The sequence below is a fragment of the Engystomops pustulosus genome, chromosome 4 (genome assembly GCF_040894005.1).
Source record: "Engystomops pustulosus chromosome 4, aEngPut4.maternal, whole genome shotgun sequence".
In the NCBI taxonomy this organism is placed as follows: Eukaryota; Metazoa; Chordata; class Amphibia; order Anura; family Leptodactylidae; genus Engystomops; species Engystomops pustulosus.
This window is the reverse complement of record NC_092414.1, coordinates 1,617,312-1,755,980: the sequence shown is the minus strand read 5'-3', so window position 1 is coordinate 1,755,980 and position 138,669 is coordinate 1,617,312. Positions and strand designations below refer to the sequence as shown.

The 138,669-nt window shown below is 51.6% G+C and overlaps 2 protein-coding genes across 2 annotated transcripts in view; one reads left to right on the top strand and one right to left on the bottom strand.

Annotated features, from left to right (window-relative positions):
* The first annotated feature begins 39,187 nt into the window (after positions 1 to 39,187).
* LOC140125886 (glycogen [starch] synthase, liver-like) lies at positions 39,188 to 132,143 on the top strand. The gene is made up of 16 exons (XM_072144771.1): positions 39,188 to 39,459; positions 45,614 to 45,795; positions 46,221 to 46,412; positions 46,729 to 46,914; positions 48,131 to 48,275; positions 48,687 to 48,804; positions 48,932 to 49,052; positions 50,003 to 50,109; positions 50,191 to 50,250; positions 50,360 to 50,438; positions 51,799 to 51,912; positions 54,880 to 55,006; positions 62,192 to 62,287; positions 62,361 to 62,524; positions 124,333 to 124,413; positions 131,808 to 132,143. The coding sequence occupies exons 1-16, from the start codon at positions 39,339 to 39,341 to the stop codon at positions 132,027 to 132,029; spliced, it is 2,115 nt and encodes a 704-aa protein (XP_072000872.1). The 5' UTR covers positions 39,188 to 39,338; the 3' UTR covers positions 132,030 to 132,143.
* A 5,915-nt stretch (positions 132,144 to 138,058) lies between these two features.
* The window catches only part of LOC140125898 (spexin prohormone 1-like), an 18,183-nt gene continuing 17,572 nt past the window's right edge, over positions 138,059 to 138,669 (bottom strand). Inside the window, exon 6 of the mRNA XM_072144785.1 lies at positions 138,059 to 138,340. Coding sequence (XP_072000886.1) covers positions 138,282 to 138,340 — 59 coding nt within the window. The 3' untranslated portion in view covers positions 138,059 to 138,281. The remainder of the gene's footprint in view (positions 138,341 to 138,669) is intronic.

Here is a 138,669-nt window from a genome sequence, read left to right as displayed (position 1 = left end):
AGGGATCCCCCCCCCTGACCAGTAGTTTATACTGCCCCTGCTGCTGCTGCGGTATAACTGTACACTGACCAGTAGTGTTATACTGCCCCCTGCTGCTGCGCGGTATAACTGTACACTGACCAGTAGTGTTATACTGCCCCTTGCTCGCTGCTGCTGTGTATAACTGTACACTGACCAGTAGTGTTATACTGCCCCCTGCTGCTGCTGCTGGTATAACTGTACACTGACCAGTAGTGTTATACTGCCCCCTGCTGCTGCTGCTGGAATAACTGTACACTGACCAGTAGTGTTATACTGCCCCTGCTGCTGCTGCTGGTATAACTGTACACTGACCAGTAGTGTTATACTGCCCCCTGCTGCTGCTGCTGGTATAACTGTACACTGACCAGTAGTGTTTATACTGCCCCCTGCTGCTGCTGCTGGTATAACTGTACACTGACCAGTAGTGTTATACTGCCCCCTGCTGCTGCTGCTGGTATAACTGTACACTGACCAGTAGTGTTAACTGCCCCCTGCTGCTGAACTGTACACTGACCAGTAGTGTTATACTGCCCCCTGCTGCTGCTGCTGGTATAACTGTACACTGACCAGTAGTGTTATACTGCCCCTCGGCTGCTGCTGGTATAACTGTACACTGACCAGTAGTGTTATACTGCCCCCTGCTGCTGCTGCTGGTCAAACTGTACACTGACCAGTAGTGTTATACTGCCCCCTGCTGCTGCTGCTGGTATAACTGTACACTGACCAGTAGTGTTATACTGCCCCCTGCTGCTGCTGCTGGTATAACTGTACACTGACCAGTAGTGTTATACTGCCCCCTGCTGCTGCTGCTGGTATAACTGTACACTGACCAGTAGTGTTATACTGCCCCCTGCTGTGCTGCTGGTATAACTGTACACTGACCAGTAGTGTTATACTGCCCCCTGCTGCTGCTGCTGGTATAACTGTACACTGACCAGTAGTGTTATACTGCCCCCTGCTGCTGCTGGTATAACTGTACACTGACCAGTAGTGTTATACTGCCCCCCTGCTGCTGCTGGTATAACTGTACACTGACCAGTAGTGTTATACTGCCCCCTGCTGCTGCTGCTGGTATAACTGTACACTGACCAGTAGTGTTATACTGCCCCTGCTGCTGCTGCTGGTATAACTGTACACTGACCAGTAGTGTTATACTGCCCCCTGCTGCTGCTGCTGGTATAACTGTACACTGACCAGTAGTGTTATACTGCCCCCTGCTGCTGCTGTGGTATAACTGTACACTGACCAGTAGTGTTATACTGCCCCCTGCTGCTGCTGGTATAAACTGTACACTGACCAGTAGTGTTATACTGCCCCTGCTGCTGCTGCTGGTTATAACTGTACACTGACCAGTAGTGTTATACTGCCCCCTGCTGCTGCTGCTGGTATAACTGTACACTGACCAGTAGTGTTATACTGCCCCCTGCTGCTGCTGCTGTGGTATAACTGTACACTGACCAGTAGTGTTATACTGCCCCTCTGCTGCTGCTGCTGGTATAACTGTACACTGACCAGTAGTGTTATACTGCCCCTTGCTGCTGCTGGTATAACTGTACACTGACCAGTAGTGTTATACTGCCCCCTGCTGCTGCTGCTGGTATAACTGTACACTGACCAGTAGTGTTATACTGCCCCCTGCTGCTGCTGCTGGTATAACTGTACACTGACCAGTAGTGTTATACTGCCCCCTGCTGCTGCTGCTGGTATAACTGTACACTGACCAGTAGTGTTATACTGCCCCCTGCTGCTGCTGCTGGTATAACTGTACACTGACCAGTAGTGTTATACTGCCCCCTGCTGCTGCTGCTGGTATAACTGTACACTGACCAGTAGTGTTATACTGCCCCCTGCTGCTGCTGCTGGTATAACTGTACACTGACCAGTAGTGTTATACTGCCCCCTGCTGCTGCTGGTATAACTGTACACTGACCAGTAGTGTTATACTGCCCCCTGCTGCTGCTGCTGGTATAACTGTACACTGACCAGTAGTGTTATACTGCCCCCTGCTGCTGCTGCTGGTATAACTGTACACTGACCAGTAGTGTTATACTGCCCCCTGCTGCTGGTATAACTGTACACTGACCAGTAGTGTTATACTGCCCCCTGCTGCTGCTGCTGTATAACTGTACACTGACCAGTAGTGTTATACTGCCCCCTGCTGCTGGTATAACTGTACACTGACCAGTAGTGTTATACTGCCCCCTGCTGCTGCTGCTGGTATAACTGTACACTGACCAGTAGTGTTATACTGCCCCTGCTGCTGCTGGTATAACTGTACACTGACCAGTAGTGTTATACTGCCCCCTGCTGCTGCTGCTGGTATAACTGTACACTGACCAGTAGTGTTATACTGCCCCCTGCTGCTGCTGCTGGTATAACTGTACACTGACCAGTAGTGTTATACTGCCCCTGCTGCTGCTGCTGGTATAACTGTACACTGACCAGTAGTGTTATACTGCCCCTGCTGCTGCTGCTGGTATAACTGTACACTGACCAGTAGTGTTATACTGCCCCTGCTGCTGCTGCTGGTATAACTGTACACTGACCAGTAGTGTTATACTGCCCCCTGCTGCTGCTGCTGCTGGTATAACTGTACACTGACCAGTAGTGTTATACTGCCCCCTGCTGCTGCTGCTGGTATAACTGTACACTGACCAGTAGTGTTATACTGCCCCCTGCTGCTGCTGCTGGTATAACTGTACACTGACCAGTAGTGTTATACTGCCCCCTGCTGCTGCTGCTGGTATAACTGTACACTGACCAGTAGTGTTATACTGCCCCCTGCTGCTGGTATAACTGTACACTGACCAGTAGTGTTATACTGCCCCCTGCTGCTGCTGCTGGTATAACTGTACACTGACCAGTAGTGTTATACTGCCCCCTGCTGCTGCTGCTGGTATAACTGTACACTGACCAGTAGTGTTATACTGCCCCCTGCTGCTGCTGCTGGTATAACTGTACACTGACCAGTAGTGTTATACTGCCCCCTGCTGCTGCTGCTGGTATAACTGTACACTGACCAGTAGTGTTATACTGCCCCCTGCTGCTGGTATAACTGTACACTGACCAGTAGTGTTATACTGCCCCCTGCTGCTGCTGCTGGTATAACTGTACACTGACCAGTAGTGTTATACTGCCCCCTGCGCTGCTGGTATAACTGTACACTGACCAGTAGTGTTATACTGCCCCCTGCTGCTGCTGCTGGTATAACTGTACACTGACCAGTAGTGTTATACTGCCCCCGCTGCTGCTGGTATAACTGTACACTGACCAGTAGTGTTATACTGCCCCTGCTGCTGCTGCTGCTGGTATAACTGTACACTGACCAGTAGTGTTATACTGCCCCCTGCTGCTGCTGCTGGTATAACTGTACACTGACCAGTAGTGTTATACTGCCCCCTGCTGCTGCTGCTGGTATAACTGTACACTGACCAGTAGTGTTATACTGCCCCCTGCTGCTGCTGCTGGTATAACTGTACACTGACCAGTAGTGTTATACTGCCCCCTGCTGCTGCTGCTGGTATAACTGTACACTGACCAGTAGTGTTATACTGCCCCCTGCTGCTGCTGCTGGTATAACTGTACACTGACCAGTAGTGTTATACTGCCCCCTGCTGCTGCTGCTGTATAACTGTACACTGACCAGTAGTGTTATACTGCCCCTGCTGCTGCTGCTGCTGGTATAACTGTACACTGACCAGTAGTGTTATACTGCCCCCTGCTGCTGCTGCTGGTATAACTGTACACTGACCAGTAGTGTTATACTGCCCCTGCTGCTGCGCTGGTATAACTGTACACTGACCAGTAGTGTTATACTGCCCCTGCTGCTGCTGCTGGTATAACTGTACACTGACCAGTAGTGTTATACTGCCCCCTGCTGCTGTTATAACTGTACACTGACCAGTAGTGTTATACTGCCCCCTGCTGCTGCTGCTGGTATAACTGTACACTGACCAGTAGTGTTATACTGCCCCCTGCCTGCTGCTGGTATAACTGTACACTGACCAGTAGTGTTATACTGCCCCCTGCTGCTGGTATAACTGTACACTGACCAGTAGTGTTATACTGCCCCTGCTGCTGGTATAACTGTACACTGACCAGTAGTGTTATACTGCCCCTGCTGCTGCTGCGGTATAACTGTACACTGACCAGTAGTGTTATACTGCCCCCTGCTGCTGCTGGTATAACTGTACACTGACCAGTAGTGTTATACTGCCCCCTGCTGCTGCTGCTGTATAACTGTACACTGACCAGTAGTGTTATACTGCCCCCTGCTGCTGCTGCTGGTATAACTGTACACTGACCAGTAGTGTTATACTGCCCCCTGCTGCTGCTGCTGCTGGTATAACTGTACACTGACCAGTAGTGTTATACTGCCCCCTGCTGCTGCTGGTATAACTGTACACTGACCAGTAGTGTTATACTGCCCCCTGCTGCTGCTGCTGGTATAACTGTACACTGACCAGTAGTGTTATACTGCCCCCTGCTGCTGCTGCTGGTATAACTGTACACTGACCAGTAGTGTTATACTGCCCCCTGCTGCTGCTGCTGGTATAACTGTACACTGACCAGTAGTGTTATACTGCCCCCTGCTGCTGCTGCTGGTATAACTGTACACTGACCAGTAGTGTTATACTGCCCCGCTGCTGCTGCTGGTATAACTGTACACTGACCAGTAGTGTTATACTGCCCCTGCTGCTGCTGCTGGTATAACTGTACACTGACCAGTAGTGTTATACTGCCCCCTGCTGTGCTGCTGCTGGTATAACTGTACACTGACCAGTAGTGTTATACTGCCCCCTGCTGCTGCTGCTGGTATAACTGTACACTGACCAGTAGTGTTATACTGCCCCTGCTGCTCTGGTATAACTGTACACTGACCAGTAGTGTTATACTGCCCCCTGCTGCTGCTGCTGGTATAACTGTACACTGACCAGTAGTGTTATACTGCCCCTGCTGCTGCTGGTATAACTGTACACTGACCAGTAGTGTTATACTGCCCCCTGCTGCTGCTGGTATAACTGTACACTGACCAGTAGTGTTATACTGCCCCTGCTGCTGCTGGGTATAACTGTACACTGACCAGTAGTGTTATACTGCCCCCCTGCTGCTGCTGGTATAACTGTACACTGACCAGTAGTGTTATACTGCCCTGCTGCTGCTGGTATAACTGTACACTGACCAGTAGTGTTATACTGCCCCCTGCTGCTGCTGCTGGTATAACTGTACACTGACCAGTAGTGTTATACTGCCCCCTGCTGCTGCTGCTGGTATAACTGTACACTGACCAGTAGTGTTATACTGCCCCCTGCTGCTGCTGCTGGTATAACTGTACACTGACCAGTAGTGTTATACTGCCCCCTGCTGCTGCTGGTATAACTGTACACTGACCAGTAGTGTTATACTGCCCCCTGCTGCTGCTGCTGGTATAACTGTACACTGACCAGTAGTGTTATACTGCCCCCTGCTGCTGCGCTGGTATAACTGTACACTGACCAGTAGTGTTATACTGCCCCCGCTGCTGCTGGTATAACTGTACACTGACCAGTAGTGTTATACTGCCCCCTGCTGTGCTGCTGGTATAACTGTAGCACTGACCAGTAGTGTTATACTGCCCCTGCTGCTGCTGCTGGTATAACTGTACACTGACCAGTAGTGTTATACTGCCCCCTGCTGCTGCTGCTGGTATAACTGTACACTGACCAGTAGTGTTATACTGCCCCCTGCTGCTGCTGCTGGTATAACTGTACACTGACCAGTAGTGTTATACTGCCCCCTGCTGCTGCTGCTGGTATAACTGTACACTGACCAGTAGTGTTATACTGCCCCCTGCTGCTGCTGCTGGTATAACTGTACACTGACCAGTAGTGTTATACTGCCCCCTGCTGCTGCTGCTGGTATAACTGTACACTGACCAGTAGTGTTATACTGCCCCCTGCTGCTGGTATAACTGTACACTGACCAGTAGTGTTATACTGCCCCCTGGCTGCTGCTGGTATAACTGTACACTGACCAGTAGTGTTATACTGCCCCCTGCTGCTGCTGCTGGTATAACTGTACACTGACCAGTAGTGTTATACTGCCCCCTGCTGCTGCTGCTGGTATAACTGTACACTGACCAGTAGTGTTATACTGCCCCCTGCTGCTGCTGCTGGTATAACTGTACACTGACCAGTAGTGTTATACTGCCCCTGCTGCTGCTGCTGGTATAACTGTACACTGACCAGTAGTGTTATACTGCCCCCTGCTGCTGCTGGTATAACTGTACACTGACCAGTAGTGTTATACTGCCCCCTGCTGCTGCTGCTGGTATAACTGTACACTGACCAGTAGTGTTATACTGCCCCCTGCTGCTGGTATAACTGTACACTGACCAGTAGTGTTATACTGCCCCCTGCTGCTGCTGCTGGTATAACTGTACACTGACCAGTAGTGTTATACTGCCCCCTGCTGCTGCTGCTGGTATAACTGTACACTGACCAGTAGTGTTATACTGCCCCCTGCTGCTGCTGCTGGTATAACTGTACACTGACCAGTAGTGTTATACTGCCCCTGTGCTGCTGCTGCTGGTATAACTGTACACTGACCAGTAGTGTTATACTGCCCCTGCTGCTGCTGCTGGTATAACTGTACACTGACCAGTAGTGTTATACTGCCCCCTGCTGCTGCTGCTGGTATAACTGTACACTGACCAGTAGTGTTATACTGCCCCCTGCTGCTGCTGCTGGTATAACTGTACACTGACCAGTAGTGTTATACTGCCCCCTGCTGCTGCTGCTGGTATAACTGTACACTGACCAGTAGTGTTATACTGCCCCCTGCTGCTGCTGCTGGTATAACTGTACACTGACCAGTAGTGTTATACTGCCCCTGCTGCTGCTGGTATAACTGTACACTGACCAGTAGTGTTATACTGCCCCCTGCTGCTGCTGCTGGTATAACTGTACACTGACCAGTAGTGTTATACTGCCCCCTGCTGCTGCTGCTGGTATAACTGTACACTGACCAGTAGTGTTATACTGCCCCCTGCTGCTGCTGCTGGTATAACTGTACACTGACCAGTAGTGTTATACTGCCCCCTGCTGCTGCTGCTGGTATAACTGTACACTGACCAGTAGTGTTATACTGCCCCCTGCTGCTGCTGCTGGTATAACTGTACACTGACCAGTAGTGTTATACTGCCCCCTGCTGCTGCTGCTGGTATAACTGTACACTGACCAGTAGTGTTATACTGCCCCCTGCTGCTGCTGGTATAACTGTACACTGACCAGTAGTGTTATACTGCCCCCTGCTGCTGCTGCTGTATAACTGTACACTGACCAGTAGTGTTATACTGCCCCCTGCTGCTGCTGCTGGTATAACTGTACACTGACCAGTAGTGTTATACTGCCCCCTGCTGCTGCTGCTGGTATAACTGTACACTGACCAGTAGTGTTATACTGCCCCTCTGCTGCTGCTGGTATAACTGTACACTGACCAGTAGTGTTATACTGCCCCCTGCTGCTGCTGGTATAACTGTACACTGACCAGTAGTGTTATACTGCCCCCTGCTGCTGCTGGTATAACTGTACACTGACCAGTAGTGTTATACTCTTCTCCTGCTGCTGCAGGCTGGTATAACTGTACACTGACCAGTAGTCCTCCGGTGTATACTGCCCCTGCTGCTGCTGCTGGTATAACTGTACACTGACCAGTAGTGTTATACTGCCCCCTGCTGCTGCTGCTGGTATAACTGTACACTGACCAGTAGTGTTATACTGCCCCCTGCTGCTGCTGCTGGTATAAACTGTACACTGACCAGTAGTGTTTATACTGCCCCCTGCTGCTGCTGCTGGTATAACTGTACACTGACCAGTAGTGTTATACTGCCCCCTGCTGCTGCTGCTGGTATAACTGTACACTGACCAGTAGTGTTATACTGCCCCCTGCTGCTGCTGCTGGTATAACTGTACACTGACCAGTAGTGTTATACTGCCCCCTGCTGCTGCTGCTGGTATAACTGTACACTGACCAGTAGTGTTATACTGCCCCCTGCTGCTGCTGCTGGTATAACTGTACACTGACCAGTAGTGTTATACTGCCCCCTGCTGCTGCTGCTGGTATAACTGTACACTGACCAGTAGTGTTATACTGCCCCCTGCTGCTGCTGCTGGTATAACTGTACACTGACCAGTAGTGTTATACTGCCCCCTGCTGCTGCTGCTGGTATAACTGTACACTGACCAGTAGTGTTATACTGCCCCCTGCTGCTGCTGCTGGTATAACTGTACACTGACCAGTAGTGTTATACTGCCCCCTGCTGCTGCTGCTGGTATAACTGTACACTGACCAGTAGTGTTATACTGCCCCCTGCTGCTGCTGCTGGTATAACTGTACACTGACCAGTAGTGTTATACTGCCCCCTGCTGCTGCTGCTGGTATAACTGTACACTGACCAGTAGTGTTATACTGCCCCCTGCTGCTGCTGCTGGTATAACTGTACACTGACCAGTAGTGTTATACTGCCCCCGCTGCTGCTGCTGCTGGTATAACTGTACACTGACCAGTAGTGTTATACTGCCCCCTGCTGCTGCTGCTGGTATAACTGTACACTGACCAGTAGTGTTATACTGCCCCCTGCTGCTGCTGCTGGTATAACTGTACACTGACCAGTAGTGTTATACTGCCCCCTGCTGCTGCTGCTGGTATAACTGTACACTGACCAGTAGTGTTATACTGCCCCCTGCTGCTGCTGCTGGTATAACTGTACACTGACCAGTAGTGTTATACTGCCCCCTGCTGCTGCTGGTATAACTGTACACTGACCAGTAGTGTTATACTGCCCCCTGCTGCTGCTGCTGGTATAACTGTACACTGACCAGTAGTGTTATACTGCCCCCTGCTGCTGCTGCTGGTATAACTGTACACTGACCAGTAGTGTTATACTGCCCCCTGCTGCTGCTGCTGGTATAACTGTACACTGACCAGTAGTGTTATACTGCCCCCTGCTGCTGCTGCTGGTATAACTGTACACTGACCAGTAGTGTTATACTGCCCCCTGCTGCTGCTGCTGGTACAACTGTACACTGACCAGTAGTGTTATACTGCCCCCTGCTGCTGCTGCTGGTATAACTGTACACTGACCAGTAGTGTTATACTGCCCCCTGCTGCTGCTGCTGGTATAACTGTACACTGACCAGTAGTGTTATACTGCCCCCTGCTGCTGCTGCTGGTATAACTGTACACTGACCAGTAGTGTTATACTGCCCCCGCTGCTGCTGGTATAACTGTACACTGACCAGTAGTGTTATACTGCCCCCTGCTGCTGCTGCTGGTATAACTGTACACTGACCAGTAGTGTTATACTGCCCCCTGCTGCTGCTGGTATAACTGTACACTGACCAGTAGTGTTATACTGCCCCCTTGCTGCTGCTGCTGGTATAACTGTACACTGACCAGTAGTGTTATACTGCCCCCTGCTGCTGCTGCTGGTATAACTGTACACTGACCAGTAGTGTTATACTGCCCCCTGCTGCTGCTGCTGGTATAACTGTACACTGACCAGTAGTGTTATACTGCCCCCTGCTGCTGCTGGTATAACTGTACACTGACCAGTAGTGTTATACTGCCCCCTGCTGCTGCTGCTGCTGGTATAACTGTACACTGACCAGTAGTGTTATACTGCCCCCTGCTGCTGCTGCTGGTATAACTGTACACTGACCAGTAGTGTTATACTGCCCCCTGCTGCTGCTGCTGGTATAACTGTACACTGACCAGTAGTGTTATACTGCCCCCTGCTGCTGCTGCTGGTATAACTGTACACTGACCAGTAGTGTTATACTGCCCCCTGCTGCTGCTGGTATAACTGTACACTGACCAGTAGTGTTATACTGCCCCCTGCTGCTGCTGCTGGTATAACTGTACACTGACCAGTAGTGTTATACTGCCCCCTGCTGCTGCTGCTGGTATAACTGTACACTGACCAGTAGTGTTATACTGCCCCCTGCTGCTGCTGCTGGTATAACTGTACACTGACCAGTAGTGTTATACTGCCCCGCTGCTGCTGCTGGTATAACTGTACACTGACCAGTAGTGTTATACTGCCCCCTGCTGCTGCTGGTATAACTGTACACTGACCAGTAGTGTTATACTGCCCCCTGCTGCTGCTGCTGGTATAACTGTACACTGACCAGTAGTGTTATACTGCCCCCTGCTGCTGCTGCTGCTGGTATAACTGTACACTGACCAGTAGTGTTATACTGCCCCCTGCTGCTGCTGCTGGTATAACTGTACACTGACCAGTAGTGTTATACTGCCCCCCTGCTGCTGCTGGTATAACTGTACACTGACCAGTAGTGTTATACTGCCCCTGCTGCTGCTGCTGGTATAACTGTACACTGACCAGTAGTGTTATACTGCCCCTGCTGCTGCTGCTGCTGGTATAACTGTACACTGACCAGTAGTGTTATACTGCCCCCTGCTGCTGCTGCTGCTGGTATAACTGTACACTGACCAGTAGTGTTATACTGCCCCCTGCTGCTGCTGCTGGTATAACTGTATACTGACCAGTAGTGTTATACTGCCCCCTGCTGCTGCTGCTGGTATAACTGTACACTGACCAGTAGTGTTATACTGCCCCCCTGCTGCTGCTGGTATAACTGTACACTGACCAGTAGTGTTATACTGCCCCCTGCTGCTGCTGCTGCTGGTATAACTGTCACTGACCAGTAGTGTTATACTGCCCCCTGCTGCTGCTGCCTGGTATAACTGTACACTGACCAGTAGTGTTATACTGCCCCCTGCTGCTGCTGCTGGTATAACTGTACACTGACCAGTAGTGTTATACTGCCCCCTGCTGCTGCTGCTGGTATAACTGTACACTGACCAGTAGTGTTATACTGCCCCCTGCTGCTGCTGCTGGTATAACTGTACACTGACCAGTAGTGTTATACTGCCCCCTGCTGCTGCTGCTGGTATAACTGTACACTGACCAGTAGTGTTATACTGCCCCTGCTGCTGCTGGGTATAACTGTACACTGACCAGTAGTGTTATACTGCCCCCTGCTGCTGCTGCTGGTATAACTGTACACTGACCAGTAGTGTTATACTGCCCCCTGCTGCTGCTGCTGGTATAACTGTACACTGACCAGTAGTGTTATACTGCCCCTGCTGCTGCTGCTGGTATAACTGTACACTGACCAGTAGTGTTATACTGCCCCCTGCTGCTGCTGCTGGTATAACTGTACACTGACCAGTAGTGTTATACTGCCCCCTGCTGCTGCTGCTGGTATAACTGTACACTGACCAGTAGTGTTATACTGCCCCTGCTGCTGCTGCTCTGGTATAACTGTACACTGACCAGTAGTGTTATACTGCCCCCTGCTGCTGCTGCTGGTATAACTGTACACTGACCAGTAGTGTTATACTGCCCCCTGCTGCTGGTATAACTGTACACTGACCAGTAGTGTTATACTGCCCCCTGCTGCTGCTGCTGGTATAACTGTACACTGACCAGTAGTGTTATACTGCCCCCTTCTGCTGCTTGCTGGTATAACTGTACACTGACCAGTAGTGTTATACTGCCCCCTGCTGCTGCTGCTGGTATAACTGTACACTGACCAGTAGTGTTATACTGCCCCCTGCTGCTGCTGCTGGTATAACTGTACACTGACCAGTAGTGTTATACTGCCCCCTGCTGCTGCTGCTGGTATAACTGTACACTGACCAGTAGTGTTATACTGCCCCCTGCTGCTGCTGCTGGTATAACTGTACACTGACCAGTAGTGTTATACTGCCCCCTGCTGCTGCTGCTGGTATAACTGTACACTGACCAGTAGTGTTATACTGCCCCCTGCTGCCTGCTGGTATAACTGTACACTGACCAGTAGTGTTATACTGCCCCTGCTGCTGCTGCTGGTATAACTGTACACTGACCAGTAGTGTTATACTGCCCCCTGCTGCTGCTGCTGGTATAACTGTACACTGACCAGTAGTGTTATACTGCCCCTGCTGCTGCTGCTGGTATAACTGTACACTGACCAGTAGTGTTATACTGCCCCCTGCTGCTGCTGCTGGTATAACTGTACACTGACCAGTAGTGTTTATACTGCCCCCTGCTGCTGCTGCTGGTATAACTGTACACTGACCAGTAGTGTTATACTGCCCCTGCTGCTGCTGCTGGTATAACTGTACACTGACCAGTAGTGTTATACTGCCCCCTGCTGCTGCTGCTGGTATAACTGTGCACTGACCAGTAGTGTTATACTGCCCCTGCTGCTGCTGCTGGTATAACTGTACACTGACCAGTAGTGTTATACTGCCCCTGCTGCTGCTGCTGGTATAACTGTACACTGACCAGTAGTGTTATACTGCCCCCTGCTGCTGCTGGTATAACTGTACACTGACCAGTAGTGTTATACTGCCCCTGCTGCTGCTGCTGGTATAACTGTACACTGACCAGTAGTGTTATACTGCCCCCTGCTGCTGCTGCTGGTATAACTGTACACTGACCAGTAGTGTTATACTGCCCCTGCTGCTGCTGCTGGTATAACTGTACACTGACCAGTAGTGTATACTGCCCCTGCTGCTGCTGGTATAACTGTACACTGACCAGTAGTGTTATACTGCCCCCTGCTGCTGCTGCTGGTCTAACTGTACACTGACCAGTAGTGTTATACTGCCCCCTGCTGCTGCTGCTGGTATAACTGTACACTGACCAGTAGTGTTATACTGCCCCTGCTGCTGCTGCTGGTATAACTGTACACTGACCAGTAGTGTTATACTGCCCCCTGCTGCTGTGGTATAACTGTACACTGACCAGTAGTGTTATACTGCCCCCTGCTGCTGCTGCTGGTATAACTGTACACTGACCAGTAGTGTTATACTGCCCCCTGCTGCTGCTGCTGGTATAACTGTACACTGACCAGTAGTGTTATACTGCCCCCTGCTGCTGCTGCTGGTATAACTGTACACTGACCAGTAGTGTTATACTGCCCCCTGCTGCTGCTGCTGGTATAACTGTACACTGACCAGTAGTGTTATACTGCCCCCTGCTGCTGCTGCTGGTATAACTGTACACTGACCAGTAGTGTTATACTGCCCCCTGCTGCTGCTGCTGGTATAACTGTACACTGACCAGTAGTGTTATACTGCCCCCTGCTGCTGCTGCTGGTATAACTGTACACTGACCAGTAGTGTTATACTGCCCCCTGCTTGCTGCTGCTGGTATAACTGTACACTGACCAGTAGTGTTATACTGCCCCCTGCTGCTGCTGCTGGTATAACTGTACACTGACCAGTAGTGTTATACTGCCCCCTGCTGCTGCTGCTGGTATAACTGTACACTGACCAGTAGTGTTATACTGCCCCTGCTGCTGCTGCTGGTATAACTGTACACTGACCAGTAGTGTTATACTGCCCCCTGCTGCTGGTATAACTGTACACTGACCAGTAGTGTTATACTGCCCCTGCTGCTGCTGCTGGTATAACTGTACACTGACCAGTAGTGTTATACTGCCCCCTGCTGCTGCTGCTGCTGGTATAACTGTACACTGACCAGTAGTGTTATACTGCCCCTGCTGCTGCTGCTGGTATAACTGTACACTGACCAGTAGTGTTATACTGCCCTGCTGCTGGTATAACTGTACACTGACCAGTAGTGTTATACTGCCCCCTGCTGCTGGTATAACTGTACACTGACCAGTAGTGTTATACTGCCCCCTGCTGCTGCTGCTGGTATAACTGTACACTGACCAGTAGTGTTATACTGCCCCCTGCTGCTGCTTTTGAGTGTTATACTGCCCCCTGACTGCCTGCTGCTGGTATAACTGTACACTGACCAGTAGTGTTATACTGCCCCCTGCTGCTGCTGCTGCTGGTATAACTGTACACTGACCAGTAGTGTTATACTGCCCCCTGCTGCTGCTGCTTGGTATAACTGTACACTGACCAGTAGTGTTATACTGCCCCCTGCTGCTGCTGCTGGTATAACTGTACACTGACCAGTAGTGTTATACTGCCCCCTGCTGCTGGTATAACTGTACACTGACCAGTAGTGTTATACTGCCCCCTGCTGCTGGTATAACTGTACACTGACCAGTAGTGTTATACTGCCCCTCTGCTGCTGGTATAACTGTACACTGACCAGTAGTGTTATACTGCCCCCCTGCTGCTGCTGCTGGTATAACTGTACACTGACCAGTAGTGTTATACTGCCCCCTGCTGCTGCTGCTGGTATAACTGTACACTGACCAGTAGTGTTATACTGCCCCCTGCTGCTGCTGCTGGTATAACTGTACACTGACCAGTAGTGTTATACTGCCCCCTGCTGCTGCTGCTGCTGGTATAACTGTACACTGACCAGTAGTGTTTATACTGCCCCTGCTGCTGCTGCTGGCTGGTATAACTGTACACTGACCAGTAGTGTTATACTGCCCCTGCTGCTGCTGGTATAACTGTACACTGACCAGTAGTGTTATACTGCCCCCTGCTGCTGCTGGTATAACTGTACACTGACCAGTAGTGTTATACTGCCCCCTGCTGCTGCTGGTATAACTGTACACTGACCAGTAGTGTTATACTGCCCCCTGCTGCTGCTGCTGGTATAACTGTACACTGACCAGTAGTGTTATACTGCCCCCTGCTGCTGCTGCTGTATAACTGTACACTGACCAGTAGTGTTATACTGCCCCTGCTGCTGCTGCTGGTATAACTGTGCACTGACCAGTAGTGTTATACTGCCCCCTGCTGCTGCTGCTGGTATAACTGTACACTGACCAGTAGTGTTATACTGCCCCCTGCTGCTGCTGCTGGTATAACTGTACACTGACCAGTAGTGTTATACTGCCCCCTGCTGCTGCTGCTGGTATAACTGTACACTGACCAGTAGTGTTATACTGCCCCCTGCTGCTGCTGCTGGTATAACTGTACACTGACCAGTAGTGTTATACTGCCCCCTGCTGCTGCTGCTGCTGGTATAACTGTGCACTGACCAGTAGTGTTATACTGCCCCCTGCTGCTGCTGCTGGTATAACTGTACACTGACCAGTAGTGTTATACTGCCCCCTGCTGCTGCTGCTGGTATAACTGTACACTGACCAGTAGTGTTATACTGCCCCCTGCTGCTGCTGGTATAACTGTACACTGACCAGTAGTGTTATACTGCCCCCTGCTGCTGCTGCTGCTGGTATAACTGTACACTGACCAGTAGTGTTATACTGCCCCCTGCTGCTGCTGCTGGTATAACTGTACACTGACCAGTAGTGTTATACTGCCCCCTGCTGCTGCTGCTGGTATAACTGTACACTGACCAGTAGTGTTATACTGCCCCCTGCTGCTGCTGCTGGTATAACTGTACACTGACCAGTAGTGTTATACTGCCCCTGCTGCTGCTGCTGGTATAACTGTACACTGACCAGTAGTGTTATACTGCCCCCTGCTGCTGCTGCTGGTATAACTGTGCACTGACCAGTAGTGTTATACTGCCCCCTGCTGCTGCTGCTGGTATAACTGTACACTGACCAGTAGTGTTATACTGCCCCCTGCTGCTGCTGCTGGTATAACTGTACACTGACCAGTAGTGTTATACTGCCCCCTGCTGCTGCTGCTGGTATAACTGTACACTGACCAGTAGTGTTATACTGCCCCCTGCTGCTGCTGCTGGTATAACTGTACACTGACCAGTAGTGTTATACTGCCCCCTGCTGCTGCTGCTGGTATAACTGTGCACTGACCAGTAGTGTTATACTGCCCCCTGCTGCTGCTGCTGGTATAACTGTACACTGACCAGTAGTGTTATACTGCCCCCTGCTGCTGCTGCTGCTGGTATAACTGTACACTGACCAGTAGTGTTATACTGCCCCCTGCTGCTGCTGGTATAACTGTACACTGACCAGTAGTGTTATACTGCCCCCTGCTGCTGCTGGTATAACTGTACACTGACCAGTAGTGTTATACTGCCCCCTGCTGCTGCTGCTGCTGGTATAACTGTACACTGACCAGTAGTGTTATACTGCCCCTGCTGCTGCTGCTGGTATAACTGTACACTGACCAGTAGTGTTATACTGCCCCCTGCTGCTGGTATAACTGTACACTGACCAGTAGTGTTATACTGCCCCCTGCTGCTGCTGCTGGTATAACTGTACACTGACCAGTAGTGTTATACTGCCCCCTGCTGCTGCTGCTGGTATAACTGTACACTGACCAGTAGTGTTATACTGCCCCCTGCTGCTGCTGGTATAACTGTACACTGACCAGTAGTGTTATACTGCCCCCTGCTGCTGGTATAACTGTACACTGACCAGTAGTGTTATACTGCCCCCTGCTGCTGCTGCTGGTATAACTGTACACTGACCAGTAGTGTTATACTGCCCCTGCTGCTGCTGGTATAACTGTGCACTGACCAGTAGTGTTATACTGCCCCCTGCTGCTGCTGGTATAACTGTACACTGACCAGTAGTGTTATACTGCCCCCTGCTGCTGCTGCTGGTATAACTGTACACTGACCAGTAGTGTTATACTGCCCCCTGCTGCTGCTGCTGCTGGTATAACTGTGCACTGACCAGTAGTGTTATACTGCCCCCTGCTGCTGCTGCTGCTGGTATAACTGTACACTGACCAGTAGTGTTATACTGCCCCCTGCTGCTGCTGCTGGTATAACTGTACACTGACCAGTAGTGTTATACTGCCCCCTGCTGCTGCTGCTGGTATAACTGTACACGACCAGTAGTGTTATACTGCCCCCTGCTGCTGCTGCTGGTATAACTGTACACTGACCAGTAGTGTTATACTGCCCCCTGCTGCTGCTGCTGGTATAACTGTGCACTGACCAGTAGTGTTATACTGCCCCCTGCTGCTGCTGCTGCTGGTATAACTGTACACTGACCAGTAGTGTTATACTGCCCCCTGCTGCTGCTGCTGGTATAACTGTACACTGACCAGTAGTGTTATACTGCCCCCTGCTGCTGGTATAACTGTACACTGACCAGTAGTGTTATACTGCCCCCTGCTGCTGCTGCTGGTATAACTGTACACTGACCAGTAGTGTTATACTGCCCCCTGCTGCTGGTATAACTGTACACTGACCAGTAGTGTTATACTGCCCCCTGCTGCTGCTGCTGGTATAACTGTACACTGACCAGTAGTGTTATACTGCCCCCTGCTGCTGCTGCTGCTGGTATAACTGTGCACTGACCAGTAGTGTTATACTGCCCCCTGCTGCTGCTGCTGGTATAACTGTACACTGACCAGTAGTGTTATACTGCCTCCTGCTGCTGCTGCTGGTATAACTGTACACTGACCAGTAGTGTTATACTGCCCCCTGCTGCTGCTGCTGGTATAACTGTACACTGACCAGTAGTGTTATACTGCCCCCTGCTGCTGCTGCTGCTGGTATAACTGTACACTGACCAGTAGTGTTATACTGCCCCCTGCTGCTGGTATAACTGTACACTGACCAGTAGTGTTATACTGCCCCTGCTGCTGCTGCTGCTGGTATAACTGTACACTGACCAGTAGTGTTATACTGCCCCCTGCTGCTGCTGCTGGTATAACTGTACACTGACCAGTAGTGTTATACTGCCCCCCTGCTGCTGCTGCTGGTATAACTGTACACTGACCAGTAGTGTTATACTGCCCCCTGCTGCTGCTGCTGCTGCTGCTGGTATAACTGTACACTGACCAGTAGTGTTATACTGCCCCCTGCTGCTGCTGCTGGTATTTTTTTAAAAGTATTTATTTTTGCAATTTTTGAAATTTTATACAATTACAATAAACAAAACCAGAAAACAAGATTGTCTGCCACATATTTCCTTCCCCCCATTACAGGATTATTATACAACAGCCATGGTAACAATCAGGTTCTTGCTGTGTTACAAAACTACCTGAGGGATATTACACAATAGATAACAGCAGGATACTGCAGCCAGACATCTTGATACAACACAAACAACTATTGACACATAGACAATCAGTCACACACACACACACACACATACCAGCACGCTCAGTCTCCTTCATCATGGAGAGGAGTGTATATCACATGTGATTATAAGGCTGTATGGGGAGTCACACACACACACACCAGCACGCTCAGTCTCCTTCATCATGGAGAGGAGTATATATCACATGTGATTATAAGGCAGTATGGGGAGTCGCGCACCATCTGGACCAGATGCGGTCAAACTTCTGGGGACACTTCCTGTTGGTATACAGGGACCGGTAGTGGGGAATGACACTATTAATGAGTAGTATCCATCTTTTTAATGGAGGGGGCTCCTGGTCCTTCCAGGTCATCACCACCACTTTTCGGGCGTAGTATAAGACAAACCTAAAGAAAATTTTGTCATAGTGGCCATTGACAACTTCATTTATGATGCCGAGGAGACACACAGAGGGAGACAGTAACCGTGGGAAATCAAAGTGTATATTTAGGAATTCCAGCACTTCGGACCAGAAGACATGGACCCTAGGGCAGGACCAGACACAATGCAGGAAGGATCCGACTTCAGCCTGACAGCGAAAGCAAAGATCATTGGGCATTGCTCCCATGCGGAATAGTCTAGCAGGGGTGAAATATACTCGATGGAGGAATTTAGATTGGATCAGGAAGTCCCTTGCACTCACTACAGATGTGAAGTAGGACAGTTCGACCTCCCTCCAGTCATCATCTGACAGGTCAGGGATATCCTGTCTCCAGCGTTCACAGGCTCTATCAAACGGTCTGGACTTTTGGTCTTGTAGGAGAGCATAGCACTGAGTGAGTGGCTTAGGGAGGTCCGGGGTACTCATCAGAGTCTCTAGTTTGGAGAATTTCACTGTCAGGCTGAAGGAGCCGAATTGGGCTTTGAATGCGTGCCGCAGTTGCGTGTAATGGAAGCTAGCCGTATTGGGTACAGTATGTCTCTCCCTTATCTCGTTAAAGCTGAGTAACTCTGCTACCGGGGATAAGAGCTGGCCTACAAATTTCACCCCCGCTGCCCCCCACATTGTCCAGCCCGGGAGGGAGAGGAAGTGAGAGAGCCATGGATTGAGCCACAATGGAGTCCTAGGCGAGAGAGGGGGAGAGCTGCTCGGTTCTACCAGGGATTGTGCCCTACGCCAGCACACCGCTACCGTACGTAGGGGAAGTGGGGTATCAGATGGGGACTTATACCTGTACAGCAGGTTTGTAAGGGCCTCGTAGGAACCTACCAGGGCACCAGCCAGTGCAGTAGCTGCATTACCCATGTCTATATCTATCCACCACTGGGCATATACAAGCTGGGAAGCCAGGTAATAAAGATACAGATCCGGGGCAGCCAGTCCACCCCTAGACTTGGGAGCCTGAAGCAGCGCTAGACTGAATCGCGGGGCGCTACTCTGCCAGTAAAAGGACCTGAGAATGCCGTCTAAGCGTTTAAACAAACTCTTAGGAAGGAGTATAGGACAGGCATGGAAAAGGTATAGAAATTTTGGGAGAAAAATCATTTTAAATATGTTAATACGCCCGTACAGAGACAAGGGGAGAGTGGACCAGGCTTTTAGACGCGATTCCGCTGCAGTTATCAAGGGTGTAATGTTTAACTCCGTATATGCCTGGACCCTGCGTGACACCTGAACTCCCAGATATTTAAAGGTGGACACCACCTGGACTGGGACGGGGAGGGAGTGTACCCCTACATCAGATAAGGGGAAAAGGACCGATTTGTCCCAGTTAACCCGGAGACCTGAGAACCCCCCATAACGTTCTATCAGGGACAGAAGGGATTCCAGAGAGGGGCCCACGTCTCCAAGGTATACAAGTGTATCATCAGCGTAGAGAGATACCTTTTCAATGATAGGACCTCTAGTAATACCCTTAATGCTATCAGAGTGACGGATCGCCACAGCAAGGGGCTCAATGGCAAGTGCGAAGAGGAGGGGAGATAGCGGGCAGCCCTGCCTAGTGCCCCTGGCCATAGGGAGAGTAGGTGAGATGTTAAGGTTGGTCCGTACCCTAGCCTTGGGATCATTATACAGTAGTTTAACTAATGCTGTAAATCGAGGGCCAAGACCCATTCTAGGCAAAAGGGTCCACAAATAGGGCCATTCCACAGAGTCAAACGCCTTACAATTGTCTAAGGATAAGATAAACCCAGGGTCTGGAGACCGCTCTGCCTCTGCTATATTCAGGTGTAGTCTTTGTATATTTATGTCAGTTCCCCTCCCAGGCATAAAGCCTGTCTGGTCCGGGTGAACCAAGGATAATATTACTTTATTAAGCCTTGTTGCCAGAATTTTTGCTAGGATTTTAACATCTGAGTTTAGGAGGGAAATTGGGCGGTACGAGTCGGGAAGCAGGGGATCCTTGCCAGGCTTAGGAAGAACTACAATAAGGGCCTCTCGCATGGAGTCAGGGAGGGAACCACTGTCGAGCGCATCGGAGTACAGGCTAAGTAGATGAGGGACCAGGGTCTCACAGTTATCCCTATACCACTCACCTCCCAGCCCATCAAGTCCAGGTGTCTTACCGGGGGGCAACGATTGGATGGCCAGTTCCACCTCCTCCGCCGAGAGCGGAGCATCAAGCTCCGATGTCTGTGCTGGTGTGAGCCTCCAAAGTGGAAGACTGTCAAGGAATCTGGAAATCTCGACGGAAGAGGCGGACAATCTGGAGCTGTAAAGAGAGGAATAGAATTCATAAAATACCATGTTAATGGCCCGGGGTTCTGTAATCAAGGCTCCGTTACCATCAATAATAGAGGGAACGGAAGCACAAGGACGTTCAGCCCGCGAGAGATACGCAAGCAGCTTCCCATTTTTATCTCCGAATTCAAAGATGGACGCTTCCCTGGCTAGCAGGCGCTTACTGGTGCGCTCCTTCACTACAGCTAGATGGTTCCTCTGCGCCTGAGCCCAAGTCTTTTTATTCCCCGGAGTAGGTTTCTCTAGATACTCCTTTTCTGCATTTACCAGTGCAGCGGTCAACCTCTCCTCCTGCGCGTTTAGAGACTTTCTATGGCCAGCTACACCTGACATGAATGCCCCCCGCACCGAGGACTTGTACGAGTCCCAGACTAGAAGAGGATCAGGATGGGTTGAGTGTACATCCCAGAACTCGCTGTGCACAGCCCTAACAGTACTCTGGACCGCTGGGGACAGGAGCCAAGCCGGGTGCAGGCGCCATACGCGGGAGTCGCTGGGGGGGCCTATAAGGAGACTAATGAGCAAGGCGGAGTGGTCTGATGCACTGCGTGGGCAATAGGATACCTGGTCAACGTGCGGCAACATATCAGGGGAGACAAAGGCCAGATCAATCCGAGAGAAGCTCCTGTGCACAGAGGAATAGAATGAATATTCTCTCTCTTGAGGGTGTTTACTACGCCAAACATCGGCGAGGTCTAGAGAAGTGAGCCACTCGTTCAGACGGACCGAGCCTGTGTCCAGACCACTTGTACGATCTAAGGAGGGATTAGGGACTGCATTGAAGTCACCAATGCAGAGTATCGGACTGGGAGGCATAGCAGCCAGCTTACTGGATATTAGGTGCAATACAGCTGGATCAAAGGGAGGGGGGACATAAATAGACGCTATAGTAAAGGTAAGGCCCCACAAGGCACAATGTACGATCACATAACGGCCAAAGTGGTCCGGCGCTACCTGTATGACTTCTATGGGAAGCGCTTTGGATATGAGTATGGATACTCCCCTGGCGTAAACAGAGTAGGAGGAATGGTAACCTCTAGCCACCCAGGCCCGCTTCAGGGAGAGGACCTTCTGACCCGTAAGGTGTGTCTCTTGGATACATACAATATGGGGGGCCTGACGCTTAATGACGTCTAACATCAGAGCCCTCTTGAATTTAGAATTAAGTCCCCTCACATTCCAGCTCATTACCTTAAGTGAAGACATCTTAGCGGAAGGGAAAGGGGTGTGGGGAAGGAGACGTGAGCAACCAAGCATTCATCCTTTCATACCACAAAGACATAGACAGACAGACAACAGTGAGCATAACAAATATAACAGAACTGAACTAACAATCCCAAGAATACAAACCCCCTGTCTAACACCCTAACAGCAGTAGTGTAGACCTATACCCACTAACAATCAAAGAGTAGAACAGTGGTCCCTAACTCAAGACAAACCTACACCATTTGTCCCGGGACCTTCAACCCTTAATGTATATATGATCAGGAGGTTATTAGGCAGCCATATTTAGAGAAAACCAAAGAGGAGATAGGGGATGGGGGAAGGGGGAGGGGAGGGGGAAGGGGGAGGGGAGAGGAGGAGGGGGGGGAATAGGGAAAGAATGAAGTGCCATATGTGGCGCACTGGTCGATATGACCAAACAGAGAACACAAATCAATCACAGGGTACATTTGTGAGGCACGTAATGTGTAAACAAATATTAGAAAACTGTAACAGTGATTTGGGACCCCTAGATAACTATTCAGGACTAAGTCCAGCATTGTCATAGCACATCAGATAAAAGGATATGTGAGTCCAGTCACTCAGGAGGTGCGGGCCTTCCAGCTGGGGCCCGTGGAGCTGCATCAGCCCAGTGAAGTGCTTCGGTTGGGCAGGTGAATAAACGAGTCTTCTGGCCGTCCACAATTCGGAGCTTGGAAGGATACATCATGGAGTATTTATACCCCTTGTCACGGAGACGGGCACGGACCTCGGTGAATTGTGCTCGCTGTTTCCTGACGGATGCAGAGAAATCAGGGTAGAAGGACACTCTGCTGTTGGCATAGAGAATTTCTCCCTTGGTACGGACAGCCCTGAGGATAGAGTCCCTGTCCCTAAAGTGCAGCAGCCGGGCCAGGAAGGGTCTCGGATTGCCCCCTGGGGGGCCAGGGCGGGATGGCACGCGATGGGCCCTTTCCACTGTGAAGAACGGGGAGAAGGTATCTGCAGGAAGCATATTTTTGAGCCAATTTTCAAAAAAGGATACAGGGTCAGACCCTTCCACTTTTTCGGGGAGACCAACCACTCTGACGTTGTTCCGTCGCAGGCGGTTTTCGAGGTCATCAGCTCTGTCGATGGATGCAGACATTTGGCGCTGAAGCTCTCTGATCTGTGTCGGCATAGGCCTCTGGACATCTTCCACCTCAGATATTCTGCGTTCAGTTTCGGTGATTCGCTCTTTGGCTTTGTGGACATCATGTCGTAATAGAACAAAGTCCTGTCGCAGCTCATCCACCTTGGTGACCAGTTTGGATTGGCATCCGTTAATGGCCGCCAGCACCTCTGCAAATTTCCGATCCAACTCCGTGGCCGCGTCAGACGGATCAGCACCCTCTTCATAGCTTACAAGCTGTGGCGGGCTCTGGGAGCCTTCAAAGAGGGAGGGAGAGGAGTTTGGGGACCCCTGAGGAGAGCAAGGCTGTGTGCGGGAGAATCTCCCCAACTTTTTGGCAGCGTTCGACTGAATCTGTGCTAGAACGGCTTGTGATGTGGAGCATTCCTGCGCATCCAGGGGTTCCAGGGACTGGAATGGAGGATCCCCATGGACGGATTCATCATCCGAAGGAGGTGCAGACACCCCGGACGCTGCTTTGAGCATTTTAGCCGTCTTCCTCCGATTACCCATGGCGTCTGGGCAGGGGGGGGCCAGTGATAAACAATCAGGAAGCCTAGCGTCCAGTAGTTAGCAGAGATACAGTCCAAACCCACGTGGAGTATTGCAGCAGGACTGCAAGGGTTAATATAGAACAAAACCCAGGAGCAGGGGATCTCTGGGAATATGGAGGACTCAGTGCTGGGCTGTATAGCTTGGGGTCCCCAGGGCAGAGGTGGGCAGCAGCAGGGGAATTACTTCCCTACCTGGTCCTGGATCAGTCCAGCAGTGACAGAGTCCACAGGATGGCGCCTCCAGCAGGATAAAGGGCTGGCTGGAGCGCTGTCACAGTGCCCTCGGCGGTGGGAGCGATGTCCAGGCGGCAAGGTGCAGGAAAATGTCCCCGGCGATCGGTTTACCGCTGCACCGGGCGGCTAGGAGCGGGCCGCCGCGCGGGTCACGTGGTCGGCCGCGGGGGAGCACGGAGGAGCGGCGCGGTGTCCGTAGCCGCCTCCAAAACGGCACCGGAGGACAGTGGCAGGTGTGTGGGGCACCCCGGGGCGGAGGGGAACGGGCACAAGTGAGGGATGGCTGCCTTAGGAGGGAGATGGGGTGTCGGGTCCCGGGAGCTCCGCGGCGCACGTCCTTCTCAGTCCGGCATCAGGCCACGCCCCCTGCTGCTGCTGGTATAACTGTACACTGACCAGTAGTGTTATACTGCCCCCTGCTGCTGCTGCTGGTATAACTGTACACTGACCAGTAGTGTTATACTGCCCCCTGCTGCTGCTGCTGGTATAACTGTACACTGACCAGTAGTGTTATACTGCCCCCTGCTGCTGGTATAACTGTACACTGACCAGTAGTGTTATACTGCCCCCTGCTGCTGCTGCTGGTATAACTGTACACTGACCAGTAGTGTTATACTGCCCCCTGCTGCTGCTGCTGGTATAACTGTACACTGACCAGTAGTGTTATACTGCCCCCTGCTGCTGCTGCTGCTGGTATAACTGTACACTGACCAGTAGTGTTATACTGCCCCCTGCTGCTGCTGCTGGTATAACTGTACACTGACCAGTAGTGTTATACTGCCTCCTGCTGCTGCTGGTATAACTGTGCACTGACCAGTAGTGTTATACTGCCCCCTGCTGCTGCTGCTGCTGGTATAACTGTACACTGACCAGTAGTGTTATACTGCCCCCTGCTGCTGGTATAACTGTACACTGACCAGTAGTGTTATACTGCCCCCTGCTGCTGCTGCTGGTATAACTGTACACTGACCAGTAGTGTTATACTGCCCCCTGCTGCTGCTGGTATAACTGTACACTGACCAGTAGTGTTATACTGCCCCCTGCTGCTGCTGGTATAACTGTACACTGACCAGTAGTGTTATACTGCCCCCTGCTGCTGCTGCTGGTATAACTGTACACTGACCAGTAGTGTTATACTGCCCCCTGCTGCTGCTGCTGGTATAACTGTACACTGACCAGTAGTGTTATACTGCCCCCTGCTGCTGGTATAACTGTACACTGACCAGTAGTGTTATACTGCCCCCTGCTGCTGCTGCTGGTATAACTGTACACTGACCAGTAGTGTTATACTGCCCCCTGCTGCTGCTGCTGGTATAACTGTACACTGACCAGTAGTGTTATACTGCCCCCTGCTGCTGCTGCTGGTATAACTGTACACTGACCAGTAGTGTTATACTGCCCCCTGCTGCTGCTGCTGGTATAACTGTACACTGACCAGTAGTGTTATACTGCCCCCTGCTGCTGCTGCTGCTGGTATAACTGTACACTGACCAGTAGTGTTATACTGCCCCCTGCTGCTGCTGCTGCTGGTATAACTGTACACTGACCAGTAGTGTTATACTGCCCCCTGCTGCTGCTGCTGGTATAACTGTACACTGACCAGTAGTGTTATACTGCCCCCTGCTGCTGCTGCTGCTGGTATAACTGTACACTGACCAGTAGTGTTATACTGCCCCCTGCTGCTGCTGCTGGTATAACTGTATACTGACCAGTAGTGTTATACTGCCCCCTGCTGCTGCTGGTATAACTGTACACTGACCAGTAGTGTTATACTGCCCCCTGCTGCTGCTGCTGGTATAACTGTACACTGACCAGTAGTGTTATACTGCCCCCTGCTGCTGGTATAACTGTACACTGACCAGTAGTGTTATACTGCCCCCTGCTGCTGCTGCTGCTGGTATAACTGTACACTGACCAGTAGTGTTATACTGCCCCCTGCTGCTGCTGCTGGTATAACTGTACACTGACCAGTAGTGTTATACTGCCCCCTGCTGCTGCTGCTGGTATAACTGTACACTGACCAGTAGTGTTATACTGCCCCCTGCTGCTGCTGCTGGTATAACTGTACACTGACCAGTAGTGTTATACTGCCCCCTGCTGCTGCTGCTGGTATAACTGTACACTGACCAGTAGTGTTATACTGCCCCCTGCTGCTGCTGGTATAACTGTACACTGACCAGTAGTGTTATACTGCCCCCTGCTGCTGCTGCTGGTATAACTGTACACTGACCAGTAGTGTTATACTGCCCCCTGCTGCTGCTGCTGGTATAACTGTACACTGACCAGTAGTGTTATACTGCCCCCTGCTGCTGGTATAACTGTACACTGACCAGTAGTGTTATACTGCCCCCTGCTGCTGCTGCTGCTGGTATAACTGTACACTGACCAGTAGTGTTATACTGCCCCCTGCTGCTGCTGCTGGTATAACTGTACACTGACCAGTAGTGTTATACCAGCAGCAGCAGCAGGGGGCAGTATAACTGTGCACTGACCAGTAGTGTTATACTGCCCCCTGCTGCTGGTATAACTGTACACTGACCAGTAGTGTTATACTGCCCCCTGCTGCTGCTGCTGGTATAACTGTACACTGACCAGTAGTGTTATACTGCCCCCTGCTGCTGCTGCTGGTATAACTGTACACTGACCAGTAGTGTTATACTGCCCCCTGCTGCTGCTGCTGGTATAACTGTACACTGACCAGTAGTGTTATACTGCCCCCTGCTGCTGGTATAACTGTACACTGACCAGTAGTGTTATACTGCCCCCTGCTGCTGCTGCTGGTATAACTGTACACTGACCAGTAGTGTTATACTGCCCCCTGCTGCTGCTGCTGGTATAACTGTACACTGACCAGTAGTGTTATACTGCCCCCTGCTGCTGCTGCTGGTATAACTGTACACTGACCAGTAGTGTTATACTGCCCCCTGCTGCTGGTATAACTGTACACTGACCAGTAGTGTTATACTGCCCCCTGCTGCTGCTGCTGCTGGTATAACTGTACACTGACCAGTAGTGTTATACTGCCCCCTGCTGCTGCTGCTGGTATAACTGTACACTGACCAGTAGTGTTATACTGCCCCCTGCTGCTGCTGCTGGTATAACTGTGCACTGACCAGTAGTGTTATACTGCCCCCTGCTGCTGCTGCTGGTATAACTGTACACTGACCAGTAGTGTTATACTGCCCCCTGCTGCTGCTGCTGGTATAACTGTACACTGACCAGTAGTGTTATACTGCCCCCTGCTGCTGCTGCTGGTATAACTGTACACTGACCAGTAGTGTTATACTGCCCCCTGCTGCTGCTGCTGGTATAACTGTACACTGACCAGTAGTGTTATACTGCCCCCTGCTGCTGCTGCTGGTATAACTGTACACTGACCAGTAGTGTTATACTGCCCCCTGCTGCTGCTGCTGGTATAACTGTACACTGACCAGTAGTGTTATACTGCCCCCTGCTGCTGCTGCTGGTATAACTGTACACTGACCAGTAGTGTTATACTGCCCCCTGCTGCTGCTGCTGGTATAACTGTACACTGACCAGTAGTGTTATACTGCCCCCTGCTGCTGGTATAACTGTACACTGACCAGTAGTGTTATACTGCCCCCTGCTGCTGCTTCTGGTATAACTGTGCACTGACCAGTAGTGTTATACTGCCCCCTGCTGCTGCTGCTGGTATAACTGTACACTGACCAGTAGTGTTATACTGCCCCCTGCTGCTGCTGCTGGTATAACTGTACACTGACCAGTAGTGTTATACTGCCCCCTGCTGCTGCTGCTGGTATAACTGTACACTGACCAGTAGTGTTATACTGCCCCCTGCTGCTGCTGCTGGTATAACTGTACACTGACCAGTAGTGTTATACTGCCCCCTGCTGCTGCTGCTGCTGGTATAACTGTGCACTGACCAGTAGTGTTATACTGCCCCCTGCTGCTGCTGCTGGTATAACGGTACACTGACCAGTAGTGTTATACTGCCCCCTGCTGCTGCTGCTGGTATAACTGTACACTGACCAGTAGTGTTATACTGCCCCCTGCTGCTGCTGCTGGTATAACTGTACACTGACCAGTAGTGTTATACTGCCCCCTGCTGCTGCTGCTGGTATAACTGTACACTGACCAGTAGTGTTATACTGCCTCCTGCTGCTGCTGCTGGTATAACTGTACACTGACCAGTAGTGTTATACTGCCCCCTGCTGCTGGTATAACTGTACACTGACCAGTAGTGTTATACTGCCCCCTGCTGCTGGTATAACTGTACACTGACCAGTAGTGTTATACTGCCCCCTGCTGCTGCTGCTGGTATAACTGTACACTGACCAGTAGTGTTATACTGCCCCCTGCTGCTGCTGCTGGTATAACTGTACACTGACCAGTAGTGTTATACTGCCCCCTGCTGCTGCTGCTGGTATAACTGTACACTGACCAGTAGTGTTATACTGCCCCCTGCTGCTGGTATAACTGTACACTGACCAGTAGTGTTATACTGCCCCCTGCTGCTGCTGCTGGTATAACTGTACACTGACCAGTAGTGTTATACTGCCCCCTGCTGCTGCTGCTGGTATAACTGTACACTGACCAGTAGTGTTATACTGCCCCCTGCTGCTGCTGCTGCTGGTATAACTGTACACTGACCAGTAGTGTTATACTGCCCCCTGCTGCTGCTGCTGGTATAACTGTACACTGACCAGTAGTGTTATACTGCCCCCTGCTGCTGCTGCTGCTGCTGCTGGTATAACTGTACACTGACCAGTAGTGTTATACTGCCCCCTGCTGCTGCTGCTGGTATAACTGTATACTGACCAGTAGTGTTATACTGCCCCCTGCTGCTGCTGCTGGTATAACTGTACACTGACCAGTAGTGTTATACTGCCCCCTGCTGCTGGTATAACTGTACACTGACCAGTAGTGTTATACTGCCCCCTGCTGCTGGTATAACTGTACACTGACCAGTAGTGTTATACTGCCCCCTGCTGCTGCTGCTGGTATAACTGTACACTGACCAGTAGTGTTATACTGCCCCCTGCTGCTGCTGCTGGTATAACTGTGCACTGACCAGTAGTGTTATACTGCCCCCTGCTGCTGCTGCTGGTATAACTGTACACTGACCAGTAGTGTTATACTGCCCCCTGCTGCTGGTATAACTGTACACTGACCAGTAGTGTTATACTGCCCCCTGCTGCTGCTGCTGGTATAACTGTGCACTGACCAGTAGTGTTATACTGCCCCCTGCTGCTGCTGCTGGTATAACTGTACACTGACCAGTAGTGTTATACTGCCCCCTGCTGCTGCTGCTGGTATAACTGTACACTGACCAGTAGTGTTATACTGCCCCCTGCTGCTGCTGCTGGTATAACTGTACACTGACCAGTAGTGTTATACTGCCCCCTGCTGCTGCTGCTGGTATAACTGTACACTGACCAGTAGTGTTATACTGCCCCCTGCTGCTGCTGCTGGTATAACTGTACACTGACCAGTAGTGTTATACTGCCCCCTGCTGCTGCTGCTGGTATAACTGTACACTGACCAGTAGTGTTATACTGCCCCCTGCTGCTGCTGCTGGTATAACTGTACACTGACCAGTAGTGTTATACTGCCCCCTGCTGCTGGTATAACTGTACACTGACCAGTAGTGTTATACTGCCCCCTGCTGCTGCTGCTGGTATAACTGTACACTGACCAGTAGTGTTATACTGCCCCCTGCTGCTGCTGCTGGTATAACTGTACACTGACCAGTAGTGTTATACTGCCCCCTGCTGCTGCTGCTGGTATAACTGTACACTGACCAGTAGTGTTATACTGCCCCCTGCTGCTGCTGCTGGTATAACTGTACACTGACCAGTAGTGTTATACTGCCCCCTGCTGCTGCTGCTGGTATAACTGTGCACTGACCAGTAGTGTTATACTGCCCCCTGCTGCTGCTGGTATAACTGTACACTGACCAGTAGTGTTATACTGCCCCCTGCTGCTGCTGCTGGTATAACTGTACACTGACCATTAGTGTTATACTGCCCCCTGCTGCTGCTGCTGGTATAACTGTACACTGACCAGTAGTGTTATACTGCCCCCTGCTGCTGCTGGTATAACTGTACACTGACCAGTAGTGTTATACTGCCCCCTGCTGCTGCTGCTGGTATAACTGTACACTGACCAGTAGTGTTATACTGCCCCCTGCTGCTGCTGCTGGTATAACTGTACACTGACCAGTAGTGTTATACTGCCCCCTGCTGCTGCTGCTGGTATAACTGTACACTGACCAGTAGTGTTATACTGCCCCCTGCTGCTGCTGCTGGTATAACTGTACACTGACCAGTAGTGTTATACTGCCCCCTGCTGCTGCTGCTGGTATAACTGTACACTGACCAGTAGTGTTATACTGCCCCCTGCTGCTGCTGCTGGTATAACTGTACACTGACCAGTAGTGTTATACTGCCCCCTGCTGCTGCTGCTGGTATAACTGTACACTGACCAGTAGTGTTATACTGCCCCCTGCTGCTGCTGCTGGTATAACTGTACACTGACCAGTAGTGTTATACTGCCCCCTGCTGCTGCTGCTGGTATAACTGTACACTGACCAGTAGTGTTATACTGCCCCCTGCTGCTGCTGCTGGTATAACTGTACACTGACCAGTAGTGTTATACTGCCCCCTGCTGCTGCTGCTGGTATAACTGTACACTGACCAGTAGTGTTATACTGCCCCCTGCTGCTGCTGCTGGTATAACTGTACACTGACCAGTAGTGTTATACTGCCCCCTGCTGCTGCTGCTGGTATAACTGTACACTGACCAGTAGTGTTATACTGCCCCCTGCTGCTGCTGCTGGTATAACTGTACACTGACCAGTAGTGTTATACTGCCCCCTGCTGCTGCTGCTGGTATAACTGTACACTGACCAGTAGTGTTATACTGCCCCCTGCTGCTGCTGCTGGTATAACTGTACACTGACCAGTAGTGTTATACTGCCCCCTGCTGCTGCTGCTGGTATAACTGTACACTGACCAGTAGTGTTATACTGCCCCCTGCTGCTGGTATAACTGTACACTGACCAGTAGTGTTATACTGCCCCCTGCTGCTGCTGCTGGTATAACTGTACACTGACCAGTAGTGTTATACTGCCCCCTGCTGCTGCTGCTGGTATAACTGTACACTGACCAGTAGTGTTATACTGCCCCCTGCTGCTGCTGCTGGTATAACTGTACACTGACCAGTAGTGTTATACTGCCCCCTGCTGCTGCTGCTGGTATAACTGTACACTGACCAGTAGTGTTATACTGCCCCCTGCTGCTGCTGCTGGTATAACTGTACACTGACCAGTAGTGTTATACTGCCCCCTGCTGCTGCTGCTGGTATAACTGTACACTGACCAGTAGTGTTATACTGCCCCCTGCTGCTGGTATAACTGTACACTGACCAGTAGTGTTATACTGCCCCCTGCTGCTGCTGCTGGTATAACTGTACACTGACCAGTAGTGTTATACTGCCCCCTGCTGCTGCTGCTGCTGGTATAACTGTACACTGACCAGTAGTGTTATACTGCCCCCTGCTGCTGGTATAACTGTACACTGACCAGTAGTGTTATACTGCCCCCTGCTGCTGCTGCTGGTATAACTGTACACTGACCAGTAGTGTTATACTGCCCCCTGCTGCTGGTATAACTGTACACTGACCAGTAGTGTTATACTGCCCCCTGCTGCTGCTGCTGGTATAACTGTACACTGACCAGTAGTGTTATACTGCCCCCTGCTGCTGGTATAACTGTACACTGACCAGTAGTGTTATACTGCCCCCTGCTGCTGCTGCTGGTATAACTGTACACTGACCAGTAGTGTTATACTGCCCCCTGCTGCTGCTGCTGGTATAACTGTACACTGACCAGTAGTGTTATACTGCCCCCTGCTGCTGCTGCTGGTATAACTGTACACTGACCAGTAGTGTTATACTGCCCCCTGCTGCTGCTGCTGGTATAACTGTACACTGACCAGTAGTGTTATACTGCCCCCTGCTGCTGCTGCTGCTGGTATAACTGTACACTGACCAGTAGTGTTATACTGCCCCCTGCTGCTGCTGCTGGTATAACTGTACACTGACCAGTAGTGTTATACTGCCCCCTGCTGCTGCTGCTGCTGGTATAACTGTACACTGACCAGTAGTGTTATACTGCCCCCTGCTGCTGCTGCTGCTGGTATAACTGTACACTGACCAGTAGTGTTATACTGCCCCCTGCTGCTGCTGCTGCTGGTATAACTGTACACTGACCAGTAGTGTTATACTGCCCCCTGCTGCTGCTGCTGCTGGTATAACTGTACACTGACCAGTAGTGTTATACTGCCCCCTGCTGCTGCTGGTATAACTGTACACTGACCAGTAGTGTTATACTGCCCCCTGCTGCTGCTGCTGGTATAACTGTACACTGACCAGTAGTGTTATACTGCCCCCTGCTGCTGCTGCTGGTATAACTGTACACTGACCAGTAGTGTTATACTGCCCCCTGCTGCTGCTGCTGGTATAACTGTACACTGACCAGTAGTGTTATACTGCCCCCTGCTGCTGCTGCTGGTATAACTGTACACTGACCAGTAGTGTTATACTGCCCCCTGCTGCTGGTATAACTGTACACTGACCAGTAGTGTTATACTGCCCCCTGCTGCTGCTGCTGGTATAACTGTACACTGACCAGTAGTGTTATACTGCCCCCTGCTGCTGCTGCTGGTATAACTGTACACTGACCAGTAGTGTTATACTGCCCCCTGCTGCTGCTGCTGGTATAACTGTACACTGACCAGTAGTGTTATACTGCCCCCTGCTGCTGCTGCTGGTATAACTGTACACTGACCAGTAGTGTTATACTGCCCCCTGCTGCTGGTATAACTGTACACTGACCAGTAGTGTTATACTGCCCCCTGCTGCTGCTGCTGGTATAACTGTACACTGACCAGTAGTGTTATACTGCCCCCTGCTGCTGCTGCTGGTATAACTGTACACTGACCAGTAGTGTTATACTGCCCCCTGCTGCTGGTATAACTGTACACTGACCAGTAGTGTTATACTGCCCCCTGCTGCTGCTGCTGGTATAACTGTACACTGACCAGTAGTGTTATACTGCCCCCTGCTGCTGCTGCTGGTATAACTGTGCACTGACCAGTAGTGTTATACTGCCCCCTGCTGCTGCTGCTGCTGGTATAACTGTACACTGACCAGTAGTGTTATACTGCCCCCTGCTGCTGGTATAACTGTACACTGACCAGTAGTGTTATACTGCCCCCTGCTGCTGCTGCTGGTATAACTGTACACTGACCAGTAGTGTTATACTGCCCCCTGCTGCTGCTGCTGGTATAACTGTACACTGACCAGTAGTGTTATACTGCCCCCTGCTGCTGCTGCTGGTATAACTGTACACTGACCAGTAGTGTTATACTGCCCCCTGCTGCTGCTGCTGGTATAACTGTACACTGACCAGTAGTGTTATACTGCCCCCTGCTGCTGCTGCTGGTATAACTGTACACTGACCAGTAGTGTTATACTGCCCCCTGCTGCTGCTGCTGGTATAACTGTACACTGACCAGTAGTGTTATACTGCCCCCTGCTGCTGCTGCTGGTATAACTGTACACTGACCAGTAGTGTTATACTGCCCCCTGCTGCTGGTATAACTGTACACTGACCAGTAGTGTTATACTGCCCCCTGCTGCTGCTGCTGGTATAACTGTACACTGACCAGTAGTGTTATACTGCCCCCTGCTGCTGCTGCTGGTATAACTGTACACTGACCAGAAGTGTTATACTGCCCCCTGCTGCTGCTGCTGGTATAACTGTACACTGACCAGTAGTGTTATACTGCCCCCTGCTGCTGCTGCTGGTATAACTGTACACTGACCAGTAGTGTTATACTGCCCCCTGCTGCTGGTATAACTGTACACTGACCAGTAGTGTTATACTGCCCCCTGCTGCTGGTATAACTGTACACTGACCAGTAGTGTTATACTGCCCCCTGCTGCTGCTGGTATAACTGTACACTGACCAGTAGTGTTATACTGCCCCCTGCTGCTGCTGGTATAACTGTGCACTGACCAGTAGTGTTATACTGCCCCTGCTGCTGCTGGTATAACTGTACACTGACCAGTAGTGTTATACTGCCCCCTGCTGCTGCTGGTATAACTGTACACTGACCAGTAGTGTTATACTGCCCCCTGCTGCTGCTGCTGGTATAACTGTACACTGACCAGTAGTGTTATACTGCCCCCTGCTGCTGCTGGTATAACTGTGCACTGACCAGTAGTGTTATACTGCCCCCTGCTGCTGCTGCTGGTATAACTGTACACTGACCAGTAGTGTTATACTGCCCCCTGCTGCTGCTGCTGGTATAACTGTACACTGACCAGTAGTGTTATACTGCCCCCTGCTGCTGGTATAACTGTACACTGACCAGTAGTGTTATACTGCCCCCTGCTGCTGCTGCTGGTATAACTGTACACTGACCAGTAGTGTTATACTGCCCCCTGCTGCTGCTGCTGGTATAACTGTACACTGACCAGTAGTGTTATACTGCCCCCTGCTGCTGCTGCTGGTATAACTGTACACTGACCAGTAGTGTTATACTGCCCCCTGCTGCTGCTGCTGGTATAACTGTACACTGACCAGTAGTGTTATACTGCCCCCTGCTGCTGCTGCTGGTATAACTGTACACTGACCAGTAGTGTTATACTGCCCCCTGCTGCTGCTGGTATAACTGTACACTGACCAGTAGTGTTATACTGCCCCCTGCTGCTGCTGCTGGTATAACTGTACACTGACCAGTAGTGTTATACTGCCCCCTGCTGCTGCTGCTGGTATAACTGTACACTGACCAGTAGTGTTATACTGCCCCCTGCTGCTGCTGCTGCTGGTATAACTGTACACTGACCACTAGGAGGAGATCACTACATACACATTATACACCACCACTAGGGGGAGATCACTACATACACATTATACACCACCACTAGGGGGAGATCACTACATACAGATTATACACCACCACTAGGGGGAGATCACTACATACATATTATACACCACCACTAGGGGGAGATCACTACATACACATTATACACCACCACTAGGGGGAGATCACTACATACACATTATACACCACCACTAGGAGGAGATCACTACATACAGATTATACACCACCACTAGGAGGAGATCACTACATACACATTATACACCACCACTAGGGGGAGATCACTACATACACATTATACACCACCACTAGGAGGAGATCACTACATACAGATTATACACCACCACTAGGAGGAGATCACTACATACACATTATACATCACCACTAGGGGGAGATCACTACATACACATTATACACCACCACTAGGGGGAGATCACTACATACACATTATACACCACCACTAGGAGGAGATCACTACATACACATTATACACCACCACTAGGAGGAGATCACTACATACACATTATACACCACCACTAGGAGGAGATCACTACATACACATTATACACCACCACTAGGGGGAGATCACTACATACACATTATACACCACCACTAGGGGGAGATCACTACATACACATTATACACCACCACTAGGGGGAGATCACTACATACACATTATACACCACCACTAGGGGGAGATCACTACATACACATTATACACCACCACTAGGAGGAGATCACTACATACAGATTATACACCACCACTAGGAGGAGATCACTACATACACATTATACACCACCACTAGGAGGAGATCACTACATACACATTATACACCACCACTAGGGGGAGATCACTACATACACATTATACACCACCACTAGGGGGAGAGCACTACATACACATTATACACCACCACTAGGGGGAGATCACTACATACACATTATACACCACCACTAGGAGGAGATCACTTCATACACATTATACACCACCACTAGGGGGAGATCACTACATACACATTATACACCACCACTAGGGGGAGATCACTACATACACATTATACACCACCACTAGGAGGAGATCACTTCATACACATTATACACCACCACTAGGGGGAGATCACTACATACACATTATACACCACCACTAGGAGGAGATCACTTCATACACATTATACATCACCACTAGGGGGAGATCACTACATACACATTATACATCACCACTAGGGGGAGATCACTACATACACATTATACACCACCACTAGGGGGAGATCACTACATACAGATTATATACCACCACTAGGGGGAGATCACTACATACACATTATACACCACCACTAGGAAGAGATCACTACATACAGATTATACACCACCACTAGGAGGAGATCACTACATACACATTATACACCACCACTAGGAGGAGATCACTACATACACATTATACACCACCACTAGGGGGAGCTCACTACATACACATTATACACCACCACTAGGAGGAGATCACTACATACACATTATACACCACCACTAGGAGGAGCTCACTACATACACATTATACACCACCACTAGGGGGAGCTCACTACATACAGATTATACACCACCACTAGGAGGAGATCACTACATACACATTATACACCACCACTAGGAGGAGATCACTACATACACATTATACACCACCACTAGGAGGAGATCACTACATACACATTATACACCACCACTAGGGGGAGATCACTACATACACATTATACACCACCACTAGGGGGAGATCACTACATACACATTATACACCACCACTAGGAGGAGATCACTACATACACATTATACACCACCACTAGGGGGAGATCACTACATACACATTATACACCACCACTAGGGGGAGATCACTACATACACATTATACACCACCACTAGGAGGAGATCACTACATACACATTATACACCACCACTAGGAGGAGATCACTACATACACATTATACACCACCACTAGGAGGAGATCACTACATACACATTATACACCACCACTAGGAGGAGATCACTACATACAGATTATACACCACCACCAGGGGGAGATCACTACATACACATTATACACCACCACTAGGAGGAGCTCACTACATACACATTATACACCACCACTAGGAGGAGATCACTACATACACATTATACACCACCACTAGGAGGAGATCACTACATACACATTATACACCACCACTAGGGGGAGATCACTACATACACATTATACACCACCACTAGGAGGAGATCACTACATACACATTATACACCACCACTAGGGGGAGATCACTACATACACATTATACACCACCACTAGGGGGAGATCACTACATACACATTATACACCACCACTAGGGGGAGATCACTACATACACATTATACACCACCACTAGGGGGAGATCACTACATACACATTATACACCACCACTAGGAGGAGATCACTACATACACATTATACACCACCACTAGGGGGAGATCACTATATACACATTATACACCACCACTAGGGGGAGATCACTACATACACATTATACATCACCACTAGGGGGAGATCACTACATACACATTATACACCACCACTAGGAGGAGATCACTACATACACATTATACATCACCACTAGGGGGAGATCACTACATACACATTATACACCACCACTAGGAGGAGATCACTACATACAGATTATACACCCCCACTAGGAGGAGATCAATACATACACATTATACACCACCACTAGGAGGAGATCACTACATACACATTATACACCACCACTAGGGGGAGATCACTACATACACATTATACACCACCACTAGGAGGAGATCACTACATACACATTATACATCACCACTAGGGGGAGATCACTACATACACATTATACACCACCACTAGGGGAGATCACTACATACACATTATACACCACCACTAGGGGGAGATCACTACATACACATTATACACCACCACTAGGAGGAGATCACTACATACACATTATACACCACCACTAGGGGGAGATCACTACATACACATTATACACCACCACTAGGGGGAGATCACTACATACACATTATACATCACCACTAGGGGGAGATCACTACATACACATTATACACCACCACTAGGAGGAGATCACTACATACACATTATACACCACCACTAGGAGGAGATCACTACATACACATTATACACCACCACTAGGAGGAGATCACTACATACAGATTATACACCACCACTAGGGGGAGATCACTACATACAGATTATACACCACCACTAGGGGGAGATCACTACATACAGATTATACACCACCACTAGGGGGAGATCACTACATACACATTATACACCACCACTAGGAGGAGATCACTACATACACATTATACACCACCACTAGGAGGAGATCACTACATACACATTATACACCACCACTAGGAGGAGATCACTACATACACATTATACACCACCACTAGGAGGAGATCACTACATACAGATTATACACCACCACTAGGGGGAGATCACTACATACAGATTATACACCACCACTAGGAGGAGATCACTACATACACATTATACACCACCACTAGGAGGAGATCACTACATACACATTATACACCACCACTAGGAGGAGATCACTACATACACATTATACACCACCACTAGGAGGAGATCACTACATACACATTATACACCACCACTAGGGGGAGATCACTATATACAGATTATACACCACCACTAGGAGGAGCTCACTACATACACATTATACACCACCACTAGGAGGAGCTCACTACATACACATTATACACCACCACTAGGAGGAGATCACTACATACAGATTATACACCACCACTAGGGGGAGATCACTACATACACATTATACACCACCACTAGGAGGAGCTCACTACATACACATTATACACCACCACTAGGAGGAGATCACTACATACAGATTATACACCACCACTAGGGGGAGATCACTACATACACATTATACACCACCACTAGGGGGAGATCACTACATACACATTATACACCACCACTAGGAGGAGATCACTACATACACATTATACACCACCACTAGGGGGAGATCACTATATACAGATTATACACCACCACTAGGAGGAGCTCACTACATACACATTATACACCACCACTAGGAGGAGATCACTACATACAGATTATACACCACCACTAGGGGGAGATCACTACATACACATTATACACCACCACTAGGAGGAGATCACTACATACACATTATACACCACCACTAGGGGGCCCCGTTAATGATTTCCAGCTCTTCTCTCACTAGACCCCATATTGTCCGCCCTTGTTTATTGGCTATTGATCGTCCCGTCGCTCTCACGTTTGTACATTTCAAGGTCTGTGTTCTGGCTGAGGTCCAGGGGAGGATTTGGGTGCTGACTGCGCAGCGACCTCTGATCGGCTTGTGGGGGGGATCTGTCCACTTAGCGTCCATGTAGGATTTGGTTGTGTGTGTAATGCGCGGTGTCAGCTCTAAGCCCCAGATTATCCTGGAAGGGGACTCTCCTCAATCTCTTATGTCTTAGAGAGCCCAGACCCCGCAGGACACCATGCCGCTCAGCAGGTCCCTCTCCGTCACCTCCCTCAATGGCCTCCCCCAGTGGGACGAGGAGGGTCTCCCCATAGAAGATCTCCTGCTCTTCGAGATCGCATGGGAAGTCACCAACAAAGGTAAGTAACCACAAAACACAGAGGGGCAAGGGTTAAAGGGGCGCTCCACCTAAAATCAACATCATGAGGCTCCAAGCACTGGAGAAACAGCGGGGGCAGGGACAGTATAACACAACCTATCACTCCCTATCAGCCCCCCAGGATGTAATGGCTGATAACAGAGAGTAATAGATTGTATCCCCCCCTGTACAGTCTCCTCTCCCCGGGGTGTAATGGCTGATAACAGAGAGTAATAGATTGTATCCTCCCCCCTGTACAGTCTCCTCTCCCCGGGGTGTAATGGCTGATAACAGAGAGTAATAGATTGTATCCCCCCTGTACAGTCTCCTCTCCCCGGGATGTAATGGCTGATAACAGAGAGTAATAGATTGTATCCCCCCCCTGTACAGTCTCCTCTCCCCGGGATGTAATGGCTGATAACAGAGAGTAATAGATTGTATCCCCCCCCCCTGTACAGTCTCCTCTCCCCGGGGTGTAATGGCTGATAACAGAGAGTAATAGATTGTATCCCCCTGTACAGTCTCCTCTCCCCGGGGTGTAATGGCTGATAACAGAGAGTAATAGATTGTATCCCCCCCTGTACAGTCTCCTCTCCCCGGGGTGTAATGGCTGATAACAGAGAGTAATAGATTGTATCCCCCCTGTACAGTCTCCTCTCCCCGGGGTGTAATGGCTGATAACAGAGAGTAATAGATTGTATCCTCCCCCTGTACAGTCTCCTCTCCCCGGGGTGTAATGGCTGATAACAGAGAGTAATAGATTGTATCCCCCCTGTACAGTCTCCTCTCCCCGGGGTGTAATGGCTGATAACAGAGAGTAATAGATTGTATCCCCCTGTACAGTCTCCTCTCCCCGGGGTGTAATGGCTGATAACAGAGAGTAATAGATTGTATCCCCCCTGTACAGTCTCCTCTCCCCGGGGTGTAATGGCTGATAACAGAGAGTAATAGATTGTATCCCCCCCTGTACAGTCTCCTCTCCCCGGGGTGTAATGGCTGATAACAGAGAGTAATAGATTGTATCCTCCCTGTACAGTCTCCTCTCCCCGGGATGTAATGGCTGATAACAGAGAGTAATAGATTGTATCCCCCCCTGTACAGTCTCCTCTCCCCGGGGTGTAATGGCTGATAACAGAGAGTAATAGATTGTATCCCCCCTGTACAGTCTCCTCTCCCCGGGGTGTAATGGCTGATAACAGAGAGTAATAGATTGTATCCCCCCCCTGTACAGCCTCCTCTCCCCGGGGTGTAATGGCTGATAACAGAGAGTAATAGATTGTATCCCCCCTGTACAGTCTCCTCTCCCCGGGGTGTAATGGCTGATAACAGAGAGTAATAGATTGTATCCCCCTGTACAGTCTCCTCTCCCCGGGATGTAATGGCTGATAACAGAGAGTAATAGATTGTATCCCCCCTGTACAGTCTCCTCTCCCCGGGGTGTAATGGCTGACAACAGAGAGTAATAGATTGTATCCCCCTGTACAGTCTCCTCCCCCCGGGGTGTAATGGCTGATAACAGAGAGTAATAGATTGTACAGGGGGGATACAGTCTCCTCTCCCCGGGGTGTAATGGCTGACAACAGAGAGTAATAGATTGTATCCCCCTGTACAGTCTCCTCTCCCCGGGGTGTAATGGCTGATAACAGAGAGTAATAGATTGTATCCCCCTGTACAGTCTCCTCTCCCCGGGGTGTAATGGCTGATAACAGAGAGTAATAGATTGTATCCCCCCCCCCCTGTACAGTCTCCTCTCCCCGGGATGTAATGGCTGTTAACAGAGAGTAATAGATTGTATCCCCCCCCCCTGTACAGTCTCCTCTCCCCGGGATGTAATGGCTGATAACAGAGAGTAATAGATTGTATCCCCCCTGTACAGTCTCCTCTCCCCGGGATGTAATGGCTGATAACAGAGAGTAATAGATTGTATCCCCCTGTACAGTCTCCTCTCCCCGGGATGTAATGGCTGATAACAGAGAGTAATAGATTGTATCCCCCCCTGTACAGTCTCCTCTCCCCGGGGTGTAATGGCTGATAACAGAGAGTAATAGATTGTATCCCCCCTGTACAGTCTCCTCTCCCCGGGGTGTAATGGCTGATAACAGAGAGTAATAGATTGTATCCCCCCTGTACAGTCTCCTCTCCCCGGAGTGTAATGGCTGATAACAGAGAGTAATAGATTGTATCCCCCCTGTACAGTCTCCTCCCCCCGGGGTGTAATGGCTGATAACAGAGAGTAATAGATTGTATCCCCCCTGTACAGTCTCCTCTCCCCGGGGTGTAATGGCTGATAACAGAGAGTAATAGATTGTATCCCCCCTGTACAGTCTCCTCTCCCCGGAGTGTAATGGCTGATAACAGAGAGTAATAGATTGTATCCCCCCTGTACAGTCTCCTCTCCCCGGGATATAATGGCTGATAACAGAGAGTAATAGATTGTATCCCCCCTGTACAGTCTCCTCTCCCCGGGATGTAATGGCTGATAACAGAGAGTAATAGATTGTATCCCCCCTGTACAGTCTCCTCTCCCCGGGGTGTAATGGCTGATAACAGAGAGTAATAGATTGTATCCCCCCCCCCTGTACAGTCTCCTCTCCCCGGGGTGTAATGGCTGATAACAGAGAGTAATAGATTGTATCCCCCCTGTACAGTCTCCTCTCCCCGGGGTGTAATGGCTGATAACAGAGAGTAATAGATTGTATCCTCCCTGTACAGTCTCCTCTCCCCGGGGTGTAATGGCTGATAACAGAGAGTAATAGATTGTATCCCCCCCCTGTACAGTCTCCTCTCCCCGGGGTGTAATGGCTGATAACAGAGAGTAATAGATTGTATCCCCCTGTACAGTCTCCTCTCCCCGGGATGTAATGGCTGATAACAGAGAGTAATAGATTGTATCCCCCCTGTACAGTCTCCTCTCCCCGGGGTGTAATGGCTGATAACAGAGAGTAATAGATTGTACAGGGGGGATACAGTCTCCTCTCCCCGGGATGTAATGGCTGATAACAGAGAGTAATAGATTGTATCCTCCCCCTGTACAGTCTCCTCTCCCCGGGATGTAATGGCTGATAACAGAGAGTAATAGATTGTATCCCCCCCCCTGTACAGTCTCCTCTCCCCGGGATGTAATGGCTGATAACAGAGAGTAATAGATTGTATCCCCCCCCCTGTACAGTCTCCTCTCCCCGGGGTGTAATGGCTGATAACAGAGAGTGAGTGTGAGCTCTTGTGTCCCCCTGCAGGCGCTATACACAGTGGGTGCGGTCCCCTCCTCCTCCTCCGGGGGGCAGTAGTGGTTAATGATTGGCAGATGTGAATATTTACAGAATAGATGGAGAAGGATAGGAAAAAAGGAGTAAACAGGAGGTGACACGGGGGTCAGGGGTCAGGGTCAGGGTCGGGGCTTTGCTCCTCTGATGAGTATTCTAGTCCCGTACACTAGGTGGCGCAGCACTGTGTATGTATGTAACCATGTAATAAGTAACTATGAATCTCTGTGTATCCGGGGGTTGCTGATATACCGGGGGTCAGGGGTCAGTGGTAGATGTTGCCCCTATATTTCCTATAGGTCCTGTCACAACGGTCACTGCTGCACTGTTCCCCCCCCCCCCCCTCCCCCTAAGACTTCGAGGAATAGACAATCCCCGGATGACTCCCTCCTGTACGGACACAACTGCTGAGGAAGCTTTTACTCCATAAATCCTATCATTAGGTCACAACCGACATCTGCCCGAGCGCAAGGTGACAACCACTGAGAAGACATGGGCAGCTGCCACCACTAGGGGCAATCACAGGGCAGCTGCCACCACTAGGGGCAATCACAGGGCAGCTGCCACCACTAGGGGCAATCACAGGGCAGCTGCCACCAGAGCTACAACCACAGAGGGGCAAACACAGGACTACAACAGGGCTACAGAGGGGCAAACACAGGACTACAACCACAAGGGGCAACCACAGGGCTACAGAGGGGCAACCACAGGGCTACAACCACAAGGGGCAACCACAGGGCTACAACCACAAGGGGCAACCACAGGGCTACAGAGGGGCAACCACAGGGCTACAGAGGGGCAACCACAGGGCTACAGAGGGGCAACCACAGGGCTACAACCACCAGAACTACAACCACAAGGGGCAACCACAGGGCTACAACCACCAGAACTACAACCACAAAGGGCAACCACGGGGCTACAACCACCAGAACTACAACCACAAAGGGCAACCACGGGGCTACAACCACAAGGGGCAACCACAGGGCTACAGAGGGGCAACCACAGGGCTACAACCACAAGGGGCAACCACAGGGCTACAGAGGGGCAACCACAGGGCTACAACCACAAGGGGCAACCACAGGGCTACAGAGGGGCAACCACAAGGGGCAACCACAGGGCTACAGAGGGGCAACCACAGGGCTACAACCACAAGGGGCAACCACAGGGCTACAGAGGGGCAACCACAGGGCTACAACCACAAGGGGCAACCACAGGGCTACAACCGCCAGAACTACAACCACAGGGGGGCAAACACCACAACTACAACCACAGAGGGACAAACACCAGAACTACAACCACCAGGTGATGATCACTACCAGAACTACAACCACAGAGGCACAGCCATGTGGCTTTGACCACTAGTTGATGACCCCCTACAAGAACTACAACAAAAGTGGAACAATCATGGGGCTACAACCCCCAGGTGATAACCTCCTAGAAATGCTAAGTCACTGAGGGACAACCATGCTAGCCGCAGCCATGGGGATACAATAGCCAGGTGATGACCTCCTACAAGGGCTACAATCTCTACAAGCACCAGCTGATCACCCACCAAAATATCCCAGCCATCAGAGGGACAACCACAGGGCTAAAACCCACAGATGATGACCTCCTACACAAACTAAAGCCACAAATGGACAACCATAGGGTGATGACCCAATACAATGTCTTCAACCACAGAGGGACAAACATGGAGCTACGACCAACTACGACGTCTTAGACCTAAGAGGGACATCCATGGGAATTTGACCTCCATGTGATGACCCACTAAAAGAACTAGAAGGGGCGATGACCTTCTTTTGCTGACCCACTACTAGGACTCAACTTCAGAGGAACAATTTTGAAGCTGTGATTATAGGACGGGGGGGGATGAGGGGCAGCGCTGGGATCGCAGGACGGGGGGGGGATGAGGGGCAGCGCTGGGATCGCAGGACGGGGGGGGGATGAGGGGCAGCGCTGGGATCGCAGGACGGGGGGGGGGGATGAGGGGCAGCGCTGGGATCGCAGGACGGGGGGGGGGGATGAGGGGCAGCGCTGGGATCGCAGAGGGGGGGGGCAGCGCTGGGATCGCAGAGGGGGGGGCAGCGCTGGGATCGCAGAGGGGGGGGGGCAGCGCTGGGATCGCAGAGGGGGGGGGGGGCAGCGCTGGGATCGCAGAGGGGGGGGGCAGCGCTGGGATCGCAGAGGGGGGGGGCAGCGCTGGGATCGCAGAGGGGGGGGGCAGCGCTGGGATCGCAGAGGGGGGGGGCAGCGCTGGGATCGCAGAGGGGGGGGGGCAGCGCTGGGATCGCAGAGGGGGGGCAGCGCTGGGATCGCAGAGGGGGGGGCAGCGCTGGGATCGCAGAGGGGGGGGGCAGCGCTGGGATCGCAGAGGGGGGGGGCAGCGCTGGGATCGCAGAGGGGGGGGGGGCAGCGCTGGGATCGCAGAGGGGGGGGGGCAGCGCTGGGATCGCAGAGGGGGGGGGGCAGCGCTGGGATCGCAGAGGGGGGGGGGCAGCGCTGGGATCGTAGAGGGGGGGGGCAGCGCTGGGATCGCAGAGGGGGGGGGGCAGCGCTGGGATCGCAGAGGGGGGGGGCAGCGCTGGGATCGCAGAGGGGGGGGGGCAGCGCTGGGATCGCAGAGGGGGGGGGCAGCGCTGGGATCGCAGAGGGGGGGGCAGCGCTGGGATCGCAGAGGGGGGGGGCAGCGCTGGGATCGCAGAGGGGGGGGCAGCGCTGGGATCGCAGAGGGGGGGCAGCGCTGGGATCGCAGAGGGGGGGGCAGCGCTGGGATCGCAGAGGGGGGGGGGGCAGCGCTGGGATCGCAGAGGGGGGGGGGCAGCGCTGGGATCGCAGGGGGCGATGAGGGGCAGGGAATGAGCTGCTGATGTGGTATTTTTCTTTTCCGCGCAGTCGGGGGCATCTATACAGTTATCCAAACCAAAGCGAAGATCACGGTGGATGAATGGGGGGAGAACTACTTCATGATGGGTCCGTACTACGAGCAGAATGTGCGGACGCAGGTGGAGATCTGTGACCCCCCGCTGGGGGCGCTGCGGAGGGCCATGGACGCGCTGCAGGCTCAGGGATGTCAGGTAATCTCATCGTCTCCGGGATTAACACTTTGAGACCTCTTTTTATTTTCAGCAGGTAAATGAAATCAAGTGGCGGCAGATCCTATTAGAGATCCTGAAACCTCTGACAAGTATCCAATTACCGGGGGCAGCCGCCGTGTATCCGAGCTGCAGCTTAAAGGGGCCACGTGCTGGTGCTAGTGTTCACCCTGCGATGGACAGACTGTGCAGCAATACTGCTCTGCTGCTTGCTGTCAGTGACTGGAAACCCTTTCCAGTGTAGAAAGTCCTTGATAATTCCATGTAACAGCTGCACCAATCTCTCCTGTGCTGATCTGAGGCTCTTACTTGTGCTGATACATTGTAACAAACAAATAAGGATGCAGCATGACAAACAAATAGAGATATTTGGCAGTTTGATCTCACCTGTGATTGGCTCCCCCCAGGTTTACTTTGGCCGGTGGCTGATTGAGGGTAGTCCGTACGTCCTGCTCTTTGACATTGGCTCCGCTGCTTGGAACCTGGACCGGTGGAAAGGAGAATTCTGGGAGGCCTGTAACGTGGGGATCCCCTTCCATGATCGGGAGGCTAACGATGCCTTACTCTTTGGGTCTCTGTGCTCCTGGTTCCTGAAAGAGGTAAGTCCTGATGATGTCATTGACACACTACAACCCCCAACTACTATCCCCACCACTCTGGGGTACTGCTATGAAATTGTCGCCATTATTAACCAATCACAGAGTAGTTTTCATTTTACAAGAGTAGAATATGAAATGAAACCCGCACTGTGATTGGATGCTATTAGCAGGGGCAATGGATCTCATCTCTAGTATTGTATCACTGTGTACATCTCCACGGTATATGGTAGCGTTATACAATCTATCAGATCCTGCTGAAACACTGTAACGAGTTCTGCAGCTGTGATGACATTTATACCTGTGGCGTTCCCTCCAGCTGACAGACCAGTTCCAGGACAAGCCCAATGTCATCGCACACTTCCACGAGTGGCAGGCCGGCGCCGGCCTCATCCTGTCCAGGTTCCGGAAGCTTCCTGTGGCCACCATATTCACCACCCATGCCACCCTACTGGGGCGATACCTGTGTGCCGCCAGCGTAGACTTCTACAACAGGTTGGACCAGGTGAGACTGACCAGCTACATCTCCCACAGTGCAATGCAACATAACTGCCCCAGCAGGGGGCAACACTGAGCTACAAACCCCTGCAGCCTGAGAGACTGACATCCTATAAATAAAGTTTATTGAAAGGGGCACTTTATACTAGGCCTTGAGTAGTGCACAGCTGCAGCCAATCAGATTACTGCTTTGTTTTTCAAGCCTTCACTATTGAAATGAAAGGTGGAACCTAATTGGTTGCCATAGGTGACTCTTCAATAAACTTTGTTTAAATTGTCAAAGATGGTACATTGTGTTATATAAAATATATATTTATCTCCATATTTGTCCCCAGGGGGTGGGTTTGTGTAAATGTGTCACAACATGGAGGTACAATTTCCCTTTTCGTGTCTGCGTTTGTCTCCATCACTGTTAAATTTATAAATAAAGCTAATTGAAGGCCTCCATTATACCAGGGCTCTGTGGAGCTTCAGCCAATTCGATTACTGGTGCAAATGAAAGCTATGGATGATGCTTCAATAAACTTTATGTGTAAATTGTCACAGACGACACCTTGTAATGTGTAATAAAGTATTTATTGTCGCATGTATACCATCCTGCGGGGGGTGGGGAAATGCAAATGTGTCGCAAAACGGGGGCGGGTCTAAAAGTTTCCCATCAATTGGGGTTCAGAAGTTGCGTCTCCGTTCATGGGTTATCATTGTGGACACCGCTGTCCGTGGGTGGATCATCTTCACAAACGTGAAATTATTCTGATCTGAAATGAGAGGTTTCTGCCCTTTGTAGGATTTCAGCCTGTAAAGGTTACATCGGGAGCAGGCGGGGAGGCGGGGCGCGCCTCGTGCCTCGCAGATGACTTGTCTGACCTTCGCCGTGTAGACCCCCTATCACTCAGCCGCTCCGGCCGCAGCGCTTGCTCCCTCCATGCCCTTTGGGCTGCGCTGACCTTTCCGCCGCCCCGGACGCCCCTCATTAGGACATCTGACCGCTGAGGAAATGTTAACATCTGTCAGAAAGTTACCTGACAAATAGAGGAACATGGAGCGTCCGGCATCACCGCGCGTATTACTGCTCCGCAAATGTCAGGAGTATTGTAAGGGATGAGGGAGACCCTTGTTTTACTATCGATCCCCAGTGAGCGAGGCACGAGGGACCCTGCGCCTCACTGATGTCTCCCGCCTCATCGTCCGTAGATGTTGTGTCACGTTGTGTTTTCTTTTAGTTTGATATAGATAAAGAAGCCGGAGAACGTCAGATTTACCACCGCTACTGCATGGAGCGCGCCGCCGCCCACTGCGCCCACGTCTTCACCACCGTCTCACAGATCACCGGCATCGAGGCCGAGCACATGCTGAAGAGGAAGGCTGGTAGGACGCACGCCATGACACCAGGATCACAACACCATAGGACACAGTGATGTCATAGAAATGTGTGACCAATGATGTCATCTCATGACCTATGGGGGGGAGGAGGATGGTTGTAATAGTATGCATGGGGTAGATGATAATGACAGTGATGATGGTGGGAGTGATGATGGTGAAGATGATTATAAGACTCATGGAAATGGTGATGATGATGATGGCATGGGAGGAAGTAGATGGGGCTGATCATAGATATGACGATGGGAGTGATGGTGATGATAGATACGATGGGGGCGATGATGATGATTAGAAATATGATGGTGTGGTTGATGGTGATGATATGTATGATGATGGGGGAGATGGTGATGATATGTATTATGATGGGGGTGATTATTACCCATTCCTTATCTCTTACAGATGTCATTACACCGAATGGTTTGAATATTAAGAAGTTCTCGGCGATGCACGAGTTCCAGAACCTTCACTCTCTGTACAAGTCTAGGATCCAGGAATTTGTCCGCGGCCATTTCTACGGGTACCAAGAAACCTAACTCCATAATTCTATTGTAGTATACTCTAGCCACAGACAAAGCTGCATCGCAGTGGATGTATACTGCAGTAGGAGAAGTCCCTTAACTCTTTCTTGTCATCCCCTCATGCAGACACCTCGACTTCAACCTGGACAAGACTCTCTTCTTCTTCATTGCCGGCCGCTATGAGTATTCCAATAAAGGGGCAGACATATTCCTGGAGTCTCTGTCCAGACTGAACTTCCTGCTCCGGGTATGTATGTCACTATAACACTGACTACACGGGTCATAGTATATCAGGGATCTCACCGGCAGGAGGTGGGGCTGTGACTACCTCTCACACAGGATATACAGGCAGGGGGCGGGGCTGTGACTACCTCTCACACAGGATATACAGGCAGGGGGCGGGGCTGTGACTACCTCTCACACAGGATATACAGGCAGGGGGCGGGGCTGTGACTACCTGTCACACACAGGATATACATGCAGGGGGCGGGGCTGTTACTACCCCTCACACAGGATATACATTCAGGGGGCGGGGCTGTGACTACCTCTCACACAGGATATACAGGCAGGGGGCGGGGCTGTGATTACCTCTCACACAGGATATACAGGCAGGGGGCGGGGCTGTGACTACCTCTCACACAGGATATACAGGCAGGGGGCGGGGCTGTGACTACCTCTCACACAGGATATACAGGCAGGAGGCGGGGCTGTTACTACCCCTCACACAGGATATACATTCAGGGGGCGGGGCTGTGACTACCTCTCACACAGGATATACAGGCAGGGGGCGGGGCTGTGACTACCATCACACAGGATATACAGGCAGGGGGCGGTGCTGTGACTACCTCTCACACAGGATATACAGGCAGGGGGCGGGGCTGTGACTACCTCTCACACAGGATATACAGGCAGGGGGCGGGGCTGTGACTACCTCTCACACAGGAGATACAGGCAGGGGCGGGGATGTGACTACCTCTCACACAGGATATACAGGCAGGGGGCGGGGCTGTGACTACCTCTCACACAGGATATACAGGCAGGGGGCGGGGCTGTGACTACCTCTCACACAGGATATACAGGCAGGGGGCGGGGCTGTGACTACCTCTCACACAGGATACACAGGCTGGTATAATAAGTGGTGATACATTATGGTTGGAGTCCCCCTTTATAACGTCCTGTACATTATAACGCCTGCAGGTCCATCGCAGTGATGTCACAGTCGTCGTGTTCTTCATTATGCCGGCAAAGACCAATAACTTTAATGTGGAGACGCTGAAGGGTCAGGCGGTGAGGAAGCAGCTGTGGTGAGGACACATCTCTGCAGGGGGGGGGGGCGGGGGGTGACTGTATTATAACTTATTATAAGACGTCTTCTGTTGCTCCAGGGACACGGCTCACACGGTGAAGGAGAAGTTTGGAAAGAAGTTGTATGAAGGGTTGTTGAGGTGAGGCACCATGAGTCACCCCATCCGTGCCAGGGAAAGCTGGGTGATTGCTAATATGACCTCTGATTCACCACTGATATATAATATCCCATAATACATCTCTCATCAGAGGGGAGATACCTGATCTGAACAAGATCCTGGACCGGGATGACCTGACCATCATGAAGAGGGCCATATTCTCCACACAGGTACAGATATGCAGTATATATGACCAGGAGTGGGGTGCTCATACATAACACCGCCTCATACTAGCGCCATATAACGCTCACATACAGCGGGTGAAATCAGTAAGAGAGGAGATAAAGGTGCGGAGTCAGTAACATCAGATCCACAGACGGGAAATCCCCAGAGATGTCCATAACTGATGTGTAATAATGAGGAAGGGAGAAGGATGGAGTCATGACACCAGCTGAAATGTATCAGTAATCAGGAAGCAATCCTGACACAAAGTGATACAAAGTATCTGCTGCCTCACCTGATGGACTATACAGAGGAGTCTCATTACATAGGAGACATCTCATGATCGCTAACACCGGGGAGATGTCTCCAGACAACATTATACTGACCCGAACCCGGAGGTGGAAAGAAGATCATTCACCAGAAACCGGACACGACCAGGGGCTCCCCGCAACATTTATCACAGAAGACTGAAAAGACTGACCAGGGACCAGGAGCCAGGGACCAGGAGCCAGGGACCAGGAGCCAGGGCCGAGGAGCCAGGGATCGGAAGCCAGGGATCGGGAGCCAAGGACCAGGAGCCAAGGATGAGGAGCCAGGGACCAGGAGCCAAGGGCCAGGGACCAGGAGCCAAGGACGAGGAGCCAGGGATCGGAAGCCAGGGATTGGGAGCCAAGGACCAGGAGCCAAGGACCAGGAGCCAAGGACCAGGAGCCAAGGACGAGGAGCCAGGGACCAGGCGCCAAGGACCAGGCACCAGGGAGCCCGGAGCCAGGGACAAGGAGCCAGGGACCAGGAGCCAGGGACCAGGAGCCAAGGACCAGGAGCCAAGGACCAGACGAGGTCAAGGAGCCAGGCACCAGGAGCCAAGGACCAGGAGCCAAGGACCAGGAGCCAAGCCCAGGATCAAAGGACCAGGAGCCAAGGATGAGGAGCCAGGGACCAGGAGCCAAGCCCAGGATCAAAGGAACAGGGACCGGGAGCCAGGGACCGGGAGCCAAGGACCAGGATCAAAGGACGAGGAGCCAGGGACCAGGAGCCAGGGACCAGGAGCCAGGGACCAGGAGCCAGGGACCAGGAGCCAAGGACGAAGAGCCAGGGACGAGGAGCCAGGAGCCAGGGACGAGGAGCCAGGGACCAGGAGCCAGGGACCATGAGCCAAGGACTCCAGAATGTCTGAGGCAATGACTGGACCTGAATGTAGAGAAAATCTATGGAAGGAACTAGAAATGTTCAGAATGTGGAGAACGGACCAGAATCCCCCCAGAACAGTGCAGGACCCTGGTGTCTCCATGCAGAGGGCGTCTTCTCCCTGTACAGTGCTGATATAACATTAGAGAATCTGAGTGTTTCCTTGTTGCTTCTCCTCAGCGTCAGTCTCTCCCTCCGGTCACCACACACAACATGGTGGACGACTCCGCCGATCCCATCCTCAGCACCGTGCGCAGGATCGGACTCTTCAACAGCCGCACAGACAGAGTGAAGGTCAGTGTCCTCATACAGTAGTAATGACAATGTGGGGGTGCATGCAGTGAGCTCTGCTATGTCTCACAGGTGATCCTGCACCCCGAGTATTGATGACAATGTGGGGGCGCATGCAGTGAGTTCTGCTATGTCTCACAGGTGATCCTGCACCCCGAGTATTGATGACAATGTGGGGGTGCATGCAGTGAGCTCTGCTATGTCTCACAGGTGATCCTGCACCCCGAGTATTGATGACAATGTGGGGGTGCATGCAGTGAGCTCTGCTATGTCTCACAGGTGATCCTGCACCCCGAGTATTGATGACAATGTGGGGGTGCATGCAGTGAGCTCTGCTATGTCTCACAGGTGATCCTGCACCCCGAGTATTGATGACAATGTGGGGGTGCATGCAGTGAGCTCTGCTATGTCTCACAGGTGATCCTGCACCCCGAGTATTGATGACAATGTGGGGGCGCATGCAGTGAGCTCTGCTATGTCTCACAGGTGATCCTGCACCCTGAGTATTGATGACAATGTGGGGGCGCATGCAGTGAGCTCTGCTATGTCTCACAGGTGATCCTGCACCCTGAGTATTGATGACAATGTGGGGGTGCATGCAGTGAGCTCTGCTATGTCTCACAGGTGATCCTGCACCCCGAGTATTGATGACAATGTGGGGGCGCATGCAGCGAGCTCTGCTATGTCTCACAGGTGATCCTGCACCCCGAGTATTGATGACAATGTGGGGGTGCATGCAGCGAGCTCTGCTATGTCTCACAGGTGATCCTGCACCCCGAGTATTGATGACAATGTGGGGGTGCATGCAGTGAGCTCTGCTATGTCTCACAGGTGATCCTGCACCCCGAGTATTGATGACAATGTGGGGGTGCATGCAGTGAGCTCTGCTATGTCTCACAGGTGATCCTGCACCCCGAGTATTGATGACAATGTGGGGGCGCATGCAGTGAGCTCTGCTATGTCTCACAGGTGATCCTGCACCCCGAGTATTGATGACAATGTGGGGGCGCATGCAGTGAGCTCTGCTATGTCTCACAGGTGATCCTGCACCCCGAGTATTGATGACAATGTGGGGGTGCATGCAGTGAGCTCTGCTATGTCTCACAGGTGATCCTGCACCCCGAGTATTGATGACAATGTGGGGGTGCATGCAGTGAGCTCTGCTATGTCTCACAGGTGATCCTGCACCCCGAGTATTGATGACAATGTGGGGGCGCATGCAGTGAGCTCTGCTATGTCTCACAGGTGATCCTGCACCCCGAGTATTGATGACAATGTGGGGGCGCATGCAGTGAGCTCTGCTATGTCTCACAGGTGATCCTGCACCCCGAGTATTGATGACAATGTGGGGGTGCATGCAGTGAGCTCTGCTATGTCTCACAGGTGATCCTGCACCCCGAGTATTGATGACAATGTGGGGGTGCATGCAGTGAGCTCTGCTATGTCTCACAGGTGATCCTGCACCCCGAGTATTGATGACAATGTGGGGGCGCATGCAGTGAGCTCTGCTATGTCTCACAGGTGATCCTGCACCCCGAGTATTGATGACAATGTGGGGGTGCATGCAGTGAGCTCTGCTATGTCTCACAGGTGATCCTGCACCCCGAGTATTGATGACAATGTGGGGGCGCATGCAGTGAGCTCTGCTATGTCTCACAGGTGATCCTGCACCCCGAGTATTGATGACAATGTGGGGGTGCATGCAGTGAGCTCTGCTATGTCTCACAGGTGATCCTGCACCCCGAGTATTGATGACAATGTGGGGGCGCATGCAGTGAGCTCTGCTATGTCTCACAGGTGATCCTGCACCCCGAGTATTGATGACAATGTGGGGGCGCATGCAGTGAGTTCTGCTATGTCTCACAGGTGATCCTGCACCCCGAGTATTGATGACAATGTGGGGGCGCATGCAGTGAGCTCTGCTATGTCTCACAGGTGATCCTGCACCCCGAGTATTGATGACAATGTGGGGGCGCATGCAGTGAGCTCTGCTATGTCTCACAGGTGATCCTGCACCCCGAGTATTGATGACAATGTGGGGGCGCATGCAGTGAGCTCTGCTATGTCTCACAGGTGATCCTGCACCCCGAGTATTGATGACAATGTGGGGGCGCATGCAGTGAGCTCTGCTATGTCTCACAGGTGATCCTGCACCCCGAGTATTGATGACAATGTGGGGGCGCATGCAGTGAGCTCTGCTATGTCTCACAGGTGATCCTGCACCCCGAGTATTGATGACAATGTGGGGGCGCATGCAGTGAGCTCTGCTATGTCTCACAGGTGATCCTGCACCCCGAGTATTGATGACAATGTGGGGGCGCATGCAGTGAGCTCTGCTATGTCTCACAGGTGATCCTGCACCCCGAGTATTGATGACAATGTGGGGGCGCATGCAGTGAGCTCTGCTATGTCTCACAGGTGATCCTGCACCCCGAGTATTGATGACAATGTGGGGGCGCATGCAGTGAGCTCTGCTATGTCTCACAGGTGATCCTGCACCCCGAGTATTGATGACAATGTGGGGGCGCATGCAGTGAGCTCTGCTATGTCTCACAGGTGATCCTGCACCCCGAGTATTGATGACAATGTGGGGGCGCATGCAGTGAGCTCTGCTATGTCTCACAGGTGATCCTGCACCCCAAGTATTGATGACAATGTGGGGGCGCATGCAGTGAGCTCTGCTATGTCTCACAGGTGATCCTGCACCCCGAGTATTGATGACAATGTGGGGGTGCATGCAGTGAGCTCTGCTATGTCTCACAGGTGATCCTGCACCCCGAGTATTGATGACAATGTGGGGGCGCATGCAGTGAGCTCTGCTATGTCTCACAGGTGATCCTGCACCCCGAGTATTGATGACAATGTGGGGGTGCATGCAGTGAGCTCTGCTATGTCTCACAGGTGATCCTGCACCCCGAGTATTGATGACAATGTGGGGGTGCATGCAGTGAGCTCTGCTATGTCTCACAGGTGATCCTGCACCCCGAGTTCCTCTCCTCCACCAGTCCTCTGCTCCCCCTCGACTACGAAGAGTTTGTACGAGGATGTCACCTGGGAGTCTTTCCATCGTACTATGAGCCCTGGGGGTACACGCCTGGTGAGTGGGGGTCCTGGGGGTACACACCTGGTGAGTGGGGGTCCTGGGGTAACACGCCTGGTGAGTGGTGGTCCTGGGGGTACACGCCTGGTGAGTGGTGGTCCTGGGGGTACACGCCTGGTGAGTGGGGGTCCTGGGGGTACACGCCTGGTGAGTGGGGGTCCTGGGGGTACACGCCTGGTGAGTGGGGGTCCTGGGGGTACACGCCTGGTGAGTGGGGGTCCTGGGGTAACACGCCTGGTGAGTGGGGGTCCTGGGGTAACACGCCTGGTGAGTGGGGGTCCTGGGGTAACACGCCTGGTGAGTGGGGGTCCTGGGGTAACACGCCTGGTGAGTGGTGGTCCTGGGGGTACACGCCTGGTGAGTGGTGGTCCTGGGGGTACACGCCTGGTGAGTGGTGGTCCTGGGGGTACACGCCTGGTGAGTGGTGGTCCTGGGGGTACACGCCTGGTGAGTGGTGGTCCTGGGGGTACACGCCTGGTGAGTGGGGGTCCTGGGGGTACACGCCTGGTGAGTGGGGGTCCTGGGGGTACACGCCTGGTGAGTGGGGGTCCTGGGGGTACACGCCTGGTGAGTGGGGGTCCTGGGGGTACACGCCTGGTGAGTGGGGGTCCTGGGGGTACACGCCTGGTGAGTGGGGGTCCTGGGGGTACACGACTCGTGAGTGGGGGTCCTGGGGGTACACGACTCGTGAGTGGGTTTCCTGGGGTACACGCCTGTTGAGTGGTGGTCCGATGGGTACACGCCTGGTGAGTGGGGGTCCTGGGGGTACACGCCTGGTGAGTGGGGGTCCTGGGGGTACACGCCTGGTGAGTGGGGGTCCTTGGGGTACACGCCTGGTGAGTGGGGGTCCTGGGGGTACACGCCTGGTGAGTGGGGGTCCTTGGGGTACACGCCTGGTGAGTGGGGGTCCTGGGGGTACACGCCTGGTGAGTGGTCCTAACTGTAGATACCTGATCTGTGGGGGTCCTGGGGGTACACGCCTGGTGAGTGGTGGTCCTGGCTGTACACGCCTGGTGAGTGGTGGTCCTGGCGGTACACGCCTGGTGAGTGGTGGTCCTGGGGTACACGCCTGGTGAGTGGTGGTCCTGGGGGTACACGCCTGGTGAGTGGTGGTCCTGGGGTACACGCCTGGTGAGTGGTGGTCCTGGCGGTACACGCCTGGTGAGTGGTGGTCCTGGGGGTACACGCCTGGTGAGTTTGGGTCCTGGCGGTACACGCCTGGTGAGTGGGGGTCCTGGGGGTACACGCCTGGTGAGTGGGGGTCCTGGGGGTACACGCCTGGTGAGTTTGGGTCCTGGCGGTACACGCCTGGTGAGTGGGGGTCCTGGGGGTACACGCCTGGTGAGTGGTGGTCCTGGGGGTACACGCCTGGTGAGTGGGGGTCCTGGGGGTACACGCCTGGTGAGTGGTGGTCCTGGGGGTACACGACTGGTGAGTGGGGGTCCTGGGGTACACACCTGGTGAGTGGGGGTCCTGGGGGTACATGCCTGGTGAGTGGGGGTCCTGGGGGTACACGCCTGGTGAGTGGGGGTCCTGGGGGTACACGCCTGGTGAGTGGTGGTCCTAATGATAGGCTCCTATTAAGTGGTGGTTCTGAGGCTAGATACCTGGTCCTGTCTGGTGGGTTATAGGGCCCAGTGACCTCTTTAGCATGTGCTGGGGTCATAGGTCGTGTGATCAGTCACAGGTTATTGTATCTATGACACTATTGATCGCTGCTCTTTCCTGCACTATTAATTAACCCCGTGTTTAATAGATTTAACGCCCACATGATAATCAAAGTGACAAATTCCCAACGATGAGCAAATAACTGCAGACCCATCCGTCACGTCACAATCACCACCAGGAAGAGTGTATACTATCTGTGTGCTGTGTGCAGAGTCTCCAGTGTATCCTATGAGATGTGACATCACACTGCCTGTCTATACTATCTGTGTGTGCTGTGTGCAGGGTCTCCAGTGTATCCTATGAGATGTGACATCACACTGTCTGTCTATACTATCTGTGTGCTGTGTGCAGAGTCTCCAGTGTATCCTATGAGATGTAACATCACACTGCCTGTCTATACTATCTGTGTGCTGTGTGCAGAGTCTCCAGTGTATCCTATGAGATGTAACATCACACTGCCTGTCTATACTATCTGTGTGCAGGGTCTCCAGTGTATCCTATGAGATGTGACATCACACTGCCTGTCTATACTATCTGTGTGCAGGGTCTCCAGTGTATCCTATGAGATGTGACATCACACTGCCTGTCTATACTATCTGTGTGCTGTGTGCAGCTCCTCCAGTGTATCCTATGAGATGTAACATCACACTGCCTGTCTATACTATCTGTGTGTGCTGTGTGCAGAGCCTCCAGTGTATCCTATGAGATGTAACATCACACTGCCTGTATATACTATCTGTGTGTGCTGTGTGCATGGTCTCCAGTGTATCCTATGAGATGTGACATCACACTGCCTGTATATACTATCTGTGTGCTGTGTGCAGAGTCTCCAGTGTATCCTATGAGATGTGACATCACACTGCCTGTCTATACTATCTGTGTGCTGTGTGCAGAGTCTCCAGTGTATCCTATGACATGTAACATCACACTGCCTGTCTGTACTATCTGTGTGCTGTGTGCAGGGTCTCCAGTGTATCCTATGAGATGTAACATCACACTGCCTGTCTATACTATCTGTGTGTGCTGTGTGCAGAGTCTCCAGTGTATCCTATGAGATGTGACATCACACTGCCTGTCTATACTATCTGTGTGTGCTGTGTGCAGGGTCTCCAGTGTATCCTATGAGATGTGACATCACACTGCCTGTCTATACTATCTGTGTGCTGTGTGCAGAGTCTCCAGTGTATCCTATGAGATGTGACATCACACTGCCTGTCTATACTATCTGTGTGCTGTGTGCAGAGCCTCCAGTGTATCCTATGAGATGTGACATCACACTGCCTGTCTATACTATCTGTGTGCTGTGTGCAGAGTCTCCAGTGTATCCTATGAGATGTGACATCACACTGCCTGTCTATACTATCTGTGTGTGCTGTGTGCAGAGTCTCCAGTGTATCCTATGAGATGTAACATCACACTGCCTGTCTATACTATCTGTGTGCTGTGTGCAGGGTCTCCAGTGTATCCTATGAGATGTAACATCACACTGCCTGTCTATACTATCTGTGTGCTGTGTGCAGAGTCTCCAGTGTATCCTATGAGATGTGACATCACACTGCCTGTCTATACTATCTGTGTGTGCTGTGTGCAGGGTCTCCAGTGTATCCTATGAGATGTAACATCACACTGCCTGTCTATACTATCTGTGTGCTGTGTGCAGGGTCTCCAGTGTATCCTATGAGATGTAACATCACACGGCCTGTCTATACTATCTGTGTGTGCTGTGTGCAGAGTCTCCAGTGTATCCTATGAGATGTGACATCACACTGCCTGTCTATACTATCTGTGTGCTGTGTGCAGAGTCTCCAGTGTATCCTATGAGATGTGACATCACACTGCCTGTCTATACTATCTGTGTGTGCTGTGTGCAGAGTCTCCAGTGTATCCTATGAGATGTGACATCACACTGCCTGTCTATACTATCTGTGTGTGCTGTGTGCAGAGTCTCCAGTGTATCCTATGAGATGTGACATCACACTGCCTGTCTATACTATCTGTGTGTGCTATGTGCAGGGTCTCCAGTGTATCCTATGAGATGTAACATCACACTGCCTGTCTATACTATCTGTGTGTGCTGTGTGCAGGGTCTCCAGTGTATCCTATGAGATGTGACATCACACTGCCTGTCTATACTATCTGTGTGCTGTGTGCAGGGTCTCCAGTGTATCCTATGAGATGTAACATCACACTGCCTGTCTATACTATCTGTGTGTGCTGTGTGCAGGGTCTCCAGTGTATCCTATGAGATGTGACATCACACTGCCTGTCTATACTATCTGTGTGCTGTGTGCAGGGTCTCCAGTGTATCCTATGAGATGTGACATCACACTGCCTGTCTATACTATCTGTGTGTGCTGTGTGCAGGGTCTCCAGTGTATCCTATGAGATGTGACATCACACTGCCTGTCTATACTATCTGTGTGCTGTGTGCAGGGTCTCCAGTGTATCCTATGAGATGTGACATCACACTGCCTGTCTATACTATCTGTGTGCTGTGTGCAGGGTCTCCAGTGTATCCTATGAGATGTGACATCACACTGCCTGTCTATACTATCTGTGTGCTGTGTGCAGGGTCTCCAGTTTATCCTATGAGATGTGACATCACACTGCCTGTCTATACTATCTGTGTGCAGTGTCTCCAGTGTATCCTATGAGATGTAACATCACACTGCCTGTCTATACTATCTGTGTGCTGTGTGCAGGGTCTCCAGTGTATCCTATGAGATGTAACATCACACTGCCTGTCTATACTATCTGTGTGCTGTGTGCAGGGTCTCCAGTGTATCCTATGAGATGTAACATCACACGGCCTGTCTATACTATCTGTGTGTGCTGTGTGCAGAGTCTCCAGTGTATCCTATGAGATGTAACATCACACTGCCTGTCTATACTATCTGTGTGCTGTGTGCAGAGTCTCCAGTGTATCCTATGAGATGTGACATCACACTGCATGTCTATACTATCTGTGTGCTGTGTGCAGAGTCTCCAGTGTATCCTATGAGATGTGACATCATACTGCCTGTCTATACTATCTGTGTGCTGTGTGCAGAGTCTCCAGTGTATCCTATGAGATGTGACATCACACTGCCTGTCTATACTATCTGTGTGCTGTGTGCAGGGTCTCCAGTGTATCCTATGAGATGTAACATCACACTGCCTGTCTATACTATCTGTGTGCTGTGTGCAGAGTCTCCAGTGTATCCTATGAGATGTGACATCACACTGCCTGTCTATACTATCTGTGTGCTGTGTGCAGGGTCTCCAGTATATCCTATGAGAGGTGACATCACACTGCCTGTCTATACTATCTGTGTGCTGTGTGCAGGGTCTCCAGTGTATCCTATGAGATGTAACATCACACTGCCTGTCTATACTATCTGTGTGCTGTGTGCAGGGTCTCCAGTGTATCCTATGAGATGTGACATCACACTGCCTGTCTATACTATCTGTGTGCTGTGTGCAGAGTCTCCAGTGTATCCTATGAGATGTGACATCACACTGCCTGTATATGCTATCTGTGTGTGCTGTGTGCAGGGTCTCCAGTGTATCCTATGAGATGTGACATCACACTGCCTGTCTATACTATCTGTGTGCAGGGTCTCCAGTGTATCCTATGAGATGTAACATCACACTGCCTGTCTATACTATCTGTGTGCTGTGTGCAGAGTCTCCAGTGTATCCTATGAGATGTAACATCACACTGCCTGTCTATACTATCTGTGTGTGCTGTGTGCAGAGTCTCCAGTGTATCCTATGAGATGTGACATCACACTGCCTGTCTATACTATCTGTGTGTGCTGTGTGCAGAGTCTCCAGTGTATCCTATGAGATGTAACATCACACTGCCTGTCTATACTATCTGTGTGCTGTGTGCAGAGTCTCCAGTGTATCCTATGAGATGTGACATCACACTGCCTGTCTATACTATCTGTGTGTGCTGTGTGCAGGGTCTCCAGTGTATCCTATGAGATGTAACATCACACTGCCTGTCTATACTATCTGTGTGCTGTGTGCAGGGTCTCCAGTGTATCCTATGAGATGTAACATCACACTGCCTGTCTATACTATCTGTGTGCTGTGTGCAGGGTCTCCAGTGTATCCTATGAGATGTGACATTACACTGCCTGTCTATACTATCTGTGTGCTGTGTGCAGAGTCTCCAGTGTATCCTATGAGATGTAACATCACACTGCCTGTCTATACTATCTGTGTGCTGTGTGCAGAGTCTCCAGTGTATCCTATGAGATGTGACATCACACTGCCTGTCTATACTATCTGTGTGTGCAGGGTCTCCAGTGTATCCTATGAGATGTGACATCACACTGCCTGTATATACTATCTGTGTGCTGTGTGCAGGGTCTCCAGTGTATCCTATGAGATGTAACATCACACTGCCTGTCTATACTATCTGTGTGCTGTGTGCAGGGTCTCCAGTGTATCCTATGAGATGTGACATCACACTGCCTGTCTATACTATCTGTGTGTGCTGTGTGCAGAGTCTCCAGTGTATCCTATGAGATGTGACATCACACTGCCTGTCTATACTATCTGTGTGCTGTGTGCAGGGTCTCCAGTGTATCCTATGAGATGTGACATCACACTGCCTGTCTATACTATCTGTGTGCTGTGTGCAGAGTCTCCAGTGTATCCTATGAGATGTGACATCACACTGCCTGTCTATACGATCTGTGTGCTGTGTGCGGGGTCTCCAGTGTATCCTATGAGATGTAACATCACACTGCCTGTCTATACTATCTGTGTGCTGTGTGCAGAGTCTCCAGTGTATCCTATGAGATGTGACATCACACTGCCTGTCTATACTATCTGTGTGCTGTGTGCAGAGTCTCCAGTGTATCCTATGAGATGTGACATCACACTGCCTGTCTATACTATCTGTGTGCTGTGTGCAGGGTCTCCAGTGTATCCTATGAGATGTGACATCACACTGCCTGTATATACTATCTGTGTGCTGTGTGCAGAGTCTCCAGTGTATCCTATGAGATGTGACATCACACTGCCTGTCTATACTATCTGTGTGCTGTGTGCAGAGTCTCCAGTGTATCCTATGAGATGTAACATCACACTGCCTGTCTATACTATCTGTGTGCTGTGTGCAGGGTCTCCAGTGTATCCTATGAGATGTAACATCACACTGCCTGTATATACTATCTGTGTGCTGTGTGCAGAGTCTCCAGTGTATCCTATGAGATGTGACATCACACTGCCTGTCTATACTATCTGTGTGCTGTGTGCAGAGTCTCCAGTGTATCCTATGAGATGTGACATCACACTGCCTGTCTATACTATCTGTGTGCTGTGTGCGGGGTCTCCAGTGTATCCTATGAGATGTGACATCACACTGCCTGTCTATACGATCTGTGTGCTGTAGACTCCTGTGATTTGGACCGGTATCGCTTCCCCTGTTAGTGATGATTTGGTGCTTGCAGGTTGAGTAGTGACTAGAGCATGTGAGCCATGGACCTCAGTGACTCGGGTCGTATTGATCTCTTCCAGCTGAGTGCACGGTGATGGGAATCCCTAGCGTCACAACCAACCTCTCCGGATTCGGCTGCTTCATGCAGGAACACGTGGCGGATCCAGCTGCCTATGGTACCAGAACCGGCCTTGCTCCATCCCTCTGTGCTGCTGTGGACCCGGCTTATTCATCACTTGTGTGTTGTAGGGATTTACATTGTGGATCGCAGGTTCCGTTCTCCGGATGAATCGTGTAACCAGCTGACCCAGATCCTCTACTCATTCTGCCAACAATCACGGCGCCAGCGGATCATCCAGCGCAACCGGACCGAGCGACTGTCAGACCTACTGGACTGGAGATACCTGGGACGTGTAAGAAACTGCCCTGTATATAGCACCGCCGCCCTGTGTATAGCACCGCACCGCCGCCCCGTATAAAGGGGCTGTGTAGGGTTATGGTCAGGTTCTTCTCCTTCTTCTCTGGGCTTTCCTCTGTGTGGTATAACTTCCCTCCTGGTGGGGTCTGTGTAGGGTTATGGTCAGGTTCTCCTTCTTCTCTGGGCTTTCTTCTGGGTGGTATAACTTCCCTCCTGGTGGGGTCTGTGTAGGGTTATGGTCAGGTTCTCCTCCTTCTTCTCTGGGCTTTCTTCTGGGTGGTATAACTTCCCTCCTGGTGGGGTCTGTGTAGGGTTATGGTCAGGTTCTCCTCCTTCTTCTCTGGGCTTTCCTCTGTGTGGTATAACTTCCCTCCTGGTGGGGTCTGTGTAGGGTTATGGTCAGGTTCTCCTTCTTCTCTGGGCTTTCTTCTGTGTGGTATAACTTCCCTCCTGGTGGGGTCTGTGTAGGGTTATGGTCCGGTTCTTCTTTGGGCTTTCTTCTGGGTGGTATAACTTCCCTCCTGGTGGGGTCTGTGTAGGGTTATGGTCAGGTTCTCCTTCTTCTCTGGGCTTTCTTCTGTGTGGTATAACTTCCCTCCTGGTGGGGTCTGTGTAGGGTTATGGTCCGGTTCTTCTTTGGGCTTTCTTCTGGGTGGTATAACTTCCCTCCTGGTGGGGTCTGTGTAGGGTTATGGTCCGGTTCTTCTCCTTCTTCTGGGTGGTATAACTTCCCTCCTGGTGGGGTCTGTGTAGGGTTATGGTCCGGTTCTTCTTTGGGCTTTCTTCTGGGTGGTATAACTTCCCTCCTGGTGGGGTCTGTGTAGGGTTATGGTCGGGTTCTTCTCTGGGCTTTCTTCTGTGTGGTATAACTTCCCTCCTGGTGGGGTCTGTGTAGGGTTATGGTCCGGTTCTTCTCCTTCTTCTCTGGGCTTTCCTCTGTGTGGTATAACTTCCCTCCTGGTGGGGTCTGTGTAGGGTTATGGTCAGGTTCTTCTCCTTCTTCTCTGGGCTTTCCTCTGTGTGGTATAACTTCCCTCCTGGTGGGGTCTGTGTAGGGTTATGGTCCGGTTCTTCTCCTTCTTCTCTTGGCTTTCTTCTGGGTGGTATAACTTCCCTCCTGGTGGGGTCTGTGTAGGGTTATGGTCAGGTTCTTCTCCTTCTTCTCTGGGCTTTCTTCTGGGTGGTATAACTTCCCTCCTGGTGGGGTCTGTGTAGGGTTATGGTCAGGTTCTCCTCCTTCTTCTCTGGGCTTTCTTCTGTGTGGTATAACTTCCCTCCTGGTGGGGTCTGTGTAGGGTTATGGTCAGGTTCTCCTCCTTCTTCTCTGGGCTTTCTTCTGGGTGGTATAACTTCCCTCCTGGTGGGGTCTGTGTAGGGTTATGGTCAGGTTCTTCTCTGGGCTTTCCTCTGTGTGGTATAACTTCCCTCCTGGTGGGGTCTGTGTAGGGTTATGGTCAGGTTCTCCTCCTTCTTCTCTGGGCTTTCCTCTGTGTGGTATAACTTCCCTCCTGGTGGGGTCTGTGTAGGGTTATGGTCAGGTTCTTCTCCTTCTTCTCTGGGCTTTCTTCTGTGTGGTATAACTTCCCGCCTGGTGGGGCCTGTGTAGGGTTATGGTCAGGTTCTTCTCCTTCTTCTCTGGGCTTTCTTCTGTGTGGTATAACTTCCCTCCTGGTGGGGTCTGTGTAGGGTTATGGTCAGGTTCTCCTCCTTCTTCTCTGGGCTTTCTTCTGGGTGGTATAACTTCCCTCCTGGTGGGGTCTGTGTAGGGTTATGGTCAGGTTCTTCTCCTTCTTCTCTGGGCTTTCTTCTGGGTGGTATAACTTCCCTCCTGGTGGGGTCTGAGTAGGGTTATGGTCAGGTTCTTTTCCTTCTTCTCTGGGCTTTCTTCTGTGTGGTATAACTTCCCTCCTGGTGGGGTCTGTGTAGGGTTATGGTCCGGTTCTTCTCCTTCTTCTCTGGGCTTTCCTCTGTGTGGTATAACTTCCCTCCTGGTGGGGTCTGTGTAGGGTTATGGTCAGGTTCTCCTCCTTCTTCTCTGGGCTTTCTTCTGGGTGGTATAACTTCCCTCCTGGTGGGGTCTGTGTAGGGTTATGGTCAGGTTCTCCTCCTTCTTCTCTGGGCTTTCTTCTGGGTGGTATAACTTCCCTCCTGGTGGGGTCTGTGTAGGGTTATGGTCCGGTTCTTCTCCTTCTTCTGTGTGGTATAACTTCCCGCCTGGTGGGGTCTGTGTAGGGTTATGGTCAGGTTCTTCTCTGGGCTTTCTTCTGTGTGGTATAACTTCCCTCCTGGTGGGGTCTGTGTAGGGTTATGGTCCGGTTCTCCTCCTTCTTCTCTGGGCTTTCTTCTGTGTGCTATAACTTCCCTCCTGGTGGAGTCTGTGTGGGGTTATGGTCAGGTTCTCCTCCTTCTTCTCTGGGCTTTCTTCTGTGTAGTATAACTTCCCTCCTGGTGGGGTCTGTGTAGGGTTATGGTCCGGTTCGGCTCCTTCTTCTGTGTGGTATAACTTCCCGCCTGGTGGGGTCTGTGTAGGGTTATGGTCCGGTTCTTCTCCTTCTTCTGTGTGGTATAACTTCCCTCCTGGTGGGGTCTGTGTAGGGTTATGCTCAGGTTCCTCTCCTCCTTCTCTGGGCTTTCCTCTGTGTGGTATAACTTCCCTCCTGGTTAGGTCTGTGTAGGGTTATGGTCCGGTTCGGCTCCTTCTTCTGTGTGGTATAACTTCCCGCCTGGTGGGGTCTGTGTAGGGTTATGGTCCGGTTCTTCTCCTTCTTCTGTGTGGTATAACTTCCCTCCTGGTGGGGTCTGTGTAGGGTTATGGTCCGGTTCTTCTCCTCCTTCTTCTCTGGGCTTTCTTCTGTGTGGTATAACTTCCCTCCTGGTGGGGTCTGTGTAGGGTTATGGTCAGGTTCTCCTCCTTCTCTGGGCTTTCTTCTGGGTGGTGTAACTTCCCTCCTGGTGGGGTCTGTGTAGGGTTATGGTCAGGTTCTTCTCCTTCTTCTCTTGGCTTTCTTCTGGGTGGTATAACTTCCCTCCTGGTGGGGTCTGTGTAGGGTTATGGTCCGGTTCTTCTCCTTCTTCTGGGTGGTATAACTTCCCGCCTGGTGGGGTCTGTGTAGGGTTATGGTCAGGTTCTCCTCCTTCTTCTCTGGGCTTTCCTCTGTGTGGTATAACTTCCCTCCTGGTGGGGTCTGTGTAGGGTTATGGTCAGGTTCTTCTCCTTCTTCTCTGGGCTTTCTTCTGTGTGGTATAACTTCCCTCCTTGTGGGGTCTGTGTAGGGTTATGGTCAGGTTCTCCTTCTTCTTCTCTGGGCTTTCTTCTGTGTGGTATAACTTACCTCCTGGTGGGGTCTGTGTAGGGTTTTGGTCAGGTTCTCCTCCTTCTTCTCTGGGCTTTCTTCTGTGTGGTATAACTTACCTCCTGGTGGGGTCTGTGTAGGGTTATGGTCCGGTTCTTCTCCTTCTTCTGTGTGGTATAACTTCCCGCCTGGTGGGGTCTTTGTAGGGTTATGGTCAGGTTCTCCTCCTTCTTCTCTGGGCTTTCTTCTGTGTGGTATAACTTCCCTCCTGGTGGGGTCGGTGTAGGGTTATGGTCAGGTTCTCCTTCTTCTTCTCTGGGCTTTCTTCTGTGTGGTATAACTTCCGTCCTGGTGGGGTCTGTGTAGGGTTATGGTCAGGTTCTTCTCCTTCTTCTCTGGGCTTTCTTCTGGGTGGTATAACTTCCCTCCTGGTGGGGTCTGTGTAGGGTTATGGTCCGGTTCTTCTCCTTCTTCTCTGGGCTTTCTTCTGGGTGGTATAACTTCCCGCCTGGTGGGGTCTGTGTACGGTTATGGTCCGGTTCTTCTCCTTCTTCTTTGGGCTTTCTTCTGTGTGGTATAACATCCCTCCTGGTGGGGTCTGTGTAGGGTTATGGTCCGGTTCTTCTCCTTCTTCTCTGGGCTTTCTTCTGTGTGGTATAACTTCCCTCCTGGTGGGGTCTGTGTAGGGTTATGGTCAGGTTCTTCTCTGGGCTTTCCTCTGTGTGGTATAACTTCCCTCCTGATGGGGTCTGTGTAGGGTTATGGTCCGGTTCTTCTCCTTCTTCTGTGTGGTATAACTTCCGGCCTGGTGGGGTCTGTGTAGGGTTATGGTCAGGTTCTTCTCTGGGCTTTCTTCTGGGTGGTATAACTTCCCTCCTGGTGGGGTCTGTGTAGGGTTATGGTCAGGTTCTCCTCCTTCTTCTCTGGGCTTTCTTCTGTGTGGTATAACTTCCCTCCTGGTGGGGTCTGTGTAGGGTTATGGTCAGGTTCTCCTTCTTCTCTGGGCTTTCTTCTGTGTGGTATAACTTCCCTCCTGGTGGGGTCTGTGTAGGGTTATGGTCCGGTTCTTCTTTGGGCTTTCTTCTGGGTGGTATAACTTCCCTCCTGGTGGGGTCTGTGTAGGGTTATGGTCAGGTTCTCCTTCTTCTCTGGGCTTTCTTCTGTGTGGTATAACTTCCCTCCTGGTGGGGTCTGTGTAGGGTTATGGTCCGGTTCTTCTTTGGGCTTTCTTCTGGGTGGTATAACTTCCCTCCTGGTGGGGTCTGTGTAGGGTTATGGTCCGGTTCTTCTCCTTCTTCTGGGTGGTATAACTTCCCTCCTGGTGGGGTCTGTGTAGGGTTATGGTCCGGTTCTTCTTTGGGCTTTCTTCTGGGTGGTATAACTTCCCTCCTGGTGGGGTCTGTGTAGGGTTATGGTCCGGTTCTTCTCCTTCTTCTCTGGGCTTTCCTCTGTGTGGTATAACTTCCCTCCTGGTGGGGTCTGTGTAGGGTTATGGTCAGGTTCTTCTCCTTCTTCTCTGGGCTTTCCTCTGTGTGGTATAACTTCCCTCCTGGTGGGGTCTGTGTAGGGTTATGGTCCGGTTCTTCTCCTTCTTCTCTTGGCTTTCTTCTGGGTGGTATAACTTCCCTCCTGGTGGGGTCTGTGTAGGGTTATGGTCCGGTTCTTCTCCTTCTTCTCTGGGCTTTCCTCTGTGTGGTATAACTTCCCTCCTGGTGGGGTCTGTGTAGGGTTATGGTCAGGTTCTTCTCCTTCTTCTCTGGGCTTTCTTCTGGGTGGTATAACTTCCCTCCTGGTGGGGTCTGTGTAGGGTTATGGTCAGGTTCTCCTCCTTCTTCTCTGGGCTTTCTTCTGTGTGGTATAACTTCCCTCCTGGTGGGGTCTGTGTAGGGTTATGGTCAGGTTCTCCTCCTTCTTCTCTGGGCTTTCTTCTGGGTGGTATAACTTCCCTCCTGGTGGGGTCTGTGTAGGGTTATGGTCAGGTTCTTCTCTGGGCTTTCCTCTGTGTGGTATAACTTCCCTCCTGGTGGGGTCTGTGTAGGGTTATGGTCAGGTTCTCCTCCTTCTTCTCTGGGCTTTCCTCTGTGTGGTATAACTTCCCTCCTGGTGGGGTCTGTGTAGGGTTATGGTCAGGTTCTTCTCCTTCTTCTCTGGGCTTTCTTCTGTGTGGTATAACTTCCCGCCTGGTGGGGCCTGTGTAGGGTTATGGTCAGGTTCTTCTCCTTCTTCTCTGGGCTTTCTTCTGTGTGGTATAACTTCCCTCCTGGTGGGGTCTGTGTAGGGTTATGGTCAGGTTCTCCTCCTTCTTCTCTGGGCTTTCTTCTGGGTGGTATAACTTCCCTCCTGGTGGGGTCTGTGTAGGGTTATGGTCAGGTTCTTCTCCTTCTTCTCTGGGCTTTCTTCTGGGTGGTATAACTTCCCTCCTGGTGGGGTCTGAGTAGGGTTATGGTCAGGTTCTTTTCCTTCTTCTCTGGGCTTTCTTCTGTGTGGTATAACTTCCCTCCTGGTGGGGTCTGTGTAGGGTTATGGTCCGGTTCTTCTCCTTCTTCTCTGGGCTTTCCTCTGTGTGGTATAACTTCCCTCCTGGTGGGGTCTGTGTAGGGTTATGGTCAGGTTCTCCTCCTTCTTCTCTGGGCTTTCTTCTGGGTGGTATAACTTCCCTCCTGGTGGGGTCTGTGTAGGGTTATGGTCAGGTTCTCCTCCTTCTTCTCTGGGCTTTCTTCTGGGTGGTATAACTTCCCTCCTGGTGGGGTCTGTGTAGGGTTATGGTCCGGTTCTTCTCCTTCTTCTGTGTGGTATAACTTCCCGCCTGGTGGGGTCTGTGTAGGGTTATGGTCAGGTTCTTCTCTGGGCTTTCTTCTGTGTGGTATAACTTCCCTCCTGGTGGGGTCTGTGTAGGGTTATGGTCCGGTTCTCCTCCTTCTTCTCTGGGCTTTCTTCTGTGTGCTATAACTTCCCTCCTGGTGGAGTCTGTGTGGGGTTATGGTCAGGTTCTCCTCCTTCTTCTCTGGGCTTTCTTCTGTGTAGTATAACTTCCCTCCTGGTGGGGTCTGTGTAGGGTTATGGTCCGGTTCGGCTCCTTCTTCTGTGTGGTATAACTTCCCGCCTGGTGGGGTCTGTGTAGGGTTATGGTCCGGTTCTTCTCCTTCTTCTGTGTGGTATAACTTCCCTCCTGGTGGGGTCTGTGTAGGGTTATGCTCAGGTTCCTCTCCTCCTTCTCTGGGCTTTCCTCTGTGTGGTATAACTTCCCTCCTGGTTAGGTCTGTGTAGGGTTATGGTCCGGTTCGGCTCCTTCTTCTGTGTGGTATAACTTCCCGCCTGGTGGGGTCTGTGTAGGGTTATGGTCCGGTTCTTCTCCTTCTTCTGTGTGGTATAACTTCCCTCCTGGTGGGGTCTGTGTAGGGTTATGGTCCGGTTCTTCTCCTCCTTCTTCTCTGGGCTTTCTTCTGTGTGGTATAACTTCCCTCCTGGTGGGGTCTGTGTAGGGTTATGGTCAGGTTCTCCTCCTTCTCTGGGCTTTCTTCTGGGTGGTGTAACTTCCCTCCTGGTGGGGTCTGTGTAGGGTTATGGTCAGGTTCTTCTCCTTCTTCTCTTGGCTTTCTTCTGGGTGGTATAACTTCCCTCCTGGTGGGGTCTGTGTAGGGTTATGGTCCGGTTCTTCTCCTTCTTCTGGGTGGTATAACTTCCCGCCTGGTGGGGTCTGTGTAGGGTTATGGTCAGGTTCTCCTCCTTCTTCTCTGGGCTTTCCTCTGTGTGGTATAACTTCCCTCCTGGTGGGGTCTGTGTAGGGTTATGGTCAGGTTCTTCTCCTTCTTCTCTGGGCTTTCTTCTGTGTGGTATAACTTCCCTCCTTGTGGGGTCTGTGTAGGGTTATGGTCAGGTTCTCCTTCTTCTTCTCTGGGCTTTCTTCTGTGTGGTATAACTTACCTCCTGGTGGGGTCTGTGTAGGGTTTTGGTCAGGTTCTCCTCCTTCTTCTCTGGGCTTTCTTCTGTGTGGTATAACTTACCTCCTGGTGGGGTCTGTGTAGGGTTATGGTCCGGTTCTTCTCCTTCTTCTGTGTGGTATAACTTCCCGCCTGGTGGGGTCTTTGTAGGGTTATGGTCAGGTTCTCCTCCTTCTTCTCTGGGCTTTCTTCTGTGTGGTATAACTTCCCTCCTGGTGGGGTCGGTGTAGGGTTATGGTCAGGTTCTCCTTCTTCTTCTCTGGGCTTTCTTCTGTGTGGTATAACTTCCGTCCTGGTGGGGTCTGTGTAGGGTTATGGTCAGGTTCTTCTCCTTCTTCTCTGGGCTTTCTTCTGGGTGGTATAACTTCCCTCCTGGTGGGGTCTGTGTAGGGTTATGGTCCGGTTCTTCTCCTTCTTCTCTGGGCTTTCTTCTGGGTGGTATAACTTCCCGCCTGGTGGGGTCTGTGTACGGTTATGGTCCGGTTCTTCTCCTTCTTCTTTGGGCTTTCTTCTGTGTGGTATAACATCCCTCCTGGTGGGGTCTGTGTAGGGTTATGGTCCGGTTCTTCTCCTTCTTCTCTGGGCTTTCTTCTGTGTGGTATAACTTCCCTCCTGGTGGGGTCTGTGTAGGGTTATGGTCAGGTTCTTCTCTGGGCTTTCCTCTGTGTGGTATAACTTCCCTCCTGATGGGGTCTGTGTAGGGTTATGGTCCGGTTCTTCTCCTTCTTCTGTGTGGTATAACTTCCGGCCTGGTGGGGTCTGTGTAGGGTTATGGTCAGGTTCTTCTCTGGGCTTTCTTCTGTGTGGTGTAACTTCCCTCCTGGTGGGGTCTGTGTAGGGTTATGGTCCGGTTCTCCTCCTTCTTCTCTGGGCTTTCTTCTGTGTGGTATAGCTTCCCTCCTGGTGGGGTCTGTGTAGGGTTATGCTCAGGTTCCTCTCCTCCTTCTCTGGGCTTTCCTCTGTGTCGTATAACTTCCCTCCTGGTGGGGTCTGTGTAGGGTTATGGTCCGGTTCTTCTCCTTCTTCTGTGTGGTATAACTTCCCGCCTGGTGGGGTCTGTGTAGGGTTATGGTCCGGTTCTTCTCCTTCTTCTGTGTGGTATAACTTCCCTCCTGGTAGGGTCTGTGTAGGGTTATGGTCCGGTTCTTCTCCTCCTTCTTCTCTGGGCTTTCCTCTGTGTGGTATTACTTCCCGCCTGGTGGGGGTCTGTGTAGGGTTATGGTCCGGTTCTTCTCCTTCTTCTGGGTGGTATAACTTCCCTCCTGGTGGGGTCTGTGTAGGGTTATGGTCAGGTTCTCCTCCTTCTTCTCTGGGCTTTCTTCTGGTTGGTATAACTTCCCTCCTGGTGGGGTCTGTGTAGGGTTATGGTCAGGTTCTTCTCCTTCTTCTCTGGGCTTTCTTCTGGGTGGTATAACTTCCCTCCTGGTGGGGTCTGTGCAGGGTTATGATCGGGTTCTCCTCCTTCTTCTCTGGGCTTTCTTCTGGGTGGTATAACTTCCCTCCTGGTGGATCTGTGTAGGGTTATGGTCAGGTTCTTCTCCTTCTTCTCTGGGCTTTCTTCTGGGTGGTATAACTTCCCTCCTGGTGGGGTCTGTGCAGGGTTATGATCAGGTTCTCCTCCTTCTTCTCTGGGCTTTCCTCTGTGTGGTATAACTTCCCTCCTGGTGGGGTCTGTGTAGGGTTATGGTCCGGTTCTTCTCCTCCTTCTTCTCTGGGCTTTCTTCTGTGTGGTATAACTTCCCTCCTGGTGGGGTCTGTGTAGGGTTATGGTCAGGTTCTTCTCCTTCTTCTCTGGGCTTTCTTCTGGGTGGTATAACTTCCCTCCTGGTGGGGTCTGTGTAGGGTTATGATCAGGTTCTTCTCCTTCTTCTCTTGGCTTTCTTCTGGGTGGTATAACTTCCCTCCTGGTGGGGTCTGTGTAGGGTTATGGTCAGGTTCTTCTCCTTCTTCTCTGGGCTTTCTTCTGGGTGGTATAACTTCCCTCCTGGTGGGGTCTGTGTGGGGTTATGGTCAGGTTCTTCTCTGGGCTTTCTTCTGGGTGGTATAACTTCCCGCCTGGTGGGGTCTGTGTAGGGTTATGGTCAGGTTCTCCTCCTTCTTCTCTGGGCTTTCCTCTGTGTGGTATAACTTCCCTCCTGGTGGGGTCTGTGTAGGGTTATGGTCAGGTTCTTCTCTTTCTTCTGTGTGGTATAACTTCCCTCCTGGTGGGGTCTGTGTAGGGTTATGGTCAGGTTCTTCTCCTTCTTCTCTGGGCTTTCTTCTGTGTGGTATAACTTCCCTCCTGGTGGGGTCTGTGTAGGATTATGGTCAGGTTCTCCTCCTTCTTCTCTGGGCTTTCCTCTGTGTGGTATAACTTCCCGCCTGGTGGGGTCTGTGTAGGGTTATGGTCAGGTTCTTCTCCTTCTTCTCTGGGCTTTCTTCTGGGTGGTATAACTTCCCTCCTGGTGGGGTCTGTGTAGGGTTATGGTCAGGTTCTCCTCCTTCTTCTCTGGGCTTTCCTCTGTGTGGTATAACTTCCCTCCTGGTGGGGTCTGTGTAGGGTTATGGTCCGGTTCTTCTCCTCCTTCTTCTCTGGGCTTTCTTCTATGTGGTATAGCTTCCCGCCTGGTGGGGTCTGTGTAGGGTTATGGTCAGGTTCTCCTCCTTCTTCTCTGGGCTTTCCTCTGTGTGGTATTACTTCCCGCCTGGTGGGGGTCTGTGTAGGGTTATGGTCCGGTTCTTCTCATTCTTCTGGGTGGTATAACTTCCCTCCTGGTGGATCTGTGTAGGGTTATGGTCAGGTTCTTCTCCTTCTTCTCTGGGCTTTCTTCTGGGTGGTATAACTTCCCTCCTGGTGGGATCTGTGTAGGGTTATGGTCCGGTTCTTCTCCTTCTTCTTCTCTGGGCTTTCTTCTGTGTGGTATAACTTCCCTGCTGGTGGGGTCTGTGTAGGGTTATGGTCAGGTTCTTCTCCTTCTTCTCTGGGCTTTCTTCTGGGTGGTATAACTTCCCTCCTGGTGGGGTCTGTGTAGGGTTATGATCAGGTTCTTCTCCTTCTTCTCTTGGCTTTCTTCTGGGTGGTATAACTTCCCTCCTGGTGGGGTCTGTGTAGGGTTATGGTCAGGTTCTTCTCCTTCTTCTCTGGGCTTTCTTCTGGGTGGTATAACTTCCCTCCTGGTGGGGTCTGTGTAGGGTTATGGTCAGGTTCTCCTCCTTCTTCTCTGGGCTTTCCTCTGTGTGGTATAACTTCCCTCCTGGTGGGGTCTGTGTAGGGTTATGGTCAGGTTCTTCTCCTTCTTCTCTGGGCTTTCTTCTGGGTGGTATAACTTCCCTCCTGGTGGGGTCTGTGTAGGGTTATGGTCAGGTTCTTCTCCTTCTTCTCTGGGCTTTCTTCTGTGTGGTATAACTTCCCTCCTGGTGGGGCCTGTGTAGGGTTATGGTCAGGTTCTCCTTCTTCTTCTCTGGGCTTTCTTCTGTGTGGTATAACTTACCTCCTGGTGGGGTCTGTGTAGGGTTTTGGTCAGGTTCTCCTCCTTCTCCTCTGGGCTTTCTTCTGTGTGGTATAACTTACCTCCTGGTGGGGTCTGTGTAGGGTTATGGTCCGGTTCTTCTCCTTCTTCTGTGTGGTATAACTTCCCGCCTGGTGGGGTCTTTGTAGGGTTATGGTCAGGTTCTCCTCCTTCTTCTTTGGGCTTTCTTCTGTGTGGTATAACTTACCTCCTGGTGGGGTCTGTGTAGGGTTATGGTCCGGTTCTTCTCCTTCTTCTCTGGGCTTTCCTCTGTGTGGTATAACTTACCTCCTGGTGGGGTCTGTGTAGGGTTATGGTCAGGTTCTTCTCCTTCTTCTCTGGGCTTTCCTCTGTGTGGTATAACTTCCCTCCTGGTGGGGTCTGTGTAGGGTTATGGTCAGGTTCTTCTCCTTCTTCTCTGGGCTTTCCTCTGTGTGGTATAACTTACCTCCTGGTGGGGTCTGTGTAGGGTTATGGTCAGGTTCTTCTCCTTCTTCTCTTGGCTTTCTTCTGTGTGGTATAACTTACCTCCTGGTGGGGTCTGTGTAGGGTTATGGTCCGGTTCTTCTCTGGGCTTTCTTCTGTGTGGTATAACTTCCCTCCTGGTGAGGTCTGTGTAGGGTTATGGTCAGGTTCTTCTCCTTCTTCTCTGGGCTTTCCTCTGTGTGGTATAACTTCCCTCCTGGTGGGGTATGTGTAGGGTTATGGTCAGGTTCTCCTCCTTCTTCTCTGGGCTTTCCTCTGTGTGGTATAACTTCCCGCCTGGTGGGGTCTGTGTAGGGTTATGGTCAGGTTCTTCTCCTTCTTCTCTGGGCTTTCTTCTATGTGGTATAGCTTCCCTCCTGGTGGGGTCTGTGTAGGGTTATGGTCCGGTTCTCCTCCTTCTTCTCTGGGCTTTCCTCTGTGTGGTATAACTTCCCGCCTGGTGGGGCCTGTGTAGGGTTATGGTCAGGTTCTCCTTCTTCTTCTCTGGGCTTTCTTCTGGGTGGTATAACTTCCCTCCTGGTGGGGTCTGTGTAGGGTTATGGTCAGGTTCTCCTCCTTCTTCTCTGGGCTTTCTTCTGGGTGGTATAACTTCCCTCCTGGTGGGGTCTGTGTAGGGTTATGGTCAGGTTCTCCTCCTTCTTCTCTGGGCTTTCTTCTGTGTAGTATAACTTCCCTCCTGGTGGGGTCTGTGTAGGGTTATGGTCAGGTTCTCCTTCTTCTCTGGGCTTTCCTCTGTGTGGTATAACTTCCCTCCTGATGGGGTCTGTGTAGGGTTATGGTCAGGTTCTTCTCCTTCTTCTCTGGGCTTTCTTCTGGGTGGTATAACTTCCCTCCTGGTGGGGTCTGAGTAGGGTTATGGTCAGGTTCTCCTTCTTCTCTGGGCTTTCCTCTGTGTGGTATAACTTCCCTCCTGGTGGGGTCTGTGTAGGGTTATGGTCCGGTTCTTCTACTTCTTCTGTGTGGTATAACTTCCCGCCTGGTGGGGTCTGTGTACGGTTATGGTCCGGTTCTTCTCCTTCTTCTTTGGGCTTTCTTCTGTGTGGTATAACTTCCCGCCTGGTGGGGTCTGTGCAGGGTTATGGTCCGGTTCTTCTCCTTCTTCTCTGGGCTTTCTTCTGGGTGGTATAACTTCCCTCCTGGTGGGGTCTGTGTAGGGTTATGGTCAGGTTCTTCTCCTCCTTCTTCTCTGGGCCTTCTTCTGTGTGGTATAACATCCCTCCTGGTGGGGTCTGTGTAGGGTTATGGACAGGTTCTTCTCTGGGCTTTCCTCTGTGTGGTATAACTTCCCTCCTGATGGGGTCTGTGTAGGGTTATGGTCAGGTTCTTCTCCTTCTTCTCTGGGCTTTCTTCTGTGTGGTATAACTTCCCACCTGGTGGGGTCTGTGTAGGGTTATGGTCAGGTTCTCCTCCTTCTTCTCTGGGCTTTCTTCTGTGTGGTATAACATCCCTCCTGGTGGGGGCTGTGTAGGGTTATGGTCCGGTTCTCCTCCTTCTTCTCTGGGCTTTCTTCTGGGTGGTATAACTTCCCTCCTGGTGGGGTCTGTGTAGGGTTATGGTCCGGTTCTTCTCCTTCTTCTCTTGGCTTTCTTCTGTGTGGTATAACTTCCCTCCTGGTGGGGTCTGTGTAGGGTTATGGTCAGGTTCTTCTCCTCCTTCTTCTCTGGGCCTTCTTCTGTGTGGTATAACATCCCTCCTGGTGGGGTCTGTGTAGGGTTATGGTCAGGTTCTTCTCCTTCTTCTCTGGGCTTTCTTCTGGGTGGTATAACTTCCCTCCTGGTGGGGTCTGTGTAGGGTTATGGTCAGGTTCTTTTACTTCTTCTCTGGGCTTTCTTCTGTGTGGTATAACTTCCCTCCTGGTGGGGTCTGTGTAGGGTTATGGTCAGGTTCTTCTCTGGGCTTTCTTCTGGGTGGTATAACTTCCCTCCTGGTGGGGTCTGTGTAGGGTTATGGTCAGGTTCTCCTCCTTCTTCTCTGGGCTTTCCTCTGTGTGGTATAACATCCCTCCTGGTGGGGTCTGTGTAGGGTTATGGTCCGGTTCTTCTCCTTCTTCTGTGTGGTATAACTTCCCGCCTGGTGGGGTCTGTGTAGGGTTATGGTCCGGTTCTTCTCCTTCTTCTGTGTGGTATAACTTCCCTCCTGGTGGGGTCTGTGTAGGGTTATGGTCAGGTTCTCCTCCTTCTTCTCTGGGCTTTCCTCTGTGTGGTATAACTTCCCTCCTGGTGGGGTCTGTTTAGGGTTATGGTCCGGTTCTTCTCCTCCTTCTTCTCTGGGCTTTCCTCTGTGTGGTATTACTTCCCGCCTGGTGGGGGTCTGTGTAGGGTTATGGTCAGGTTCTCCTCCTTTTTCTCTGGGCTTTCTTCTGGGTGGTATAACTTCCCTCCTGGTGGGGTCTGTGCAGGGTTATGATCAGGTTCTCCTCCTTCTTCTCTGGGCTTTCTTCTGGGTGGTATAACTTCCCTCCTGGTGGGGTCTGTGTAGGGTTATGGTCCGGTTCTTCTCTGGGCTTTCTTCTGGGTGGTATAACTTCCCTCCTGGTGGGGTCTGTGTAGGGTTATGGTCAGGTTCTTCTCTGGGCTTTCTTCTGGGTGGTATAACTTCCCGCCTGGTGGGGTCTGTGTAGGGTTATGGTCAGGTTCTTCTCCTTCTTCTCTGGGCTTTCTTCTGTGTGGTATAACTTCCCGCCTGGTGGGGTCTGTGTAGGGTTATGGTCCGGTTCTTCTCCTTCTTCTCTGGGCTTTCTTCTGGGTGGTATAACTTCCCTCCTGGTGGGGTCTGTGTAGGGTTATGGTCAGGTTCTCCTCCTTCTTCTCTGGGCTTTCTTCTGTGTGGTATAACTTCCCTCCTGGTGGGGTCTGTGTAGGGTTATGGTCAGGTTCTTCTCCTTCTTCTCTGGGCTTTCTTCTGTGTGGTATAACTTCCCTCCTGGTGGGGTCTGTGTAGGGTTTTGGTCAGGTTCTCCTCCTTCTTCTCTGGGCTTTTTTCTGTGTGGTATAACTTCCCTCCTGGTGGGGTCTGTGTAGGGTTATGGTCAGGTTCTCCTTCTTCTTCTCTGGGCTTTCTTCTGTGTGGTATAACTTACCTCCTGGTGGGGTCTGTGTAGGGTTTTGGTCAGGTTCTCCTCCTTCTTCTCTGGGCTTTCTTCTGTGTGGTATAACTTCCCGCCTGGTGGGGTCTGTGTAGGGTTATGGTCCGGTTCTTCTCCTTCTTCTGTGTGGTATAACTTCCCGCCTGGTGGGGTCTTTGTAGGGTTATGGTCAGGTTCTCCTCCTTCTTCTCTGGGCTTTCTTCTGTGTGGTATAACTTCCCGCCTGGTGGGGTCTGTGTGGGGTTATGGTCAGGTTCTTCTCCTTCTTCTCTGGGCTTTCTTCTATGTGGTATAGCTTCCCTCCTGGTGGGGTCTGTGTAGGGTTATGGTCCGGTTCTCCTCCTTCTTCTCTGGGCTTTCCTCTGTGTGGTATAACTTCCCGCCTGGTGGGGTCTGTGTAGGGTTATGGTCAGGTTCTCCTTCTTCTTCTCTGGGCTTTCCTCTGTGTGGTATAACTTCCCGCCTGGTGGGGTCTGTGTAGGGTCATGGTCAGGTTCTTCTCCTTCTTCTGTGTGGTATAACTTCCCGCCTGGTGGGGCCTGTGTAGGGTTATGGTCAGGTTCTCCTTCTTCTTCTCTGGGCTTTCCTCTGTGTGGTATAACTTCCCGCCTGGTGGGGTCTGTGTAGGGTCATGGTCAGGTTCTCCTCCTTCTTCTCTGGGCTTTCCTCTGGGTGGTATAACTTCCCTCCTGGTGGGGGCTGTGTAGGGTTATGGTCAGGTTCTTCTTCTTCTTCTCTTGGCTTTCTTCTGTGTGGTATAACTTCCCGCCTGGTGGGGTCTGTGTAGGGTTATGGTCCGGTTCTTCTCCTTCTTCTCTGGGCTTTCTTCTGGGTGGTATAACTTCCCTCCTGGTGGGGTCTGTGTAGGGTTATGGTCAGGTTCTCCTCCTTCTTCTCTGGGCTTTCTTCTGTGTGGTATAACTTCCCTCCTGGTGGGGTCTGTGCAGGGTTATGATCAGGTTCTCCTCCTTCTTCTCTGGGCTTTCTTCTGGGTGGTATAACTTCCCTCCTGGTGGGGTCTGTGTAGGGTTATGGTCCGGTTCTTCTCTGGGCTTTCTTCTGGGTGGTATAACTTCCCTCCTGGTGGGGTCTGTGTAGGGTTATGGTCAGGTTCTTCTCTGGGCTTTCTTCTGGGTGGTATAACTTCCCGCCTGGTGGGGTCTGTGTAGGGTTATGGTCAGGTTCTTCTCCTTCTGCTCTGGGCTTTCTTCTGGGTGGTATAACTTCCCTCCTGGTGGGGTCTGTGTAGGGTTATGGTCAGGTTCTTCTTCTTCTCTGGGCTTTCTTCTGGGTGGTATAACTTCCCGCCTGGTGGGGTCTGTGTAGGGTTATGGTCCGGTTCTCCTCCTTCTTCTCTGGGCTTTCCTCTGTGAGGTATAACTTCCTGCCTGGTGGGGTCTGTGTAGGGTTATGGTCAGGTTCTCCTTCTTCTTCTCTGGGCATTCCTCTGTGTGGTATAACTTCCCGCCTGGTGGGGTCTGTGTAGGGTTATGGTCAGGTTCTCCTTCTTCTTCTCTGGGCTTTTTTCTGGGTGGTATAACTTCCCTCCTGGTGGGGTCTGTGTAGGGTTATGGTCAGGTTCTCCTTCTTCTTCTCTGGGCTTTCCTCTGTGTGGTATAACTTCCCGCCTGGTGGGGTCTGTGTAGGGTCATGGTCAGGTTCTTCTCCTTCTTCTGTGTGGTATAACTTCCCGCCTGGTGGGGCCTGTGTAGGGTTATGGTCAGGTTCTCCTTCTTCTTCTCTGGGCTTTCCTCTGTGTGGTATAACTTCCCGCCTGGTGGGGTCTGTGTAGGGTCATGGTCAGGTTCTCCTCCTTCTTCTCTGGGCTTTCCTCTGGGTAGTATAACTTCCCTCCTGGTGGGGTCTGTGTAGGGTTATGGTCAGGTTCTTCTCCTTCTGCTCTGGGCTTTCTTCTGGGTGGTATAACTTCCCTCCTGGTGGGGTCTGTGTAGGGTTATGGTCAGGTTCTTCTTCTTCTCTGGGCTTTCTTCTGGGTGGTATAACTTCCCGCCTGGTGGGGTCTGTGTAGGGTTATGGTCAGGTTCTTCTCCTTCTTCTCTTGGCTTTCTTCTATGTGGTATAGCTTCCCTCCTGGTGGGGTCTGTGTAGGGTTATGGTCAGGTTCTCCTCCTTCTTCTCTGGGCTTTCCTCTGTGTGGTATAACTTCCCTCCTGGTGGGGTCTGTGTAGGGTTATGGTCAGGTTCTTCTCCTTCTTCTCTGGGCTTTCTTCTGTGTGGTATAACTTCCCTCCTGGTGGGGTCTGTGTAGGGTTTTGGTCAGGTTCTCCTTCTTCTTCTCTGGGCTTTCTTCTGGGTGGTATAACTTCCCTCCTGGTGGGGTCTGTGTAGGGTTATGGTCAGGTTTTTCTTCTTCTCTGGGCTTTCTTCTGGGTGGTATAACTTCCCGCCTGGTGGGGCCTGTGTAGGGTTATGGTCAGGTTCTCCTTCTTCTTCTCTGGGCTTTCCTCTGGGTGGTATAACTTCCCGCCTGGTGGGGTCTGTGTAGGGTTATGGTCAGGTTCTCCTCCTCCTTCTCTGGGCTTTCTTCTGGGCGGTATAACTTCCCTCCTGGAGGGGTCTGTGTAGGGTTATGGTCAGGTTCTTCTCCTTCTTCTCTTGGCTTTCTTCTGTGTGGTATAACTTCCCTCCTGGTGGGGTCTGTGAAGGGTTATGGTCAGGTTCTTCTCCTTCTTCTCTTGGCTTTCTTCTGTGTGGTATAACTTCCCTCCTGGTGGGGTCTGTGTAGGGTTATGGTCAGGTTCTTCTCCTTCTTCTCTTGGCTTTCTTCTGTGTGGTATAACTTCCCTACTGGTGGGGTCTGTGTAGGGTTATGGTCGGGTTCTTCTCTGGGCTTTCTTCTGGGTGGTATAACTTCCCTCCTGGTGGGGTCTGTGTAGGGTTATGGTCAGGTTCTCCTTCTTCTTCTCTGGGCTTTCTTCTGGGTGGTATAACTTCCCTCCTGGTGGGGTCTGTGTAGGGTTATGGTAAGGTTCTCCTTCTTCTTCTCTGGGCTTTCTTCTGTGTGGTATAACTTCCCTCCTGGTGGGGTCTGTGTAGGGTTATGGTCGGGTTCTTCTCTGGGCTTTCTTCTGGGTGGTATAACTTCCCTCCTGGTGGGGTCTGTGTAGGGTTATGGTCCGGTTCTCCTTCTTCTTCTCTGGGCTTTCTTCTGGGTGGTATAACTTCCCTCCTGGTGGGGTCTGTGTATGGTTATGGTCAGGTTCTTCTCTGGGCTTTCCTCTGTGTGGTATAACTTCCCTCCTGGTGGGGTCTGTGTAGGGTTATGGTCCGGTTCTTCTCCTTCTTCTGTGTGGTATAACTTCCCGCCTGGTGGGGTCTGTGTAGGGTTATGGTCCGGTTCTCCTCCTTCTCTGGGCTTTCCTCTGTGTGGTATAACTTCCCTCCTGGTGGGGTCTGTGTAGGGTTATGGTCAGGTTCTCCTCCTTCTTCTCTGGGCTTTCCTCTGTGTGGTATAACTTCCCGCCTGGTGGGGCCTGTGTAGGGTTATGGTCAGGTTCTCCTTCTTCTCTGGGCTTTCCTCTGTGTGGTATAATTTCCCGCCTGGTGGGGTCTGTGTAGGGTTATGGTCAGGTTCTTCTCCTTCTTCTCTGGGCTTTCTTCTGGGTGGTATAACTTCCCTCCTGGTGGGGTCTGTGTAGGGTTATGGTCAGGTTCTCCTCCTTCTTCTCTGGGCTTTCTTCTGGGTGGTATAACTTCCCTCCTGGTGGGGTCTGTGTAGGGTTATGGTCCGGTTCTTCTCCTTCTTCTGTGTGGTATAACTTCCCTCCTGGTGGGGTCTGTGTAGGGTTATGGTCAGGTTCTTCTCCTTCTTCTCTTGGCTTTCTTCTGTGTGGTATAACTTCCCTCCTGGTGGGGTCTGTGTAGGGTTATGGTCGGGTTCTTCTCTGGGCTTTCTTCTGGGTGGTATAACTTCCCTCCTGGTGGGGTCTGTGTAGGGTTATGGTCAGGTTCTCCTTCTTCTTCTCTGGGCTTTCTTCTGGGTGGTATAACTTCCCTCCTGGTGGGGTCTGTGTAGGGTTATGGTAAGGTTCTCCTTCTTCTTCTCTGGGCTTTCTTCTGTGTGGTATAACTTCCCTCCTGGTGGGGTCTGTGTAGGGTTATGGTCGGGTTCTTCTCTGGGCTTTCTTCTGGGTGGTATAACTTCCCTCCTGGTGGGGTCTGTGTAGGGTTATGGTCCGGTTCTCCTTCTTCTTCTCTGGGCTTTCTTCTGGGTGGTATAACTTCCCTCCTGGTGGGGTCTGTGTATGGTTATGGTCAGGTTCTTCTCTGGGCTTTCCTCTGTGTGGTATAACTTCCCTCCTGGTGGGGTCTGTGTAGGGTTATGGTCTGGTTCTTCTCCTTCTTCTGTGTGGTATAACTTCCCGCCTGGTGGGGTCTGTGTAGGGTTATGGTCCGGTTCTCCTCCTTCTCTGGGCTTTCCTCTGTGTGGTATAACTTCCCTCCTGGTGGGGTCTGTGTAGGGTTATGGTCAGGTTCTCCTCCTTCTTCTCTGGGCTTTCCTCTGTGTGGTATAACTTCCCGCCTGGTGGGGCCTGTGTAGGGTTATGGTCAGGTTCTCCTTCTTCTCTGGGCTTTCCTCTGTGTGGTATAACTTCCCGCCTGGTGGGGTCTGTGTAGGGTTATGGTCAGGTTCTTCTCCTTCTTCTCTGGGCTTTCTTCTGGGTGGTATAACTTCCCTCCTGGTGGGGTCTGTGTAGGGTTATGGTCAGGTTCTCCTCCTTCTTCTCTGGGCTTTCTTCTGGGTGGTATAACTTCCCTCCTGGTGGGGTCTGTGTAGGGTTATGGTCCGGTTCTTCTCCTTCTTCTGTGTGGTATAACTTCCCTCCTGGTGGGGTCTGTGTAGGGTTATGGTCCGGTTCTCCTCCTTCTTCTCTGGGCTTTCTTCTGGGTGGTATTACTTCCCGCCTGGTGGGGTCTGTGTAGGGTTATGGTCAGGTTCTTCTTCTTCTTCTCTGGCCTTTCTTCTGGGTGGTATAACTTCCCTCCTGGTGGGGTCTGTGTAGGGTTATGGTCAGGTTCTCCTCCTTCTTCTCTAGGCTTTCTTCTGTGTGGTATAACTTCCCTCCTGGTGGGGTCTGTGTAGGGTTATGGTCAGGTTCTTCTCCTTCTTCTCTTGGCTTTCTTCTGTGTGGTATAACTTCCCGCCTGGTGGGGTCTGTGTAGGGTTATGGTCAGGTTCTTCTCCTTCTTCTCTGGGCTTTCTTCTGGGTGGTATAACTTCCCTCCTGGTGGGGACTGTGTATGGTTATGGTCAGGTTCTTCTCTGGGCTTTCCTCTGTGTGGTATAACTTCCCTCCTGGTGGGGTCTGTGTAGGGTTATGGTCCGGTTCTTCTCCTTCTTCTGTGTGGTATAACTTCCCGCCTGGTGGGGTCTGTGTAGGGTTATGGTCCGGTTCTCCTCCTTCTCTAGGCTTTCCTCTGTGTGGTATAACTTCCCTCCTGGTGGGGTCTGTGTAGGGTTATGGTCAGGTTCTCCTCCTTCTTCTCTTGGCTTTCTTCTGTGTGGTATAACTTCCCTCCTGGTGGGGTCTGTGTAGGGTTATGGTCAGGTTCTTCTCCTTCTTCTCTGGGCTTTCTTCTGTGTGGTATAACTTCCCTCCTGGTGGGGTCTGTGTAGGGTTATGGTCAGGTTCTTCTCCTTCTTCTCTAGGATTTCTTCTGGGTGGTTTAACTTCCCGCCTGGTGGGGTCTGTGTGGGGTTATGGTCCGTTTCTTCTCCTTCTTCTGTGTGGTATAACTTCCCGCCTGGTGGGGTCTGTGTAGGGTTATGGTCAGGTTCTTCTCCTTATTCTCTAGGATTTCTTCTGGGTGGTTTAACTTCCCGCCTGGTGGGGTCTGTGTGGGGTTATGGTCCGGTTCTTCTTCTTCTCTGGGCTTTCTTCTATGTGGTATAGCTTCCCTCGTGGTGGGGTCTGTGTAGGGTTATGGTCAGGTTCTCCTTCTTCTCTGGGCTTTCTACTATGTGGTATAGCTTCCCTCCTGGTGGGGTCTGTGTAGGGTTATGGTCAGGTTCTCCTCCTTCTTCTCTGGGCTTTCCTCTGGGTGGTATAACTTCCCGCCTGGTGGGGTCTGTGTAGGGTTATGGTCAGGTTCTCCTCCTTCTTCTCTGGGCTTTCTTCTGTGCGGTGTAACTTCCCGCCTGGTGGGGTCTGTGTAGGGTTATGGTCAGGTTCTCCTCCTTCTTCTGTGTGGTTTAACTTCCCTCCTGGTGGGGTCTTTGTAGGGTTATGGTCAGGTTCTCCTCCTTCTTCTCTGGGCTTTCTTCTGGGTGGTATAACTTCCCTCCTGGTGGGGTCTGTGTAGGGTTATGGTCCGGTTCTCCTCCTTCTCTGGGCTTTCCTCTGTGTGGTATAACTTCCCTCCTGGTGGGGTCTGTGTAGGGTTATGGTCAGGTTCTCCTCCTTCTTCTCTGGGCTTTCCTCTGTGTGGTATAACTTCCCGCCTGGTGGGGCCTGTGTAGGGTTATGGTCAGGTTCTCCTTCTTCTCTGGGCTTTCCTCTGTGTGGTATAACTTCCCGCCTGGTGGGGCCTGTGTAGGGTTATGGTCAGGTTCTCCTTCTTCTCTGGGCTTTCCTCTGTGTGGTATAACTTCCCTCCTGGTGGGGTCTGTGTAGGGTTATGGTCCGGTTCTTCTCCTTCTTCTCTGGGCTTTCTTCTGGGTGGTATAACTTCACTCCTGGTGGGGTCTGTGTAGGGTTATGGTCAGGTTCTCCTCCTTCTTCTCTGGGCTTTCTTCTGGGTGGTATAACTTCCCTCCTGGTGGGGTCTGTGTAGGGTTATGGTCCGGTTCTTCTCCTTCTTCTGTGTGGTATAACTTCCCTCCTGGTGGGGTCTGCGTAGGGTTATGGTCCGGTTCTCCTCCTTCTTCTCTGGGCTTTCTTCTGGGTGGTATTACTTCCCGCCTGGTGGGGTCTGTGTAGGGTTATGGTCAGGTTCTTCTTCTTCTTCTCTGGCCTTTCTTCTGGGTGGTATAACTTCCCTCCTGGTGGGGTCTGTGTAGGGTTATGGTCAGGTTCTCCTCCTTCTTCTCTAGGCTTTCTTCTGTGTGGTATAACTTCCCTCCTGGTGGGGTCTGTGTAGGGTTATGGTCAGGTTCTTCTCCTTCTTCTCTTGGCTTTCTTCTGTGTGGTATAACTTCCCGCCTGGTGGGGTCTGTGTAGGGTTATGGTCAGGTTCTCCTCCTTCTTCTCTGGGCTTTCTTCTGGGTGGTATAACTTCCCTCCTGGTGGGGTCTGTGTAGGGTTATGGTCAGGTTCTCCTCCTTCTTCTCTGGGCTTTCCTCTGTGTGGTATAACTTCCCTCCTGGTGGGGTCTGTGTAGGGTTATGGTCCGGTTCTTCTCCTTCTTCTGTGTGGTATAACTTCCCGCCTGGTGGGGTCTGTGTAGGGTTATGGTCCGGTTCTCCTCCTTCTCTGGGCTTTCCTCTGTGTGGTATAACTTCCCTCCTGGTGGGGTCTGTGTAGGGTTATGGTCAGGTTCTCCTCCTTCTTCTCTGGGCTTTCTTCTGTGTGGTATAACTTCCCTCCTGGTGGGGTCTGTGTAGGGTTATGGTCAGGTTCTTCTCCTTCTTCTCTAGGATTTCTTCTGGGTGGTTTAACTTCCCGCCTGGTGGGGTCTGTGTGGGGTTATGGTCCGTTTCTTCTCCTTCTTCTGTGTGGTATAACTTCCCGCCTGGTGGGGTCTGTGTAGGGTTATGGTCAGGTTCTTCTCCTTATTCTCTAGGATTTCTTCTGGGTGGTTTAACTTCCCGCCTGGTGGGGTCTGTGTGGGGTTATGGTCCGGTTCTTCTTCTTCTCTGGGCTTTCTTCTATGTGGTATAGCTTCCCTCGTGGTGGGGTCTGTGTAGGGTTATGGTCAGGTTCTCCTTCTTCTCTGGGCTTTCTACTATGTGGTATAGCTTCCCTCCTGGTGGGGTCTGTGTAGGGTTATGGTCAGGTTCTCCTCCTTCTTCTCTGGGCTTTCCTCTGGGTGGTATAACTTCCCGCCTGGTGGGGTCTGTGTAGGGTTATGGTCAGGTTCTCCTCCTTCTTCTCTGGGCTTTCTTCTGTGCGGTGTAACTTCCCGCCTGGTGGGGTCTGTGTAGGGTTATGGTCAGGTTCTCCTCCTTCTTCTGTGTGGTTTAACTTCCCTCCTGGTGGGGTCTTTGTAGGGTTATGGTCAGGTTCTCCTCCTTCTTCTCTGGGCTTTCTTCTGGGTGGTATAACTTCCCTCCTGGTGGGGTCTGTGTAGGGTTATGGTCAGGTTCTCCTCCTTCTTCTCTGGGCTTTCTTCTGTGTAGTATAACGTCCTGCCTGGTGGGGTCTGTGTGGGGTTATGGTCAGGTTCTCCTTCTTCTCTGGGCTTTCTTCTGGGTGGTATAACTTCCCTCCTGGTGGGGGCTGTGTAGGGTTATGATCAGATTCTTCTCCTTCTTCTCTGGGCTTTATTCTGGGTGGTATAACTTCCCGCCTGGTGGGGTCTAAGTAGGGTTATGGTCAGGCTCTCCTTCTTCTCTGGGCTTTCTTCTGGGTGGTATAACTTCCCTCCTGGTGGGGGCTGTGTAGGGTTATGGTCAGGTTCTTCTCCTTCTCTGGGCTTTCTTCTGGGTGGTATAACTTCCCGCCTGGTGGGGCCTGTGTAGGGTTATGGTCAGGTTCTCCTTCTTCTTCTCTGGGCTTTCTTCTGGGTGGTATAACTTCCCTCCTGGTGGGGTCTGTGTAGGGTTATGGTCAGGTTCTTCTCCTTCTTCTCTTGGCTTTCTTCTGTGTGGTATAACTTCCCTCCTGGTGGGGTCTGTGAAGGGTTATGGTCAGGTTCTTCTCCTTCTTCTCTTGGATTTCTTCTGTGTGGTATAACTTCCCTCCTGGTGGGGTCTGTGTAGGGTTATGGTCAGGTTCTTCTTCTTCTCTTGGCTTTCTTCTGTGTGGTATAACTTCCCTCCTGGTGGGGTCTGTGTAGGGTTATGGACAGGTTCTTCTCTGGGCTTTCTTCTGGGTGGTATAACTTCCCTCCTGGTGGGGTCTGTGTAGGGTTATGGTCAGGTTCTTCTCCTTCTTCTCTGGGCTTTCTTCTGGGTGGTATAACTTCCCTCCTGGTGGGGTCTGTGTAGGGTTATGGTCAGGTTCTTCTTCTTCTCTGGGCTTTCTTCTGGGTGGTATAACTTCCCGCCTGGTGGGGTCTGTGTAGGGTTATGGTCAAGTTCTTCTCCTTCTTCTCTGGGCTTTCCTCTGTGTGGTATAACTTCCCTCCTGGTGGGGTCTGTGTAGGGTTATGGTCGGGTTCTTCTCTGGGCTTTCTTCTGGGTGGTATAACTTCCCTCCTGGTGGGGTCTGTGTAGGGTTATGGTCAGGTTCTCCTTCTTCTTCTCTGGGCTTTCTTCTGGGTGGTATAACTTCCCTCCTGGTGGGGTCTGTGTAGGGTTATGGTACGGTTCTCCTTCTTCTTCTCTGGGCTTTTTTCTGTGTGGTATAACTTCCCTCCTGGTGGGGTCTGTGTAGGGTTATGGTCGGGTTCTTCTCTGGGCTTTCTTCTGGGTGGTATAACTTCCCTCCTGGTGGGGTCTGTGTAGGGTTATGGTCAGGTTCTTCTCTGGGCTTTCTTCTGGGTGGTATAACTTCCCGCCTGGTGGGGTCTGTGTAGGGTTATAGTCAGGTTCTTCTCCTTCTTCTCTGGGCTTTCTTCTGTGTGGTATAACTTCCCGCCTGGTGGGGTCTGTGTAGGGTTATGGTCCGGTTCTTCTCCTTCTTCTCTGGGCTTTCTTCTGGGTGGTATAACTTCCCTCCTGGTGGGGTCTGTGTAGGGTTATGGTCAGGTTCTCCTCCTTCTTCTCTGGGCTTTCTTCTGTGTGGTATAACTTCCCTCCTGGTGGGGTCTGTGTAGGGTTATGGTCAGGTTCTTCTCCTTCTTCTCTGGGCTTTCTTCTGTGTGGTATAACTTCCCTCCTGGTGGGGTCTGTGTAGGGTTTTGGTCAGGTTCTCCTCCTTCTTCTCTGGGCTTTCTTCTGTGTGGTATAACTTCCCTCCTGGTGGGGTCTGTGTAGGGTTATGGTCAGGTTCTCCTTCTTCTTCTCTGGGCTTTCTTCTGTGTGGTATAACTTACCTCCTGGTGGGGTCTGTGTAGGGTTTTGGTCAGGTTCTCCTCCTTCTTCTCTGGGCTTTCTTCTGTGTGGTATAACTTCCCGCCTGGTGGGGTCTGTGTAGGGTTATGGTCCGGTTCTTCTCCTTCTTCTGTGTGGTATAACTTCCCGCCTGGTGGGGTCTTTGTAGGGTTATGGTCAGGTTCTCCTCCTTCTTCTCTGGGCTTTCTTCTGTGTGGTATAACTTCCCGCCTGGTGGGGTCTGTGTGGGGTTATGGTCAGGTTCTTCTCCTTCTTCTCTGGGCTTTCTTCTATGTGGTATAGCTTCCCTCCTGGTGGGGTCTGTGTAGGGTTATGGTCCGGTTCTCCTCCTTCTTCTCTGGGCTTTCCTCTGTGTGGTATAACTTCCCGCCTGGTGGGGTCTGTGTAGGGTTATGGTCAGGTTCTCCTTCTTCTTCTCTGGGCTTTCCTCTGTGTGGTATAACTTCCCGCCTGGTGGGGTCTGTGTAGGGTCATGGTCAGGTTCTTCTCCTTCTTCTGTGTGGTATAACTTCCCGCCTGGTGGGGCCTGTGTAGGGTTATGGTCAGGTTCTCCTTCTTCTTCTCTGGGCTTTCCTCTGTGTGGTATAACTTCCCGCCTGGTGGGGTCTGTGTAGGGTCATGGTCAGGTTCTCCTCCTTCTTCTCTGGGCTTTCCTCTGGGTGGTATAACTTCCCTCCTGGTGGGGGCTGTGTAGGGTTATGGTCAGGTTCTTCTCCTTCTTCTCTTGGCTTTCTTCTGTGTGGTATAACTTCCCGCCTGGTGGGGTCTGTGTAGGGTTATGGTCCGGTTCTCCTCCTTCTTCTCTGGGCTTTCCTCTGTGAGGTATAACTTCCCGCCTGGTGGGGTCTGTGTAGGGTTATGGTCAGGTTCTCCTTCTTCTTCTCTGGGCATTCCTCTGTGTGGTATAACTTCCCGCCTGGTGGGGTCTGTGTAGGGTTATGGTCAGGTTCTCCTTCTTCTTCTCTGGGCTTTCCTCTGTGTGGTATAACTTCCCGCCTGGTGGGGTCTGTGTAGGGTCATGGTCAGGTTCTTCTCCTTCTTCTGTGTGGTATAACTTCCCGCCTGGTGGGGCCTGTGTAGGGTTATGGTCAGGTTCTCCTTCTTCTTCTCTGGGCTTTCCTCTGTGTGGTATAACTTCCCGCCTGGTGGGGTCTGTGTAGGGTCATGGTCAGGTTCTCCTCCTTCTTCTCTGGGCTTTCCTCTGGGTGGTATAACTTCCCTCCTGGTGGGGTCTGTGTAGGGTTATGGTCAGGTTCTTCTCCTTCTTCTCTTGGCTTTCTTCTGTGTGGTATAACTTCCCTCCTGGTGGGGTCTGTGTAGGGTTATGGTCAGGTTCTTCTCTGGGCTTTCTTCTGGGTGGTATAACTTCCCTCCTGGTGGGGTCTGTGTAGGGTTATGGTCAGGTTCTTCTTCTTCTCTGGGCTTTCTTCTGGGTGGTATAACTTCCCGCCTGGTGGGGTCTGTGTAGGGTTATGGTCAGGTTCTTCTCCTTCTTCTCTTGGCTTTCTTCTATGTGGTATAGCTTCCCTCCTGGTGGGGTCTGTGTAGGGTTATGGTCAGGTTCTCCTCCTTCTTCTCTGGGCTTTCCTCTGTGTGGTATAACTTCCCTCCTGGTGGGGTCTGTGTAGGGTTATGGTCAGGTTCTTCTACTTCTTCTCTTGGCTTTCTTCTGTGTGGTATAACTTCCCTCCTGGTGGGGTCTGTGTAGGGTTATGGTCAGGTTCTTCTCCTTCTGCTCTGGGCTTTCTTCTGGGTGGTATAACTTCCCTCCTGGTGGGGTCTGTGTAGGGTTATGGTCAGGTTCTTCTTCTTCTCTGGGCTTTCTTCTGGGTGGTATAACTTCCCGCCTGGTGGGGTCTGTGTAGGGTTATGGTCAGGTTCTTCTCCTTCTTCTCTTGGCTTTCTTCTATTTGGTATAGCTTCCCTCCTGGTGGGGTCTGTGTAGGGTTATGGTCAGGTTCTCCTCCTTCTTCTCTGGGCTTTCCTCTGTGTGGTATAACTTCCCTCCTGGTGGGGTCTGTGTAGGGTTATGGTCAGGTTCTTCTCCTTCTTCTCTGGGCTTTCTTCTGTGTGGTATAACTTCCCTCCTGGTGGGGTCTGTGTAGGGTTTTGGTCAGGTTCTCCTTCTTCTTCTCTGGGCTTTCTTCTGGGTGGTATAACTTCCCTCCTGGTGGGGTCTGTGTAGGGTTATGGTCAGGTTCTTCTTCTACTCTGGGCTTTCTTCTGGGTGGTATAACTTCCCGCCTGGTGGGGCCTGTGTAGGGTTATGGTCAGGTTCTCCTTCTTCTTCTCTGGGCTTTCCTCTGGGTGGTATAACTTCCCGCCTGGTGGGGTCTGTGTAGGGTTATGGTCAGGTTCTCCTCCTCCTTCTCTGGGCTTTCTTCTGGGCGGTATAACTTCCCTCCTGGAGGGGTCTGTGTAGGGTTATGGTCAGGTTCTTCTCCTTCTTCTCTTGGCTTTCTTCTGTGTGGTATAACTTCCCTCCTGGTGGGGTCTGTGAAGGGTTATGGTCAGGTTCTTCTCCTTCTTCTCTTGGCTTTCTTCTGTGTGGTATAACTTCCCTCCTGGTGGGGTCTGTGTAGGGTTATGGTCAGGTTCTTCTCCTTCTTCTCTTGGCTTTCTTCTGTGTGGTATAACTTCCCTCCTGGTGGGGTCTGTGTAGGGTTATGGTCGGGTTCTTCTCTGGGCTTTCTTCTGGGTGGTATAACTTCCCTCCTGGTGGGGTCTGTGTAGGGTTATGGTCAGGTTCTCCTTCTTCTTCTCTGGGCTTTCTTCTGGGTGGTATAACTTCCCTCCTGGTGGGGTCTGTGTAGGGTTATGGTAAGGTTCTCCTTCTTCTTCTCTGGGCTTTCTTCTGTGTGGTATAACTTCCCTCCTGGTGGGGTCTGTGTAGGGTTATGGTCGGGTTCTTCTCTGGGCTTTCTTCTGGGTGGTATAACTTCCCTCCTGGTGGGGTCTGTGTAGGGTTATGGTCCGGTTCTCCTTCTTCTTCTCTGGGCTTTCTTCTGGGTGGTATAACTTCCCTCCTGGTGGGGTCTGTGTATGGTTATGGTCAGGTTCTTCTCTGGGCTTTCCTCTGTGTGGTATAACTTCCCTCCTGGTGGGGTCTGTGTAGGGTTATGGTCCGGTTCTTCTCCTTCTTCTGTGTGGTATAACTTCCCGCCTGGTGGGGTCTGTGTAGGGTTATGGTCCGGTTCTCCTCCTTCTCTGGGCTTTCCTCTGTGTGGTATAACTTCCCTCCTGGTGGGGTCTGTGTAGGGTTATGGTCAGGTTCTCCTCCTTCTTCTCTGGGCTTTCCTCTGTGTGGTATAACTTCCCGCCTGGTGGGGCCTGTGTAGGGTTATGGTCAGGTTCTCCTTCTTCTCTGGGCTTTCCTCTGTGTGGTATAACTTCCCGCCTGGTGGGGTCTGTGTAGGGTTATGGTCAGGTTCTTCTCCTTCTTCTCTGGGCTTTCTTCTGGGTGGTATAACTTCCCTCCTGGTGGGGTCTGTGTAGGGTTATGGTCAGGTTCTCCTCCTTCTTCTCTGGGCTTTCTTCTGGGTGGTATAACTTCCCTCCTGGTGGGGTCTGTGTAGGGTTATGGTCCGGTTCTTCTCCTTCTTCTGTGTGGTATAACTTCCCTCCTGGTGGGGTCTGTGTAGGGTTATGGTCAGGTTCTTCTCCTTCTTCTCTTGGCTTTCTTCTGTGTGGTATAACTTCCCTCCTGGTGGGGTCTGTGTAGGGTTATGGTCGGGTTCTTCTCTGGGCTTTCTTCTGGGTGGTATAACTTCCCTCCTGGTGGGGTCTGTGTAGGGTTATGGTCAGGTTCTCCTTCTTCTTCTCTGGGCTTTCTTCTGGGTGGTATAACTTCCCTCCTGGTGGGGTCTGTGTAGGGTTATGGTAAGGTTCTCCTTCTTCTTCTCTGGGCTTTCTTCTGTGTAGTATAACTTCCCTCCTGGTGGGGTCTGTGTAGGGTTATGGTCGGGTTCTTCTCTGGGCTTTCTTCTGGGTGGTATAACTTCCCTCCTGGTGGGGTCTGTGTAGGGTTATGGTCTGGTTCTTCTCCTTCTTCTGTGTGGTATAACTTCCCGCCTGGTGGGGTCTGTGTAGGGTTATGGTCCGGTTCTCCTCCTTCTCTGGGCTTTCCTCTGTGTGGTATAACTTCCCTCCTGGTGGGGTCTGTGTAGGGTTATGGTCAGGTTCTCCTCCTTCTTCTCTGGGCTTTCTTCTGGGTGGTATAACTTCCCTCCTGGTGGGGTCTGTGTAGGGTTATGGTCCGGTTCTTCTCCTTCTTCTGTGTGGTATAACTTCCCTCCTGGTAGGGTCTGTGTAGGGTTATGGTCCGGTTCTCCTCCTTCTTCTCTGGGCTTTCTTCTGGGTGGTATTACTTCCCGCCTGGTGGGGTCTGTGTAGGGTTATGGTCAGGTTCTTCTTCTTCTTCTCTGGCCTTTCTTCTGGGTTGTATAACTTCCCTCCTGGTGGGGTCTGTGTAGGGTTATGGTCAGGTTCTCCTCCTTCTTCTCTAGGCTTTCTTCTGTGTGGTATAACTTCCCTCCTGGTGGGGTCTGTGTAGGGTTATGGTCAGGTTCTTCTCCTTCTTCTCTTGGCTTTCTTCTGTGTGGTATAACTTCCCGCCTGGTGGGGTCTGTGTAGGGTTATGGTCAGGTTCTTCTTCTTCTTCTCTGGCCTTTCTTCTGGGTTGTATAACTTCCCTCCTGGTGGGGTCTGTGTAGGGTTATGGTCAGGTTCTCCTCCTTCTTCTCTAGGCTTTCTTCTGTGTGGTATAACTTCCCTCCTGGTGGGGTCTGTGTAGGGTTATGGTCAGGTTCTTCTCCTTCTTCTCTTGGCTTTCTTCTGTGTGGTATAACTTCCCTCCTGGTGGGGTCTGTGTAGGGTTATGGTCAGGTTCTTCTCCTTCTTCTCTGGGCTTTCTTCTATGTGGTATAGCTTCCCTCCTGGTGGGGTCTGTGTAGGGTTATGGTCCGGTTCTCCTCCTTCTTCTCTGGGCTTTCCTCTGTGTGGTATAACTTCCCGCCTGGTGGGGCCTGTGTAGGGTTATGGTCAGGTTCTCCTTCTTCTTCTCTGGGCTTTCTTCTGGGTGGTATAACTTCCCTCCTGGTGGGGTCTGTGTAGGGTTATGGTCAGGTTCTCCTCCTTCTTCTCTGGGCTTTCTTCTGGGTGGTATAACTTCCCTCCTGGTGGGGTCTGTGTAGGGTTATGGTCAGGTTCTCCTCCTTCTTCTCTGGGCTTTCTTCTGTGTAGTATAACTTCCCTCCTGGTGGGGTCTGTGTAGGGTTATGGTCAGGTTCTCCTTCTTCTCTGGGCTTTCCTCTGTGTGGTATAACTTCCCTCCTGATGGGGTCTGTGTAGGGTTATGGTCAGGTTCTTCTCCTTCTTCTCTGGGCTTTCTTCTGGGTGGTATAACTTCCCTCCTGGTGGGGTCTGAGTAGGGTTATGGTCAGGTTCTCCTTCTTCTCTGGGCTTTCCTCTGTGTGGTATAACTTCCCTCCTGGTGGGGTCTGTGTAGGGTTATGGTCCGGTTCTTCTACTTCTTCTGTGTGGTATAACTTCCCGCCTGGTGGGGTCTGTGTACGGTTATGGTCCGGTTCTTCTCCTTCTTCTTTGGGCTTTCTTCTGTGTGGTATAACTTCCCGCCTGGTGGGGTCTGTGCAGGGTTATGGTCCGGTTCTTCTCCTTCTTCTCTGGGCTTTCTTCTGGGTGGTATAACTTCCCTCCTGGTGGGGTCTGTGTAGGGTTATGGTCAGGTTCTTCTCCTCCTTCTTCTCTGGGCCTTCTTCTGTGTGGTATAACATCCCTCCTGGTGGGGTCTGTGTAGGGTTATGGACAGGTTCTTCTCTGGGCTTTCTTCTGTGTGGTATAACATCCCTCCTGGTGGGGGCTGTGTAGGGTTATGGTCCGGTTCTCCTCCTTCTTCTCTGGGCTTTCTTCTGGGTGGTATAACTTCCCTCCTGGTGGGGTCTGTGTAGGGTTATGGTCCGGTTCTTCTCCTTCTTCTCTTGGCTTTCTTCTGTGTGGTATAACTTCCCTCCTGGTGGGGTCTGTGTAGGGTTATGGTCAGGTTCTTCTCCTCCTTCTTCTCTGGGCCTTCTTCTGTGTGGTATAACATCCCTCCTGGTGGGGTCTGTGTAGGGTTATGGTCAGGTTCTTCTCCTTCTTCTCTGGGCTTTCTTCTGGGTGGTATAACTTCCCTCCTGGTGGGGTCTGTGTAGGGTTATGGTCAGGTTCTTTTACTTCTTCTCTGGGCTTTCTTCTGTGTGGTATAACTTCCCTCCTGGTGGGGCCTGTGTAGGGTTATGGTCAGGTTCTTCTCTGGGCTTTCTTCTGGGTGGTATAACTTCCCTACTGGTGGGGTCTGTGTAGGGTTATGGTCAGGTTCTCCTCCTTCTTCTCTGGGCTTTCCTCTGTGTGGTATAACATCCCTCCTGGTGGGGTCTGTGTAGGGTTATGGTCCGGTTCTTCTCCTTCTTCTGTGTGGTATAACTTCCCGCCTGGTGGGGTCTGTGTAGGGTTATGGTCCGGTTCTTCTCCTTCTTCTGTGTGGTATAACTTCCCTCCTGGTGGGGTCTGTGTAGGGTTATGGTCAGGTTCTCCTCCTTCTTCTCTGGGCTTTCCTCTGTGTGGTATAACTTCCCTCCTGGTGGGGTCTGTTTAGGGTTATGGTCCGGTTCTTCTCCTCCTTCTTCTCTGGGCTTTCCTCTGTGTGGTATTACTTCCCGCCTGGTGGGGGTCTGTGTAGGGTTATGGTCAGGTTCTCCTCCTTTTTCTCTGGGCTTTCTTCTGGGTGGTATAACTTCCCTCCTGGTGGGGTCTGTGCAGGGTTATGATCAGGTTCTCCTCCTTCTTCTCTGGGCTTTCTTCTGGGTGGTATAACTTCCCTCCTGGTGGGGTCTGTGTAGGGTTATGGTCCGGTTCTTCTCTGGGCTTTCTTCTGGGTGGTATAACTTCCCTCCTGGTGGGGTCTGTGTAGGGTTATGGTCAGGTTCTTCTCTGGGCTTTCTTCTGGGTGGTATAACTTCCCGCCTGGTGGGGTCTGTGTAGGGTTATGGTCAGGTTCTTCTCCTTCTTCTCTGGGCTTTCTTCTGTGTGGTATAACTTCCCGCCTGGTGGGGTCTGTGTAGGGTTATGGTCAGGTTCTTCTCCTTCTTCTCTGGGCTTTCCTCTGTGTGGTATAACTTCCCTCCTGGTGGGGTCTGTGTAGGGTTATGGTCAGGTTCTCCTCCTTCTTCTCTGGGCTTTCTTCTGTGTGGTATAACTTCCCTCCTGGTGGGGTCTGTGTAGGGTTATGGTCAGGTTCTTCTCCTTCTTCTCTGGGCTTTCTTCTGTGTGGTATAACTTCCCTCCTGGTGGGGTCTGTGTAGGGTTTTGGTCAGGTTCTCCTCCTTCTTCTCTGGGCTTTCTTCTGTGTGGTATAACTTCCCTCCTGGTGGGGTCTGTGTAGGGTTATGGTCAGGTTCTCCTTCTTCTTCTCTGGGCTTTCTTCTGTGTGGTATAACTTACCTCCTGGTGGGGTCTGTGTAGGGTTTTGGTCAGGTTCTCCTCCTTCTTCTCTGGGCTTTCTTCTGTGTGGTATAACTTCCCGCCTGGTGGGGTCTGTGTAGGGTTATGGTCCGGTTCTTCTCCTTCTTCTGTGTGGTATAACTTCCCGCCTGGTGGGGTCTTTGTAGGGTTATGGTCAGGTTCTCCTCCTTCTTCTCTGGGCTTTCTTCTGTGTGGTATAACTTCCCGCCTGGTGGGGTCTGTGTGGGGTTATGGTCAGGTTCTTCTCCTTCTTCTCTGGGCTTTCTTCTATGTGGTATAGCTTCCCTCCTGGTGGGGTCTGTGTAGGGTTATGGTCCGGTTCTCCTCCTTCTTCTCTGGGCTTTCCTCTGTGTGGTATAACTTCCCGCCTGGTGGGGTCTGTGTAGGGTTATGGTCAGGTTCTCCTTCTTCTTCTCTGGGCTTTCCTCTGTGTGGTATAACTTCCCGCCTGGTGGGGTCTGTGTAGGGTCATGGTCAGGTTCTTCTCCTTCTTCTGTGTGGTATAACTTCCCGCCTGGTGGGGCCTGTGTAGGGTTATGGTCAGGTTCTCCTTCTTCTTCTCTGGGCTTTCCTCTGTGTGGTATAACTTCCCGCCTGGTGGGGTCTGTGTAGGGTCATGGTCAGGTTCTCCTCCTTCTTCTCTGGGCTTTCCTCTGGGTGGTATAACTTCCCTCCTGGTGGGGGCTGTGTAGGGTTATGGTCAGGTTCTTCTTCTTCTTCTCTTGGCTTTCTTCTGTGTGGTATAACTTCCCGCCTGGTGGGGTCTGTGTAGGGTTATGGTCCGGTTCTTCTCCTTCTTCTCTGGGCTTTCTTCTGGGTGGTATAACTTCCCTCCTGGTGGGGTCTGTGTAGGGTTATGGTCAGGTTCTCCTCCTTCTTCTCTGGGCTTTCTTCTGTGTGGTATAACTTCCCTCCTGGTGGGGTCTGTGCAGGGTTATGATCAGGTTCTCCTCCTTCTTCTCTGGGCTTTCTTCTGGGTGGTATAACTTCCCTCCTGGTGGGGTCTGTGTAGGGTTATGGTCCGGTTCTTCTCTGGGCTTTCTTCTGGGTGGTATAACTTCCCTCCTGGTGGGGTCTGTGTAGGGTTATGGTCAGGTTCTTCTCTGGGCTTTCTTCTGGGTGGTATAACTTCCCGCCTGGTGGGGTCTGTGTAGGGTTATGGTCAGGTTCTTCTCCTTCTGCTCTGGGCTTTCTTCTGGGTGGTATAACTTCCCTCCTGGTGGGGTCTGTGTAGGGTTATGGTCAGGTTCTTCTTCTTCTCTGGGCTTTCTTCTGGGTGGTATAACTTCCCGCCTGGTGGGGTCTGTGTAGGGTTATGGTCCGGTTCTCCTCCTTCTTCTCTGGGCTTTCCTCTGTGAGGTATAACTTCCTGCCTTGTGGGGTCTGTGTAGGGTTATGGTCAGGTTCTCCTTCTTCTTCTCTGGGCATTCCTCTGTGTGGTATAACTTCCCGCCTGGTGGGGTCTGTGTAGGGTTATGGTCAGGTTCTCCTTCTTCTTCTCTGGGCTTTCCTCTGTGTGGTATAACTTCCCGCCTGGTGGGGTCTGTGTAGGGTCATGGTCAGGTTCTTCTCCTTCTTCTGTGTGGTATAACTTCCCGCCTGGTGGGGCCTGTGTAGGGTTATGGTCAGGTTCTCCTTCTTCTTCTCTGGGCTTTCCTCTGTGTGGTATAACTTCCCGCCTGGTGGGGTCTGTGTAGGGTCATGGTCAGGTTCTCCTCCTTCTTCTCTGGGCTTTCCTCTGGGTAGTATAACTTCCCTCCTGGTGGGGTCTGTGTAGGGTTATGGTCAGGTTCTTCTCCTTCTGCTCTGGGCTTTCTTCTGGGTGGTATAACTTCCCTCCTGGTGGGGTCTGTGTAGGGTTATGGTCAGGTTCTTCTTCTTCTCTGGGCTTTCTTCTGGGTGGTATAACTTCCCGCCTGGTGGGGTCTGTGTAGGGTTATGGTCAGGTTCTTCTCCTTCTTCTCTTGGCTTTCTTCTATGTGGTATAGCTTCCCTCCTGGTGGGGTCTGTGTAGGGTTATGGTCAGGTTCTCCTCCTTCTTCTCTGGGCTTTCCTCTGTGTGGTATAACTTCCCTCCTGGTGGGGTCTGTGTAGGGTTATGGTCAGGTTCTTCTCCTTCTTCTCTGGGCTTTCTTCTGTGTGGTATAACTTCCCTCCTGGTGGGGTCTGTGTAGGGTTTTGGTCAGGTTCTCCTTCTTCTTCTCTGGGCTTTCTTCTGGGTGGTATAACTTCCCTCCTGGTGGGGTCTGTGTAGGGTTATGGTCAGGTTTTTCTTCTTCTCTGGGCTTTCTTCTGGGTGGTATAACTTCCCGCCTGGTGGGGCCTGTGTAGGGTTATGGTCAGGTTCTCCTTCTTCTTCTCTGGGCTTTCCTCTGGGTGGTATAACTTCCCGCCTGGTGGGGTCTGTGTAGGGTTATGGTCAGGTTCTCCTCCTCCTTCTCTGGGCTTTCTTCTGGGCGGTATAACTTCCCTCCTGGAGGGGTCTGTGTAGGGTTATGGTCAGGTTCTTCTCCTTCTTCTCTTGGCTTTCTTCTGTGTGGTATAACTTCCCTCCTGGTGGGGTCTGTGAAGGGTTATGGTCAGGTTCTTCTCCTTCTTCTCTTGGCTTTCTTCTGTGTGGTATAACTTCCCTCCTGGTGGGGTCTGTGTAGGGTTATGGTCAGGTTCTTCTCCTTCTTCTCTTGGCTTTCTTCTGTGTGGTATAACTTCCCTCCTGGTGGGGTCTGTGTAGGGTTATGGTCGGGTTCTTCTCTGGGCTTTCTTCTGGGTGGTATAACTTCCCTCCTGGTGGGGTCTGTGTAGGGTTATGGTCAGGTTCTCCTTCTTCTTCTCTGGGCTTTCTTCTGGGTGGTATAACTTCCCTCCTGGTGGGGTCTGTGTAGGGTTATGGTCGGGTTCTTCTCTGGGCTTTCTTCTGGGTGGTATAACTTCCCTCCTGGTGGGGTCTGTGTAGGGTTATGGTCCGGTTCTCCTTCTTCTTCTCTGGGCTTTCTTCTGGGTGGTATAACTTCCCTCCTGGTGGGGTCTGTGTATGGTTATGGTCAGGTTCTTCTCTGGGCTTTCCTCTGTGTGGTATAACTTCCCTCCTGGTGGGGTCTGTGTAGGGTTATGGTCCGGTTCTTCTCCTTCTTCTGTGTGGTATAACTTCCCGCCTGGTGGGGTCTGTGTAGGGTTATGGTCCGGTTCTCCTCCTTCTCTGGGCTTTCCTCTGTGTGGTATAACTTCCCTCCTGGTGGGGTCTGTGTAGGGTTATGGTCAGGTTCTCCTCCTTCTTCTCTGGGCTTTCCTCTGTGTGGTATAACTTCCCGCCTGGTGGGGCCTGTGTAGGGTTATGGTCAGGTTCTCCTTCTTCTCTGGGCTTTCCTCTGTGTGGTATAATTTCCCGCCTGGTGGGGTCTGTGTAGGGTTATGGTCAGGTTCTTCTCCTTCTTCTCTGGGCTTTCTTCTGGGTGGTATAACTTCCCTCCTGGTGGGGTCTGTGTAGGGTTATGGTCAGGTTCTCCTCCTTCTTCTCTGGGCTTTCTTCTGGGTGGTATAACTTCCCTCCTGGTGGGGTCTGTGTAGGGTTATGGTCCGGTTCTTCTCCTTCTTCTGTGTGGTATAACTTCCCTCCTGGTGGGGTCTGTGTAGGGTTATGGTCAGGTTCTTCTCCTTCTTCTCTTGGCTTTCTTCTGTGTGGTATAACTTCCCTCCTGGTGGGGTCTGTGTAGGGTTATGGTCGGGTTCTTCTCTGGGCTTTCTTCTGGGTGGTATAACTTCCCTCCTGGTGGGGTCTGTGTAGGGTTATGGTCAGGTTCTCCTTCTTCTTCTCTGGGCTTTCTTCTGGGTGGTATAACTTCCCTCCTGGTGGGGTCTGTGTAGGGTTATGGTAAGGTTCTCCTTCTTCTTCTCTGGGCTTTCTTCTGTGTGGTATAACTTCCCTCCTGGTGGGGTCTGTGTAGGGTTATGGTCGGGTTCTTCTCTGGGCTTTCTTCTGGGTGGTATAACTTCCCTCCTGGTGGGGTCTGTGTAGGGTTATGGTCCGGTTCTCCTTCTTCTTCTCTGGGCTTTCTTCTGGGTGGTATAACTTCCCTCCTGGTGGGGTCTGTGTATGGTTATGGTCAGGTTCTTCTCTGGGCTTTCCTCTGTGTGGTATAACTTCCCTCCTGGTGGGGTCTGTGTAGGGTTATGGTCTGGTTCTTCTCCTTCTTCTGTGTGGTATAACTTCCCGCCTGGTGGGGTCTGTGTAGGGTTATGGTCCGGTTCTCCTCCTTCTCTGGGCTTTCCTCTGTGTGGTATAACTTCCCTCCTGGTGGGGTCTGTGTAGGGTTATGGTCAGGTTCTCCTCCTTCTTCTCTGGGCTTTCCTCTGTGTGGTATAACTTCCCGCCTGGTGGGGCCTGTGTAGGGTTATGGTCAGGTTCTCCTTCTTCTCTGGGCTTTCCTCTGTGTGGTATAACTTCCCGCCTGGTGGGGTCTGTGTAGGGTTATGGTCAGGTTCTTCTCCTTCTTCTCTGGGCTTTCTTCTGGGTGGTATAACTTCCCTCCTGGTGGGGTCTGTGTAGGGTTATGGTCAGGTTCTCCTCCTTCTTCTCTGGGCTTTCTTCTGGGTGGTATAACTTCCCTCCTGGTGGGGTCTGTGTAGGGTTATGGTCCGGTTCTTCTCCTTCTTCTGTGTGGTATAACTTCCCTCCTGGTGGGGTCTGTGTAGGGTTATGGTCCGGTTCTCCTCCTTCTTCTCTGGGCTTTCTTCTGGGTGGTATTACTTCCCGCCTGGTGGGGTCTGTGTAGGGTTATGGTCAGGTTCTTCTTCTTCTTCTCTGGCCTTTCTTCTGGGTGGTATAACTTCCCTCCTGGTGGGGTCTGTGTAGGGTTATGGTCAGGTTCTCCTCCTTCTTCTCTAGGCTTTCTTCTGTGTGGTATAACTTCCCTCCTGGTGGGGTCTGTGTAGGGTTATGGTCAGGTTCTTCTCCTTCTTCTCTTGGCTTTCTTCTGTGTGGTATAACTTCCCGCCTGGTGGGGTCTGTGTAGGGTTATGGTCAGGTTCTTCTCCTTCTTCTCTGGGCTTTCTTCTGGGTGGTATAACTTCCCTCCTGGTGGGGACTGTGTATGGTTATGGTCAGGTTCTTCTCTGGGCTTTCCTCTGTGTGGTATAACTTCCCTCCTGGTGGGGTCTGTGTAGGGTTATGGTCCGGTTCTTCTCCTTCTTCTGTGTGGTATAACTTCCCGCCTGGTGGGGTCTGTGTAGGGTTATGGTCCGGTTCTCCTCCTTCTCTGGGCTTTCCTCTGTGTGGTATAACTTCCCTCCTGGTGGGGTCTGTGTAGGGTTATGGTCAGGTTCTCCTCCTTCTTCTCTTGGCTTTCTTCTGTGTGGTATAACTTCCCTCCTGGTGGGGTCTGTGTAGGGTTATGGTCAGGTTCTTCTCCTTCTTCTCTGGGCTTTCTTCTGTGTGGTATAACTTCCCTCCTGGTGGGGTCTGTGTAGGGTTATGGTCAGGTTCTTCTCCTTCTTCTCTAGGATTTCTTCTGGGTGGTTTAACTTCCCGCCTGGTGGGGTCTGTGTGGGGTTATGGTCCGTTTCTTCTCCTTCTTCTGTGTGGTATAACTTCCCGCCTGGTGGGGTCTGTGTAGGGTTATGGTCAGGTTCTTCTCCTTATTCTCTAGGATTTCTTCTGGGTGGTTTAACTTCCCGCCTGGTGGGGTCTGTGTGGGGTTATGGTCCGGTTCTTCTTCTTCTCTGGGCTTTCTTCTATGTGGTATAGCTTCCCTCGTGGTGGGGTCTGTGTAGGGTTATGGTCAGGTTCTCCTTCTTCTCTGGGCTTTCTACTATGTGGTATAGCTTCCCTCCTGGTGGGGTCTGTGTAGGGTTATGGTCAGGTTCTCCTCCTTCTTCTCTGGGCTTTCCTCTGGGTGGTATAACTTCCCGCCTGGTGGGGTCTGTGTAGGGTTATGGTCAGGTTCTCCTCCTTCTTCTCTGGGCTTTCTTCTGTGCGGTGTAACTTCCCGCCTGGTGGGGTCTGTGTAGGGTTATGGTCAGGTTCTCCTCCTTCTTCTGTGTGGTTTAACTTCCCTCCTGGTGGGGTCTTTGTAGGGTTATGGTCAGGTTCTCCTCCTTCTTCTCTGGGCTTTCTTCTGGGTGGTATAACTTCCCTCCTGGTGGGGTCTGTGTAGGGTTATGGTCCGGTTCTCCTCCTTCTCTGGGCTTTCCTCTGTGTGGTATAACTTCCCTCCTGGTGGGGTCTGTGTAGGGTTATGGTCAGGTTCTCCTCCTTCTTCTCTGGGCTTTCCTCTGTGTGGTATAACTTCCCGCCTGGTGGGGCCTGTGTAGGGTTATGGTCAGGTTCTCCTTCTTCTCTGGGCTTTCCTCTGTGTGGTATAACTTCCCGCCTGGTGGGGCCTGTGTAGGGTTATGGTCAGGTTCTCCTTCTTCTCTGGGCTTTCCTCTGTGTGGTATAACTTCCCTCCTGGTGGGGTCTGTGTAGGGTTATGGTCCGGTTCTTCTCCTTCTTCTCTGGGCTTTCTTCTGGGTGGTATAACTTCCCTCCTGGTGGGGTCTGTGTAGGGTTATGGTCAGGTTCTCCTCCTTCTTCTCTGGGCTTTCTTCTGGGTGGTATAACTTCCCTCCTGGTGGGGTCTGTGTAGGGTTATGGTCCGGTTCTTCTCCTTCTTCTGTGTGGTATAACTTCCCTCCTGGTGGGGTCTGCGTAGGGTTATGGTCCGGTTCTCCTCCTTCTTCTCTGGGCTTTCTTCTGGGTGGTATTACTTCCCGCCTGGTGGGGTCTGTGTAGGGTTATGGTCAGGTTCTTCTTCTTCTTCTCTGGCCTTTCTTCTGGGTGGTATAACTTCCCTCCTGGTGGGGTCTGTGTAGGGTTATGGTCAGGTTCTCCTCCTTCTTCTCTAGGCTTTCTTCTGTGTGGTATAACTTCCCTCCTGGTGGGGTCTGTGTAGGGTTATGGTCAGGTTCTTCTCCTTCTTCTCTTGGCTTTCTTCTGTGTGGTATAACTTCCCGCCTGGTGGGGTCTGTGTAGGGTTATGGTCAGGTTCTCCTCCTTCTTCTCTGGGCTTTCTTCTGGGTGGTATAACTTCCCTCCTGGTGGGGTCTGTGTAGGGTTATGGTCAGGTTCTCCTCCTTCTTCTCTGGGCTTTCCTCTGTGTGGTATAACTTCCCTCCTGGTGGGGTCTGTGTAGGGTTATGGTCCGGTTCTTCTCCTTCTTCTGTGTGGTATAACTTCCCGCCTGGTGGGGTCTGTGTAGGGTTATGGTCCGGTTCTCCTCCTTCTCTGGGCTTTCCTCTGTGTGGTATAACTTCCCTCCTGGTGGGGTCTGTGTAGGGTTATGGTCAGGTTCTCCTCCTTCTTCTCTGGGCTTTCTTCTGTGTGGTATAACTTCCCTCCTGGTGGGGTCTGTGTAGGGTTATGGTCAGGTTCTTCTCCTTCTTCTCTAGGATTTCTTCTGGGTGGTTTAACTTCCCGCCTGGTGGGGTCTGTGTGGGGTTATGGTCCGTTTCTTCTCCTTCTTCTGTGTGGTATAACTTCCCGCCTGGTGGGGTCTGTGTAGGGTTATGGTCAGGTTCTTCTCCTTATTCTCTAGGATTTCTTCTGGGTGGTTTAACTTCCCGCCTGGTGGGGTCTGTGTGGGGTTATGGTCCGGTTCTTCTTCTTCTCTGGGCTTTCTTCTATGTGGTATAGCTTCCCTCGTGGTGGGGTCTGTGTAGGGTTATGGTCAGGTTCTCCTTCTTCTCTGGGCTTTCTACTATGTGGTATAGCTTCCCTCCTGGTGGGGTCTGTGTAGGGTTATGGTCAGGTTCTCCTCCTTCTTCTCTGGGCTTTCCTCTGGGTGGTATAACTTCCCGCCTGGTGGGGTCTGTGTAGGGTTATGGTCAGGTTCTCCTCCTTCTTCTCTGGGCTTTCTTCTGTGCGGTGTAACTTCCCGCCTGGTGGGGTCTGTGTAGGGTTATGGTCAGGTTCTCCTCCTTCTTCTGTGTGGTTTAACTTCCCTCCTGGTGGGGTCTTTGTAGGGTTATGGTCAGGTTCTCCTCCTTCTTCTCTGGGCTTTCTTCTGGGTGGTATAACTTCCCTCCTGGTGGGGTCTGTGTAGGGTTATGGTCAGGTTCTCCTCCTTCTTCTCTGGGCTTTCTTCTGTGTAGTATAACGTCCTGCCTGGTGGGGTCTGTGTGGGGTTATGGTCAGGTTCTCCTTCTTCTCTGGGCTTTCTTCTGGGTGGTATAACTTCCCTCCTGGTGGGGGCTGTGTAGGGTTATGATCAGATTCTTCTCCTTCTTCTCTGGGCTTTATTCTGGGTGGTATAACTTCCCGCCTGGTGGGGTCTAAGTAGGGTTATGGTCAGGCTCTCCTTCTTCTCTGGGCTTTCTTCTGGGTGGTATAACTTCCCTCCTGGTGGGGGCTGTGTAGGGTTATGGTCAGGTTCTTCTCCTTCTCTGGGCTTTCTTCTGGGTGGTATAACTTCCCGCCTGGTGGGGCCTGTGTAGGGTTATGGTCAGGTTCTCCTTCTTCTTCTCTGGGCTTTCTTCTGGGTGGTATAACTTCCCTCCTGGTGGGGTCTGTGTAGGGTTATGGTCAGGTTCTTCTCCTTCTTCTCTTGGCTTTCTTCTGTGTGGTATAACTTCCCTCCTGGTGGGGTCTGTGAAGGGTTATGGTCAGGTTCTTCTCCTTCTTCTCTTGGATTTCTTCTGTGTGGTATAACTTCCCTCCTGGTGGGGTCTGTGTAGGGTTATGGTCAGGTTCTTCTTCTTCTCTTGGCTTTCTTCTGTGTGGTATAACTTCCCTCCTGGTGGGGTCTGTGTAGGGTTATGGACAGGTTCTTCTCTGGGCTTTCTTCTGGGTGGTATAACTTCCCTCCTGGTGGGGTCTGTGTAGGGTTATGGTCAGGTTCTTCTCCTTCTTCTCTGGGCTTTCTTCTGGGTGGTATAACTTCCCTCCTGGTGGGGTCTGTGTAGGGTTATGGTCAGGTTCTTCTTCTTCTCTGGGCTTTCTTCTGGGTGGTATAACTTCCCGCCTGGTAGGGTCTGTGTAGGGTTATGGTCAGGTTCTTCTTCTTCTCTGGGCTTTCTTCTGGGTGGTATAACTTCCCGCCTGGTGGGGTCTGTGTAGGGTTATGGTCAGGTTCTTCTCCTTCTTCTCTGGGCTTTCCTCTGTGTGGTATAACTTCCCTCCTGGTGGGGTCTGTGTAGGGTTATGGTCGGGTTCTTCTCTGGGCTTTCTTCTGGGTGGTATAACTTCCCTCCTGGTGGGGTCTGTGTAGGGTTATGGTCAGGTTCTCCTTCTTCTTCTCTGGGCTTTCTTCTGGGTGGTATAACTTCCCTCCTGGTGGGGTCTGTGTAGGGTTATGGTACGGTTCTCCTTCTTCTTCTCTGGGCTTTTTTCTGTGTGGTATAACTTCCCTCCTGGTGGGGTCTGTGTAGGGTTATGGTCGGGTTCTTCTCTGGGCTTTCTTCTGGGTGGTATAACTTCCCTCCTGGTGGGGTCTGTGTAGGGTTATGGTCAGGTTCTTCTCTGGGCTTTCTTCTGGGTGGTATAACTTCCCGCCTGGTGGGGTCTGTGTAGGGTTATGGTCAGGTTCTTCTCCTTCTTCTCTGGGCTTTCTTCTGTGTGGTATAACTTCCCGCCTGGTGGGGTCTGTGTAGGGTTATGGTCCGGTTCTTCTCCTTCTTCTCTGGGCTTTCTTCTGGGTGGTATAACTTCCCTCCTGGTGGGGTCTGTGTAGGGTTATGGTCAGGTTCTCCTCCTTCTTCTCTGGGCTTTCTTCTGTGTGGTATAACTTCCCTCCTGGTGGGGTCTGTGTAGGGTTATGGTCAGGTTCTTCTCCTTCTTCTCTGGGCTTTCTTCTGTGTGGTATAACTTCCCTCCTGGTGGGGTCTGTGTAGGGTTTTGGTCAGGTTCTCCTCCTTCTTCTCTGGGCTTTCTTCTGTGTGGTATAACTTCCCTCCTGGTGGGGTCTGTGTAGGGTTATGGTCAGGTTCTCCTTCTTCTTCTCTGGGCTTTCTTCTGTGTGGTATAACTTACCTCCTGGTGGGGTCTGTGTAGGGTTTTGGTCAGGTTCTCCTCCTTCTTCTCTGGGCTTTCTTCTGTGTGGTATAACTTCCCGCCTGGTGGGGTCTGTGTAGGGTTATGGTCCGGTTCTTCTCCTTCTTCTGTGTGGTATAACTTCCCGCCTGGTGGGGTCTTTGTAGGGTTATGGTCAGGTTCTCCTCCTTCTTCTCTGGGCTTTCTTCTGTGTGGTATAACTTCCCGCCTGGTGGGGTCTGTGTGGGGTTATGGTCAGGTTCTTCTCCTTCTTCTCTGGGCTTTCTTCTATGTGGTATAGCTTCCCTCCTGGTGGGGTCTGTGTAGGGTTATGGTCCGGTTCTCCTCCTTCTTCTCTGGGCTTTCCTCTGTGTGGTATAACTTCCCGCCTGGTGGGGTCTGTGTAGGGTTATGGTCAGGTTCTCCTTCTTCTTCTCTGGGCTTTCCTCTGTGTGGTATAACTTCCCGCCTGGTGGGGTCTGTGTAGGGTCATGGTCAGGTTCTTCTCCTTCTTCTGTGTGGTATAACTTCCCGCCTGGTGGGGCCTGTGTAGGGTTATGGTCAGGTTCTCCTTCTTCTTCTCTGGGCTTTCCTCTGTGTGGTATAACTTCCCGCCTGGTGGGGTCTGTGTAGGGTCATGGTCAGGTTCTCCTCCTTCTTCTCTGGGCTTTCCTCTGGGTGGTATAACTTCCCTCCTGGTGGGGGCTGTGTAGGGTTATGGTCAGGTTCTTCTCCTTCTTCTCTTGGCTTTCTTCTGTGTGGTATAACTTCCCGCCTGGTGGGGTCTGTGTAGGGTTATGGTCCGGTTCTCCTCCTTCTTCTCTGGGCTTTCCTCTGTGAGGTATAACTTCCCGCCTGGTGGGGTCTGTGTAGGGTTATGGTCAGGTTCTCCTTCTTCTTCTCTGGGCATTCCTCTGTGTGGTATAACTTCCCGCCTGGTGGGGTCTGTGTAGGGTTATGGTCAGGTTCTCCTTCTTCTTCTCTGGGCTTTCCTCTGTGTGGTATAACTTCCCGCCTGGTGGGGTCTGTGTAGGGTCATGGTCAGGTTCTTCTCCTTCTTCTGTGTGGTATAACTTCCCGCCTGGTGGGGCCTGTGTAGGGTTATGGTCAAGTTCTCCTTCTTCTTCTCTGGGCTTTCCTCTGTGTGGTATAACTTCCCGCCTGGTGGGGTCTGTGTAGGGTCATGGTCAGGTTCTCCTCCTTCTTCTCTGGGCTTTCCTCTGGGTGGTATAACTTCCCTCCTGGTGGGGTCTGTGTAGGGTTATGGTCAGGTTCTTCTCCTTCTTCTCTTGGCTTTCTTCTGTGTGGTATAACTTCCCTCCTGGTGGGGTCTGTGTAGGGTTATGGTCAGGTTCTTCTCTGGGCTTTCTTCTGGGTGGTATAACTTCCCTCCTGGTGGGGTCTGTGTAGGGTTATGGTCAGGTTCTTCTTCTTCTCTGGGCTTTCTTCTGGGTGGTATAACTTCCCGCCTGGTGGGGTCTGTGTAGGGTTATGGTCAGGTTCTTCTCCTTCTTCTCTTGGCTTTCTTCTATGTGGTATAGCTTCCCTCCTGGTGGGGTCTGTGTAGGGTTATGGTCAGGTTCTCCTCCTTCTTCTCTGGGCTTTCCTCTGTGTGGTATAACTTCCCTCCTGGTGGGGTCTGTGTAGGGTTATGGTCAGGTTCTTCTCCTTCTTCTCTTGGCTTTCTTCTGTGTGGCATAACTTCCCTCCTGGTGGGGTCTGTGTAGGGTTATGGTCAGGTTCTTCTCCTTCTGCTCTGGGCTTTCTTCTGGGTGGTATAACTTCCCTCCTGGTGGGGTCTGTGTAGGGTTATGGTCAGGTTCTTCTTCTTCTCTGGGCTTTCTTCTGGGTGGTATAACTTCCCGCCTGGTGGGGTCTGTGTAGGGTTATGGTCAGGTTCTTCTCCTTCTTCTCTTGGCTTTCTTCTATTTGGTATAGCTTCCCTCCTGGTGGGGTCTGTGTAGGGTTATGGTCAGGTTCTCCTCCTTCTTCTCTGGGCTTTCCTCTGTGTGGTATAACTTCCCTCCTGGTGGGGTCTGTGTAGGGTTATGGTCAGGTTCTTCTCCTTCTTCTCTGGGCTTTCTTCTGTGTGGTATAACTTCCCTCCTGGTGGGGTCTGTGTAGGGTTTTGGTCAGGTTCTCCTTCTTCTTCTCTGGGCTTTCTTCTGGGTGGTATAACTTCCCTCCTGGTGGGGTCTGTGTAGGGTTATGGTCAGGTTCTTCTTCTACTCTGGGCTTTCTTCTGGGTGGTATAACTTCCCGCCTGGTGGGGCCTGTGTAGGGTTATGGTCAGGTTCTCCTTCTTCTTCTCTGGGCTTTCCTCTGGGTGGTATAACTTCCCGCCTGGTGGGGTCTGTGTAGGGTTATGGTCAGGTTCTCCTCCTCCTTCTCTGGGCTTTCTTCTGGGCGGTATAACTTCCCTCCTGGAGGGGTCTGTGTAGGGTTATGGTCAGGTTCTTCTCCTTCTTCTCTTGGCTTTCTTCTGTGTGGTATAACTTCCCTCCTGGTGGGGTCTGTGAAGGGTTATGGTCAGGTTCTTCTCCTTCTTCTCTTGGCTTTCTTCTGTGTGGTATAACTTCCCTCCTGGTGGGGTCTGTGTAGGGTTATGGTCAGGTTCTTCTCCTTCTTCTCTTGGCTTTCTTCTGTGTGGTATAACTTCCCTCCTGGTGGGGTCTGTGTAGGGTTATGGTCGGGTTCTTCTCTGGGCTTTCTTCTGGGTGGTATAACTTCCCTCCTGGTGGGGTCTGTGTAGGGTTATGGTCAGGTTCTCCTTCTTCTTCTCTGGGCTTTCTTCTGGGTGGTATAACTTCCCTCCTGGTGGGGTCTGTGTAGGGTTATGGTAAGGTTCTCCTTCTTCTTCTCTGGGCTTTCTTCTGTGTGGTATAACTTCCCTCCTGGTGGGGTCTGTGTAGGGTTATGGTCGGGTTCTTCTCTGGGCTTTCTTCTGGGTGGTATAACTTCCCTCCTGGTGGGGTCTGTGTAGGGTTATGGTCCGGTTCTCCTTCTTCTTCTCTGGGCTTTCTTCTGGGTGGTATAACTTCCCTCCTGGTGGGGTCTGTGTATGGTTATGGTCAGGTTCTTCTCTGGGCTTTCCTCTGTGTGGTATAACTTCCCTCCTGGTGGGGTCTGTGTAGGGTTATGGTCCGGTTCTTCTCCTTCTTCTGTGTGGTATAACTTCCCGCCTGGTGGGGTCTGTGTAGGGTTATGGTCCGGTTCTCCTCCTTCTCTGGGCTTTCCTCTGTGTGGTATAACTTCCCTCCTGGTGGGGTCTGTGTAGGGTTATGGTCAGGTTCTCCTCCTTCTTCTCTGGGCTTTCCTCTGTGTGGTATAACTTCCCGCCTGGTGGGGCCTGTGTAGGGTTATGGTCAGGTTCTCCTTCTTCTCTGGGCTTTCCTCTGTGTGGTATAACTTCCCGCCTGGTGGGGTCTGTGTAGGGTTATGGTCAGGTTCTTCTCCTTCTTCTCTGGGCTTTCTTCTGGGTGGTATAACTTCCCTCCTGGTGGGGTCTGTGTAGGGTTATGGTCAGGTTCTCCTCCTTCTTCTCTGGGCTTTCTTCTGGGTGGTATAACTTCCCTCCTGGTGGGGTCTGTGTAGGGTTATGGTCCGGTTCTTCTCCTTCTTCTGTGTGGTATAACTTCCCTCCTGGTGGGGTCTGTGTAGGGTTATGGTCAGGTTCTTCTCCTTCTTCTCTTGGCTTTCTTCTGTGTGGTATAACTTCCCTCCTGGTGGGGTCTGTGTAGGGTTATGGTCGGGTTCTTCTCTGGGCTTTCTTCTGGGTGGTATAACTTCCCTCCTGGTGGGGTCTGTGTAGGGTTATGGTCAGGTTCTCCTTCTTCTTCTCTGGGCTTTCTTCTGGGTGGTATAACTTCCCTCCTGGTGGGGTCTGTGTAGGGTTATGGTAAGGTTCTCCTTCTTCTTCTCTGGGCTTTCTTCTGTGTAGTATAACTTCCCTCCTGGTGGGGTCTGTGTAGGGTTATGGTCGGGTTCTTCTCTGGGCTTTCTTCTGGGTGGTATAACTTCCCTCCTGGTGGGGTCTGTGTAGGGTTATGGTCCGGTTCTCCTTCTTCTTCTCTGGGCTTTCTTCTGGGTGGTATAACTTCCCTCCTGGTGGGGTCTGTGTATGGTTATGGTCAGGTTCTTCTCTGGGCTTTCCTCTGTGTGGTATAACTTCCCTCCTGGTGGGGTCTGTGTAGGGTTATGGTCTGGTTCTTCTCCTTCTTCTGTGTGGTATAACTTCCCGCCTGGTGGGGTCTGTGTAGGGTTATGGTCCGGTTCTCCTCCTTCTCTGGGCTTTCCTCTGTGTGGTATAACTTCCCTCCTGGTGGGGTCTGTGTAGGGTTATGGTCAGGTTCTCCTCCTTCTTCTCTGGGCTTTCTTCTGGGTGGTATAACTTCCCTCCTGGTGGGGTCTGTGTAGGGTTATGGTCCGGTTCTTCTCCTTCTTCTGTGTGGTATAACTTCCCTCCTGGTAGGGTCTGTGTAGGGTTATGGTCCGGTTCTCCTCCTTCTTCTCTGGGCTTTCTTCTGGGTGGTATTACTTCCCGCCTGGTGGGGTCTGTGTAGGGTTATGGTCAGGTTCTTCTTCTTCTTCTCTGGCCTTTCTTCTGGGTGGTATAACTTCCCTCCTGGTGGGGTCTGTGTAGGGTTATGGTCAGGTTCTCCTCCTTCTTCTCTAGGCTTTCTTCTGTGTGGTATAACTTCCCTCCTGGTGGGGTCTGTGTAGGGTTATGGTCAGGTTCTTCTCCTTCTTCTCTTGGCTTTCTTCTGTGTGGTATAACTTCCCGCCTGGTGGGGTCTGTGTAGGGTTATGGTCAGGTTCTTCTCCTTCTTCTCTGGGCTTTCTTCTGGGTGGTATAACTTCCCTCCTGGTGGGGTCTGTGTAGGGTTATGGTCAGGTTCTTCTCCTTCTTCTCTTGGCTTTCTTCTGTGTGGTATAACTTCCCGCCTGGTGGGGTCTGTGTAGGGTTATGGTCAGGTTCTTCTCCTTCTTCTCTGGGCTTTCTTCTGGGTGGTATAACTTCCCTCCTGGTGGGGACTGTGTATGGTTATGGTCAGGTTCTTCTCCTTCTTCTCTTGGCTTTCTTCTGTGTGGTATAACTTCCCTCCTGGTGGGGTCTGTGTAGGGTTATGGTCAGGTTCTTCTCCTTCTTCTCTTGGCTTTCTTCTGGGTGGTTTAACTTCCCGCCTGGTGGGGTCTGTGTGGGGTTATGGTCCGTTTCTTCTCCTTCTTCTGTGTGGTATAACTTCCCGCCTGGTGGGGTCTGTGTAGGGTTATGGTCAGGTTCTTCTCCTTATTCTCTAGGATTTCTTCTGGGTGGTTTAACTTCCCGCCTGGTGGGGTCTGTGTGGGGTTATGGTCCGGTTCTTCTTCTTCTCTGGGCTTTCTTCTATGTGGTATAGCTTCCCTCGTGGTGGGGTCTGTGTAGGGTTATGGTCAGGTTCTCCTTCTTCTCTGGGCTTTCTACTATGTGGTATAGCTTCCCTCCTGGTGGGGTCTGTGTAGGGTTATGGTCAGGTTCTCCTCCTTCTTCTCTGGGCTTTCCTCTGGGTGGTATAACTTCCCGCCTGGTGGGGTCTGTGTAGGGTTATGGTCAGGTTCTCCTCCTTCTTCTCTGGGCTTTCTTCTGTGCGGTGTAACTTCCCGCCTGGTGGGGTCTGTGTAGGGTTATGGTCAGGTTCTCCTCCTTCTTCTGTGTGGTTTAACTTCCCTCCTGGTGGGGTCTTTGTAGGGTTATGGTCAGGTTCTCCTCCTTCTTCTCTGGGCTTTCTTCTGGGTGGTATAACTTCCCTCCTGGTGGGGTCTGTGTAGGGTTATGGTCCGGTTCTCCTCCTTCTCTGGGCTTTCCTCTGTGTGGTATAACTTCCCTCCTGGTGGGGTCTGTGTAGGGTTATTATCAGGTTCTCCTCCTTCTTCTCTGGGCTTTCCTCTGTGTGGTATAACTTCCCGCCTGGTGGGGCCTGTGTAGGGTTATGGTCAGGTTCTCCTTCTTCTCTGGGCTTTCCTCTGTGTGGTATAACTTCCCGCCTGGTGGGGTCTGTGTAGGGTTATGGTCAGGTTCTTCTCCTTCTTCTCTGGGCTTTCTTCTGGGTGGTATAACTTCCCTCCTGGTGGGGTCTGTGTAGGGTTATGGTCAGGTTCTCCTCCTTCTTCTCTGGGCTTTCTTCTGGGTGGTATAACTTCCCTCCTGGTGGGGTCTGTGTAGGGTTATGGTCCGGTTCTTCTCCTTCTTCTGTGTGGTATAACTTCCCTCCTGGTGGGGTCTGTGTAGGGTTATGGTCCGGTTCTCCTCCTTCTTCTCTGGGCTTTCTTCTGGGTGGTATTACTTCCCGCCTGGTGGGGTCTGTGTAGGGTTATGGTCAGGTTCTTCTTCTTCTTCTCTGGCCTTTCTTCTGGGTGGTATAACTTCCCTCCTGGTGGGGTCTGTGTAGGGTTATGGTCAGGTTCTCCTCCTTCTTCTCTAGGCTTTCTTCTGTGTGGTATAACTTCCCTCCTGGTGGGGTCTGTGTAGGGTTATGGTCAGGTTCTTCTCCTTCTTCTCTTGGCTTTCTTCTGTGTGGTATAACTTCCCGCCTGGTGGGGTCTGTGTAGGGTTATGGTCAGGTTCTCCTCCTTCTTCTCTGGGCTTTCTTCTGGGTGGTATAACTTCCCTCCTGGTGGGGTCTGTGTAGGGTTATGGTCAGGTTCTCCTCCTTCTTCTCTGGGCTTTCCTCTGTGTGGTATAACTTCCCTCCTGGTGGGGTCTGTGTAGGGTTATGGTCCGGTTCTTCTCCTTCTTCTGTGTGGTATAACTTCCCGCCTGGTGGGGTCTGTGTAGGGTTATGGTCCGGTTCTCCTCCTTCTCTGGGCTTTCCTCTGTGTGGTATAACTTCCCTCCTGGTGGGGTCTGTGTAGGGTTATGGTCCGGTTCTTCTCCTTCTTCTGTGTGGTATAACTTCCCTCCTGGTGGGGTCTGTGTAGGGTTATGGTCAGGCTCTCCTCCTTCTTCTCTGGGCTTTCTTCTGTGTGGTATAACTTCCCTCCTGGTGGGGTCTGTGTAGGGTTATGGTCAGGTTCTTCTCCTTCTTCTCTGGGCTTTCTTCTGTGTGGTATAACTTCCCTCCTGGTGGGGTCTGTGTAGGGTTATGGTCAGGTTCTTCTCCTTCTTCTCTGGGCTTTCTTCTGTGTGGTATAACTTCCCTCCTGGTGGGGTCTGTGTGGGGTTATGGTCCGTTTCTTCTCCTTCTTCTGTGTGGTATAACTTCCCGCCTGGTGGGGTCTGTGTAGGGTTATGGTCAGGTTCTTCTCCTTATTCTCTAGGATTTCTTCTGGGTGGTTTAACTTCCCGCCTGGTGGGGTCTGTGTGGGGTTATGGTCCGGTTCTTCTTCTTCTCTGGGCTTTCTTCTATGTGGTATAGCTTCCCTCGTGGTGGGGTCTGTGTAGGGTTATGGTCAGGTTCTCCTTCTTCTCTGGGCTTTCTACTATGTGGTATAGCTTCCCTCCTGGTGGGGTCTGTGTAGGGTTATGGTCAGGTTCTCCTCCTTCTTCTCTGGGCTTTCCTCTGGGTGGTATAACTTCCCGCCTGGTGGGGTCTGTGTAGGGTTATGGTCAGGTTCTCCTCCTTCTTCTCTGGGCTTTCTTCTGTGCGGTGTAACTTCCCGCCTGGTGGGGTCTGTGTAGGGTTATGGTCAGGTTCTCCTCCTTCTTCTGTGTGGTTTAACTTCCCTCCTGGTGGGGTCTTTGTAGGGTTATGGTCAGGTTCTCCTCCTTCTTCTCTGGGCTTTCTTCTGGGTGGTATAACTTCCCTCCTGGTGGGGTCTGTGTAGGGTTATGGTCAGGTTCTCCTCCTTCTTCTCTGGGCTTTCTTCTGTGTAGTATAACGTCCTGCCTGGTGGGGTCTGTGTGGGGTTATGGTCAGGTTCTCCTTCTTCTCTGGGCTTTCTTCTGGGTGGTATAACTTCCCTCCTGGTGGGGGCTGTGTAGGGTTATGATCAGATTCTTCTCCTTCTTCTCTGGGCTTTCTTCTGGGTGGTATAACTTCCCTCCTGGTGGGGTCTAAGTAGGGTTATGGTCAGGCTCTCCTTCTTCTCTGGGCTTTCTTCTGGGTGGTATAACTTCCCTCCTGGTGGGGGCTGTGTAGGGTTATGGTCAGGTTCTTCTCCTTCTCTGGGCTTTCTTCTGGGTGGTATAACTTCCCGCCTGGTGGGGCCTGTGTAGGGTTATGGTCAGGTTCTCCTTCTTCTTCTCTGGGCTTTCTTCTGGGTGGTATAACTTCCCTCCTGGTGGGGTCTGTGTAGGGTTATGGCAGGTTCTTCTCCTTCTTCTCTTGGCTTTCTTCTGTGTGGTATAACTTCCCTCCTGGTGGGGTCTGTGAAGGGTTATGGTCAGGTTCTTCTCCTTCTTCTCTTGGATTTCTTCTGTGTGGTATAACTTCCCTCCTGGTGGGGTCTGTGTAGGGTTATGGTCAGGTTCTTCTTCTTCTCTTGGCTTTCTTCTGTGTGGTATAACTTCCCTCCTGGTGGGGTCTGTGTAGGGTTATGGACAGGTTCTTCTCTGGGCTTTCTTCTGGGTGGTATAACTTCCCTCCTGGTGGGGTCTGTGTAGGGTTATGGTCAGGTTCTTCTCGTTCTTCTCTGGGCATTCTTCTGGGTGGTATAACTTCCCTCCTGGTGGGGTCTGTGTAGGGTTATGGTCAGGTTCTTCTTCTTCTCTGGGCTTTCTTCTGGGTGGTATAACTTTCCGCCTGGTGGGGTCTGTGTAGGGTTATGGTCAGGTTCTTCTCCTTCTTCTCTGGGCTTTCTTCTGGGTGGTATAACTTCCCTCCTGGTGGGGTCTGTGTAGGGTTATGGTCAGGTTCTTCTCGTTCTTCTCTGGGCATTCTTCTGGGTGGTATAACTTCCCTCCTGGTGGGGTCTGTGTAGGGTTATGGTCAGGTTCTTCTTCTTCTCTGGGCTTTCTTCTGGGTGGTATAACTTCCCTCCTGGTGGGGTCTGTGTAGGGTTATGGTCGGGTTCTTCTCTGGGCTTTCTTCTGGGTGGTATAACTTCCCTCCTGGTGGGGTCTGTGTAGGGTTATGGTCAGGTTCTCCTTCTTCTTCTCTGGGCTTTCTTCTGGGTGGTATAACTTCCCTCCTGGTGGGGTCTGTGTAGGGTTATGGTACGGTTCTCCTTCTTCTTCTCTGGGCTTTCTTCTGTGTGGTATAACTTCCCTCCTGGTGGGGTCTGTGTAGGGTTATGGTCGGGTTCTTCTCTGGGCTTTCTTCTGGGTGGTATAACTTCCCTCCTGGTGGGGTCTGTGTAGGGTTATGGTTGGGTTCTTCTCTGGGCTTTCTTCTGGGTGGTATAACTTCCCTCCTGGTGGGGTCTGTGTAGGGTTATGGTCAGGTTCTCCTTCTTCTTCTCTGGGCTTTCTTCTGGGTGGTATAACTTCCCTCCTGGTGGGGTCTGTGTAGGGTTATGGTCAGGTTCTTCTCCTTCTTCTCTTGGCTTTCTTCTGTGTGGTATAACTTCCCTCCTGGTGGGGTCTGTGAAGGGTTATGGTCAGGTTCTTCTCCTTCTTCTCTTGGCTTTCTTCTGTGTGGTATAACTTCCCTCCTGGTGGGGTCTGTGTAGGGTTATGGTTGGGTTCTTCTCTGGGCTTTCTTCTGGGTGGTATAACTTCCCTCCTGGTGGGGTCTGTGTAGGGTTATGGTCAGGTTCTCCTTCTTCTTCTCTGGGCTTTCTTCTGGGTGGTATAACTTCCCTCCTGGTGGGGTCTGTGTAGGGTTATGGTCAGGTTCTTCTCCTTCTTCTCTTGGCTTTCTTCTGTGTGGTATAACTTCCCTCCTGGTGGGGTCTGTGAAGGGTTATGGTCAGGTTCTTCTCCTTCTTCTCTTGGCTTTCTTCTGTGTGGTATAACTTCCCTCCTGGTGGGGTCTGTGTAGGGTTATGGTCAGGTTCTTCTTCTTCTCTTGGCTTTCTTCTGTGTGGTATAACTTCCCTCCTGGTGGGGTCTGTGTAGGGTTATGGTCAGGTTCTTCTCCTTCTTCTGGGTGGTATAACTTCCCTCCTGGTGGGGTCTGTGTAGGGTTATGGTCAGGTTCTTCTCCTTCTTCTCTGGGCTTTCTTCTGGGTGGTATAACTTCCCTCCTGGTGGGGTCTGTGTAGGGTTATGGTCGGGTTCTTCTCTGGGCTTTCTTCTGGGTGGTATAACTTCCCTCCTGGTGGGGTCTGTGTAGGGTTATGGTCAGGTTCTCCTTCTTCTTCTCTGGGCTTTCTTCTGGGTGGTATAACTTCCCTCCTGGTGGGGTCTGTGTAGGGTTATGGTCAGGTTCTTCTCCTTCTTCTCTTGGCTTTCTTCTGTGTGGTATAACTTCCCTCCTGGTGGGGTCTGTGAAGGGTTATGGTCAGGTTCTTCTCCTTCTTCTCTTGGCTTTCTTCTGTGTGGTATAACTTCCCTCCTGGTGGGGTCTGTGTAGGGTTATGGTCAGGTTCTTCTTCTTCTCTTGGCTTTCTTCTGTGTGGTATAACTTCCCTCCTGGTGGGGTCTGTGTAGGGTTATGGTCAGGTTCTTCTCCTTCTTCTGGGTGGTATAACTTCCCTCCTGGTGGGGTCTGTGTAGGGTTATGGTCAGGTTCTTCTCCTTCTTCTCTGGGCTTTCTTCTGGGTGGTATAACTTCCCTCCTGGTGGGGTCTGTGTAGGGTTATGGTCAGGTTCTCCTCCTTCTGCTCTGGGCTTTCTTCTGGGTGGTATAACTTTCCTCCTGGTGGGGTCTGTGTAGGGTTATGGTCAGGTTCTCCTTCTTCTTCTCTGGGCTTTCTTCTGGGTGGTATAACTTCCCTCCTGGTGGGGTCTGTGTAGGGTTATGGTCAGGTTCTCCTCCTTCTGCTCTGGGCTTTCTTCTGGGTGGTATAACTTCCCTCCTGGTGGGGTCTGTGTAGGGTTATGGTCAGGTTCTTCTCTGGGCTTTCCTCTGTGTGGTATAACTTCCCTCCTGGTGGGGTCTGTGTAGGGTTATGGTCCGGTTCTTCTCCTTCTTCTGTGTGGTATAACTTCCCGCCTGGTGGGGCCTGTGTAGGTTTATGGTCCGGTTCTCCTCCTTCTCTGGGCTTTCCTCTGTGTGGTATAACTTCCCTCCTGGTGGGGTCTGTGTAGGGTTATGGTCAGGTTCTCCTCCTTCTTCTCTGGGCTTTCCTCTGTGTGGTATAACTTCCCGCCTGGTGGGGCCTGTGTAGGGTTATGGTCAGGTTCTCCTTCTTCTTCTCTGGGCTTTCTTCTGTGTGGTATAACTTCCCTCCTGGTGGGGTCTGTGTAGGGTTATGGTCCGGTTCTTCTCCTTCTTCTGTGTGGTATAACTTCCCGCCTGGTGGGGCCTGTGTAGGTTTATGGTCCGGTTCTCCTCCTTCTCTGGGCTTTCCTCTGTGTGGTATAACTTCCCTCCTGGTGGGGTCTGTGTAGGGTTATGGTCAGGTTCTCCTCCTTCTTCTCTGGGCTTTCCTCTGTGTGGTATAACTTCCCGCCTGGTGGGGCCTGTGTAGGGTTATGGTCAGGTTCTCCTTCTTCTTCTCTGGGCTTTCTTCTGTGTGGTATAACTTCCCTCCTGGTGGGGTCTGTGTAGGGTTATGGTCAGGTTCTTCTCTGGGCTTTCCTCTGTGTGGTATAACTTCCCTCCTGGTGGGGTCTGTGTAGGGTTATGGTCAGGTGCTCCTCCTTCTTCTCTGGGCTTTCTTCTGGGTGGTATAACTTCCCTCCTGGTGGGGTCTGTGTAGGGTTATGGTCAGGTTCTCCTCCTTCTTCTCTGGACCTTCCTCTGTGTGGTATAACTTCCCTCCTGGTGGGGTCTGTGTAGGGTTATGGTCAGGTTCTCCTCCTTCTTCTCTGGGCTTTCTTCTGGGTGGTATAACTTCCCTCCTGGTGGGGTCTGTGTAGGGTTATGGTCCGGTTCTCCTCCTTCTTCTCTGGGCTTTCCTCTGTGTGGTATAACTTCCCTCCTGGTGGGGTCTGTGTAGGGTTATGGTCAGGTTCTCCTCCTTCTTCTCTGGGCTTTCTTCTGTGTGGTATAACTTCCCTCCTGGTGGGGTCTGTGTAGGGTTATGGTCAGGTTCTCCTCCTTCTTCTCTAGGATTTCTTCTGGGTGGTTTAACTTCCTGCCTGGTGGGGTCTGTGTGGGGTTATGGTCCGTTTCTTCTCCTTCTTCTGTGTGGTATAACTTCCCTCCTGGTGGGGTCTGTGTAGGGTTATGGTCAGGTTCTTCTCCTTCTTCTCTAGGATTTCTTCTGGGTGGTTTAACTTCCCGCCTGGTGGGGTCTGTGTGGGGATATGGTCCGGTTCTTCTTCTTCTCTGGGCTTTCTTCTATGTGGTATAGCTTCCCTCCTGGTGGGTTCTGTGTAGGGTTATGGTCAGGTTCTCCTCCTTCTTCTCTGGGCTTTCCTCTGGGTGGTATAACTTCCTGCCTGGTGGGGTCTGTGTAGGGTTATGGTCGAGTTCTCCTCCTTCTTCTATGGGCTTTCTTCTGTGCGGTGTAACTTCCCGCCTGGTGGGGTCTGTGTAGGGTTATGGTCAGGTTCTCCTCCTTCTTCTCTGGGCTTACTTCTGTGTAGTATAACGTCCTGCCTGGTGGGGTCTGTGTAGGGTTATGGTCAGGTTCTCCTTCTTTTTTGGGCTTTCTTCTGGGTGGTATAACTTCCCTCCTGGTGGGGGCTGTGTAGGGTTATGATCAGGTTCTTCTCCTTCTTCTCTGGGCTTTATTCTGGGTGGTATAACTTCCCGCCTGGTGGGATCTGTGTAGGGTTATGGTCAGGCTCTCCTTCTTCTCTGGGCTTTCTTCTGGGTGGTATAACTTCCCTCCTGGTGGGGGCTGTGTAGGGTTATGGTCAGGTTCTTCTCCTTCTCTGGGCTTTCTTCTGGGTGGTATAACTTCCCGTCTGGTGGGGTCTGTGTAGGGTTATGGTCAGGTTCTTCTCCTTCTTCCGTGTGGTATAACTTCCCTCCTGGTATGGTCTGTGTAGGGTTATGGTCAGGTTCTTCTCCTTCTCTGGGCTTTCTTCTGTGTGGTATAACTTCCCGTCTGGTGGGGTCTGTGTAGGGTTATGGTCAGGTTCTCCTTCTTCTCTGGGCTTTCTTCTGTGTGGCAGAACTTCCTTCCTGGTGGGGTCTGTGTAGGGTTATGGTCCGGTTCTTCTCCTTCTTCTGTGTGGTATAACTTCCCGCCTGGTGGGGCCTGTGTAGGTTTATGGTCCGGTTCTCCTCCTTCTCTGGGCTTTCCTCTGTGTGGTATAACTTCCCTCCTGGTGGGGTCTGTGTAGGGTTATGGTCAGGTTCTCCTCCTTCTTCTCTGGGCTTTCCTCTGTGTGGTATAACTTCCCGCCTGGTGGGGCCTGTGTAGGGTTATGGTCAGGTTCTCCTTCTTCTTCTCTGGGCTTTCTTCTGTGTGGTATAACTTCCCTCCTGGTGGGGTCTGTGTAGGGTTATGGTCAGGTTCTTCTCTGGGCTTTCCTCTGTGTGGTATAACTTCCCTCCTGGTGGGGTCTGTGTAGGGTTATGGTCAGGTGCTCCTCCTTCTTCTCTGGGCTTTCTTCTGGGTGGTATAACTTCCCTCCTGGTGGGGTCTGTGTAGGGTTATGGTCAGGTTCTCCTCCTTCTTCTCTGGACCTTCCTCTGTGTGGTATAACTTCCCTCCTGGTGGGGTCTGTGTAGGGTTATGGTCAGGTTCTCCTCCTTCTTCTCTGGGCTTTCTTCTGGGTGGTATAACTTCCCTCCTGGTGGGGTCTGTGTAGGGTTATGGTCCGGTTCTCCTCCTTCTTCTCTGGGCTTTCCTCTGTGTGGTATAACTTCCCTCCTGGTGGGGTCTGTGTAGGGTTATGGTCAGGTTCTCCTCCTTCTTCTCTGGGCTTTCTTCTGTGTGGTATAACTTCCCTCCTGGTGGGGTCTGTGTAGGGTTATGGTCAGGTTCTCCTCCTTCTCTAGGATTTCTTCTGGGTGGTTTAACTTCCTGCCTGGTGGGGTCTGTGTGGGGTTATGGTCCGTTTCTTCTCCTTCTTCTGTGTGGTATAACTTCCCTCCTGGTGGGGTCTGTGTAGGGTTATGGTCAGGTTCTTCTCCTTCTTCTCTAGGATTTCTTCTGGGTGGTTTAACTTCCCGCCTGGTGGGGTCTGTGTGGGGTTATGGTCCGGTTCTTCTTCTTCTCTGGGCTTTCTTCTATGTGGTATAGCTTCCCTCCTGGTGGGGTCTGTGTAGGGTTATGGTCAGGTTCTCCTTCTTCTCTGGGCTTTCTTCTATGTGGTATAGCTTCCCTCCTGGTGGGTTCTGTGTAGGGTTATGGTCAGGTTCTCCTCCTTCTTCTCTGGGCTTTCCTCTGGGTGGTATAACTTCCTGCCTGGTGGGGTCTGTGTAGGGTTATGGTCAAGTTCTCCTCCTTCTTCTCTGGGCTTTCTTCTGTGCGGTGTAACTTCCCGCCTGGTGGGGTCTGTGTAGGGTTATGGTCAGGTTCTCCTCCTTCTTCTCTGGGCTTTCTTCTGGGTGGTATAACTTCCCTCCTGGTGGGGTCTGTGTAGGGTTATGGTCAGGTTCTCCTCCTTCTTCTCTGGGCTTACTTCTGTGTAGTATAACGTCCTGCCTGGTGGGGTCTGTGTAGGGTTATGGTCAGGTTCTCCTTCTTTTTTGGGCTTTCTTCTGGGTGGTATAACTTCCCTCCTGGTGGGGGCTGTGTAGGGTTATGATCAGGTTCTTCTCCTTCTTCTCTGGGCTTTATTCTGGGTGGTATAACTTCCCGCCTGGTGGGATCTGTGTAGGGTTATGGTCAGGCTCTCCTTCTTCTCTGGGCTTTCTTCTGGGTGGTATAACTTCCCTCCTGGTGGGGTCTGTGTAGGGTTATGGTCAGGTTCTTCTCCTTCTTCTGTGTGGTATAACTTCCCTCCTGGTATGGTCTGTGTAGGGTTATGGTCAGGTTCTTCTCCTTCTCTGGGCTTTCTTCTGTGTGGTATAACTTCCCGTCTGGTGGGGTCTGTGTAGGGTTATGGTCAGGTTCTTCTTCTTCTCTGGGCTTTCTTCTGTGTGGCAGAACTTCCTTCCTGGTGGGGTCTGTGTAGGGTTATGGTCAGGTTCTCCTCCTTCTTCTGGGTGGTATAACTTCCCCCCTGGTGGGGTCTGTGTAGGGTTATGGTCCGGTTCTCCTCCTTTTTTCCCTGGGCTTTCTTCTGGGTGGTATAACTTCCCGCCTGGTGGGGTCTGTGTAGGGTTATGGTCAGGTTCTCCTCCTTCTTCTCTGGGCTTTCCTCTGTGTGGTATAACTTCCCTCCTGGTGGGGTCTGTGTGGGGTTATGGTCAGGTTCTCCTCCTTCTCTGGGCTTTCTTCTGGGTGGTATAACTTCCCTCCTGGTGGGGTCTGTGTAGGGTTATGGTCAGGTTCTCCTCCTTCTCTGGGCTTTCCTCTGTGTGGTATAACTTCCCTCCTGGTGGGGTCTGTGAAGGGTTATGGTCAGGTTCTTCTCCTTCTTCTGGGTGGTATAACTTCCCGCCTGGTGGGGTCTGTGTAGGGTTATGGTCAGGTTCTCCTTCTTCTCTGGGCTTTCTTCTGGGTGGTATAACTTCCCTCTTGGTGGGGGCTGTGTAGGGTTATGGTCAGGTTCTTCTCCTTCTCTGGGCTTTCTTCTGGGTGGTATAACTTCCCGTCTGGTCGGGTCTGTGTAGGGTTATGGTCAGGTTCTCCTCCTTCTTCTGGGTGGTATAACTTACCTCCTGGTGGGGTCTGTGTAGGGTTATGGTCCGGTTCTTCTCCTTCTTCTGTGTGGTATAACTTCCCGCCTGGTGGGGTCTGTGTAGGGTTATGGTCAGGTTCTCCTCCTTCTTCTCTGGGCTTTCCTCTGTGTGGTATAACTTCCCTCCTGGTGGGGTCTGTGTAGGGTTATGGTCAGGTTCTCCTCCTTCTTCTCTGGGCTTTCCTCTGTGTGGTATAACTTCCCTCCTGGTGGAGTCTGTGTAGGGTTATGGTCAGGTTCTTCTCCTTCTTCTCTGGGCTTTCTTCTGGGTGGTATAACTTCCCTCCTGGTGGGGTCTGTGTAGGGTTATGGTCAGGTTCTTCTCCTTCTTCTCTGGGCTTTCTTCTGGGTGGTATAACTTCCCTCCTGGTGGGGTCTGTGTAGGGTTATGGTCCGGTTCTTCTCTGGGCTTTCTTCTGTGTGGTAGAACTTCCCTCCTGGTGGGGTCTGTGTAGGGTTATGGTCAGGTTCATCTCTGGGCTTTCTTCTGGGTGGTAGAACTTCCCTCCTGGTGGGGTCTGTGTACGGTTATGGTCAGGTTTTTCTTCTTCTTCTCTGGGCTTTTTTCTGGGTGCTATAACTTCCCGCCTGGTGGGGTCTGTGTAGGGTTATGGTCAGGTTCATCTCTGGGCTTTCTTCTGGGTGGTAGAACTTCCCTCCTGGTGGGGTCTGTGTACGGTTATGGTCAGGTTTTTCTTCTTCTTCTCTGGGCTTTTTTCTGGGTGGTATAACTTCCCTCCTGGTGGGGTCTGTGTAGGGTTATGGTCCGGTTCTTCTCTGGGCTTTCTTCTGGGTGGTATAACTTCCCTCCTGGTGGGGTCTGTGTAGGGTTATGGTCAGGTTCTCCTCCTTCTTCTCTGGGCTTTCTTCTGGGTGGTATAACTTCCCTCCTGGTGGGGTCTGTGTAGGGTTATGGTCCGGTTCTGCTCCTTCTTCTCTGGGCTTTCTTCTGTGTGGTATAACTTCCCTCCTGGTGGGGTCTGTGTAGGGTTATGGTCAGGTTCTGCTCCTTCTTCTCTGGGCTTTCTTCTGTGTGGTATAACTTCCCTCCTGGTGGGGTCTGTGTAGGGTTATGGTCCGGTTCTTCTTCTTCTCTGGGCTTTCCTCTGTGTGGTATAACTTCCCTCCTGGTAGGGTCTGTGTAGGGTTATGGTCCGGTTCTTCTCCTTCTCTGGGCTTTCTTCTGTGTGGTATAGCTTCCCTTCTGGTGGGGTCTGTGTAGGGCAGTGATGGCGAACCTTTTAGAGATCAAGTACCCAAAATGAGACCCAAAAACCATTAGCTTTTCCAAAGTGCCAGCACAGCAATTTAGGCAGTAACAAACTTATTGCTACCAGAATCTTTGAGCTCCAATCCGACACCTTTTCACTCTTTGGACAGGACCAAGCAGCACAGGATGGGTCATTTTACAATAGCAGGGCACTACTTGGACTGCCTGAGACTGCAGGAAGATGCCATGTCTGGCAAACTCTGTGCCTGGGCGACAGCCCATGTGCCCACAGAGAGGTCTCCGAGTGCCATCTCTGGCACCAGTGCCATAGGTTCGCCACCACTGGTGTAGGGTTATGCTCAGGTTCTTCTCCTTCTTCTCTGGGCTTTCTTCTGTGTGGTATAACTTCCCGCCTGGTAGGGTCTGTGTAGGGTTATGGTCAGGTTCTTCTCCTTCTTCTCTGGGCTTTCTTCTGTGTGGTATAACTTCCCTCCTGGTGGGGTCTGTGTAGGGTTATGGTCAGGTTCTCCTCCTTCTTCTCTGGGCTTTCTTCTGGGTGGTATAACTTCCCTCCTGGTGGGGTCTGTGTAGGGTTATGGTCAGGTTCTCCTACTTCTTCTTCTCTGGGCTTTCCTCTGTGTGGTATAACTTCCCTCCTGGTGTAGTCTGTGTAGGGTTATGGTCAGGTTCTTCTCCTTCTTCTGTGTGGTATAACTTCCCTCCTGGTGGGGTCTGTGTAGGGTTATGGTCAGGTTCTCCTCCTTCTTCTCTGGGCTTTCCTCTGTGTGGTATAACTTCCCTCCTGGTGTAGTCTGTGTAGGGTTATGGTCAGGTTCTTCTCCTTCTTCTGTGTGGTATAACTTCCCTCCTGGTGGGGTCTGAGTAGGGTTATGGTCAGGTTCTTCTCTGGGCTTTCCTCTGTGTGGTATAACTTCCCTCCTGGTGGGGTCTGTGTGGGGTTATGGTCAGGTTCTCCTTCTTCTCTGGGCTTTCCTCTGGGTGGTATAACTTCCCTCCTGGTGGGGTCTGTGTAGGGTTATGGTCAGGTTCTCCTCCTTCTTCTCTGGGCTTTCTTCTGTGTGGTATAACTTCCCTCCTGGTGGGGTCTGTGTAGGGTTATGGTCCGGTTCTTCTTCTTCTTCTCTGGGCTTTCTTCTGTGTGGTATAACTTCCCTCCTGGTGGGGTCTGTGTAGGGTTATGCTCAGGTTCTTCTCCTTCTTCTCTGGGCTTTCTTCTGTGTGGTATAACTTCCCTCCTGGTGGGGTCTGTGTAGGGTTATGGTCCGGTTCTTCTTCTTCTCTGGGCTTTCTTCTGTGTGGTATAACTTCCCTTCTGGTGGGGTCTGTGTAGGGTTATGGTCAGGTTCTCCTCCTTCTTCTGTGTGGTATAACTTCCCGCCTGGTGGGGTCTGTGTAGAGTTATGGTCAGGTTCTCCTCCTTCTTCTCTGTGCTTTCTTCTGTGTGGTAGAACTTCCCTCCTGGTGGGGTCTGTGTAGGGTTATGGTCGGGTTCTTCTCTGGGCTTTCTTCTGGGTGGTATAACTTCCCTCCTGGTGGGGTCTGTGTAGGGTTATGATCAGGTTCTCCTCCTTCTTCTCTGTGCTTTCTTCTGTGTGGTAGAACTTCCCTCCTGGTGGGGTCTGTGTAGGGTTATGGTCGGGTTCTTCCCTGGGCTTTCTTCTGGGTGGTATAACTTCCCTCCTGGTGGGGTCTTTGTAGGGTTATGGTCAGGTTCTCCTCCTTCTTCTCTGGGCTTTCTTCTGTGTTCTATAACTTCCTGCCTGGTGGGGTCTGTGTAGGGTTATGGTCAGGTTCTTCTCCTTCTTCTGTGTGGTATAACTTCCCTCCTGGTGAGGTCTGTGTAGGGTTATGGTCCGGTTCTGCTCCTTCTTCTCTGGGCTTTCTTCTGTGTGGTATAACTTCCCTCCTGGTGGGGTCTGTGTAGGGTTATGGTCAGGTTCTCCTCCTTCTTCTCTGGGCTTTCTTCTGGGTGGTATAACTTCCCTCCTGGTGGGGTCTGTGTAGGGTTATGGTCAGGTTCTCCTCCTTCTTCTCTGGGCTTTCTTCTGGGTGGTATAACTTCCCTCCTGCTGGGGTCTGTGTGGGGTTATGGTCAGGTTCTCCTTCTTCTCTGGGCTTTCTTCTGGGTGGTATAACTTCCCTCCTGGTGGGGTCTGTGTAGGGTTATGGTCCGGTTCTTCTCCTTCTTCTCTGGGCTTTCCTCTGTGTGGTATAACTTCCCTCCTGGTGGGGTCTGTGTAGGGTTATGGTCAGGTTCTCCTACTTCTTCTGGGTGGTATAACTTCCCTCCTGGTGGGGTCTGTGTAGGGTTATGGTCAGGTTCTCCTTCTTCTCTGGGCTTTCTTCTGGGTGGTATAACTTCCCTCCTGGTGGGGTCTGTGTAGGGTTATGGTCAGGTTCTCCTCCTTCTTCTGGGTGGTATAACTTCCCTCCTGGTGGGGTCTGTGTAGGGTTATGGTCAGGTTCTCCTACTTCTTCTGTGTGGTATAACTTCCCTCCTGGTGGGGTCTGTGTAGGGTTATGGTCAGTTTCTCCTCCTTCTTCTCTGGGCTTTCCTCTGTGTGGTATAACTTCCCGCCTGGTGGGGTCTGTGTAGGGTTATGGTCAGTTTCTCCTCCTTCTTCTCTGGGCTTTCCTCTGTGTGGTATTTCTTCCTGCCTGGTGGGGTCTGTGTAGGGTTATGGTCCGGTTCTTTTCCTTCTTCTTCTCTGGGCTTTCCTCTGTGTGGTATAACTTCCCTCCTGGTGGGGTCAGTGTAGGATTATGGTCCGGTTCTTCTCCTCGTTCTCTGGGCTTTCCTCTGGGTGGTATACCTTCCCTCCTGGTGGGGTCTGTGTAGGGTTATGGTCAGGTTCTTCTCCTTCTTCTCTGGGCTTTCCTCTTGGTGAGGTCTGTGTTTGACAATCCCCTCTCTCTGTTTTCTCCTCCACAGTTCTACATGCACGGCCGGCACCTGGCTCTTTCTAGAATGTTCCCGGACAAGTTTGAGATGGAGCCCAGCGCACCTCCAAAGGTGAGAATAGCTGACCCCACTCCTAGTCGATTCTCCACCGCTGTTCATCCTAAGCCTCCTGGTCCATTAAACTGCTGCTCAGATTGTGTTGGATGTTGTGATGGCCATCAATGGATGTTATTGTGCGGAAGACCCTCAAAAAGATCATGATCCTAGGGTCATCCCTGGTCCCTGTATCTGGAGATGGCTCATAGGCTTTTCTGGGATCCATTGGTCTTGGGGTCATCATTAGTCTCTACAGATGGAGATGATTCAGGAGTAGTGATGTTCTGGTCTATACCGAATTTGGTGGGTTTGGCACCACTGATGCCACTGTTCAGACTTTGGGATTGTGTCTGGAAAAAGCGCCAAACTGCTTGATTGACTACTGAGCAGCCAATCAAGCAGCTTCCAGCCCCTTAGCAACCATAGGCCTGTCCTCTGTAGGCATGCCTGTGATTGGCCGGGCTGGACATGTGACTCTGCAGTATAAGAGCAGGGTCCCGTGTCCAGAAGCCATTACACACAGGAGGTTGCTGCTCGTCATAGGGTCAGTCAGGCTCCTCAACAGCAATTATCCTTCTCAGGGGACATAGGTAGAGACAGGAGGCTCCTGATATTAGAGACAGGTGAAAATAATTGGCCTTGTAAAGGCACCCTGAGGATCATTCACTGCTATAGTGCAGGTACTGTCAGCATTACTGCATCATCCAGAAGTATCTTAAAGACAGAGTCTCAGTATAATTTGCTTTTCAATCAAAAACAAAATTGTGGTGTTCACACCCTGGTGCTCGCCCATCTGCAATGCAGACCTGCCCACCCACCGCTTCAGGTGAGTACCAACTAGGTGAATTCGGCTTTACATATGCTGGAAAGGGTGTGTGAGCCGCAGCAGGCAATTGCAGAATTTCATCTCCAGAACATCCAGGTGAGTGAGAGTAGTGACCAGCAGCACTTCACCACCAATGACTGGACCTCCATGAGGAATACTGGTTCAGTGCTGCTTCCAATATGGTCACCACAGATGACTTCATCCTCAGCTCCACCATTCACATCTTCAGCTCTTCAAGCCATGACAGAGGATGTCATTAATGGAGGAAGAGGAGGAACAGGTGTCAGGCCGGTCCACATGCTCACAGGAAGGGAACAGTTTTAGAGAAGAAAGAAGAGTATTGTTTCTCAGAGCCGTGGGACACCCGGAGTAGCTCATGGGCGTCATCGAGGACAGCTTGTTCCTGCCTCCGGCAGCCTGACCAGGATACTCATCAGTACTGGAGGAGGAGGAAATTGTCAATGCAACAGGGGCACCAGCACCACCCCAGGTGGGAGAGGGAGCATGGCCACAATGTGGAACAACATGTTTAAACCTCCTCCTCCACCACCATCAGATATGGACGGAATAGCAGGAGGCAGAATGTGACTCCTATGGTGGAGGATTATCTGTCCACACGTCTGGGTGGGAAAATTGTCCTGAGCTTTCCCTCTATGCTCTGCAGGTGCTGCCCTGCGGCCGGTGCGCTGTTAGAGGGCGGGTTCAGCACCACCGGTCGTGTCATCACCGACAAGAGAATCTGCCTCTCTGCAGACAACATGGACATCCTAACATTTATTAAGATGAACCAGGCATCGGTCCCATGGATAAGTTAGTAGAGAGTCAAGCACTGCATTACCTGAATTTTTACTTCAAATGGTCAAATTCTGCAGCAGCTGGATTGTAGCCGCAGTGAGTGGAAGGGTGCTTTTTGGTCATGGTAGCACCGATTGTCACCACAGTTGGAAATGATCCGGGGTTCCTCATGGATTCTTTGGTCTTTAGAGCATTGATCGTCTCAGAGTTGTAGGTGACTCATGGAATTCTTGGGGAATCCTTGGGGATTCCTTGGTCTCGAGGCAGTGCTTGGTCTCCACAGCTGGTGATGACTCTTTATTGGATTCTTTAAATTTGTAGGTGATTCATGGGCTTCTTGGGATTCTTTGGTCTTGAGGTTGTCCTTGATCTTCACAGCTACTGATAACCCAGGGCCTTCTCAGGAATTTATTGGTGTTGGTAGCACCTATTGACTAAACAATTGTAGATTATTCAGTCGTAGGCTTCTCTTCAGTTCTTGATCTTAGGGTCATTCTTTGGGATTGCTTGATCTTGTCCTTAGTCACCAGAGATGGAGATGACTCCGGGATTCCTTGATCTTGCTGTACCTGCACATAAACATGTGCTTTTACTGGGCTGCTAACAACAGAGGAGTGTGAGGTCCCCTCCTACGCCATTGACAGGAGCAGAGCCCATATGAGTTTGCAGAATAGGTCCTGCTCTGAGTTTATGGGCTTGGGCAGACAGCTCACAGATGGAGCCATAGGGGCTCATTTACTAAGGGTCCAAATGCCGCACTTTCGTCGGGTTTCCCGAATATTACCGTTTTGTGCCTTATTACCCCGGGTAATTAATCGGGGAGGATTTGTGTCGGAAGACCACGCACTTACATGCACCAGTAAGAAGCAGGTGAACTCCGGAGGACCTCGGCGCAGAAGCAATGGATGATGGATATCGGACGCACGATCTTAGTGAATCGCGCCGGACCCGAATCCTCGTCGGACAACGCACCGCCATTAAGTAAATGTGCCCCATTGAAACAATTGCAATGTGTGTGGGCCCACAGAATTACATGGGGACATCTGTTTGCCATTGTTTATCCAAGAAAATGTCAAGAGGGCTTAGGAGCATTGTCTGTCTGCACCGTTCTAGGAGACTGTGGGGCTTCGCAGGGATTCCGTGGTCTTGGTAGCACCGATTGTCACCACAGATGGAGAGGACTCAGGGTTACTCGGGGATTCCTGAGTTTTGAAAGTGTTGATTGCCTCTGCAGTTGTAGGTGATGCTCTTTGGTCTTGAGGTTGTCCTTGGCTGTCACAGCAGGATGCAGGGCATTCTCATGGATTCCTGAGCATCTATTGTCTTGGCGGTTAGACATGGTTCAATCAGAGGCGTCTTGATCTTAGAGTCATCCTTGTAGCTGGAAATGACTCATGGACTTCTCAGGGATTCCTTGGTCTTGAGGTTGTCCTTGAGTTCCATCACTTGAGATGACTCTGGGTTTCCTTGATGTTAGGGACCTCCTTGTTCTCTACGACTAGTGATGACTCAAGCTGGAGATGACTGAGGTTGTCCTGGGGATTCCTTGGTCTTGAGGTTGTCCTTGAGTTCCATCACTTGAGATGACTCTGGGTTTCCTTGATGTTAGGGACCTCCTTGTTCTCTACGACTAGAGATGACTCAAGCTGGAGATGACTGAGGTTGTCCTGGGACTTCTTGGGGATTCCTTGGTCTTGAGGTTGTCCTGGGTCTCTACAGCTTACTCAGGACTTCTTGGGGATAGGTTCTTCAGGTCATCCTGGGACTTCTTGGGGATTCCATGGGTTTTAATTCTTTGACTCAGGTTTTCTTATGGATTCCTTGATCTTGGGAGCATATGTTGTGTCCATAGCTAGAGGTGTCTCATTGGGTTGTCGGGCATTTCTTGGTCTTGGGAGCATCAGTTTTGTCCGCAGCTGGGGATGGCTGAGGTTGTCCTGGGACTTCTTGGGGATTCCTTTATCTTGAGGTTGTCCTGGGACTTCTTGGGGATTCCTATATCTTGAGGTTGTCCTGGGACTTCTTGGGGATTCCTATATCTTGAGGTTGTCCTGGGACTTCTTGGGGATTCCTTTTTCTTGAGGTTGTCCTGGGACTTCTTGGGGATTCCTTTATCTTGAGGTTGTCCTGGGACTTCTTGGGGATTCCTTTATCTTGAGGTTGTCCTGGGACTTCTTGGGGATTCCTTTATCTTGAGGTTGTCCTGGGACTTCTTGGGGATTCCTTTATCTTGAGGTTGTCCTGGGACTTCTTGGGGATTCCTTTAACTTGAGGTTGTCCTGGGACTTCTTGGGGATTCCTTTATCTTAAGGTTGTCCTGGGACTTCTTGGGGATTCCTTTATGTTGAGGTTGTCCTGGGACTTCTTGGGGATTCCTTTATGTTGAGGTTGTCCTGGGACTTCTTGGGGATTCCTTGGTCTTGAGGTTGTCCTGGGTCTCTACAGCTGGAGATGACTCAGGACTTCTTGGGGAAAGGTCTTTAGCTCATCCTGGGACTTTTTGGGGATTCCATGGTCATGACTTTCTCCTGGAGCTTCTTAGGGATTCCTTTGTTTCGACAGTTGGAGATGACTCGGGGTTTCTTAGGGATTCCTTGGTCTCGGGAGCATCTGTTGTGTCCACAGCTAGAGATGACTCATGGAGTTGTCGGGGATTCCATGGTCTTGAGGGATCCATCATCTCCGCTTGGATTCTCCTTGTAGTAATTAACATTTTATTATTTCAGATCAATAATATCATAAAATCTTTGCTGAATGTGTCGTTGGCCCCGGCCATAACTCACGAGATATCCGCTCTATATGTGATAAATGGTGGCAACGGTGACCGGGCTGCTGCGTCACCACCTCATAGTCACCACTATCCCATCCATCCTGATTACTATCAATGACAAAGCATCAGCCATCTGCCCAAACTAACATCTATTACTCCCTGTTATCAGCCATTACTCTCTGTTATCAGCCATTACACCCCGGGGAGAGGAGACTGTACAGGGGGGGATACAATCTATTACTCTCTGTTATCAGCCATTACACCCCGGGGAGAGGAGACTGTACAGGGGGGATACAATCTATTACTCTCTGTTATCAGCCATTACACCCCGGGGAGAGGAGACTGTACAGGGGGGGGATACAATCTATTACTCTCTGTTATCAGCCATTACATCCCGGGGAGATGAGACTGTACAGGGGGGGGGGGGATACAATCTATTACTCTCTGTTATCAGCCATTACATCCCGGGGAGAGGAGACTGTACAGGGGGGATGCAATCTATTACTCTCTGTTATCAGCCATTACATCCAATTTAAACCAACTCTTTGCTACGGTGTCATGTCCTGTATTCCACTCCTTGCACCAAGGCCTGAAAACCTGTCCGAAGACACATCACCGAGGTGGCATAAATGATACGTATAGTACATATGGTATACCTGTCGTCTGATGGTCTTACCCTAGTGTATGACATCTAAGTGTCACTACGTGAACACCCCCGGTTCCTTAAAGACACATTGTTTACAGAGGCCACACAATTACGGAGCTCCGATTTGAGCCGTAAGCCTGCGGTCAGGTTTTGACAAATACAATAACGGTCCAACACAGTCTTGTCCACATAGCAGCAAAGGTTACATGCAGACCGACTTCTAGTAATACTATACTCAGAGACTCCTGCAGGGAGAGTCCATTCTCTGGGAACAGTCCTTCATGTAGGAAAAAGGATAGCAAAAACAAAGGGTCTCCCCTTCAGATGAGGGCCACAGTCCCTTGGTGAGGAGCTCTGCTATCACAGCACAACTGGGAGAAAGAAATATATACAAGGCAGAAAAGTACCTGATTGTGGACTTCAGCCCATCAGGGGATATTCACTGTCAGAGTCAGGGCTGCAGCCGGCTGGGGGCACTCGCTGGTGGGATTCATCGCCTGGACAGCTCTGGTGGTGGAAAATGGATCGGCAGAGGTAGGTGCAGAAGCAGCAGGGGTGGGATCTGGCGCAGCTATAGCAGGGCTGAAGGTCCCGGGAGCAGGTGCTATAGCAGGAACGGATGATGCTGGAGGATCAACCTGTGCAACAGAACCTCTCACCACCCGGAGATCGTCCGCTAGCAGGAACCTCAGGAACACTGGTGGCTCTGGAACTGCTGACATGGGACACCCAGAAGCTGGAACAGCCGGGAGGTCATCTTCAGCCCTTCTCTGACCGACCTCCAGTAGCTGGGGGCGCTGTAGAGCGCATGATGATGGCCACGGGAGCCATAGATTCTTCTCCATTGCTGAGAGATAGAGGAGTGTCATTCGCAGACTGACCTGCAGCTGTAGGGGGCGCTGTAGAGCGCATGATGATGGCCATGGGAGCCATAGATTCTTCTCCATTGCTGAGAGATAGCGGAGTGTCATGCTCAGACTGACCTGCAGCTGTTGGGGGCGCTGTTGAGCTGGCGGTGGAGACCTCTGTAGTAGCAGGACATTCTCACCATACAGCATGGGCCTCTTAACAGGTGGTCTTGGATACTCCACGGGCCGGTCAGCGATGGCTACTGGAGTGTTGGGCTCCTTTAGGATAGCCTCCAGCGTGGGGGGAGCCCAGGGGATACCGGTTTCCCTGCCGCTTGGACTGGCTGCAGCAGATTCCACAATCAAAAACGGAAAGAACCCTCCGGAGCGTACGGAACCAGGACACCGATAGTGGAGAGGAACCTCTGCAGGGGTGGAACCGGAGAGGATGGATTCGGAGCAGGTGGAGAGCCACACTCTGCCCCAGGCTGGAGGTAGGTGTCCACAAGGGAGGCCCGAGTCGTACCTCAATGCCTCCGGATGGGATGCGCTGCCGCGATGATCAGAGTCTCAAAGGCTTCGAGGAGCTCCGGGTCCTCATTGAGAGGTAAAGGCCTCGGCCTCACTGTATGCGCAGGGGGCGGAGCTTATCCCGTGCAGACCGTGGCTTCACGCCAGTGACTTTTGGCGGGCTGGAATTACTTGATGCGTAGCACAGAGGTTGCAGCGGTTAACCCCTTCAGTGCTGCAGCAATGGCTCTTTCAGCAGATGTAGCAGAGCTGACAAAGTTCTTTGCAGGGATTAACCTCATAGGTGCTGGAGAAGAGCTCTGGGTAATGGATGTGGGAGCCCGTGGTGGTAACAGCCGTATCCAGGGATCAGACTGAGGCAACGTAGTACAAATCACCTTACAGATCTTTATTGAACAACAGCAGGCAACGGGTCTAAACAGTCAATAGCAGATCTGGATTCTGGTACCGGAGTGGTCATGGAGAGGGTCCTCAGGAATAGTGCACCAGCCTGGTACTAGATGTTGGGATGATTGAGGTGGGGCTGAGTCCAAACGTGGAAGCTGCAGCTCTGGGTCAGAGTCTCCTGACCTATTGCCTGTCCAGGCAGAGGCTACATCTGCTATAACATAATCTCTCAGAGTTAGAAACTTACTAGAGGGTTCATGACTCCCTAGACAGCTCCTGACATGGAGAGGGCGCTATTCACTACTACCAGCCGCCTATGCGTTGGCAGGGGTGTTGCACATATATCACATACAGGGGTGTAACTCGGAGAGACAGGGCCCCATAGACTTCTGATTACACATGTATATACATCACAGATATGTTATATACATATTATGCTGTGCTCCTCCAGTCACATCAGAGGCCGGGGCCCCTGACACTGCGGGCCCCATAGTGGTTGCTCCCTCTGTAGTTAGGCCCCTGATCACATATCCCCAGTGACTCTCATGTATATATATGTATATCGCTCCCGCACTATTCATCCTGTATGTTGTGTCCCTTTTATAGACAGATGGGTTCCGCTTCCCCCGTCCGTCCTCGGTGCCCCCTTCTCCATCGGTGTCTCAGCCCTCCAGCCCCCGTGAAAGTGAAGATGAAGAAGAGGAGGAGGAGGAGCGCTACGACGAGGATGAGGAGGCCGAGAGGGATCGGCACAACATCAAGTCCACGTTTGCCCTCGGCCCGGTGTCTCGTGGCAAGAAGAAGAAACATGGAGAATACAGGAACTGATCTGATACATTGCACCAGCACCGCCCCTGTGGCAGGACGAGCAGTGTCCCTACTGCTTATAGATGTGGCTCTTATCTGTGTGGTAGTCAAATAGTTAAACCTTCATTGCTTTCACGGCTATTTGTGGCTTTATGATATTTTGGGGGACCGTACCCCTCCATATCACATCCTGATCCTGAGTGTCTTCTTCTCTAGTCACATCCAGAGCTGCATCCACAGAAGGTTCCTTATACTCAGAGCCACTTACCTGTCACATGCAGCTACATTGTGTGACAAAGTTTCTGGTTTTAGATACAAAACCAATGGCAGATCTTCCTTAGGGCGTAATGGGCGATTGCCCGGGGCCCCTGGGTTCTGAGGGGCCCATCTCCATCCAGGTTGCTGCAGATATATGACACATGGGAGGCAGATCTATCATCACCAACTCTTGTAGAGCAGAAGGGGAAGCTCCGAGGGTCCCGTGAATCATCTTCCTCCACTTCCTGTCTGTCGGGTCCTGCGAGAGGGGGAGGGTTCACAGAACACAGGAGGAAGTGCCCCAAACTGTGTTACCCTCTCCCCTCCCTGTGCTAGGATCTGCTGCTTATGATGCCCCTGTGTATGATGTATGTGTGTTAGTATAGTATAATATATATATACATATACAGTATATGTGTAGACTGAGTGCATGCTGTGTGTATGTATGTATGTAAAGCGTCACACAGGACTCCTTGCTGGGGGCTAAGGGGGTCACATTTTTATTTACACAATAACCCGTAACATGAACATTAGGCACCAGAAATAACTCGCTCAGCCAAACTCCCAGCTGGAAAGTCGACCAGCCGAACATCAAAAGCCAAAAATTCAACGTAACTCCCCTTTGAGTGCCGCAACTAATAGAGGACAACATGATGAGGTCAGAAAAAAAGGGGAGGGGTAAACCAACCAAAATCCATGGCCACTCCCCCTTCATTAAAGTACCAAACACCCTTTATGTAAGTAAACCCTTGGTGACCTCACCCTACAGCCACCAGTCTGGAATAAAATGACACATTACTGAGCTCTGGAAGCTGAAGGCCAGGACTCCCAGCTGGCAAGTCGGCCAACCGAGCCACCACCATCTCACATCTCCCACTATTCCTCCTGCTGTAACTGGAAATTAACTATAAAATACAAAGGTAAAACATTACAAAAAACATAACATCTCAATAACATAGGGGGGGGGGAGCATAAAAGTCATCAGCCATATATGCCCCCACGTCCTGTAGGAGGGGAGGGCATCATGAGGTAACAGGGGAGGGGGGGGACACAGATCACCAACGCTATTAAAGTGCAATAGTACCCAAACTTCTATAACGCCAGCCCCCAGTCTAGGGGAACCTTCCTTACACAGTCAGGTGCACCCCAAACCTCGGAATCCCCCAGACGTCATAGGAGAAGCATCAGCCATTATCACAGACGCTGGATATCTAGAGGATTTCCCTCTGCCCCCGTGTAATCTAGCAGCAGCAGGAAGTGCAGGGGGAGACATGTTCTGCTCATTGTAACAGCCTGTGAATCTGCAGCACAGAGGGGCTCTAGTAACACCCCCAGAGCCCTTCAGGCTCATTGCAATAATTATAAAAGACTATTTTAGACAGATGGAAGCCACGGATAACACGTATAAGAAGATACCACAGTCCTGGGGCCTGGATCTATGAGTAATGCCCCTGGTTTATCAGGATGGTTTACTTAAAGGGCATCTACCACCAAGATGAAGGTGCTTAGGTGCTAATGGAGCCTGGAGCCCCTCAGGCTTATTTTCCTACAGTCTTTCATCCTGGTGGTAGATGCCCTGTAAATAATAAAGATCTTCATTTATAATATGCATTTTGTGTTACCTACCTAATATAAAGAAATCAGGGCGGAGTTATATACTTCCTCTATGTGTTCAGTGTATGACAAAGCAGCAGCTTGATGTACGATAAGGATAGACCTGGCCGGAGACATGCTGCTCCCCCTCCCCTCTGACTACGGAAACTGCTAAAGCAGGAAACACAGGAAATGAGTCATGAGGAGGAGGAGCCGGTGACCGAATCAGTCGACCAATGACAGGAAGACTAGGAGATGTCAGAGAATGCAGCTGCTGAACCTCTTCTCTCCACCCACAGCAGTAGAGGCACTATAGTAGACACTATAAGGGGGACCTGTGGAAGCGGAGCCCCCCTAACAATCCTAATGCTGGCCGAGCCTACATCATGTCAGGTGCTCCCCCTACTCATCTAAGGAAAGGTTATACACAGTTTATACTAGTACAGAGGAAAAGGAGAACAAAAGGTCTGGAGGACAGAGGAGGACAGAGGAGTCTGGAGGACAGAGGAGGACAGAGGAGTCTGGAGGACAGAGGAGTCTGGAGGACAGAGGAGGACAGAGGAGTCTGGAGGACAGAGGAGGACAGAGGAGTCTGGAGGACAGAGGAGGACAGAGGAGTCTGGAGGACGGAGGAGGAGGAGGACAGAGGAGTCTGGAGGAGGAGGAGGACAGAGGAGTCTGGAGGAGGAGGAGGAGGACAGAGGAGTCTGGAGGAGGAGGAGGAGGACGACAGAGGAGTCTGGAGGAGGAGGAGGAGGACGACAGAGGAGTCTGGAGGAGGAGGAGGAGGACAGAGGAGTCTGGAGGAGGAGGACAGAGGAGTCTGGAGGAGGAGGAGGACAGAGGAGTCTGGAGGAGGAGGAGGAGGACAGAGGAGTCTGGAGGAGGAGGAGGACAGAGGAGTCTGGAGGAGGACAGAGGAGTCTGGAGGAGGAGGAGGACAGAGGAGTCTGGAGGAGGGGGACAGAGGAGTCTGGAGGAGGAGGAGGACAGAGGAGTCTGGAGGAGGAGGAGGACAGAGGAGTCTGGAGGAGGAGGTGGACAGAGGAGTCTGGAGGAGGAGGTGGACAGAGGAGTCTGGAGGAGGAGGAGGACAGAGGAGTCTGGAGGAGGAGGACAGAGGAGTCTGGAGGAGGAGGAGGAGGACAGAGGAGTCTGGAGGAGGAGGACAGAGGAGTCTGGAGGAGGAGGACAGGGGAGTCTGGAGGAGGAGGAGGACAGGGGAGTCTGGAGGAGGAGGAGGACAGGGGAGTCTGGAGGAGGAGGAGGACAGAGGCGTCTGGAGGAGGAGGAGGACAGGGGAGTCTGGAGGAGGAGGAGGACAGAGGCGTCTGGAGGAGGAGGAGGAGGAGGACAGAGGCGTCTGGAGGAGGAGGAGGACAGAGGCGTCTGGAGGAGGAGGAGGACAGAGGCGTCTGGAGGAGGAGGAGGACAGAGGCGTCTGGAGGAGGAGGAGGACAGAGGCGTCTGGAGGAGGAGGAGGACAGAGGCGTCTGGAGGAGGAGGAGGAGGACAGAGGCGTCTGGAGGAGGAGGAGGAGGACAGAGGCGTCTGGAGGAGGAGGAGGAGGAGGACAGAGGAGTCTGGAGGAGGAGGAGGAGGACAGAGGAGTCTGGAGGAGGAGGACAGAGGAGTCTGGTGGAGGAGGAGGACAGGGGTCTGGAGGAGGAGGACAGAGGAGTCTGGAGAAGAAAGAGGACAAAGGAGTCTGGAGGAGGGGGAGGACAGAGGAGTCTGGAGGAGGGGGAGGACAGAGGAGTCTGGAGAAGAAGGAGGACAGAGAAGTCTGGAGGAGGAGGACAGAGGAGCCTGGAGGAGGGGGAGGACATAGGAGTCTGGAGGAGGAGGAGGACAGAGGAGTCTGGAGAAGAAAGAGGACAGAGGAGTCTGGAGAAGAAAGAGGACAGAGGAGTCTGGAGGAGGAGGAGGACAGAGGAGTCTGGAGGAGGGGGAGGACAGAGGGGTCTGGAGGAGGAGGACAGAGGAGTCTGGAGGAGGAGGACAGAGGAGTCTGGAGGAGGAGGACAGAGGAGTCTGGAGGAGGAGGACAGAGGAGTCTGGAGGAGGAGGAGGACAGAGGAGTCTGGAGGAGGAGGAGGACAGAGGAGTCTGGAGGAGGAGGAGGACAGAGGAGTCTGGAGGAGGAGGAGGACAGAGGAGCCTGGAGGAGGCGGACAGAGGAGCCTGGAGGAGGAGGAGGACAGAGGAGCCTGGAGGAGGAGGAGGACAGAGGAGTCTGGAGGAGGAGGAGGCGGACAGAGGAGTCTGGAGGAGGAGGAGGCGGACAGAGGAGTCTGGAGGAGGAGGAGGCGGACAGAGGAGTCTGGAGGAGGAGGAGAAGGACAGAGGAGTCTGGAGGAGGAGGAGAAGGACAGAGGAGTCTGAAGGAGGACAGAGGAGTCTGGAGGAGGAGGAGAAGGACAGAGGAGTCTGAAGGAGGACAGAGGAGCCTGGAGGAGGAGGAGGACAGAGGAGTCTGGAGGAGGAGGAGGCGGACAGAGGAGTCTGGAGGAGGAGGAGAAGGACAGAGGAGTCTGGAGGAGGACAGAGGAGTCTGGAGGAGGAGGACAGAGGAGTCTGGAGGAGGAGGAGGACAGATGGGTCTGGAGGAGGAGGAGGACAGATGGGTCTGGAGGAGGAGGAGGACAGATGGGTCTGGAGGAGGAGGAGGAGGACAGAGGAGTCTGGAGGAGGAGGAGGACAGAGGAGTCTGGAGGAGGAGGAGCACAGAGGAGTCTGGAGGAGGAGGAGCACAGAGGAGTCTGGAGGAGGAGGAGCACAGAGGAGTCTGGAGGAGGAGGAGCACAGAGGAGTCTGGAGGAGGCGGAGGACAGAGGAGTCTGGAGGAGGAGGAGGACAGAGGAGTCTGGAGGAGGAGGAGCACAGAGGAGTCTGGAGGAGGAGGAGCACAGAGGAGTCTGGAGGAGGAGGAGGACAGAGGAGTCTGGAGGAGGAGGAGGACAGAGGAGTCTGGAGGAGGAGGAGGACAGAGGAGTCTGGAGGAGGAGGAGGACAGAGGAGTCTGGAGGAGGAGGAGGACAGAGGAGTCTGGAGGAGTACACAGGAGTCTGGAGGAGGAGGAGGACAGAGGGGTCTGGAGGAGGAGGAGGACAAAGGAGTCTGGAGGAGGAGGAGGACAGAGGGGTCTGGAGGAGGATGAGGACAGAGGGGTCTGGAGGAAGAGGAGGACAGAGGGGTCTGGAGGAGGAGGGGGACAGAGGAGTCTGGAGGAGGAGGAGGGGGACAGAGGAGTCTGGAGGAGGAGGAGGACAGAGGAGTCTGCAGGAGGTGGAGGAGGACAGAGGAGTCTGCAGGAGGTGGAGGACAGAGGAGTCTGGAGGAGGAGGAGTCTGGAGGAGGAAGACAGAGGAGGAGGAGGACAGTGGAGTCTGGAGGAGGAGGAGGAGGACAGTGGAGTCTGGAGGAGGAGGACAGAGGGAGTCCGGAGGAGGAGGACAGAGGGGTCTGGAGGAAGAGGAGGACAGAGGGGTCTGGAGGAGGAGGGGGACAGAGGAGTCTGGAGGAGGAGGAGGAGGACAGAGGAGTCTGGAGGAGGAGGAGGACAGAGGAGTCTGCAGGAGGTGGAGGACAGAGGAGTCTGGATGAGGAGGAGGACAGAGGAGTCTGGATGAGGAGGAGTCTGGAGGAGGAGGAGGAGGAGGAAGACAGAGGAGGAGGACAGTGGAGTCTGGAGGAGGAGGAGGAGGACAGTGGAGTCTGGAGGAGGAGGAGGAGGACAGAGGGAGTCCGGAGGAGGAGGACAGAGGAGTCTGGAGGAGGAGGAGGAGGAGCGGGGAGGAGGAGCGGGGAGGAGGAGTGAGGACAGAGGAGGAGGAGGACAGAGGAGTCTGGAGGAGGAGGAGGAGGAGGAGGAGGAGGAGGACTGAGGAGTCTGGAGGATGAGGACAGAGGAGTCTGGAGGAGGAGGAGTAGGAGGACAGAGGAGTCTGGAGGAGGAGGAGGAGGACAGAGGAGTCTGGAGGAGGAGGGCGGAGGACAGAGGAGTCTGGAGGAGGAGGAGGAGGACAGAGGAGTCTGGAGGAGGAGGAGGAGGACAGAGGAGTCTGGAGGAGGAGGAGGAGGACAGAGGAGTCTGGAGGAGGAGGAGGAGGAGGACGACAGAGGAGGAGGAGCGGGGAGGAGGAGGAGGAGAGCGTATTAGTCTGTATTCGGCTATTATACACATTAGTAACAATCAGAGACTTTATGTTGTAACCAAAATATGTGACATTTTCTTTATTCTGTGACATTTGTCCATAGAAAACCTGACACAGATAATTGTCCGGGTCGTTGCTGATCTGCAGAGAAGGTAATGAGGAAGCGAAGCGTCGGTGCACCCGCTGGTCACATGATCACATCGGAGCGTCACCCGGGCCCAGGATACAGCTGAGAGATAACACACGGGAACCACACAAGGACAAGTCACCAGCTGAAGATCGGATCCGGGAGGAACCCGTCCTGATCCAGAGCTCCGTCCTCCGCTGCAACACAGAGATACATCAATAGCATTGTACACACAGCAGCAGAATAGTGAGCGCAGCTCTGGAGCTCGTCAGCAGAGGGTGTGTGGGGTGTGCAGCTGCTCTGTGCTTGTGCTCCTGAGCTCCTGGAGGAAGATCCACAGGCAGTCCCCTACTTAAGAACACCTGACTTACATACAAACGGACCTCTGGATATTGGTAATTTATTGTACTCAGCTGTAACAGTTATCACAGGCGTCTGTAACCCACCCTCTCCGGCTCTGTGTGTGGTAGCCTCTCTCCTTAGTGTCCCTTAGTCTGTCCTCTCCCCCTGGTGAAGGTGCGCTCTC

Bases quoted from the DNA above. Each gene is read 5' to 3' on its own strand.
- LOC140125886 (XM_072144771.1), top strand. From the start codon at position 39,339: ATGCCGCTCAGCAGGTCCCTCTCCGTCACCTCCCTCAATGGCCTCCCC. The intron at 45,796-46,220 runs GTAATCTCATCG...GGCTCCCCCCAG, and splicing joins TGCAGGCTCAGGGATGTCAG to GTTTACTTTGGCCGGTGGCT. The intron at 51,913-54,879 runs GTCAGTGTCCTC...TATGTCTCACAG, and splicing joins GCCGCACAGACAGAGTGAAG to GTGATCCTGCACCCCGAGTT.